This window comes from Macaca nemestrina, chromosome 12 (assembly GCF_043159975.1).
Source record: "Macaca nemestrina isolate mMacNem1 chromosome 12, mMacNem.hap1, whole genome shotgun sequence".
In the NCBI taxonomy this organism is placed as follows: domain Eukaryota; kingdom Metazoa; phylum Chordata; class Mammalia; order Primates; family Cercopithecidae; genus Macaca; species Macaca nemestrina.
Window position 1 is genome coordinate 18,810,624 of NC_092136.1, and position 101,694 is coordinate 18,912,317.

At 40.7% G+C, this 101,694-nt stretch overlaps 1 protein-coding gene, 2 long non-coding RNA genes and 1 other non-coding gene across 10 annotated transcripts; 2 read left to right on the forward strand and 2 right to left on the reverse strand.

Moving 5' to 3' along the window:
* The first annotated feature begins 260 nt into the window (after positions 1–260).
* LOC105471674 (cytoskeleton associated protein 5) lies at positions 261–100,788 on the forward strand. Of its 4 annotated transcripts, none has more exons than XM_024789686.2 (45): positions 261–342; positions 20,200–20,293; positions 22,923–23,116; positions 25,337–25,543; positions 30,838–31,009; positions 32,159–32,291; positions 32,528–32,628; positions 34,207–34,320; positions 41,331–41,435; positions 44,468–44,557; positions 44,671–44,835; positions 45,730–45,858; positions 46,888–47,070; positions 49,135–49,248; positions 49,529–49,639; positions 50,950–51,042; positions 55,417–55,602; positions 56,698–56,792; positions 59,867–59,924; positions 60,032–60,157; positions 63,268–63,407; positions 63,548–63,722; positions 64,311–64,424; positions 65,783–65,911; positions 71,531–71,725; positions 72,483–72,618; positions 74,925–75,013; positions 77,611–77,736; positions 79,255–79,404; positions 79,712–79,915; positions 80,129–80,264; positions 80,698–80,891; positions 82,116–82,288; positions 82,525–82,548; positions 83,458–83,631; positions 83,860–83,980; positions 88,144–88,323; positions 89,724–89,911; positions 90,816–90,891; positions 91,945–92,133; positions 92,224–92,361; positions 93,194–93,277; positions 93,372–93,531; positions 99,746–99,897; positions 100,066–100,788. In XM_024789686.2, the coding sequence occupies exons 2-45, from the start codon at positions 20,237–20,239 to the stop codon at positions 100,306–100,308; spliced, it is 6,123 nt and encodes a 2,040-aa protein (XP_024645454.1). In that variant the 5' UTR covers positions 261–342; positions 20,200–20,236; the 3' UTR covers positions 100,309–100,788. The 4 variants fall into 4 exon arrangements, with proteins under 4 accessions (XP_024645454.1, XP_011722624.1, XP_024645456.1 ...); XM_024789688.2 differs by lacking the exon at positions 261–342 and adding an exon at positions 370–469; XM_024789687.2 differs by lacking the exon at positions 261–342 and adding an exon at positions 13,789–14,706.
* LOC105471672 (uncharacterized) lies at positions 15,819–43,616 on the reverse strand. 4 transcript variants are annotated; one of them, XR_011610599.1, is made up of 5 exons: positions 43,493–43,614; positions 31,309–31,372; positions 18,335–18,463; positions 17,338–17,377; positions 15,819–15,955 (listed from the first exon to the last, which is right to left on the reverse strand). It is a non-coding gene; the product is annotated as an uncharacterized lncRNA (long non-coding RNA). The 4 variants fall into 4 exon arrangements; XR_011610601.1 differs by having other exon boundaries at positions 18,335–18,467; XR_011610600.1 differs by lacking the exon at positions 15,819–15,955 and adding an exon at positions 17,044–17,179.
* LOC105471673 (uncharacterized) lies at positions 53,722–90,825 on the reverse strand. The gene is made up of 3 exons (XR_981316.2): positions 90,623–90,825; positions 56,541–56,647; positions 53,722–53,843 (listed from the first exon to the last, which is right to left on the reverse strand). It is a non-coding gene; the product is annotated as an uncharacterized lncRNA (long non-coding RNA).
* Positions 80,392–80,502, forward strand: LOC112424917 (small nucleolar RNA SNORD67). The gene has a single exon (XR_003015883.1). It is a non-coding gene; the product is annotated as a small nucleolar RNA SNORD67 (small nucleolar RNA).
* Positions 100,789–101,694: the final 906 nt, after the last annotated feature.

The window sequence follows — 101,694 nt, forward strand, 5'->3', positions numbered from 1 at the left end:
GAACATCTGTAATTACATAAAGCAAACATGCTGACGGCCAGGGATGCCCAGGTCTACACACATCTTTCGCCCTTCTTTCTGGAGTCGTCAGCAGCTTGCCCCCGGCAGCGACCAGCGTCCCCACCCGTGTAGGCAGCGTCTAGTCCACAGGGAAACACGGCTGCTCGCGGCCCCTTTAAGGCTGCGGGCGGCGCGTGCCCACAGGCCTTTCAAATGGACCAATAAAAGGCCGATGGGCGGTCTGTCGAGGACCAATAAAGAACGAGGACACTGCGGGGTGTGCGGCGGCCCAAGCGGTTTCAAACGGCTTAGAGCAGGCCCCTTGGTTCTGACCCGGCTGAGGTGAGTGGTCGGTGGCCCCACCCGCGAGGCCCTCGAGTGCAGCCATCGCGCGCTCATAGGAGCCCCTGGATCCCGGGCTGCTGGGAGCCTCCAGACGCGCGCCTCCTTTGCCCCACGAACCCGGCAGGTCTGAGGCGGCGAAGCGGGGCGGAGGCCAGGGGACCTGCGGCGGGCAGGGCGGGGGGCGTGGGCGCTGGTGTGCTGCGGAGGCTGGGGGTGGGCTCCGGGTGGTCACAGCGCCGCCGCAGCGGGGCACGGGTGGTAGCGTCTGGGGGGCGCGGGCGGCGCAGGGCCGCGCCTGGCGGCAGCGGTGTACCAGGACTGGGGCGGGGGCCCCGAGAGCCGGCCCTGCTGGAGTGCCCCTCGCGTAATTGTCAAGCGAATGAATAAGTAAGCGCCTACTAGGGCTGTGGTGGTTGCGAAGGGCCTTGTAGCCTCGGAGCGTGGCAAGGACAGCGGCAGCGGGGCCTGGCCGCACACCTGTGTCCCTCCCGGCTTGCTGCGATGTGAACGATTCCGATCATCCACCACCCCGCCCTTAACGTTTGGCTTTTTCTCTCTCAAGGTGTCGAGAGCGTTCAGGTGTCCTTCCAGCCCTGGAGGTGTGGGGGAACCAATACAATAGCCAGCAATGTGGGCTGGGCCTTGCTACTTTTAGATCGGGGCTCGGTGAACTAGATTCTTACTTTTGAGCTCTCCCCCCACTTGTAATCGTGGTCATTGTTGGGCAGGATTGAAATGCATTCCGTTCTGTTTCTTGGATAGAAAATGATGAAAGGGATGTTGCCAGAGTGGCTAGTGTGTGTTAGAAAATAGATTCGTGTTGATGAATCTTAACAATGAGTTTTTCATTCAGTATCAATAGAGGTTGAAGTGGTTTTTGCAGAACTCGCCCCAAATTTATGCATGGCTCTAATTTAATTCTCATGGGACCAAGGCATCAAATCTTGGCCCAGAAATGCTGCCTTTCTTATGCATAATTATAGTAATTGAAAACTCATTTTTAGAAAGGTGAGCTCCTACTTCCTCCATTTTCATCACCCTAAGAAGTCCTCCTTTTGACCTAAAGAGCCAATAAATTAAACTAAGAATCTTTTGAAACTTTAAGAAATTGTAAAAAGACTTTTGACTTCTCTGAAGTGACTGGACAAACTGTAATGCTTTTATAAAATTTAATGATATAGATAAATGTGAAATCAATTTATTTTGCTACCATAAGTTAAATCTAGTTGGTAAACTCATGTAAAATTTTTTTAAAATAAGATTTTAGGCTGGGCGCCGTGGCTCACGCCTGTAATCCCAGCACTTTGGGAGGCTGAGGCGGGCGGATCACCAGGTCAGGAGTTCGAGACCAGTCGGGCCAACATGGTGAAACCCCGTCTCTCTCTCTCTTTCTACTAAAAATACAAAAAATGGCTGGGCGTGGTGGTGGGCACCTGTAATCTCAGCTACTTGGGAGGCTGAGGCAAGAGGATCATTTGAACCTGGGAGGCAGAGGTTGCAGTGAGCTGAGATCCAGCCATTGCGCTCCAGCCTGGGTGACAGAGCGAGACTCTGTCTCAAAAAAAAAAAAATTTAAAGGCTGTTCACTGAGGCAATGGCAAGCAAAGGTATTCCGTAACAATTAACATGCCTTTTACTTTATTCTCCATTACTTTAAAGTCTTGATCAGTTTTGAATTTTGAACAGTGGTGTGTGGTAATTCCATCGCAGTCTTCTACAACTGACAGTTCAGTTTTAACAGCAGCTTTTTTTTTTTTTTAGTGTTTTTTTGTTTGTTTTTTACTTTTACAGTTTATTGTAAAGGATGCTACAAATCATACAGATGAAGAGAGGCACAGGGCTAGTAGGTATGGGAGAAGGGTGTAGAGCTCTTATGCTCTCACATGAAGTGTGTTTGAATATACCAACTCTCCTGTAAACTTTTATCTTAATTCCATCAACCCTCACTTTTCTTTTCTTTCTTTTATTTTTTATTTTTATTTTTTTTTTGTGACAGAGTCTTGCTGTTTTGCCCAGGCTGGAGTGCAGTGGTGTGATCTCGGCTCACTGCAACCTCTGCCTCCTAGGTTCAAGCGATTCTCCCACCTCCGCCTCCCAAGTAGCTGGGACTACTTGTGTGTGCCACAATGTCCGGCTAATGTTTTGTATTTTTAATAGAAACAGGATTTCACTATGTTGGCCAGGCTGGTCTCGAACTCCTGACCTCAAGTAATCCACCCGCCTCCGCTTCCCAAAGTGCTGGGATTACAGGTGTGAGCCACCACACCTGGCTAACCCTAACTTTTCTAACTGGAGCTTCTATTAGGACTTCATCAACAGGTTTTGTTTTTACAATACCAGGTAGGGGAAGTGTTCCCCAGCCAGACATAATATCCATTCCCTTAAAACATTTATGTATAGGAGACACAGCTTCCAACTTTCATAGTTCTGTCAACACTTATATCTTTGTGTTCTCTCAATTTTTTAATTTTTTTAAAATTAAAAAAAATTTTTTTTTTGTGATCAGATCTCACTCTTTTGCCCTGGCTGGAGCACAGTGCTGCGATTATGACTCACTGCAGCCTCAACCTCCAGGGCTCAGATGATCCTCCCATCTCAGCCTTCCAGTAGCTGGGACTACAGATGTGCATCACCATGCCTGGCAAATTTTTGTAGCGATGGGGTTTTTGCCTTGTTGCCCAAGCTGGTTTCGAACTCCTAGGCTCAAGGGATTCTTTTGTCTCGGCCTCCCAAAATGCTGGGATTATAGGTGTGAACCACTACGCCTGGCCTTCTCTGAATCTAGTTGTAGCCCTCTTCGGGGCTTCACCAATGGCTCTTGGTACCACTGTGCCTGGGGCTTCCATATGAAGGAGCCCCAGGAATTTCTCTTTGCCACTCCCTGACCATTTTACCTACTTGTATACAGAAGGCTTGGGGTCCCCAGCAGGTGGTTGAGCCAAGAGACTCTTGCCCATTCGTCAGTCTTTATCTTGACTCATCTACTGCCTCCACAATTTCAGATCAGATTTCTCATTGTAATCTGCCTCCTGACTTATAATTTCTGCAAACTAGGGTAAATATAGCAAACTTGTTTGGAACCCCTTAATGTTGGGACACCAGCACGGTCTTCCTTTGGCACCCAGGCTAGTCTTGAACTCGTGGGCTCAAGTGATCATCCCGTCTTGGCCTCCCAGAGTGCTGGGATTATAGGCATGAGCCACCGCACCCTGCTACCTTATTTCTTAATAACCATTTAAAAATTTCCACCTTCCAGGATGAATCCATTTGTCCTCTGTCTCACTATTCTCTTAACTTAATAGTTTTATTAGCATCTGTAAGACCCACAAGAGGAAACTGAGACAGCACATTTGATAAGGCTTCTTGAACTGTCTTTTGATTTTGCAACAGTAAGGTTATCCACATTAAGGGGTCACCGTTAACCACAGCATTTACCATGACTGGCTAGTGGGCATATTCAGAGGGCAAATGTCCTAGTCATCATAAAGCCAGTTTCACATGGCTTGCATATGAAGCATATCCGTGGCCTTATCTGGATCTGGGGTGTTCCACTTGGCATTTATAGGTGGAATCAGACTGTCCCCTTCAGGGAGCTTGTGATACTAATGTACAAAATGAAACAATTTCTTCACATTGTACCCCCTGGTTTCTATAGTTCTTTGGTTTTCGCAGACCACCTTCTTCGTTACCAAAGGTCTTAGAAGCACTTTCTGTGGTCCCGGCATAAATTTTTCCCTTGGGGGCAGCTTTGAGGCTAGTGTGAGGCCTAAGCTCTCACACTCACTGAAGTCTGAGCTTGGTCTAGCAGGAAGGTCCAACCCACCACTCTCTTTTAATTTCATTTTAGCTCTTACAGATAACAATAACCAAGAGATTTAACATTTCACTTTCTTTCTTTTTTTTTCTTTTTTTGAGACGAAGTCTTACTCTGTCTCCAGGGCTGGAGTGCAGTGGCACGAGCTCAGCTCACTGCAACCTCTGCCTCCCAGGCTCAAGCGATTGTCCTGCCTCAGCCTCCCAAGTAGCTGGGATTACAGATGTGAGTCACTACGCCCTGCTAATTTTTTTTATTTTTAGTAGAGATGGGGTTTCACCATGTTAGCCAGATGGTCTTGATCTCCTGACATTGTGATCCACCTGCCTCGGCCTCCCAAAGTGCTGGGATTACAGGCGTGAGCCACCGTGCCCAGCCAACATTTCACTTTTTTAATATTAGTTTGCATTTCCTTGTGCATCCTGTGAACCAACTCCCAGGCAATTGGATCCATCTCTAGATTCCATGGATAATTTTTACCTTGAGTAATTGATGGCAGCACAACTTCGGCTCCTTGCCGTAGGTGACCACTTGGCCACCTAGGAATCAAAGTTCTTCATCCCTATCCTTTTATCCTTTTTCTTCCCAAACCATATGTGTCTGTGAGCCAAAGTCATTCTAGCAAATCCCAGTTCTGACACCAATTCTGAGAATATAGAATAAGAAACTTTAATAAGTTTATCTTATACTCTCACAATACAGAAAACTTCTGTGACCTCAGATGTGTGGGATTTTTTTCCCCACACACCAAGCAAGTAGTTCTTCAGCAGTAGACACCAGCTGTGTGTCCTCTAATTCAGTTCAATTCTGACTTTTTTTTTTTTTTTTTTAATTGAGACAGAGTCGCTCTGTCGCCCACGCTGGAGTGCAGTGGCGCGATCTTGGCTCACTTCAACTTCTGTCTCCCGGGTTCCAGCGATTCTCCTGCCTCAGCCTCCTGAGTAGCTGGGATTACAAGAACCCACCACCACGCCCATCTAATTTTTTGTATTTTTAGTAGAGACGGGGTTTCTCCATTTTGGCCAGGCTGGTCTTGAACTCCCGGCCTCGAGTGATCCGCCCACCTCAGCCTCCCAAAGTGTTGGGATTACAGGCATGAGCCACCGTGTCTGGCCAATTCTGACACTCTTTATCTGGAGGTAGTGTCAGATGCCACAGGTTGAGGGTTTAGTCCCACAAGACTGCCCCCCACTCAGATGCCAATCCCAAGCCCCAGGTTTTTTTTTTTTTTTTTTTTTGAGACGGAGTCTCGCTCTGTCGCCCAGGCTGGAGTGCAGTGGCCGGATCTCAGCTCACTGCAAGCTCCGCCTCCCGGGTTCACTCCATTCTCCTGCCTCAGCCTCCCGAGTAGCTGGGACTACAGGCGCCCGCCACCTCGCCCGGCTAGTTTTTTGTAGTTTTAGTAGAGACGGGGTTTCACTGTGTTCACCAGGATGGTCTCGATCTCCTGACCTCGTGATCCACCCGTCTCGGCCTCCCAAAGTGCTGGGATTACAGGCTTGAGCCACCGCGCCCGGCCGGTTTTTTTTTTTTTTTTTTACCTGTGCTTCTGTAGACTGACTATATAAATGGGCATTCCTACAATCCCCCAACCCCCGCCTTGGGTTTGATTAATTTGCTAGAGCTGTTCACAGCACTCAGGAAAACACGTTTTCCAGCCAGTTTATTATAAAGGATATTGCAAAGGATACAAAGAGCTATATAGGGTGAGGTATAGGGGAAGAGGCATGGAGCTTCCATGCCCTCTCTGGGCACACTATGCTCCAGGGACCGCAATGTTTTCAGCTCTCAGCTGCTCCAGCAGCAAAGTTTTAATTGCAATAAATTTGAGTACCTTAATATTATGAACACTGTTTAGGTTTTTGGTAAGCAATTAAAAAAAATAAACATCTTTAACAATGCCTTAGGATAAGTGTTAAAAATGTTGACAGGAATGAATATGTTAAGGTAAAGCCAGGCTCTCTTATGCTTCTTAATGGGGTCTTATTCATTCATTGAACAGATATTGAGATTGATGCTTAATGTCTGTTACACATTGTTCTAGATTCAGGGAATACACTGGTGAACCAGAAAAAGACAAAGGCCCTGACCTAAGGGAGTTTGACAGTTTTATCTCTCAAACAATTTACTGTAGCAAATTATAGTTTCTGTAATCCCTCTGGGCTCAGCTCTGGTCCTTGAATAAAATACATGCCCAAATAATTTTACTAGCAGTAGCTAACATGTATTGAATGCCTACTGGGTTCCACATTTTATTTTATTTTATTTATTTTTTGAGACAGGGTCTCGCTCTGTCACCCAGGCTGGAGTGTAGTGGTGTAATCATGGCTCACTGTAGCCTCAACCTGGGCTCAATCGATCCTCCCACCTCAGCCTCCCGAGTAGCTGGGACTACAGGCACATGCCACTACATCCAGCTAATTTTTGTATTTTTTGTAGAGACAGGGTTTTGCCATGTTACCCAGGCTGTTCTCAAACTCCTAGGCTTAAGCAATCTGCCCTCCTCACCCTCCCAAAGTGCTGGGATTACAAGCATGAGCCACCATGCCCAGCTATATTTTATCTTTTTTTATCCTCATAATGTTTTACAGATGAGGAAACTGAGTCTTTAAAAGGCTGTGCAACTTGCTCAAAATCATAGAACTAAGTGATGAAACCTGAATTTGAACCCAGGTTAGTCTATCTCTAGGGCCTTTGCTCTTAACCTATGGTTGTACTACGTGAAGTAGGGATCTGTAGGAGAATGCAAGAGCAATTTCTGGGTAGAATTCCCCCAGCCCCTTTAAAAAAGTACTTCTACCAGAGATGCAATGAAATATGAATGACCAGCATGATAGTTTTTAGAGAGAAGATGGGGCAATGCAGAATAGCATTTACCATATGGGAGATGGACAACTGTGACAGTGGTGGCAGGAGGTAGCTAAAGGGATGCATAAAAATTGAGTTCTTAATCTAATTAGGAGTGATGGATTCTTGGTAGTTAATGTTGGAGAGTTTTAAGGTTTTTAAATGATTTTCCTATTCTTGCCTCTGGAGTTTAGAATACATTACTTAGGTCATTTCTATCAGGGCAGTTACTCTACCTGCTTGATGTATGTAACTCCAACACATTATGCTTATTCTTTTCTGTCTTTGCATTCTGTTCTGGAACTTCCCACTTCACTCTACCCCTACCCCCAGCCTATATTACGGGCACTCTCAGGCCTCAACTTAAATGTCATTTCCTTAAAGAGATACTTTTCTGAGCTCTTAATTAGAGGAGCCCTCTTGGTCACTTTTACTTCACTTTTCCTTATTTACTTCATGGCATATATTGTTATGTAATTGTTTATTGTTTGTCTATATATTGTTAGATTTTCTCGTAGAAATGAAAGCACAGCATAGATTTTTTTTTTTTTCCTGCGAGGTTACCTCAGTGGCTTTAACAATGCCTGCAACAAACTAGGTGGTCAAAAATATTTGTTGAACAAAATTGGCCAAAACTGACATCATCTTCTTTGTACGACAAAGTGACCAAAACAGTATCTGACTAACCAGTTGGCTGTGTTTCTGTGTCTTTATTTTTTTATTTTTATATTCTAAAAAAAAAAAAATACTGTGGCAAGGGTGGCTCAGCTATTTTTTTTTTTTTTTTTTTTTTTTGAGATGGGGTTTCACTCTGTCTCCCAGGCTGGAGTGTGGTGGCCCCATCTCTGCTTACTGCAGCCTTCGCCTCCCAGGCTCAAGGGATCCTCTCACCTCAGCCTCTAGTGACTGGGACTACAGGCGAGTGCCATCACGCCCAGCTAATTTTTTTTTTTTTTTTTTATAGAGGCAAGGTATCACTATGTTGCCCAGGATGGTCTTGAACTCTTGGACTAAAGTGATCTGCCTGCCTCGGCCTCCCAAAGTGCTAAAGTGCTGGGATTACAGGCATGAGCCACCGTGTCCGGCCCTCAATTTTTTCTTTTTGTGGAGACACAGTCTCAGTATGTTGCCTAAGCTGGTGTTGAACTCCTGGCCTCAAACAATCCTCTCGCTCCAGCCTCCCAAAGTGCTGGGATTACTGGTGTGGGCCGCTGCACCAGGTTTGTTCCTGTGTCTTTGGGTGTAAGCAGTATCTCAACAGTCTCAATTAGTCTCAAAATTAACTTTATTTTAGACTAGTTCAGAAAGGCTTCAACTAAGAAAGCTAGAAAAATTATAGATCTGAATTTAAAAAAATTTTTTTAATCTGTTTTGAGAGGTACTAGTCAAATACATTTTAAGATGTCCTTTTACTGGAATTTGTCTGATGTTTTTCTCATTAGACTGGAGTTACGGGTTTTAGGAAGGAAGACCACAGAGTTAAAGTGCCATTTCATCACATCATATCAAGGGTACATGCTATCAACATGATTTATGACTGTTAGTATTGACCTTGACTGTTCATATTGACCTGAAATAATGTTTGTGAGGTTTCTACAGTGTGAATTTACTTTTTTTCCCTCCTTTTCTGTACTGTATTCTTTGAAGGGAAGTCACTGTTTGTAGCCCACACTTAAGGAATGGGGAGTTCCTTGATCTTAGGGTGGAGTACCTACCTAATTTATTTGAAATTCTTTTTTTTTTTTTGAGACAGAGTCTCACTCTGTCGCCCAGGCTGGAGTGCAGTGGCGTGATCTCTGCTCACTGCAAGCTCCGCCTCCCAGGTTCACGCCATTCTCCTGCCTCAGCCTCCCGAGTAACTGGGACTACAGGCGCCCGCCACCACACCTGGCTAATTTTTTTTTCATATTTTTAGTAGAGACGCGGTTTCACTGTGTTAGCCAGGATGGTCTCCATCTCCTGACCTTGTGATCCGCCGACATCGGCCTCCCAAAGTGCTGGGATTACAGGCTTGAGCCACCTCGCCCGGCCAACATGTATAACATTTAATCTTTACAACAATGATTAGTTGAGTCATGTTAGGCAAGTTACCCTCTTTGCCTCAATTGCCTTATTATTAAATAGGGATAATAATATCAACTTAAGGGTTTTAAGGATTAAATGAGTAAATACATGTGAAGTGCTTAGGGTAGTGCCTGGCACATAATATATGTTCAAGAAGTGTGTCTTAAATAGGGAGCAACGTGAAGATGGTATTGTTATGATGATTGATAAAACTGAGGATCAGCTGGTTTGTGGCACAGCAAGGTTTACAACTCAATCTGTCTACCTCCAGAGCTCAACATGACTCCAGGTTTACACTAAATTTAATCTAGAGTAGAGCTTTCTGCAGTAAGATTTCCTTCAAGCAACTGTTCTACTGCCATGGCTTTGCCAAAGTGAAAGATTCTAAAAATGAAATTACCCTCTTTAGTGGATCTTATAATAAAAAAGTAACTAGGAAAACAGTGGCAAAAATCTTGGAAAATTTCAAAATAATATTACTGAGTGATTTCTTTTCACTTTGAAAAGGGTTTACTTCGGAATTTTATTAAATATATCTTGTTTTCTCAACACATTTGAAATACACATTCTACAAAATTTTCTTTTTTTTTTTTTTTTTTTTGAGACGGAGTCTTGCTCTGTCGCCCAGGCTGGAGTGCAGTGGCCAGATCTCAGCTCACTGCAAGCTCCGCCTCCTGGGTTTACGCCATTCTCCTGCCTCAGCCTCCCGAGTAGCTGGGACTACAGGTGCCCGCCACCACGCCCAGCTAGTTTTTTGTATTTTTTAGTAGAGACGGGGTTTCACTGGGTTAGCCAGGATGGTCTCGATCTCCTGACCTTGTGATCCGCCCGTCTCGGCCTCCCAAAGTGCTGGGATTACAGGCTTGAGCCACCGCGCCCGGCCTACAAAATTTTCTTTATAAGACCAGGCGTGGTGGCTCATGCCTGTAATCCCAGCACTTTGGGAAGCTGAGGCAGGCAGTTCAGTTGAGTCCAGGAGTTCAAAACCAGCCTGGGCAAGATGGTGACACCCCATCTCTACAAAAAGTAAGAAAGTTAGCTGGGCATGATGGCACATACCTGTGGTCCCAGACATGTGAGGTGCTGAGGCAGAAGGATTGCCAGAGCCCAGGAAGTCGAGGCTGCAGTGAGCCGTGTTCGTGCTACTGCATGCTAGCCTCAGTAACAAAGCAAGACCCTGTCTCAAAAAAAAAAAGATACAATTATTGTATATTTAAGACTTCTGGCTGGGTAGTTCATGCCTGTAATATCAACTCTTTGGGAGGCTGAGGCAGGAGGATTGCTTGAGCCTGGGACTTCGAGACCAGCCTGGGCCACATAGTGAGACCCTGTCTCTACAAAAAAATTTAAAAATTAGACAGATGTGGTGGTACATGCCCCAGTAGTCCTAGCTACTCAGGAGGCTGAGGCAGGAGGCTCACTTGAGGTTGGGAGGTTGAGACTAGAGTGAGCAGTGATTGCACCACCATACTCCGCCTAGGCAATGGAGCAATACCCTGTCTCAAGAAACAAAAAGACTTCTGTGACTTGATGAAATGGTGCCATTTTAGAAATTTTACACTAGAGTACAAAGCACTATGCTCAATGCTGGGATAATGAATAAGACTGAGTTCCTTCTTTCAAAGGAGATATGCACACAAGAAAAATGTTAAGAGTGAAAGTGAAGTGTAGCCTATGGGATGAGTATAGGCAGATGATCCAGCTTCAAGGCTCTAAGTGGGAATTTTTAAGTTTTAAAGCTTTAAAAAGCATTATTTATCATCTAAGTGGGAGTTAAATAAAGAAAAAGTAAATGAAAACAATTTAATAATATAAAAAATATAAAATTATTATAAAAGATGCTGAAGCTCATTAAAAATCAGAAGGCATGGATGGGTATTAAAGTTAAAAGTAAAAGTTTTTTCAAAAAATTTCTTTGCTTAACCCTTAGACACACTCTCAGAAGTAGCCATGGTTAACAATTTTCTACAGCTCCTTCCAGAAAATGTTTATGTGCATTCAAACATGTACAATGTTGTCCTAGTTTTCTATGGCTGCTGTAACAAATGACCACAGACTTGGTGGCTTAAAACAACAGGATTTGTTCTCTCAAAGTATGGAGGCCAGAAATCCAAAATGAGTCTTATGGACCTACATCAAGGTGTCAGTCAGCGGGACCACACTCCCTCCAGAGGCCCTAGGAAAGAATCGGTTCCTTACCTCTTCCAGCTTCTGGTGGCTGCTGGCACTCCTAGGCCTGTGGCCATCTTACTTTACTCTGTTCTAATCTTTCTCTGATCCCTCTTCATATCACTTTCTCCATTGTGTCAAATCTCCTTCTGTCTTGCCCATAATGATATATGTGATTGCCTTTAGGACCTACCCAGATAATCCAGGGTAATCCCCCATCTCAAGATCCTTAATTTAATCACATCTGCAAAGACCCTTTTTCCAAATAAAGTAACATTTACAAGTTCCAGGGATTACAACTTGATCTCTTTGGGGGTCATTATTAGCTTACACAAATGCATATGTAAATGTGTATGTGAGACATATATATACACACACACACATATATACACACACACACAAAAAAGGAATTAGACTTCATATACTGTCTTGCAAATTTCTTCTTAAAACTTAATGGATTCCTTCCACATTGGCACATTTGACCCTTGAGCAATGCCAAGGTTAGGGATCCCCCTGTGCAGTGGGAACTTCACATATAACTTTAGATTCCCCCAAAACTTTACTAATAGCCTACTGTTGACCAAAAGCCTTATTGATAACATAAACAGTTGTTTAACACATATTTTGTATGTTATATGTATTACATATTGTATTCTTACAGTAAAGTAAGCTAGAGAAAAGAAGATGTTAAGAAAATCAGAAGGAAGAAAAAATATTTTTTCTCGCTTCATTGTTCAGGGTGGAGTGCTGTGGTCCTCTCTTGACTCACTCTTCCTCGGCTCAGGCAGTCCTTCCACCTTAGCCTCCCGAGTAGCTGGGACTAACAGGTGTGCACCACCATGCCCAGATAATTTTTTATTTTTATTTTTAGAGACAGGGTTTCACTTATTGCCCAGTAAATAGAAAATATATTTACTATTCATTAAATGGAAGTGGATCATCATAAAGGTCTTCATCCTTGTCATCATCCTCATGTTGAATAGGCTGAGGAAGAGGAGGGGTTGGTCCTGCTGAATTAGGGGTGACGGGCAGAAAAAAATTCACATGCAAGTCAACCTGTGTGGTTCAAATCCATGTTATTAAAGGGTCAGCTGTATTTATATAGTTACTTCTGTCTTCCATATCATCTTTTGTTTTCTTTAAATATTTGCAAAGCAATTTTTGTATAGATGAATGTCTCATTTTTTGTGTATGGTATAAAAACAATAGTGTAAAATTTACCGTCTTAACCATTTTTAAGTGTACAGTTCAATAGTGTTAAGTATATTCAGATTGTTATGAAACAGATCTCCAGAACTTTCTCATCTTGCTAATGTGAAACTCTGTATCTAAATATTTCTCCTATCCCCCTCCTGAGGCACACCCCTACCCTATCTTTGGTTACTACCATTCTACTTTCTGGTTCTATGAATTTATGAATTTGCATACCTCATAAAAGTGGGATCATACAGTATTTGGCTTTTTTTGTGACTGTTAGTAGATTTTTTTTCTCTAATTTTTAAAATGTTTAATTCACTCATAAACACAGCACAGGGTATTATCCATTTGTGTGTGCATGTACACATATACTCATTGTACTATGTTTATTGCGGTTAACTGAAGTCCTGTGTCACTAGAATGCTACCTAACAGAAAATGTTGGTCATACCTCTTGTGGTAAATATTTGTTGGGTACTTATTTTGTATCACACATTGGGAGAAAAAGATAATTAAGATACATTCCAGCCCTTGCCCTTGAGGCACTCACAATCTGATGAGAAAGGCTGATCTGCAAACCATTACTCTCAGAATAGCGTTAAGCTTGATGGGAATATAATGAAGGAAGATCTTAATTACCTCATTCAGAGGTATTCTTTACAGTTAAATGCATTTTAGAATGAGATTGTCTTGGCAGTTCAAAAATCAGACTATTTTAATCTGAATTAGTTTTTTACTTGGCAACTTTATTTATTTATCTACCCCGCCCCCACCCAAGTAAGGAAACGGTACTTGGCAACTTTAACTTAGGGTTCTCTAAAACCTTCAGAATAAGAGTAACCTGAGTCTGTTCTCTGGTGGAGCAATATTCATTACCGTTCTTTGGATTCTTAAATTTCTGCTTTACTCCTGTTGGGGATAGGAGAAATTGGGTTTCTTACAAATGGTCTTTAAGCTTACTACATTGATTCCTGTACTGATATGATGATGGCCTAAGGCTTTAAGGAGGTGTGTTGATTCATCTAAATTAGGTAGAGTAATACGGACTTAAAAAGCACATATCTTTTCTGTTGGTATGATGGGAGACACAAAATGCGGTCAAACCTTGTAAACTAGGATTCAGGACAAACTCTTCCTCCAAAAAGAAAATTAAAACTAGTTGCTAACCTTTGGAGATCTCAGAGACTAGGACTTAACTCCTTGAAATATTAATGCTGTTTCTACTACAATTTTCTTAAGAACTCCTCATATTAAATTAGGTGACTGCACCTTACAATTGTATTGGCATGCAAGATTACTTACATAGACTTGTACATTTATTTACATTGACTTTTAGGGCAATTTTTGAAAGATCATATTTTACACACGAAAAGGGGAAGGTTATTTTTCTTTTTTTTCTTTTATAGAGGTAAGGTTTCACTCGGTTGTTCAGGGTGGAGTGTTGTGGTGCAGTCTGGCTCACTGCAGCCTAGTCCTGGGCTCGGGATCCTCCCACCTCAGCCTCCGCAGTAGCTGGGACTACAGGCTTGTACCACCATGCCCAGCTAATTTTTTATTTGTAGAGAGGGGTCTCCCTTTGTTGCCCAGGCTGGTATTTTTCTATTTTACCTTCTGTTACCTTCCTGCTCATCTTGTATCATTGACCAGGATTCCTCCTCCAGTTTTGTAAAGAAGGAATTCTGTGAAAAGGTGAGGTGGAGCATTCTAGGTTCTTTTCCGGGCCTTTGAGTTGCCATTTGAAGAACTGCTCAAGTCCAAAGGAGTTTAATGAAGTAAGCAGCTTACATATAATGAGGGGCTATGTATTTACCTTGATGCTTTGGCTGTTACCTGCAGTAATTTTTTTCAGACTTGGAGGAGGGATTAGGATTGTAATAGTGGGAACTGGTCATCTCCTTTGTTTCTGGAATATTATGTGTAATACCACCAAAAAAAGAGGTCCACCGAACCGCAGTAGTCTTCCTAGTTGGTCCATCATTTGCCTCTTGCCTTGGAAAGCCTATGACCTGGAAGCAGCGCCTGAGGCCTGCAAACCTCTGGGCGAAGATACACTGCGGCCCCTTTAAGCTTTCAGTATGTGCGAAGAGAGGAACTGAGGGTGGGGCGGGCACTCTGGCAGTGGCGCTCCGGGCCCCGCCCTCGGAGGAGGCGTTTCCCAGCGGTCTGCAGCACCAATGCTGCTGCCGCCGCCGCCGCCGCCACAGCCTGCCGGGTATTCCTGCTGATCCTGCTCGGACCTTAGGTCCCCTGACCTCTCCCTGCCCGGGGAGCGTAAGTGTCAAACCACGGGCAAGGGGCAAGCATCCCGAGACCGTGCTGCAAGTCTTGGTGGACAGTACTGGGGACTTTCCTGGCCTATCAGAGGCTAAGACGGCGAAAGAGCATAAACAATGCCGGCTGCAGTGAGCTAAAGCCAGGGCATCTGCTCTACTTCTGGGTGGTGACAGCAGCCGTAGGGTGCTTGTTTGGGTATGCAGTGGGTGAGCAGTGCCCACGACCTGGCTTTGCCCCCGCCTGGTTCTTACTTGGGGTGAGGAGAGGTTTGCTTTTACCAGAGTATAACCCATTTGAGCTGAATGGGTGGAGCTGAATCTCTTGCTCTGGGCCTTGGATCCTTACCCCGGTATTTGAAGACCTTGGTAGCTTTGGGATGAGTAAGCATTAGGTTTTCATCTACCTTGGTACAGTCGAGCAGCAACTCCACGTTGTCCTAATTCACAGCAGGTTTAGCTTTCTGTCTCTCCAGAGGCCTGTATTGGTGGTATCCCATACCCCTTTTGGATATGTTGACAGTGATCATCTCTTAGGAAGAGTCCAGTTAACCTTTTTTCCTCCTGATACGAAGAGCACCGTGTGAAAGAGACAGCTCTTTACCCCTCTCTGTCTCTAAAGGAATTTGTGGGACACCGCCATCCCAAGATTAGGAAAGCAAACACACCAAAGTTTGAGATAATCTGCTAGAAAACAGTTCAGATTTCTGGCTGCCTGGTAATGCAGAATACTCCAGCAAGAGGATAACACTTGTCCTTGTTAATGGGAAATACCTGGAGACAGTGAGGTTTTTTTAATTTGAGGGAAAGTCTTGTCATTTTTGCCACCTGCTACTCAGAGATGGGATTTTGTCAGATTTTGGTTAAGTAATAAAAATCTTAAGTTTTCTATGACAGTTACATAGTTGTTATGTTTCTTTAATCCAGTTGTCCTTCCTAGACATGGTTTGAGTAGATTTCTGGGCATGTGTATGCACTGCTTTTTTTTTTTTTTAACAATTTTTTTTTTATGAGCCTATCATCACACTTAGTGGTCATTCAAATAGGTTGCTTTTTGATGCAGCAGAAGTTTTTCTCAAACTTCTGTTCACATAATTCTGTGCTTCTGCAATAGCATCTCCTTAGCCAGAAGTGAGAGTCCAGGAATGGTAATCAAATTCAGATCTCTTGTATTGTGATAGTGAAGAGCTTTTGTAGGTCAAGAGCTTGCGAATTTGCCATAAAATAGTCGTACTGCCAGTGGTTTTTTTCTAAGTAGAAGAGAAAATAATCTGTACAGTAGCTCTGTAATTACTCTTATAGATTGTCAAAATACAGGAATTTAAACTAAAAAGACACCACATTTGGGCCCATGGGTTGTAGGGAAGAGAGATAGACTGAGAAGTAGGAGACATAGGTTCTAGGCCCAGCTCTAATATTACTCATGACTTAATCTCTCTGTCCCTTACTTTTAACTGGTTGGTTAATGAGAAAATGCACAGATTTTGGGGTCTCTTTTATGATGGGATATAGTGCATATTTAATAGGAAATTTGTTATTTATTTGAACACTAAACTGAAAAATCAGACAATTTGGAATTTATTCTAAGTTCTGCCTTCATGTATAACCTTGAAAACGTTTCTTAACCTCTAGTCTACAAATAAACAATTACACCTAAACCTTTTCAGCGATAACATGGACTATATGGTATTTGAGCTCTTAGGTAGACATTTTTAGATCAGCGGTATATGATTATAATATTTCTGTAAAACATACTTATTTTAGCTGGCCTCCTTGTCTTTGCCTCTGTTTTAGACTGGGATAAAAATCTGAGAGCTCTGAATAATTGAAATTTCTGAATATGTATCTTTAGTAGGGACTAGATCAGATAAACCACAGCAAGCATTATATATAGTTCAAATTAATCTTATTAATGCTTCTCTTTGTTGGCAATTTTATTTGCTCTTTAGGCATCAAACTCTATTGTGTACCAAAAACTTGGCTTCTTATATCTGTTTATAAAATCCAGATCAGTCTGCTCATCCCTATATGATACTCTAATTTTTTGAGAAACTTCCAAATGGTTTTACACAGCAGCTAGACCATTTGGCATTCAACTTTAAAAATGCACAGATATAATAATTTTTATTGTATTTTACAGACATCCAGTATTCAGTTGGTGGGGGTGGTGGGGGAAGACTGGTCCTGAGTTTGAAAAGCACATTTTGATGAGCATGTGAACTGTTTCCAGCTTTTGACTATTACGAACAACATTGCTCTGACTGTCGCTATATAGGTTTTCTGGTGTAATTTGCATCAGCTTCTAGGCTATACACCTAGGAATAGAGTTGCTGGGTTGTAGGGCATGTGTATCTGATAATGCCATACAGTTTTCCAGACTGTTAAACTATTCTGTCTCCCATCATTGCTGTATTTGAGTTCCTGCAGATTCTCTCGACTCCTTTAAATTACGCTGCTGCTGTTTCATGGCAATCCTAGGGGTTTTGAAGAAGAGTCTTAGTGAAGTTCCACATATCCTAATAAACTTTTACAATTCCATCTTTCTCTGGGATATTTTCTTCTTTGCGATGGGAGGGAAGAAGATGTAAAGGAAGAAGCATAGACTGCATCTTAGTTTAATTTCATTACTTACCAGTTTTGTTGTTTTTGCAGGTTACTTGCTCTTTATGAATCTAGTGTAAAATGAGAATATATTTCTTTCATGTAGTTGATGTTAGTACAAAGTGAATTAGCATGTTTTAAAAGTACTTTGCACAGTGCCTGATTCGGAATAGATAATATCAGAGTATATATTCAGTAAACAAATATTTATTGAAAACATATTTTGTGTCAGGCCAGAACTAGGGATGGAGAATTAAGGAGGACCTCTTCTATGTTATTTTTAATATTGAAAAATTGGCCAGCTTGGCAACATAGTGAGACCCCATCTCTACAAAAAACTGAAAAATTAGTTGGGCATGGTGACACGCGCCTGTAGTCCTAGCTACTCGGGAGACTAAAGCGAAAGAATCACTTGAACCTGGAGGCGGAGGTTGGGAGGATCACTTGAGCCCAGGACGTTAAGGTTGCAGTGAGCTGTGATCACACCACTGCACTCTAGCCTGGGTGACAGAGTGAGACCCTGTCTCAAAAATGAAAAAGAAAAATTGGAAACAAATGTCCAATGGTAGGGATGATAATTATGGTACATTCATAAAATGAAATACTATGTAGACTTTAAACATCGTAGTCTCAAATCTGGGAAAATGTTTGTGATCATATAAGAAAAATGTTATAAGAGGATTATGCCTATCTTTTTCATATAATTTATATACTACATGTGTATTAAAAAAAACTGGAAGGAGTCAAGTGGATACATAATTTAGTGTTCATCATGGTTATTAGGTGGTGGTGAAATTGTGTTTTAATACTTATGTTTTTTCTGTAGTTACTAAATTTTCTGCAGTTAACACACATTACTTTTATAATAAGAAAAAGGTGTTGTCTAGATAGATAGCATAGGGGTGGTTGTGGTGGCTCACAATCAGTGGGATCACTTGAGCCCAAGAGTTCGAGACCAGTCTGGGCAATATAACGAGACCTTGTCTCTACAACAAATTTCAAAATTAGCTGAGCATAGTGGTGCATACCTGCAGTCCCAGCAACTCCGAGCTACTCGGGAGGCAGAGGTGTAAGGATCACTTGAGCCCAGGAGGTGGAGGTTGCAGTGAGCTAAGATCGTGTTCCCTCCACTCCAGCCTGGATGACAGAGTGAGATGCTGTCTCAAAAAAAAGAAGATAGGTAGCATAAAGTTATTAAAAGGATGTTGACTGTAAGCCTCACTAAAAAAAAAAAAATGGTTTACATAAAGAATACGTATAAAGGTTCATTCAGGGATTTAATTTTGTAGTCGTTTATGTAAACATTGACTAGTCATGTTTGCCAGAATGAAGGAGCTTGGCAGCATCAACACTTTTACATATTGATTATTTTCTTTGTTTTCTTTTATTTACTTGTTTATTTATTTTGTTGAGATGGAGTCTGTCACCTAGGCTGAAGTGCAGTGGTGCGATCTCAGCTCACTGCAAGCTCCATCTCCCAGGTTCAAGCCATTCTCCTGCCTCAGCCTCCCAAGTAGCTGGGACTACAGGCACCCACCACCACACCTGACTAATTTTTTTTTTTTTTTTTTTTTTTGAGACGGAGTCTCGCTCTGTCGCCCGGGCTGGAGTGCAGTGGCCGGATCTCAGCTCACTGCAAGCTCCGCCTCCCGGGTTTACACCATTCTCCTGCCTCAGCCTCCCGAATAGCTGGGACTACAGGCGCCCGCCACCTCGCCCGGCTAGTTTTTTGTATTTTTTTTTAGTAGAGACGGGGTTTCACCGTGTTAGCCAGGATGGTCTCGATCTCCTGACCTCGTGATCCGCCCGCCTCGGCCTCCCAGAGTGCTGGGATTACAGGCTTGAGCCACCGCGCCCGGCCAATTTTTTGTTTTTTTAGTAGAGATGGGGTTTCACTGTGTTAGCCAGGATGGTTTCGATCCTGACCTTGTGATCTGCCCGCCTTGGCCTCTCAAAGTGGTTGGGATTACAGGCGTGAGCCAGTGCACCTGGCCCCCATATTGATTATTTTCTATAAGTAATTCTAGGTGAAAGTATGACTTTTTCCAAAACTTTTTTCTTGGCCTTTTAAAAGGCCAGATAGCTCAGCAATTCAGTTTTATTCTAGCTTTGTTTTATATCTAAGAAGTTCTCATTTGTGAAAATATATAAGCATCATTTTTTAAAAAACAAATTTTTGGTTTTTTTGAGACAGGGTCTTGCTCTGTTGCCCATGCTGGAGTGTAGTGGCATGATCACAGCTCACTGCAACTTCTGTCTCTTGGGCTCAAGCAGTCCTCCCACCTCAGCTTCCTGAGTAGCTGGGACTACAGTCACACACCACTACACCTGGCTGATTTTTGTATTTTTAGCATAGACAGAATTTCATCATGTTGCCCAGACTTGAATATATTTATATTTATATTTTTTGAGTGACTTTATTTATTTTTTTTGAGATGCAGTCTCACTCTTTGCCCAGGCTAGAATGCAGTGGGATGATTTTGGCTCACTGCAACCTCTGCCTACCAGGTTCAAGTGATTCTTCTGTGTCAGCCTCCCAAGTACCTGGGACTGCAGGTGTGCACCACCACACCCAGCTAATTTTTGTATTTTCAGTAGAGATGGGGTTTCACCATGTTGACCAGACTGGTCTTGAACTCCTGACCTCAGGTGATATGCCCGCCTCGGCCTCCCAAAGTGCTGGGATTGCAGGCGTGAGCCACCACCGTGCCCTGTCTTTTGAATGACTTTTAAAAAAAAAAAGTTAATATTAATTGAATTAAGTGGGGATCTGACCAAAGAATGGGATTTTTACTCTTGTTATTGCATGAATGATATAATAATCTCAGAAAAGTTATTTTTGTCTTATGAGATTGCCTGATTGCTAAGTAGGTTTCTACCTTTATCTGACCAGGAAATACTCTTAATTCTAAGGAAAACCTGGAAGCACAATGGGAGATGACAGTGAGTGGTTGAAACTGCCAGTTGATCAGAAATGTGAACACAAGGTAAGACTCTTCTGGAATTCGATTTCAGTGTCATTGGCTTGTTTTGTCAGCAGTTATACTATCATCTTACTTAGAAGCATGTGAAAACATTGGCAGTTTCAAAAATACTGAAGCCTTGTTAGGTATGTTATTTTTTCTCATTGAAAATAGGTTTCTCTAGCTCAACTAAAAATTTTTTTGAGTCTCTGGAAAGAATTCCAAGAAAAGATACTAGTGAAGTGAAAAGTAAGTGGTATCTATAAAAAGTTAGTAACTGGCTAGTTTTTTCATCTCCTTCTATATACAGTACAATATACTTCTGATACTTAAGTAGTTACTAACATTTTATTATATAGAGACTCTTCTTTGGAGATGTGTTCTGAATTTGGCCTTAGAAATCCAACATTTTTTGGTTCTCTGATGTATATAATCTGCATTCCAGTATTTACCCTCAGAATCTACCAATCTTTATTTTCTGGTTTAAGCTAATAAGAGACAATTTATCACATCATGTCATTATTTGGTGGGCATCCTTTCAGATTATCTTATTTTTTCCCCAACTATACCTCTAGTTTCTTTTATTTTTAATCATTTTAAAAACTACAAACATCTACCATCTGGTGGATTTTAGAATTTCATTTCTTCTTGTAAATGTAGTCTACTCAAAGTCCTCAGGTTAACCACTTTATGTTCTTGACAGTTCTTTTAAAGTTTGTTTTGAATTTGAGTATTCAAGATTTATGGTTGTTGATTACTAAAAATACTGAATAAAATATACTAACTTACACAGTTGTATACATACAGTTCTACATATGTAGAGTAGAAATTTGGAGCCATGGTCCCTATATCCTCCACAGAACCATTCCTTCATCCTATATAATAAATTAGCCAAGGCTGAATACTGTATCAAAAATCAACATGTAGCTCTTCAAATAAGACCAGATTAACAGTGAGCTAGTTGGTTTTTATTCTAATTCGCATAGAAATTGTTGGTATGTAGTACATTAAATTGCAACAAAAATTTTGGGGCACATTTTGGAACTTATTTAGAATCGTAACTATTTATAATGCTTTTTTTTTTGGTAGATAATGTATTTTCTCGCTGAAAGGGGCAGACAAAATAGATAAATCTTAAAGGTTTTCCAATTTTTGAGTGATTAATATGTGCTAAGAGTTTTTCAATCTCGTGTGATTTGGTGCTTTTTTTTTCATTTTTTGAGCATTTATTATGTGTTTTTGAAACTTAAAGAATAGAGATATTAAATCTGGTTTAGGGAACACTCATTCTACTTTATAGAATGAGATGTTGCCCAATTTAAAAAAAAATCTGGTTTAAATTGATTAGTAAATGTACAACTATGATATTAATTTATGTTATGCTTCACTCTAATGTTGCAGAATAGGTAATGCCTTCTTCCTAATGAACTCTTCTTATAGTGGGTTAGGCAGCATTCCTTCCTTAGAAGGAACAGTTTTTTCTGTGAGCATAGCACCTGCCCCAAATTACATTTTCATTTAGACAAATAACATGTAAATTATTTCTGTTTTTCAATCATATGTTGATCCTTCTGTCTCTTTGATCTAATAGTGTAGAGGACAAACATCTAATTCTTCACTAATGCCTAACACAGTAAATGCAGATTTGATCATCCCACGAACTAACTTCTCATTTAACTGCCCCCAAATCATTTCATTGCTTTCCCATTGATCTTAGAATAATGAGTGGAATCTTTCCTTTGGCCTTCATAGTCCTGCATGGTCTGGCCTTTTCCAGTCCTCTCCTGCTTATTTTGTACCATGCTCCCCTTCTCTTTCTTTATAGGAGTGGGAAATACCATATTCCCTGCTGCCATAGGGCCCTGGAGTATACTGTTCCTTCTGGAATGTTCTTTCTCCCCCTTTGCCACTCTTTCCTGATTCGTTCCTATTTGTCTTTCAGGGCTCAGCTTAATTACCGTTTCTCAGGAAAATTTTTCTTAACACTGAGACAAAGCCTTTTATAGTGTATACTTTTATAGCACCAAGTTGCTTCTCCTTTGTAGTACTTAATGTTTTGTTAATTTTAAACTTATTTGTATGATAGCTTAATGTCCCCTCCTGCTGGAGTGTAAGCTCCACAAGGGCCAGAGCTGAATTGATTTTTGTTTATTAAACATCTGTTTAATAAATTAATGGAAAAAGAATACCTCAGTAAAAATGTCTGAAATCTACTGGCTGAAATTAATATACAGTGTAATATAAAGCTGCCTAATGATTATACAAAAATAGAACCAAAAAACAGCATATACTTTGGAGATGGGGGCAGTTTCATCAGGGTGATTTCTCATGTTTGAGTTGTCACATCTTTAATGCAATATTATAAAGAAGTAATAACTAATACTTAGATACAATGTGAGATTCATTTATAATGGCCTATTATGAATGGCAGAGTATCATAAACACTAAACACTTGTAAAAAGTTTATTAGCTAATCTTTTTTGAAAACTGCCAATTTCTTAAACTCTTTTTTTGTTTCCAGTCATGGGGTCCTTTGTTCACATTACCTGACATGGGGTATTCATTTTTACTCTCACACCCTCCCCCTCAAATTAACAGTAGATGATAATATCATTAAATTGTGTTTCGTTTCAAAATACTACTTTTCTTTTAGCTGTGGAAAGCAAGGTTAAGTGGGTATGAAGAGGCCCTGAAGATCTTCCAGAAAATAAAGGATGAAAAGAGCCCAGAATGGTCCAAATTTTTAGGATTGATCAAAAAATTTGTCACAGATTCCAATGCAGTGGTTCAATTGAAAGGATTAGAAGCTGCACTTGTTTATGTTGAAAATGCCCATGTAGCAGGAAAGTAAGTACTTTCTTTCCAACTTTACTGATAAAAACCCCTGTTTGGTGTTACATAAGTTATGTGTGTTTATAGATGATTGTCCTTAGTTATTAGCAGTTTTAGAATAGATGAATTTTCTTACTTTCATAGTTTCTTTTTTTTTTTTTTTTTTTTTTTTTGAGTCTCATTCTGTCGCCCAGGCTGGAGTGCGGTGGCCAGATCTCGGCTCACTGCAAGCTCCGCCTCCCGGGTTTACGCCATTCTCCTGCCTCAGCCTCCCGAGTAGCTGGGACTACAGGCGCTCGCCACCGCGCCCGGCTAGTTTTTGGTATTTTTTAGTAGAGACGGGGTTTCACCGTGTTAGCCAGGATGGTCTCGATCTCCTGACCTCGTGATCCGCCCGTCTCGGCCTCCCAAAGTGCTGGGATTACAGGCTTGAGCCACCGCGCCCGGCCTCATAGTTTCTTAATACTTGTTTTTCATTCAGTCTTTATTCCCCGAAATCTAAATGGTACATGAGATCTGTAGAGGAATAAATTAGAAATAATATTTTGAGAGTTTACTTTAAGGTTTGATGACCAAGTGGTTTTCCTTTTAAGCTTTTTGTATGGGAATTATTCTAAACTAAAAGCAAGAGTCTTTACTAACTTCAAAAATAAACTGAGAGATTGTCAGTAAAGGAATTATCAGAATTTCACTGAAGAGATTTGGGCATTATAAAAAACTAAATTTTTTACAAGGGTTCTTAGGTGATGTTAGAATCACGTCTTTCTCCCTGTGTTCATTAGGCATTTTTATTTCTTGGGGGAGGTAATGCTTACTAAACAACCTCAGTGACTCCTGGCCTGTTTAACTTGATCTGTGAATGACAGATTTCTAGTCATCCTACTATCCTATACCTCATAGACCTGATTTTCCTAACTCTGGTCTCTGGGTTATTGAAAGGAACCCTCCATACGAAAAAAAAGTTGAAACACTTAATTGCACAAGAAATATATACTTGACTTACTTCAAAGATTATACCAGTAAAGATCATTATTAATTCGACAATTTGGTTAACTGGCATCACTGGGTTTCCTTTACCATTAGTAAAACTATCACTTTTTAATTTCTCTTCTGATACCAGAAGCTATTTTTTGATAAATACTGCATATAATCTCAACCCACTCAGTTTTTCTAATTCCCAGTAGTATAGGTTTCATTTCATTTAGAAGAGATTCAAAGCAGTAAAGTTATTGTAAAGTCTTATTAAGGAGTCAAGAGTAGTCTTTTGTTATTAAAGGTACATATCCATTCCCTCTGCGAAGAAATCCTCTTTTCCTAAAAAGTGTTAAAAACGACTTAAAAATTTTTTTTGCCCAGATGCAGTGGCATGCGCCTATAGTCCTAGCTACTCAGGAGGCTGAGACAGGAAGATCGCTTGAGCCCAAGAGTTTAAGGTTACAATGAGCTATAATCCCACCACTGCACTCCAACTGGGTAACGGCACAAGACCCTCTCTCTTTTTTGTTTTTTTGTTTTTTTGGTTTTTTTGAGACAGAGTTTTGCACTTGTTGCCCAGACTGGAGTGCAATAACGCGATCTTGGCTCACCACAACCTCCACCTCCCGGGTTCAAGCGATTCTCCTGCCTCAGCCTCCTGAGTAGCTGGGATTACAGGCATGCGCCACCACACCTGGGTAATTTTGTATTTTTAGTAGAGATGAGGTTTCACCATTTTGGTCAGGCTGGTCTTGAACTCCTGACCTCAGGTGATCCGCCTGTCTCAGCCTCCCAAAGTGCTGGGATTACAGGCATGAGCCGCTACACCCGACTGAACCTGTCTCTTTAAAAAATAAATAAATAAATAAATAAATAAAAATAAAAGCAAGCATTCTGTAACCCTACTTTTGTAAAATATATTTGTATGTCCATACACACACACACTTAGAGAAAGGTCTGGAAGGAGGGATATCAAAAAGTTGAAAGAAGTTTTCTCTGGGTGGTGGGATATCAAGGGATCTTTACTTTTTTGTTTGAATGTTCTACATTTATAAACTGTTACTATGTCTGCTATGACGTGTCTTAAAATTTTGTGGTTAACATAAGTTTTTAAAATATTCTTGAACATAAATTTAAAAATTAAAGACTCATTTACTGTATTTCTAGCATTTGTAAAAGTATTTGTACACCCCCTTTCCATGACCATTTTCCAATTCTTACTACTAAAGTGGGGTCTTTGTTCTTTATAATATGTTACAGAACCACAGGAGAAGTTGTGTCAGGTGTTGTAAGTAAAGTATTCAACCAACCTAAAGCCAAAGCCAAGGAGCTGGGCATAGAGATCTGTCTTATGTACATAGAGATTGAGAAAGGAGAGGCTGTGCAAGAAGAGCTCTTGAAAGGCTTGGACAATAAGAATCCCAAGATCATAGTGGCCTGTGTAGAGACATTGAGGAAAGCCTTAAGGTAAGACTTTGTTTTAGTTCTGTTAACTAGAGCAGTAGTCCCCAACCTTTTTGGCACCAGGGACCCGTTTCATGGAAGACAGTTTTTCCACGGAAGAATTGTGTGTTGCAGATGGGGGATGGTTTTGAGATGAAACTGTTCCACCTCAAAAGGAGTGTGCACATCCCGCACATGTGCATTTCGCAGTAGGGTTTACACTCGTATGAGAACCTTAATGCTCTGCTGATCTGGCAGGAGGCAGAGCTCAGGTGGTAATGCTTACTTGGCAGCTGTTCACCTCCTGCTCTGTGCCTGGTTCCTAACAGGCCACTGTACTGCTCCACAGCCCAGGGGTTAGGGACCCCTGAACTAGAGTATCTCAATTGAGTTTGGATTCCTGGTTTAAACAGAAATGGAAACTGCAGAATTTGACTTAGCATGCCAAAACAAGCAAGAAAAGTGACCTGAGCAAGGAAAGTCATTCCCCAAGTGTGACTAATTTTAGCCTTCAAGTGTGTTTTATAGTTATTTTATCTGAATCCCTTTCTAATGAAGATGAATAGAGATTTCTGACCTGTTATCAGATTAAGAATTGGGCTTTTCAACTGGGGGCAGTGGCTCGTGCCTGTAATCCCAGCACTTTGGAAGGCCGAGTTAGGAGGATCACTTGGGGCCAAGAGCTTAAGACCAGCCTGGGCAAGATGGCGAGACCCTGCCACTATAAAAAAGAAGCTAAGGGCCGGGCACGGTGGCTCACACCTGTAATCCCAGCACTTTGGGAGGCTGAGGTGGGTGGATCACAAGGTCAGGAGATCGAGACCATCCTGGCTAACATGGTGAAATCCCGTCTCCACTAAAAATACAAAAAATTAGCTGGGTGTGGTGGTGGGCACCTATAGTCCCAGCTACTTGGGAGGCTGAGGCAGGAGAATGGCAAGAACCCGGGAGGCGGAGCTTGCAGTGAGCCGAGATTGCGCCACTGCACTCCAGCCTGGGTGACAGAACGAGACTCCGTCTCTTAAAAAAAAAAAAAGAAGCTGAGGTAGGGAGGATTCCTTCAGTCTAGAAGTTCTAGGCTGCACTGAGCTGTGATTGTGCCACTGCAATTCAGCCTGGGTGAGAGAGCAAGACCTTGTCTCTTTAAAAAATAAATATGGCCAGGCTCAGTGGCTCACTTCTATAATCCCAGCACTTTGGGAGACTGAGGCAGGCAGATCACAAGGTCGGGAGTTTGAGACCAGCCTGGCCAACATGGTGAAACCTGTCTCTACTAAAAATACAAAAAAATTAGCTGGGCATGGTGGCGCGTGCCTGTAATTCCAGCTACTCGGAAGGCTGCGGCAGGAGAATCGCTTGAACCTGGGAGACAGAGGTTGCAGTGACCCGAGATCACGCCACTGCACTACAGCCTGGGCGACAGAGCAAGACTCAAAAATATATAAATAAATACATTTTAAAAATTGGCCTTTTGGTGGAAAAGCACTGCAAAAAAAAAAGTACTGGCCTTTTGTTGGAAAACTACTCCTCAGGGTATTTAAGCAGCTCTTTTTCTCTTGTTATCTTAAGTATAGACTTTTGAAGTCTATACTTTGAGATGTTGGCTAAAGATATAGTTTATGGACTAAAGCAAAGCTTTATTTAGGTGCCTTTTTAGTAAAGTAGAAGCAAATGCTATATGCCTTTAAAGAGAAGCACAGTGAAAGCAAATAGAAAAGTAACATTTACTCTTAATGTAGTAAGTTCTTTTCAACCCTAGACTTCCTTGTTGTTTGGCCATGAAATTTTTCATGGATAGGATCTCTTTCAGGAACAAGTGGCTGTAATTTGCTGTGGAAATCTGAATTAGACAGATCACTAGTTTGTTCAGATTTGGCAGTTCTTCTAATCTGATATCCTGTCCCCAAGTACTGTCTATATGAGATATTTTAGAAAGCGGCTGTAGTGAAACCCTCACAGAATGAAGATCATCCACCTCACCTCTCGTGATTTTGTGTATGACCTACATCTTGGAGAAAAATGTTTCCTTTGGTGTTTATCTTCTGTGAAAGTATAAAAACTCTTGAATTTTGTTGAATGATCTTTGATTTATAGGTCTTTAATTTTTTTTTTGCTTTGTTCATAATGTACTTTTATAAAATTTGACTTGCTTAGATTCTAATGTGAATGAAATTTCCTTGTTTCTAGCCGATTATGGTATAGCAAGCAAATGTTTTTCTGAGTAGTAAACAGTACGCTCATTCTATTATCTTAGAAATTTAGTGACTTGTCTTAGTTATCAGAACTATGCTTATATCAATAAATCTTTTATGTCCTTAGTGATGTCTGAATTTTAAAAATATACTATAATTTTTGGTGTTTTTGTTTTGTTTTGTTTTGTGTTTTGAGACAAGGTCTCGCCCTGTCACCCAGACTGGAGTACAGTGGTGCGATCTCAGCTCACTGCACCCTCCGCCCCTGGGTTCAAGCGATTCTTGTGCCTCAAGCCTCCTGAGTAGCTGGGACTACAGGTGAGCACCACCATGCCCAGCTAATTTTTGTGTTTTTAATAGAGATGGGGTTTCACCATGTTGTTTAGGCTGGTCTGGAACTCCTGGCATCAAGTGATCCCGCCTCAGCCTCCCAAAGTGCTGGGATTACAGATGTGAGCAACCGTACCTGGCCTATAATCTTCTATGTTTAAATTATAAGTTTCTAGTCTGGAGTGCTGTGTACTCTGGTTATTTCATTTTTTAGCTAAATTGGGAAAATAAGGGTAGGATAATAACAAGTTAGGTATATCTCATGTTTTCCTCATAGATGTTGTTATATATCCCATCCCTGTGTGGTTCTTTATTTGTCCTAAAGCATTTCAGAATCTATAGTTTAACTAGGTAGCTCTCTGGGACCCTCAAGAACCCTGAGGCCAAACTGCTTGATCCTGGGTTCCAGAGCTTGCTAAAGCTTTGTTAGTGAGAGCTTCAGGTGACCAGAAACATTTGTGGTACCTAAAACAGGTTTCTAGTACCCTTTTGTGTTTTCTATAGTGATATGTTTAGTATCAAAATTAGGTTTTATTTTATTAAGGTATCTATTTTCCATGTGGACTTGCTCCATCTTTTTTTTCCTTACAGAAGTAGACGTGGATAGAGAAAAAAGAGTCAGATGAAACAGTGATAATATATAGGAAGATTTAAGAAATCTCAAATGTTAGGTTCTTCAGGCACCATGTTAAATATCACTAAAACAAAACGGTTTATTGCCACTATAATTTCTAATTTTTTCTTTAATCGGCTGAGCCAAATATAAAGGCATTTTTAAAGAAATCTTAGAGATTATGTAGGTTATTCTCATGATATTTATACTTAAACTATATTGCATAGCCAGGTATCTTATTAAAAATTATTTTTTTATTGCGCCTGTAGTCCCACCCCCTCAGGAGGCAAGAAAATTACTTGAGTCCAGGGGGTGATGCTGCAGTGAGCTATGATTGTGCCACTGTACTCCAGCCTGGGTAACAGAGTAAGAAACTATCTCAATAATAATAATAATAATAATATAATTATTAATATAATAATAATAATTATTATTATTATTATCAAGGCCAGGAGCAGTGGCTCATGCCTGTATTGTTGCAGCACTTTGGGTTGGGAGGCTGAGGCAGACAGATTGCCTGAGCCCAGGAGTTCAAGACCAGCCTGGGCAACAAGGAGAAACCCCGTCTCTGCAAAAAATACAAAAAAAAAAATTAGCTGGGCATGGTGGTGCACCTTTATAGTCTCAGCTGCTTGGGGCACTGAGTCTGGAGAACAGCTTGAGCAGGGGAGGTCGAGGCTGCAGTGAGCTGTGATCACACCACTGCATTCCAGCCTGGATGACATAGTGAGACCCTATCTCCAAAAAATTAAAAACAAAAACCAAGAAAAAAAAATCGCTGGAGTACACTAGTAGCTATTACTGAATAATTTTGTTGCATTTGCTCACATGAGATAAATTTGTGCACATTAGATAATAGAAAAATAATACATTTGGGTCCTACTACTCATACAGAATTTCAGTATTCTTTCATAAATACATCTCTTCTGCTCTAGAATTTGATACTCAGAAATGGTAATAGTGATATTAGATAGCTAAAATTGGCCAGTTGGGAACATGGAAATGTAATCTATGACAGATATGTAAGGTTAAATACACTTTTTTTCTTTTTTTGAGATGGAGCCTTGCTCTGTTGCCCAGGCTGGAGTGCAGTGGCGCGATCTCGGCACACGGCAACCTCTGCCTCCCGGTTTCAGGTGATTCTTCCACCTCTGCCTCCCAAGTAACTGGGATTACAGGTGCCCACCATCATGCCTGGCTAATTTTGTGTTTTTATAGGGACAGGGTTTCCCCATATTGGCCAGGCTGGCCTTGAACTTCTGACCCCAGGTGATCTACCTGCCTCGGCATCCCAAAATGCTGGGATTACAGGTGTGAGCCACTGCGCCCGGCGAAATATGCTTTTTGAAAGAAGTCAAAATGCAACTATTTCCCCATAAAAAACTGATGCAGTGAAAGATTTAAGATGCTGAGAGTTACAGTGTGATAGCCACAAAGTCAGGAACAAAATACTGCCAGGATTTGTGATCTATCTAGGTAAATGAATCACTTTAATTATAGGAACTATTAAAGGTTTATTAAAAGTAGATTTCATTCATCTAAATATTTATAAACTAGTTTATATTTGTAAGCTTTATATATTTGAGGTATTAGACTGGGCATGGTGGCTCACAGCTGTAATCCCAGCACTTTAGGAGGCCAAGGTGGGTGGATCACATGAGGTCAGGAGTTCGAGACCAGCCTGGCCAACATGGTGAAACCCCGTCTCTACTAAAAATACAAAAATTAGTTGGGCGTGGTGGCACACGCCTGTAATCCCAGCTACTTGGGAGACTGGAACAGGAGAATCACCTGAACTCGGGAGGCAGAGGTTGCAGTGAGCCGCAATCACGCCATACCACTCTAACCTGGGCAATGAGCAAAATGCCATCTCAAAAAAAAAAAAAAAAAGATATTATACATGTTGATCCTTTATAGGTTTTAATTATTCCTAGTCTGCTTACCTAGAACGTTTGTTTTAAAATGGTAATATTATTTTGGGCCCTATACACTAAATAACATTCTTGGAAGAACAACATCTTAGTAGGTAAGTGGTTATGAGTTCCTTTTGTTGCCTTAAAAAAACTGAACTTATATAATTCTTCTAATATATAGATATGGAACTATGTTTGAATGAAGAAAAGCTGATGCTTTACTTAATCACATTGCATGTTGACAGTGTTTCCCCAATTTTTTACTTGTAGTGAATTTGGTTCCAAAATCATCTTGCTTAAGCCAATTATCAAAGTGTTGCCAAAACTCTTTGAGTCTCGAGAGAAGGCTGTTCGAGATGAAGCCAAACTGATTGCTGTGGAGATTTACAGATGGATTCGAGATGCTCTGAGACCCCCATTACAAAATATAAATTCTGTTCAGGTGAGACAAAAAGTTTTCTGGTTGCTTTTGCGTAAGGTTAATATGAAAATATTTTCTTCCTATCATTGTTGTTGATATTCTGTCCTTTAAAATAATTATTTTTCATTCTTAATTTTGAAGTCAGCTTTTCTGAGCATAACTAACTTTCTCTGCAGTTCTGTTGGGTGGCAGAACTTACTATCTGTGTGAAGTACATTCTTTCTGGCTTTTTATTACAATTGGTTTTGGAGACTCTTCTGATGATGTAAATGTATCTGAATTAATGAACTAATGAGAGTATCTTAAAAAATGGGACTTACTGTTCTTTCTTAGTGCTTAGACATACATCTTCCTTATAGTAAATTCAAGTTGGTTTGACTTATGCTGTAAAAGAAATATAATTTAATTATATATTTTCTTCTGCTGGTGCAGTGGTTCACACTTATAATCCCAGCACTTTGGCAGGCCCAGGCAGACAGATCACTTGAGCCCAGGAGTTCGAGACCAGCCTGGGCAACATGGCAAACCCTATCTCTATAAATAATAAAATAATTAGCCAGGCATGGTGGTACAGCCTGTAGTCCTAGCTACTCGTGAAGCTTAGGTGGGAGGATCACCTGAACCTGGGGAGGTGGAGGCTGCAGTGAGCCAAAATTGTCCAGCCTGTGCAACAGAGTTGAGACCCTGTCTCAATGAATGAATGAATCTTTTCTTGTTTGCCCTGGTAGAGCCACATAAATAAGAAATTGGGGGCCAGGCACGGTGGCTCACACCTGTATTCCCAGCATTTTGGGAGGCTGTGGCAGGAGGATCACCTTAGGTCAGGAGTTCAAGACCAGCCTGGCCAACATAGTGAAACCTCATCTCTATTAAAAATACAAAAATTAGCCAGATGTGGTAGTGCACTCCTGTAATCCCAGCCACTTGAGTAATCCCAGCCACTCGAGAGGCTGAGGCACGAGAAATGCTTGAACCCAAGAGGTGGAAGTTGCAGTGAGCCAAGATCATGCCACCGCACTTCACCCTGGGTGACAAAGTAAGACTGTGTCTCCAAAAAAAAAACAAAAAGAAAGAAATGGGTCCTGATATGTCAATAAATGTAAGTATTAAGTATGTTAAACTAATGGTGGAGATGCAGATGTTGTTTAAAATATTATATGATTTTTGCAGTTGAAAGAACTAGAAGAAGAATGGGTCAAACTGCCAACAAGTGCTCCTAGACCTACTCGATTTCTTCGTTCCCAACAAGAGCTAGAAGCTAAATTGGAACAACAACAGTCTGCTGGTGGAGATGCTGAAGGAGGTAAGCCAATTTTAAACACTGGTTTCTGCAAAAATTAACCAGAACTGGCACTGCCACAAGAATCTGTGTTCATTAGGCATATTTTGTAGGATTGCCTTTAATAAAATATAAGTTGCAAGTAGCTTTAATAACTCTGGTCCCTTCTCTGTTAAAATTTCATCAGGGTTGTGAAAGGACTGATAACTGATGAGTAAAACAATTTTAACCATTTTTAAGGTTTGTTTTTCTCCTTGAAGGTGGTGATGATGGTGATGAGGTGCCACAGATAGATGCTTATGAGCTTTTAGAAGCTGTAGAAATCCTTTCCAAACTTCCCAAAGACTTTTATGACAAAATTGTAAGTAATAGTTAAACTTCTTTCATTTATTTCTTGTAAAATAATTACTTGAATAGAATTAGAACACTCTGCTGAGCCCTTGCCTGGTGCCTCCCCTTCCACACCATATCTTCCCTAGTAGAGTGAGTTAGTTGCTTCTTCCTCTTTGCTCCCACACTACTTTGTACATATATATATTATAGCACTTTTTAAAAACATGTCTTGCCATAAAACCAGAACATTCTTGACTTCCTTTTTCTCATTTTCTCTCTGATTTAACTTTAAAGATCTCCAGATTTCTCCCCTGTCTCCATTTCTACTGCCACTACTTTACTTCAAGGTTTCTTGACCTTAGCACTGCTGACATTTTTTTGTCAGCTGTCCTGTACATTGTATGGTGTTTAGCAGCATCTATGGCTTTTATCCACTAGATGTCAGTAATACCATCTGCCTAAGTCATGACAATCAAAAATGTCTTCAAACATTGCCAGATGTTCCCTAGGAGACAAAATCATCCCCAGTTGACAAACACAGTCTTATCCCAACCACCGCTGTAGTAGTGAGTTGTTGGTTATGTGATTGTTCTTCTCTGGTCTTTTTAATGTTGTCAGTGTAGAAATTCCTCTCCTGTAATTGTGCCACTATGAGATGGGTGGGCTAGAAATGCTTTCTATTAATGTTTTCTTTTTGACATCTGCTTACTAATGTTTGCCTAGAAAATGAGAATGAAACGTCTATGGCATTCTGTTTATTATATTACTTTAGTTATAACATCTTATGAAAATACTTTTTATATGTGAATAAAAATTTATATATGTAAACAATTGTTCTGATTGCCTCCAGTTTTTTATATCTGTAATATATATAATATATTTGTATATGTTTATAAAATATATATCTATAAAATATATAATAGATATATATTTATATACAATATGTAACATATATAAATATATAATATATTATAATTATATATAATATATAATATATGCTTCTGATATATCTATAAAATATATATATTTATAAAATAAATATAGAAATAAAGGATTGCATTTAATAAAATATAAGTTGCATGTTGACATTTTTTGTCAGCTGTCCCGTGCATTGTGTGATGTTTAGCAGCATTTCTGGCTTTTATCCACTAGATAAATATAAATATATATATATAAGTATATATACACTAGGCAAATATAAATATATAATAAAAATATATATTTATGAAATATTATATATATATATTTTTTTTTTGAGAAGGAGTCTCGCTGTGTCGCCCTGGCTGGAGTGCAGTGGCGCGATCTTGGCTCACTGCCAGCTCTGCCTCCCAGGTTCACGCCATTCTCCTGCCTCAGCCTCCCGAGTAGCTGGGACTACAGGCGCCTGCCACCACCCCCAGCTAATTTTTTGTATTTTTAGTAGAGACAGGGTTTCACCGTGTTAGCCAGGATGGTCTCGATCTCCTGACCTCGTGATCTGCCCACCCCGGCCTCCCAAAGTGCTGGGATTAAAATTATGTATCTTTGAATTAGCAGAATGTAAAAAATAGACTTTTATTCTACTCTCTTATTTTCTGTTACAAATGACTCATATTGTATCTTGCAGGAGGCAAAAAAATGGCAAGAGAGAAAAGAGGCCCTAGAGGCTGTAGAAGTACTAGTAAAAAACCCCAAACTGGAAGCTGGCGATTATGCAGATTTAGTAAAAGCATTAAAGAAGGTAAATATGAGGACTTTCAGTACTGGTATTGTAACAACAATCAGGCCTTTGAATTTCTTATCAGTCATCTTTTTAATTACATATACATTGCCACTTAAGGAACATTACCGATAGTATTTGAATTATAGACATACATTTTTAAAGGATTGTTTTAAATTACTGTTGTGAGTTAGTTTCATTTTTAGTCTTCGTTTTTTGTCACTTTGACTTTAGGTATGCTATTTGATAGCTTCTGTAACTCTCTAGGAAAAGAGAGTTGCTGATCTAGAACTACATATTCCAGTTTTATAATTCTACAGGATGAGCTATTTAAGTTAGCTGTATTTAATTGGACAAATATTAAACATGATAATAGCAAATGATAACACACTACATTGTATCAGTATGTAAAATAAAGAGTATAGGAATATGTGGTCAATTTTGAAACAGGCAAGTACTAAGTAAGAGATAAACATTTTTAGAAAATACTCTTTTGGTATTGCTTAGGTCCAAGCAAGTTGAATGCTGCTGGTGGACATTTTGTATGTAGTAACTTTTTATGAAACCTTTAAGTATAGATCAAACACTGGATATGATTATAGTGCTTAAGAACAAACTCTGAAAACATCTTGAATACAGCAAGAATGAAAATTTTGTTTGTTTCCTCAGTCTGAAATTACAGAGGATTATAATGGTGATGGGAGGAAGTTGGTTTTTAATTATACGCACATCTAAGTATAGTGATTCTCATTACTTGTAGTAGTTATATTCTGTAAAGCCACTGAGAACACTAAATTAGTGAATATTGAATCATTGCCTCTGAGAGAAATAAAGCGTTAGGATCCTGCAACCCTTTGGTCACAACATTTCCATCAATCAATACATAACTTTGTTTTATTCTGTTTGGAGATACCATATTTAATATATATTGTTGATTCATTAACATTGAACTCTTGGCCAACAACACTATAACTCTTGCCTGACCGAAGCTTTTCCTATCACGTGTATTTTCTCCCTAAGGTACATCACAGCCTGTTTGCACTTAGGAATACTAGACAGCATTTCAGCACTACACTTAGGGACCATTTTAAACAACAAAAGCACCAACAAAAAACACAAAAATGCAAAAATATGGCACCGAATAAACCATGAAAAAGACACTTGTTTATAGTGTAAGAACTGAAGCAAGAAGGCAGAGCTGGGAGTGTGCACAATAGACAACACAAAATGTTCACAGCTCTGAACTTGTCTGTGAATGACCAGGAAAGTACCATGAATGTTGATTCGGGGATTATAAGTAAGTTCAGCAAGTAGTTGAATTTGCAAATATGGATTCGTGAATGATGAGGATCAACTATATTCTAGTAGTTAACCTTCCTAGGCTTTCCTCCTGTGGAATTTGGAGGCAGAGATATGATTTGTGAAATCTTTGTTCAGTCATCAGTTTTCCATCTTGAAGAGCCACAGTTGTGTAAAATAAATTAAAAGAGAATTGCCCTAGGGGAAAAAGAGTTTTACCAACCTGGAACCTGAGAGAAAAGAATGGGAAGGGGAAGAGTAGAGGACACTGAGACAGGGAGAGTCATATTCCAGTGGCGTATGAAGAGAGCTACAGATTCTCTGTCAGTTCTTCCAGCATATGATTATTATTAGAAATCTTACTGCTCTGGTGCTGAATTCTCAATGTGTCAAAGAAAACCTTTTCTTTTTCCTTATCATTATGTGTTTTCTACATGCATTTTCTAAGGATATTAGCTTCTCACACACAAAGACAATTCTGCGGTTTTCACTGGCATTGTGAATGTAAATATAATCTCTTGCTGTTCTATATAAAGAAAGCATCATGGATTTTATATTTGAGTAGACAATAGATTTCTGAGAGATCCAGGGTAGCAGTAGAAATTTCTTTCCCTTTTCACATGGTGGGGCAGAGGGAATTAAAGACCACAAACAAGTAAAAAGAAAGTGAATTTTGTGGCTAAAATATTTAAAACAATGGAAAGTTAACTTCAGTTATAAAAATTAACCTGAAACAAGACATTTTCTTTTTGCATTAAGTAGTGACAGAGACTTTTTTTTTTTTTTGAAATGAAGTTTCACTATTGTTGCCCAGGCACGATATCATCTGACTGCAACCTCTGCCTCCCATGTTCAAGTGATTCTTCTGCCTCAGCCCCCCAAATAGCTGGGATTTGTAGGCACTTGCCACCACGCCCAGCTAATTTTTGTGTTTTTAGTAGAGACAGGGTTTCACCGTATTGGCCAGGCTGGTCTCGAACTCCTGACCTCAGGTGATCTACCCTCCTTGGCCTCCCAAAGTGCTGGAATTACAGGCATGAGCCACGGTGCCCAGCTGACATTTTTTTTTTTCTGTTTGATTTTAGTTATATGTACATACAAACTTTGTATTATGTTGACTTCCTAGAAACATAACAAAAGTGGGGAAATGATGAAATGGAAAAAAGAGGATGAGATTGAAGAATAGATTACAGACCAATCCTTTTTCCCTCCATAATTATCTCTTTGTATTGTATAAATCAAGTAATCCCATTAATTTCTCAGTTTTTTTCCTTTAATGAAAGTAGTAAGGCCGGGCGCGGTGGCTCAAGCCTGTAATCCCAGCACTTTGGGAGGCCGAGACGGGCGGATCACGAGGTCAGGAGATCGAGACCATCCTGGCTAACACGGTGAAACCCCGTCTCTACTAAAAAAAAATACAAAAAACTAGCCGGGCGAGGTGGCGGGCGCCTGTAGTCCCAGCTACTCGGGAGGCTGAGGCAGGAGAATGGCTCAAACCCGTGAGGCGGAGCTTGCAGTGAGCTGAGATCCGGCCACTGCACTCCAGCCTGGGAGACAGAGCGAGACTCCGTCTCAAAAAAAAAAAAAAAAAAAAAAGAAAGAAAGAAAGTAGTAAAAAGACATGCACTTTAAAATTTCTTATGGTATTCCTGAAATTATTTTTAAACTGTTTTGAGTTGTCACCTGATTTAGCATATTCTGTGGGCTTTCCTGTTCTCACAGATTATAGTTTTTGTTTTTTTCTATTATTTTTAATTAATTTATTTATTTTTGAGACAGGGTTGCGCTCTGTCACCCAGGCTGGAGTGCAGTGGCATGATCTCAGCTCACTGCATCCTCCACCTCCCGAGTTCAAGTGATTCTCCTGCTTCAGCCGCCCGAGTAGCTGGGATTACAGGAGCGTGCCACCATGCCCAGCTATTTTTTTTTTTGTATTTTTAGTAGAGACAGGGTTTCGTCATGTTGCCCAGGTTGGTCTTGAACTCCTGTCCTCAAGTGATCTGCCTGCCTCAGCCTCCCAAAGTGCTGGGATTACAGGCATGAGCCACTGCGCCCGGCCTATAGTTCTTCTATTTATAAGATGCCTCCCTCCCACCTCATCGCTTCTTTGATTTTGTCACTTGCCTATGCCTATGGGCATTTGGTTTTTTTAATATATGTATAATTTATTTATCTTTACATTAAGATTTGGATTTTCAAAGTGCTTTCTTATATAATCTTTAGACTTCTATGTGGTATTAATCTTTTTTTCACTTGTTCTTTCTACTTTCCCCTCTTAATTATTGCTTGTATTCGTCATAGTTTTCTAAACACAGTAATTCATAATAGGTTTCATTAATTTGCTTCCTTCCCTCTGTCAACAGTGTGTTTTTGTTTATTATTAACTAATGGCTTTCATTTCTAGTTAAAGATAAATACCAATTGATAATTACGTTAAAGCACTTTGTGTTTTAATACTGTAGGCCTCAATTTATGAAAAAAGTGACAGTACTTATAACTGTGTACAAAATTTCCTATTGTTTAGATTATATTGAGATTATGAGCTAAAGCTTCCATTCCCTGGTCTAGAACAGAAATTACTGAAAAGATTCTTACCTCTGAAATGGAGTCTCCCCACATATGTTACTTGTCTTAAAAATAAACACTTCTCCATCTTCCCTACTCTCATTTTCCAGTTGAGAATAATTTGTTTATGGGATAAGTGTCAATGAGTGTGACAGGCAGATATTGTATTAGGGTATCTGGTCCATTGCTCACTTATAAGTTTATTTGAGCCTTCGCAATCTTGAAATTTAACAGATTCACGGTATCTTCTTCAATACTATACATTAAGATCATGAGTATCTAGAGTTTAGCTCCCACTGGTTACTGTTCCAACAATGGATAGGGAGAGGTATTCTCCTAAAAAAGGGATAGAATGATAGTTCTTTAACTGAGCCCGTATGACAAAATCACCCTTTGAGCCATATAAAAATACTGATGTCCAAATTTCATCCTGGATTCATTGAACTAGAATTTATTGGAACGGGGTCTTACATGTTTTTGGTGTCCATTCCTAGAATATATATTTAGGTGCTAAATATAAAGTCTAGCATCTGAATCATATCTGAGAGATATTTTGGTAAGGAAAAATAATCAAAACATTTATAATTATACTATTATTATACTATAATTATACTAATCACTATTATACCAATAGTGATTTCAATACAGAATGAATGGAAAATTTTTTCTCCATAGACTTACAGTAATTAGAAATTTAACAAAATGTTTATTACGACCCTGATCCTCATCCTCTCGTAAGGAAAGTAGACTTAACACAAGTTTAGAGGAAGAACATGCTTTACTTAATAAAAGGAGCAAAAGCTTTGGAATCAGAATTGCCTGGGTTTGAATCACACAGCATTACCATTTGCTAACTACCTGACTGTAAGCACATTAATCTCTATTTAATTTTTAGAATCTGGTTTGGGTACAGTAGCTCACACCTATAATCCCAACACTTTAGGAGGCCGAGGCGGGCTGATCCCTTGAGCCCAGTAGTTTAAGACTAGCCTGGGCAACATGAAGAAACTCTGTTTCTACAAAAAATAGAAACATTAGCAGGTGTGGTAGCACTTGCCTTTAGTCCCAGCTACTCAGGAGGCTGAGATGGGAGGATCACTGGAACTTGGGAGGGGGAGGTTGCAGTGAGCTGAGATCGAGCCAGACTCTGTCTCAAAAAAAAATTTCTTTTTGAAATCTGCACATTTTTTGTTGTTTTTTGTTTTTGAGACAGTGTCTCGCTCTGTCACCCAGGCTAGAGTGCAGTGGCACGATCTTGGCTTACTGCACCCTCCGCCTCCCAGGTTCAAGCGATTCCCCTACCTCAACCTCCTGAGTACCTGGGACTACAGGCGCGTGCCACCATGCCTGGCTAATTTTTCTATTTTTGGTAGAGGCAGGGTTTCGCCATGTTGCCCAGGCTGGTCTTGAACTCCTGGACTCAAGCGATCCTCCCACGTCAGCCTCTTAAGGTCCTGAGATTATAAGCGTGAACCATCACGCCTGGCTGTGAATCTGCAAAGTTGAAATAGTAATAGTACTTACCTCATAGGGTTTGGGTGAAAATTAAATTTAAAAAGGATTATAAAGTGCCTACAAAATGTTGGTGCCTAATTTGTTTTTTTAATAAATGTTTATTCATCCTTATTCCTCAGCACTTAAGGAGTGCATATAAGTGCCAAGTAGAACTTCTTGCATGTTGCATGTTAGGAGTTGTTTAATGCAGAGAATCTAGAATAAAGCATTCTGCTTATGGAACACCAGATTGTAGGGACTAGATAAAATTCAAAGTAGTTGGGAGGCATTACTCCTACTAGGAAAAGAATGAAAAAAGAAGAGTTTGGAGGCATTTATAAATAAAGCAGCTGTGTTTGTGTGTGTGTGTGTGTGTGCATGCATGTGTGCATGCATGTGTGTATGTGTGAGAGAGAGAGAGTCTTGCTCTGGTGTCCAGGCTGGAGTGCAGTGGCGCAATCTTGGCTCACTGCAACCTCTGCCTGCCACGTTCAAGTGAGTGATCCTTTTGCCCCAGCCTCCCAAGTAGGTGGGACTACAGGAATATGCCACCGTGCCTATATTATTGTATCATAAAGCGGCCTTTTAACACCAACTGATTGGGCAGTGTACCACAGCAAAATCTTACCAGGAAGGAACCCAGTCATAATCACTGTCTTGCTAAATTGACACAAATGCAGCTACTACCCATGAGTTTAGATAAGTGCTGGGCTTTGTGGGGAGTGGCATAGGAGGGCAGTAGTATAAGCAGTGCTAGAGGAGAATCAACTGAGACTCTGAATCAAAGCTTAACCATCATTAGATGACTGAAGTGGCAGCCTCAAGGCCAGAAGCTTCCTCAGAAGAATGGTTGCAATAGCATTAACAATTTAGAGTCCCCATGGACTTCCTGAAGGTACCTGCAGCAGTTTCTACTGGTGCTTCTTGGCAATGAATGCTAGAGCTGTTGCCCAGTCGTGTCTTTCAGAGATACGTTGTCTTTTCATTTTCCTTGTCCCAAAGCAAAGTCAGCAGACCTCTAGTCTCTCTGCCATTATCAGGGTCATTTCCTGCACAGTTGAACAGTGCTGGCAGCCCAGACTGCCACTACTGGATAGTGAGAAATTTGATGTTGTGGTTTTTATCTATGTTTTATTAGTAGAACTTCAAGATAGAAGACTAAACATGATGAAGGGAAGCTCCCAAATTCAATACAATGAAAGAAGAATTTCTCCTATCTTGTAGTAAATAGAATTGGTCATATATTAGCATAAGAGCTTTCAGAGTTCTTTTTTTTTTTTTTTTTTTTTTTTTTTTCTTCGAAATGGAGTCTCGCTTTGTTGCACAGACTGGAGTGCAATGGTGCAATCTTGGCTCACTGCAACCTCTACCTCCCGCGTTCAAGTGATTCTCCTGCCTTGGGCTCCCAAGTAGCTGGGATTACAGGTGCCTGCCATCATGCCTGGCTAAATTTTGTATTTTTATTAGAGACAGGGTCTCACTATGTTGGTCAGGCTCATCTCGAACTCCTGACCTCAGGTGATCCACCCACCTCTGCCTCCCAAAGTGCTGGGATTACAGGCGTGAGCCACTGCACCTGGCCTCAGAGTTCTTTTGAGAATAAAATTTCAATACTCTTCTACATGGCTGTGACTATTTTGTTTTCCTTTCCACGCGCCTCCCCCCACTTGTAGGTTGTTGGAAAGGATACCAATGTCATGTTGGTGGCTTTGGCAGCAAAATGTCTTACTGGCCTGGCTGTTGGGCTAAGGAAGAAATTTGGACAATATGCAGGACATGTAAGTAACACTCCTTTTTAGATACAGATCAACAAAATTTATCAAAAATGGTAGTTCTAGTTTGCTGTTTGCTTTAAAACAACTCCTTGGCATAGATGTGTATATATTGTAGAAGTAAATTTCTCTCTGTTTTGTTAATATTCAGCATATCTTATAAATTTCAGTAGATGTCAGTTATAACAAAATTTATAGGCCTTGTGTAGAAAGTCAGGGACTAGGCCTAAAGTACTTAGTTGAGTTGATTTATTTACTTACTTACTAGTATCTTACTTTGTTCTTACAACATTATACACATTATAACAAGATGAAACAAAACTTGTAATGACCAGGACCAGAATGAAAATGAGAGTAGGAAAGGCAATAAAAAACTATAAATGTAAAACTGTGAGGTTAATATATAAAATATATTTTATAGTGTTTTCCTATTTTAATATATAATTTACTTATGTATTTGAGACTTTTATATAGGTTACAATGTTATATATTTTATATAGGTTATCTCCATTTTACTTATTCAAAGAAAATCTGACTGGAGACATTTGTTGCCTATACTATTTGTATAAGTTTGTTTCCAATCAAATTTGGTAATAATTTTAATTAATTAAGATGTTTTCTTTAACTGTGGCTTCTGTCCTTTGGCCTCTAAATCTGGTCTGAATTACTAAGAATGGCTCAGCATCCTAAAAATTGACCTTATTGATCTTTAGAGTTTAGCTTGCTAGCCACTTCATCATTTGATTCCCTAGATTGACTTAGGAGTTTCCTAATAGTCCCTAGTCGTGTGTCCATTTTATATTGTGAAGCTGATCCTCACATGAGCTATGGTATTTGGAGCTTGCTTACTCATAGCATTAAAAATAATCTCAGAGAACTTAACTGAAGAAAAAGAAGACACTACCAAATAAAAATAAATCATGACTGGCTTATACTAGGGAAATAAAAATAAGGGTCTATAAAACCCTTAGACATGTACATCATAAATTGAAATAAAATTAAAATCTAGTTTTGTAGCAATCAGTATTATATAATATCTATGTGTATACGCTATTTCCGTCAATTTTGTGTTACTTAGTAGGATATTTCACACTTTTGTATTGGGAATAATTTTTCAAGATAACAATTTTTTCCTAAACCACTTAAATATCAGTTCAGAGAATAATTTTAATTTTTTTTTTGTTTTTTTGAGACAGGGTGTCACTTTGTCGCCCAGGCTGGAGTACAGTGGCACCATCTCAGTTCACTGCAGCCTTAACCTCTTAGGCTCAGGTGATCTTCCCACCTCAGTCTCCCGAGTAGCTGGGACTTTAGGCACACCCCACCACGCTTGACTACTTTTTGTATTTTTGGTAAAGATGGGGTTTCGCCATCTTGCCCAGGCTGGTCTCGAAATCCTAGGCTCAAGCCATCTGCCTGCCTCAGCCTCCCAAAGTGCTGGGATTACAGACTTGAGCCACCACACCCAGCCTAAAATTCATTTTAATTTACCAAATTATCATTGGATAATTGCCTGGCTTTCCAGTTTGAGTTCTGATTCTGGCTTTGTTTAACTTTGTTGTCCTGGTTAAAGAATGTCTCCATTGCTCTAGAGTTTGGGGTCTCCCCTGCCTTAATACTGTAATATATATGGTGTTAGTATCAAGCATGTTAGTGACTTGGCTTTATTTTCTTTAAATGTTTACAAACTGTCTTTTTGGCAATATTTATAAAAGTGAACGTTAGCTTTATAGGCATTAAAATATCTTGATGTTCAAGTTTATAACTAGTATTAAAAAGTCTCATATTTTTCCATGGGAACCATAGTCCTTGAACTATACCAAGTAGTCTATAACCACTTCTGTGAAATCTTGAAAACAATTTTTTCCTTTTTTTGGATGCCATTGAGCTTTACTGTGTCCTTTGGACCTTAGAAATTTCCTTCTCCAGCCTGGGCAACATGGAGAAACCCCCATCTCGACAAAAAATAAAATAAAAAGTTATATTTACAGGGAAGTGGTCAAGAAGTTAATAATTTAAAAAAAAAAAATTATCAGATGTGGTGACATATACCTGAGACCTACCTACTCGGGAGGCTGAGATGAGAGGATTACTTGAGCCCAGCGGGCCAAGGCTGCAGTGTGCCATGTTCATCCCACTGCACTCCCACCTGGGTGACAGGGCGAGACCCTGTGGTGCAGAGGCAGCAGATAGATTGAGAAGCACTGCCATAGTGGGAGAGAATGAGAATTCTTCATTATTGCAGCATAAGATTCTATGTCCTTCAAGAAAGGAAATGACTTTTTATTCCACCTAAATGTTTGCTTTATTGGTTTGTTTTGGTGGAGACAAGGTGGTTTTTTAGAAAGTAAGTTTTATTGAGATAAAACTTACGTACCATAAAATTTACCCTCTTAAAATGATTTTAGAATATTCACAATGTTATATAACTATCAGCACTATCTAATTCCAGAACATTTTCATCACCTCAGAAAGAAACCCCTTGCCCATTAACAGTCACTCCCCGTGCTGCTCCCTGCCCTTGACCTTAGCAACCACTAATCTACTTTTTTGTCTCTGTGGTTTTAACATTTCATGTAAATGGAGTCATCATACAAAGCATGGTCTTTGCGACTGCTTTTTTTTTTTTTTTGGAAGACAGAGTTTTGCTGTGTTGCCCAGGCTACAATACAGTGGTACAGTCACAGCTCACTGCAGCTTTGACCTCCTGGGTTCAAGTGATCCTCCCACCTCAGCCTCCCAAGTAGCTGGGATCACAGGCACATACCACCACACCTGGCTAATTTTTTTGTTTGTTTTAGTAGAGACAAGATCTCACTCTGTTGCTTAGGCTGGTCTTGAACTCCTGGCCTCAAGCAACCCACCTGCCTCAGCCTCCCAAAGTGCTGGGATTACAGGCATGAGTCACTGTGCCCAGCCTATGACTGGCTTTTTTTAAACTTAGCATACTATTTTTAAGGTTCAGCCATGTTCTGGTGTACATAAATATATCATTCCTCTTTGTTGCCGAATAATGTTCTAGCCATTCACTTTTACAGGTTGTGCCAACCATCTTGGAGAAATTCAAAGAGAAGAAACCTCAAGTGGTACAAGCCTTGCAGGAGGCAATTGATGCAATCTTCCTTACTGTAAGTTGACAGCATGAGTTTGTGGTTTTATCTGAAGTAAAGTTTGTCAATATAATATTTTGATTGTTCTTTACAATTGAAAAAAGTTCATTAAGCACATTTTCTTTCTAAAGACCACACTACAGAACATCAGTGAGGATGTTTTAGCAGTAATGGATAATAAAAATCCAACCATCAAGCAGCAGACATCTCTTTTTATTGCAAGAAGTTTCCGCCACTGCACTGCTTCTACCCTGCCAAAGAGCTTGCTAAAGCCCTTTTGTGCTGCACTACTTAAGGTACAGACTCTCCTTGAAATTGGGGGAATATTGAAATTATACCTAGGCAGGATTTTTTTCCTGCTAATTATGTACAGTGACTACTTGACTTTCAGACTATAGAGTTCATAATCTTTTGAGGAGCAGACTCTTTGCAGCTTGGAAACTGAATCCAAATTCTCCTAACTGTGTTCCTCTTCTTGAAAGAAAGCACAAGTTAGTGTTATGATTCCATTAACTGTTAAATATTTTGTTTCTTACTTGGCCCATATACTGGTGTTCAGCTGGATCTGGCCAAGCATAGGCATCAAATGTGGAGTATTTGAAGATCATCTGGGAATGAGTCATTTTAGATAGAGGGTAAGAGGAAAAGGAAGCACTTAATTTTGCAAAATGGATTACCAAGGGTTTCCTTAACCCAGAAAGAATTTTTTTGTTTGTTTTTGTTTTTGTTTTTTTTGTTTGAGATGGAGTTTAGCTCTGTTGCCCAGGCTGGAGTGCAGTGACACAATCTTGGCTCACTGCAACCTCCGCCTCCCAGGCTCAAGCAATTCTCCTGCCTCAGCCTCCTGAGTAGTTGGGATTATAGGTGCATGCCACCATGCCTGGCTAGTTTTTTTGTATTTTAGTACAGATGGGGTTTCACCATGTTGGCCAGGCTGGTCTCAAACTCCTGACCTCAGATAATCCACCTGTCTTGGCCTCCCAAAGTGCTGGGATTACAGGCATGAGCCACCGTGCCTGGCCCAGAAAGAATTTTTGAAAGAGGAACTGTCAGTTGGCACAAGGAAAGCTACACTTAGCTTCAGAAAATTGTAAAAAGCAAATTCTTTATCCAGCAACCATCAGTCTGAATTAAAATGAGTAATGCCTAAAATACCTTGCATTAATATTTTGCTTACTTCTGGACTATAGCACATCAATGATTCTGCTCCTGAAGTCAGAGATGCTGCATTTGAAGCATTGGGTACTGCTTTGAAAGTGGTTGGCGAGAAAGCAGTAAACCCATTCTTAGCTGATGTGGACAAACTCAAGCTTGATAAGGTAGGTTAGTAATGGATTGGACTGAATTTGGACAACAGTCCTGTCTCTTTGCATCATGGCTTTGTCTCTTGACAATTGGAGAGTACTGGTATTCTTTTGATTGGGATTTCTTGATTTTTTTTTTTTAAATTGCCCTTTACAGTAGGAAAGAAATGCATACTTGAAACAAGTTTTGGAGGATGCTCTCTGGTACTTTTTGTCTTCAATTTTGTCTGTTGTTTTACTAAGAAAAAAAATGCTGATATCACCTCAGGAAATTTATTTCATCCTCCACTGGTAGTTCACACCTAGAGTTTGAAAACATAGCTTTTGAGAATTTAAGTTTCATTCAAGGCCATGATGGTGATAATAGTAGAAATATCTTTCAAATTGTAACCAAAAAAAGCTGAGTGACCAGTCTGTAGAGAAGATGAAAACAGTTCTGTGAAATAAATTTATTTCTAAAGTCCAGAAAGTTACCTTCCTATATGTGAATGTCTTCCATAAACAATGTGGTCATTTTAAGTTTATTACAATTCTAATTTGTAAAGAAACAAAATGTCAGATTAATATCTTACATATGCCTACCTACTGCCAGAAAAGTGTGGATAATTTATATTTGTTGAAAGGGAAATTTTTTCTCTTAATTTTTTTTTTTCTGGCAACGAGTCTCACTCTGTCGCCCAGGATGGAGTGCAAATGGCACAATCTCAGCTCACTGCAACCTCTGCCTCCTGAGTTCAAACGATTCTTGTGCCTCAGCCTCCCAAGTAGCTGGGATTATAGGCGTCTGCCACCATGCCCGGCTAATTTTTTTGTGTTTTTGGTAGAGACAGGGTTTCACCATGTTGGCCAGGCTGGTCTCGGACCTCTGACCTCAAGTGATCCACCCATCTCGGCCTCCCAAAGTGCTGGGATTATAGGCTTGAGCCACCTTGCCCAGCCATTTCTCTGAATTCTTACGTGTAGTTGTGGTTTAGAAATGTAATAACATAGTGGTTGTGTTTCAAAGTTGGGCTTAATGATGTTCATCTCATTTTCATTCTCCAGATCAAAGAATGTTCAGAAAAGGTAGAATTGATACATGGTAAGAAAGCCGGACTAGCTGCTGATAAGAAGGAATTCAAACCTCTGCCTGGAAGGACTGCTGCTTCAGGGGCTGCAGGAGATAAGGACACAAAGGACATTTCTGCACCCAAACCAGGACCTCTAAAAAAGGCACCTGCTGCTAAGGTTAATAGATTATTTGAAAATAGAATTTAGTAAGGAAGGGTGTGAGTCTCAGGTTCATGGTTGTTCCTCTAAAATTATTTTGTTTGATAAATGAATTCATTTGCCACATTAAAAATACAGCAGAAAATCTGTTAATGAAGATAGGATATTCCAGCAATAAATTCAGCTATTTGAAGCTTTAATAGAGATAAAAATAGTAACAAAGGCACAGAAGTGTGTTTTGTCAATTTAACATAAAATTTACTATCTTAACTTTTTTTTTTTTTTTTGAGATGGAATCTCGCTCTGTTGCCCAGACTGGAGTGCAGTGATGCAATCTCGGCTCACTGCAACCTCTGCCTCCCAGGTTCAAGGAATCCTCCTGCCTCAGCCTCCCAAGTAGCTGGCATTACAGGCACCTGCCACCATGCCTGGCTAATTTTTGTATTTTTAGTAGAGACAAGGTTTCACCATGTTGTCCAGCCTGGTCTCAAACTCCCGACCTCAAATTATCTGCCTGCCTCAGACTCCCAAAGTGCTGAAATTACAGGCATGAGCCACCATGCCCAGCCTCAATAAATCTGTCAATTAATAAGTAAAAGTTGATGTCTGTTAACAACAACAAAAAGAATAGTAGGAGATTTGTTATTTGAAGTATCTCTCCATATAGAGAATGCTATTACAGAGAAAAATCCAGAAGAGGTATCGTAGTTAATCAAAGAGTACAGAATTTTCTATATTTAGGGTTAGAATATAAATCCCTTTATGGGGTTATTACTATGAACCAACAAAACCATACTGTTGATATGACATGGTAAGTATTACAGGCTTCCATTTAGTTAAAAACTGGCATCCTTAGTTTTGCTAACTACAACTTAAAATATTGGAATATATTCAAGATAACATTAGTTTCAGAACAGCTCTGGATGCTGAAGACTAATTTGGTCCTCTGTTATTTTATCTTTTCTTTTTAGGTTTGCGGCATTTCATAACAAATATCCAAAATAGGTAGAAGGAACAATGTGAATGGTGATGCGTGTTGCCATAATATAGTTATCATTTGCTGTGTACATTGTGATACACTATTTTCTTGTGACTTTTTGCCCCCGTACATATTCTGCTTTTGTATCTTGGGACTTCTGAAAACTGGAGTGGAATGAATATTTTTTGTATTTTTTGTAAAGATGGGGTTTTGCCATACTGCCCAGGCTGGTCTTAAACTCCTGGGCTCAAGGGATCCTTAGCCTCCCAGAGTGCTGGGATTACAGGTGTGAACTACTGCGCTCAGCTACTTGGGAAGCTGAGATGGGAGGCTCACTTAAGCCCAGGAGGTCAAGGCTACAGTGAGCCGTGATCAGGCCACTGCACTCCAGCCTGCATGACAGAGCAAGACCCTGTCTCAGAAAACAAACAAACCCCAAATAAATGTAAAAAAAAAAAAAAAAGGTATAGGGATGTCATTCTCAAATTAATTTGTAAATGTAGTACAATTTCAGGCCATCTCTTTTGTTTCATTTATCTCATTAATTCTAAATTCAAGTTTTCAATATGGGGTCTACAGATTACCCCATGGGTGGTCTTCAGGGGTTCTGTCTGACCTTGAAACTGTGCTAAATTTTGTAGGTACAAAAAATGTTTATTTTAGGGTAATCCCTCATTTTAATCAAATTTTTGAGGGAGTATGTGACTCAATAAAAGTTTTAAAACCACTGTTTTAGGCCGGGTACAGTGATTCATGCTTGTAATCCCAGCACTTTGGGAGGCCAAGACAGGAGGATCACTTGAGGCCAGGAATTCGGGACCAGCCTGGGCAACATGGCAAAACCATGTTTTCTGTCTCTACAAAAAAATTTTTTTTAATTAGCCAGGCATGGTAGCACACGCCTGTGGTCCCAGCTACACAGTAGGCTGAGGTGGGAAGGAAGATCCCTTGAGCCCAGGAGGTTGAGCCTGTAGTGAGCCGAGCTTGTGCAACTGTGTTCCAAGCTCGACAACAAAATGAGACACTGTCTCAAAAAAATAAAAAATAACTCCACCATTTTAAATCCTTAAGTGGTTTAATTTTTATTTTTTAAATTGTTTTAGGCTGGTGGGCCACCGAAGAAGGGGAAACCAGCTGCACCGGGAGGCACAGGGAATACTGGAACCAAGAACAAGAAAGGACTGGAGACTAAAGAAATAGTGGAGCCTGAGCTCTCGGTCAGTATTACACACTGAGCCTGAAACTCATGAACCCTGCAAAGTGAGACCTATGAGAAGACTGGAGTTGTTGGTGGGTTCTACAACATACAGTTAACTCATATCTTTTAGCTTATTGAAACTGCCTTGGACAGTCTCCTTTATCAAAGTATAATAGAAGCCTCAGAAACTATAGCATACCATGGGAATATTCTTTTAGTTTTGACTGGAATATGTTTACATTTTTGTCATCTGTTCCCTTAAGCAATTCCTAATTCTAATATGTTTTTGTATCTTACAGATAGAAGTATGTGAAGAAAAAGCTTCAGCTGTTCTTCCCCCTACCTGTATACAGCTTCTTGACAGCAGTAACTGGAAAGAAAGGCTGGCTTGTATGGAAGAGTTCCAGAAGGTAGTGCATAGGGATGAATTGAGTATGAAAGAAAATCAGATTATATGGAAGCAGTGAAATTGATAATAAAGAATTTGTCCTAATTGCTGTGTTTTATAACCAGCGAACACATTTCATGGCATTAAAGATGAGGTGGGACTTTTTATTTCTTGTAGCTGTGTAGTGTTTGCTATCTTTAAACATCAGTATTCTATGGCCTCTATAAGCTCATGACTTAATACTTAAGAAAATTATATTCTTATTCTGAATTATAAGGCTTAGATTAAGTTTTTCTTTTTTTTTTTTTTTTTTTTTTTTTTTTTAGACAGAGTCTCGCTCTGTTGCCCAGGCTGGAGTACAGTGGCGTGATCTCAGCTCACTGCAAGCTCTACCTCCTGGGTTCACGCCATTCTCCTGCCTCAGCCTCCTGAGTAGCTGGGACTACAGGCGCCCGCCACCACGCCCAGCTAATTTTTTGTATTTTCAGTAGAGACGGGGTTTCACTGTGTTAGCCAGGATGGTCTCAATCTCCTGACCTCATGATCCATCCACCTCGGCCTCCCAAAGTGCTGGGATTACAGGCATGAGCCACCGCACCCGGCCCAGTCTTGCTTAGATTAATTTTTTAACTATGGTACTCGCTCATAAACTTCCTAGGCAAATAGGTCTCTCTACTTAAACCATCCCTTATCCAGTACTTTTTTCCGGCTTTATCATCATGATTCCTTGGTAGAATTGGACAAAACCTCTCAAAAACGTGTGTTGTAAAGGAACATGGCAGTTCATTTTGGCATATACCAGGTGATTCTAATGAGGAAGGGTAAGGAGCAACTGCAAGAGCACTGTCACTTAAGGCAGAGAAGCCTTCCAGTCCTGCTTCTGCTGCCCATTTGGTTTAGATCTGAGTTTGTACATCTTTAATATTCAGTACTTTAGAACTTCAAATCTATTCTGCTTTGCTGTTTTTAGGAAAATCAAGGAAGAGAAAATATGTATAAGCAGTTTCTGCCACACACTAGGCAAATGAAAACTATTATTTTGCATGGAGCAAACTTTTTGTGAATTCCTGAAATGTGAGATAAATGTTCAGTGATACTAATTTAACAGCCATATACCAACCATCTAGCTTAAGAAATAAAGCATTATAGACATAAAAACACAAAGAAATAAAGCATAACAGCAGAAGCTATATAAGCTCCCTCAATAACCCTTCTCAGTTCTATTCCACTCCTTCCTTCAGAGGTAACCACTTACTTGACTTTGGTATTTACTCTTCCTTTGGAACTAATCTTTAACCCTTTAACTCTTTTATTCTCTTATTTTACTTCAAGGCTGTTGAGCTAATGGACCGAACTGAAATGCCATGCCAGGCATTAGTGAGGATGCTAGCCAAGAAACCTGGATGGAAAGAAACTAATTTTCAGGTATTTAAAATGTGAGATTTGATATATTTTATTGAAGTAATTTACATTACATCATCCTATGGAGTAATAGAATAGTTTTGGTAATGAATTTTTTTTTTTTTTTAATTTTTTTTTTTGAGATGGAGTTTCACTCTTGTTGCCCCGGCTGGAGTGCAATGGCATGATCTTGGCTCACTGCAACCTCTGCCTCCTGGGTTCCAGTGATTCTCCTGCCTCAGCCTCCCGAGTAGCTGGGATTACAGGCACCCGTCACCACGCCCGGCTAGTTTTGTATTTTTAGTAGAGATGGGTTTCTCTATGTTGGTCAGGCTGGTCTCGAACTCCTGACCTCAGATGATCTGCCCGTCTTGGCCTCCCAAAGTACTGGGATTACAGGTGTGAGCCACCGTGCCCAGCTTGGTAATGATTTTTAATGAACAATGGGGTGTGTGCATTTTGATTCAACACATAACTACAGTTGACTCTTGAACAATGTGGCAATTAGGGGCACTACCCCTTGTGTAGTTGAAACTTCACATATAACTCTGGACTCCCCAAGAACTTTACTAATAGCCTACTGTTGCCAGAAGCCCTACTGATAACATAGTCAGTTAACATATTTTGTATGTTACATGTATTGTATATTGTATTTTTACATTTAAAGTAAGCTAGAGAAAAAATGTGATTAAGAAAATCCTAAAGAATAGAAAACATATTTACTATTTATTAAATGGCAATGGATCATCATAAAGGTCTTCAGTTCCCTCATCTTCATGTTGAATAGGCTGAGGAGGAGAAAGTAAGAAAAGGGGTTTGCTAATTCAGGAGTGGCAGAGGCAGAAGAAAATTCATGCATAAGTGGATCTTTGCAGTACAAACCCGTGTTGTACAAGGGTCAGCTGTATAACTTTATATAACTAGAGATTTATATATGTATAAATATGTAAATATATACATCCATATATAATTTGTATAATTTAGATATATGCATTTTTTTCTTCTCACTTTTAGGCCTAGAAGGCTTCTTATCTAATTTTTACATATTCAAGGGAGAAATAAACAGTGAGATAGCTTTTTTATTTGATGGGATAAAAAATAAGTGCAGTCCTTAAATTGCCAATGAAAATTTACCATATAATCAATTGTATAGCCCCATTAACTGATAATAGAGCTGAAATTTAGCAGTACCAAGTTATTAGTCTAAGGGGCGGGTATAGAGGGAAGTATAGGAAAGTGGTGCAGGAAGGAAAATGAGAAAAAGTTTCCTTCTCTTTTTCTAGATGTACATAAAATAGACCTCATGCTAAACAAACTTGAAATGTATCAGGTTTATTTTTGGCATCCTGCTAGTCTCTTTTTGGTTTCTCTTCTGCTGCCACCTCTTGTTTTCCCTCTAGGATGTTTAGCTCTCTCATACACTGTGTTTCCCTTAGATTGTGTTACATAGGTTACATAGCACCTTATTCGTATAGGCCAGCTCCACAAAGGCTAAATATTCTAAAAGATTCTTGAGTTGTGAGTTGTCCTCTTGCTCTCACAGCACTTTTTTTTTTTTTTTTTTTTTTTTTTTTTTTTTTTGAGAAAGGCCTTCACTCAGTTGTCCAGGCTGGAGTGTGGTGGTGCAAACGTGGCTCACTGCAGCGTTGACATCTTAGGCTCAAGAGATCTTCCCATTTTAGCCTCCAGAGTAGTTGGGACCACAGGCGTGCATTACTACACCTTGCTAATTTTTTTCTCAAATTCTTAGAGAGTATGAAGTGTAATCTCATTGTGATTTTGATTTTCAGCCACCAAAGACTCTCTCCTCGGTTAACTTAATGACGAGCTAATGACTGGACAGATTTTCTTTTTTTTTTTTTTTTTTTTTTTTTGAGACGGAGTCTCGCTGTGTCGCCCAGGCTGGAGTGCAGTGGCCGGATCTCAGCTCACTGCAAGCTCCGCCTCCCGGGTTCACGCCATTCTCCGGCCTCAGCCTCCCAAGTAGCTGGGACTATAGGCGCCCGCCACCTCGCCCGGCTAGTTTTTTGTATTTCTTAATAGAGACGGGGTTTCACCATGTTAGCCAGGATGGTTTCGATCTCCTGACCTCGTGATCCGCCCGTCTCGGCCTCCCAAAGTGCTGGGATTACAGGCTTGAGCCACCGCGCCCGGCCGACAGATTTTCTTAAATGCCTTGAACCAATATGATCTGTCTCCCACCCTCTGCCAAGGGCGCGTGTGTGTGTGTGTGTGTGTGTGTGTGTGTGTGTGTGTGTGTGTGTGTGTGTGTGTGTGTGCGCGCGCGTTGGTTCATGCCAGAGATACTCAGGCACTTTACAGCTTTACCCTGGAATTCACTTTTAAAGCAAGGTCTTGAAGGTCAGTCAGAGATCCGAGATTAGGGCCCTTTTCAGTCTTTCCTGGGCATACACACAACCTTGAATATTCGCACGACCTTCTAGATTCTCAGAGTCCTCTGTGGATATCTCATTCCCTAGATCCTTTTATGTTTTTGACCAAGCTGGTTTCCCCCAACTGGTATTGTGGACTTACACAGCTCTGATGTGAGATGTTAAGCAGTTGCCGCTCATTGTTTTTGTTGTTTTCAACAAAATCCCTGGGGATAGGGCTCTTACCACTGAGCTAGCTAGAGTCCAGTCAAATAACAGGCCCTTCAAATGGAGCTTTTCTAGGAAGCAGCCAGAAAAGACAGTACTTTGGGTCAAAACTTTCTGAGGAAGTCCAAACCTGAGCTGTCCCCCCACCTGCCAGTGGCTGCACAGCTCTTGGTTTTCATAGTTGCTATGGTTACAAGACTTCAGGTTTTGAAGGCTACTGTGGAGCTGGAAGAAAAGGGGAACAAGGCAAGTTAAATCACCAGAAACCTCACTGTCCTTACTGAAATTTCAGCATCCTGTCTTTAAATGGTTCTTGTATTGTTACAAGCCTTTTTTAATTGTCAAAGTTGTGAGGTAAGTTGATTTGTATAGTTTTTGCCACTGTTCTATGTTGCTTTAAGGAAGATCAGTTTTTCAGAGGTATTGACTCTACAATTGCAGAAGTCCCACTCAAGATAATTACATTTCTTTGTTTTGTTTTTTGGTTTGGGATTATTTTAAAAATTTTTTACATTTTTATTTTTTTCACACGCCTGCTATGTCAAATTTTGGGGGTTTGAGACAAAGTCTCACTCTGTTGCCCAGGCTAGAGTGCAGTAGTGTGAACATGTCTCTCTGCAGCCTCAGCCTCCCAAGTAGCTAGGACTACAGGCGAAGGCCACACCCAACTAATTTTTGTACTTGTTGTAGAACTGGGGTCCCTCCATATTGACCAGGCTGGTCTTAAACTCCCGGGCTCAAGCATTCCTCTTGCCTCAACCTACCAAAGTGCTGGGATTACAGGCATGAGCCAGGCGATAATTGCATTTTAAAAGAGGGTGTTTGTGTGGCTGGGCACAGTGGCTCACGCCTGTAATCTCAGCACTTGGGGAGGCTGAGGTGATATCCACTTGACATCTACTTGAGGTCAGGAGATCGAGACCAGCCCGGCCAACATGGTGAAACCTCATCTCTACTAAAAATACAAAAATTAGCCAGGCGTGGTGGCAGGTGCCTATAAGTAATCCCAGCTACTTGGGCGGCTGAGGCATGAGAATCACTTGAACCCGGGAGGCAGAGGTTGCAGTAAGCTGATATCACACCACTGCACTCCAGCCCGGGCGACAGAACAAGAATCTGTCAAATAATACGTACATACATAAATAAATAAGTGGGGGTATTTGTCACCTGAATGAATCTGTATAATAGAATTTCTAGTGGCTTAACAAAGTTAAAATATTCACACAATACAAAGAAAAATATTTATGAGCAAAGGGGTCCTTAATCCCATAGATCTGCCATCACAATAATATCTTTAAATTATTTTCCACAGATGTTTTTATTCTTTTACTTAAAAGCCAACAAGTTCTCTAAAATCTCTCAAGTTCTGCGTTATGTGTGTGTATAAGAGGGTTATAGTGTTTTTGTAGGCAGCCCTAGTAGTAATTCTCAGTTATACAGTCAGTAGTAATTTGTTGTGTATTTTAGGATGTGTATTCAGTACTAAATGCAAATAATCATAAGAGGAGGAAAATTAAAAAATCAGATTTTTCAATTCATAAACTTTCTGTGCAATATTATTTGTTAATATTTTGGAACACTGAGTAGCTTTTTTTCCCCTCTCTTCACTGTCAGTTAAGTAATTGGTAACAATTAAAGGATACAAATTATTTTGCATATTTGTTTAAAATCCTCGTTTTACTTTAGTTGTGTTCTCAGCTGTCCCTAACCATGTCATATCTGTTACATGCTGTTAATACAAGTAAATAAATAAATGTCCTTGGCTTGCTCCTAACTTTATGAACTTATCCTTGTTCAGGTGATGCAAATGAAACTTCACATAGTTGCTTTGATTGCCCAGAAGGGAAATTTTTCCAAAACGTCAGCTCAGATTGTATTAGATGGCCTTGTGGACAAGATTGGAGATGTGAAATGTGGGAACAATGCAAAAGAAGCTATGACAGCAATAGCTGAAGCCTGTATGTTACCGTGGACTGCTGAACAGGTAACACAGAACTCTTATTCCTCCAGTTTTCCTAATTTTTTTACCCAAACTTTAAGCTTACTAATTAAACATTAGTTTTTATCTTCTCAAGTAAAATCTTTTTTGATACTGCATTTTGTTTTGAGATGGAATTTCACTCTGTCGCCCAGGCTGGAGTGCAGTGGTGCAATCTCGGCTCACTGCAACCCTCCTGGGTTCAAGTGATTCTCCTGCTTCAGCCTCCTGCATAGCTGGGATTACAGGCACCTGCCACCACACCTGCCTAATTTTTGAATTTTAACAGAGACAGGATTTCATCATGTTGGCCAGGCTGATCTCAAACTCCTGATCTCAGGTAATCCGCCTGCCTCGGCCTCCCAAAGTGCTGGGATTACAGGCATGAGCCACCACACCCGGCCCTTTGATACTGCATTTCCATTTTTACCTTTAAAAATACTCTATTGCCTAGTGATGAAAATTTATGTTAGTCAAAAATATTCGGTCAGACACAGGGTCTCACACCTGTAATCCCAGCACTTTGGGAGGCCGAGGCGGGAGGACAACGTAAGGCCAGGAGTTTGAGACCAGCCTGGCCAACGTGGTGAAACCCCGTCTCTACTGAAAATATAAAAATTAACCTGTAATGCCTGCTACTAGGGAGGCTGAGGCGGGAGAATCACTTGAACCCGGGAGACAGACATTGCAGTGAGCCAAGATCATGCCACTGTACTCCGGCCTGGGCAACAGAGTGAGACTGTCTCAAAACAAACAAACAAAACATTCTATAGACAGTGAAAGCCCACGAGCTCTCGAGGCTGCAATGATTGATGATTGTGCCACTGTACTCCTGGGTGACAGAGCAAGACCTTGTCTGTAAAAATAAAAGATATTGTAATGCAGAGTAATTGCTGAAAAGCTATAAACAGTCCAGAATGCCTTTTAGTCCCACTGTCACTCACCTCATTTTCTTGTGTAGGTTAACTCTTGTTCCTAAGGCATTCTTGCAGTTGTTTTAGCATCAGAAAACTCTGTTTAATGCACATCTGCCTTAATGTCATGTGTATTTCTATAAGAAATACGAGATAAAACACAGATCTGTTGGTTTTCCCGTTTCAGGTTGTGTCAATGGCTTTCTCACAAAAGAATCCCAAAAATCAGTCAGAAACTCTGAATTGGCTATCAAATGCCATAAAAGAATTTGGTTTTTCTGGGTAAGTCGGAACGAAATCAAGTGGAAAATAGTTAAATGTTCTGTCAGTTTCTAAGTCGTGATTCGTCGTAGCTATTGCTGCTTATTTCTGAAGCGTGAGAGCTGGATTGTCTCATTTATATAAAATAAAATTACCTTTGTTCTCAAAGGTCTATATTGGCTTGTGTTCCTGCATTTTAATATTCACTGAAAGAGTTCTCTAAGTTATTTTTCCTTAAGCATTAATAGCTGTCCCACAGAAAATCCAGTTCCAAGAATTTCTAGTCAAATACATTAGGAAATTTCTGTATAAAATTACATTTGTTTAAAGACCTATAGTATGCCTTGATGAATGAAATGCTCTCAGAAATCTTCAATAGAAGAGCTTGTTTAACTTTAACCCACTGTTCTCAAACTTATTTGCATATAGAGCACAGTTGTTTATTTAAAACAAAACTTTATACAGTTTACTTTATTCCAGGTACTTTTAAAAAGCACTTTCTAAATCATAATTCATTTGATTTAATCGTCATAAAAACTATGTGAGGCATTATGTTATCTCTATCTTGTAGATGAGGACTAAGGCACAGAAAGTTTAAGTAATTTGGGCCCATCATAGTTAGGAAAGTGGCAAAACCAAGATTTTAATCCAGGCATTCTGGTTTGGAGAAAGAATGATGTAACTGCTATACTATGTTGCCTTTGTCTGTGCCATGCTACATTTTTCAACATGCTTGTTAATATCTCGTGAAAGGATATTTTGAGTTCTACTGATTGAAAAAACACTATTCTAGAACTTACTCAAATAGCAAAGAACTGTTGTTGTTGTTGTTGTTTTTTTTTTTTTTTGAGACGGAGTCTCGCTCTGTCGCCCAGGCTGGAGTGCAGTGGCCGGATCTCAGCTCACTGCAAGCTCCGCCTCCCGGGTTCACGCCATTCTCCTGCCTCAGCCTCCCGAGTAGCTGGGACTACAGGCGCCCGCCACCTCGCCCGGCTAGCTTTTTGTATTTTTTTAGTAGAGACGGGGTTTCACCGTGTTAGCCAGGATGGTCTCGATCTCCTGACCTCGTGATCCGCCCATCTCGGCCTCCCAAAGTGCTGGGATTACAGGCTTGATGTTTGTTATGTTATTATCTGTGGTGTTCTCCCATAGTTGAGGGTATTGTTATAATTCCTCTTAATTGTACAGTCTTTGATATAACACAAATCTCTTGGCATGTCACTTATAAAAGCCACATATTTTCCTCTTTTTTGTTACGATCTTTCATTTATTCATGTATTAAACAATTACATATTGGCTATTACAGTGTTCCAATTGTTTGTTCCAGTCCTTCAGAATACATCGTGAGCGAAATTAAATTTCTGTTTCATGGGAGTTACGTTTGAATAAAGAAAGATAAGTAATAAACAGTACATATGTATATATAAAAAGAGAGACAGAGAGGCAGGCAGGCCGAGTGCGGTGGCTCATGCTTGTAATCCCAGAACTTATGGGAGGCTGAGGCAGGCAGATCACCTGAAGTCAGGAGTTCGAGACCAACCTGACCAACATGGAGAAACCCCACTTCTCCTAAAAATACAAAATTAGCTGGGTGTGGTGGCACATGCCTGTAATCCCAGCTACTCAGGAGGCTGAGGCAGGAGAATCACTTGAACCCAGGAGGCGGAGGTTGCAGTGAGCCAAGATCATGCCATTGCTCTCCAGCCTGGGCAACAAGAACAAAACTCCATCTCAAAAAATAGAGATATATATATTTTTACATATATATGTTTATGTAAAGCAGGATGAGGGGTTAAATGGAATAATGTGGTATAGTTTAGATGGTGTTGTTTTCTATATAGTAGTTGAAGAGTTCTTCCTGAAAAAAAGACATTTGAGCAGAGACCAGGATATGAGAGAGCAAGCTGTGATAATCAGAGAGGAGCATTCTAGACCAAGGGAAGAGCAAATGCCAAAAGCTCTGTGGTAGAAGCACATGTGATATATTTAAAATAGCAACGAGTGTATTTCCTTCAGAATGTAGCTATAGGACAATGAGTGAGTGGGTAGGAAGTGGTAGGAGATAAAGCTGGAGAAAGAATAGGGGGCCAGGTCATATGGGGCCTCAACATTTTGAGTTAAGTTGGGAAGACATTAGGGGATTTTTGAGCAGAAGAGTAACGGGTTCATATTCTGACTATTGTCAGAGAAAACAGGAGATCAAAGACAGGAAGACGAATTAGTAGGCTATTGGAATAATTCTGTCGAGAAATTCTGGTGGCTTGGACATAGACTGTAGAAGTGGAAGGGTTTTAACTGATAAAGATGTTTAAAAAGCAGAACAGAACAGGATATAAGAGAGAGACAAGTCAGAGATAACTTCAAAAAGTCAAGGATAGCCTGAGCAACTGGAAGAAAAATGTGGCTCTTCACTGAGGTGGAGAAGACTGGGAGGAACAGATTTTGGGATTGGAGTGAGGACAATCAGGAGTTTGGTTTCAACATATTAGATGTAGGGTGTCTTCCAGGTATACAAATGGAAATATCACAAAGGCAGCTGGATGATGTGAATCTGGAGTTCAGGAGAGAGTTCAAGATTGGATTTAAGAGTTGTATTTAAGCATGAAAGGATTGTCAGCATATAGATAGTATTCAAAGCTCACTTTAGTGTAGGAGGCTGAGTGCGGTAGCTCAAGCCTGTAATCCCAGCACTTTGGGAGGCTGAGGCAGGCAGATCACTTGAGGTAAGGAGTGTGAGACCAGCCTGGCCAACACGGTGAAACCCCGTCTCTACTAAAAACAAACAAACAAAAAATTAGCTGGGTGTGGTGTTGCACACCTGTAATCTCAGCTCCTCGGGAGGCTGAAGCATGAGAATTGCTTGAACCAGAGAGGCAGAGGTTGCAGTGAGCTATCATGTACTGTACTCCAGCCTAGGTTACAGAACAAGACTGTGTCTCGAATAAATAAAACAAAATAAAATAAAGTTAGTGTAGGAAGAGAAAAAGTGAGAACTTTGCCAAAGGAAGCCAGTCCTAGAGTCTGGCTTTATAAAACTCTATTGAGTATTTTGAAGGTTTCATTTGTTTGCTTTTAATTCTAAGTGTTTCTTCTAGGTTGAATGTCAAAGCTTTCATTAGCAATGTGAAGACAGCTCTTGCTGCAACAAACCCAGTGAGTACATAACAACATATATAGGGCAGTATTGCCATCTTTGTGATTTAAAAAGTTATTATTGCCATCTTTGTGATTTAAAAAGTTCTTTTTCTTCTGTCTGGCAGGCTGTGAGGACTGCTGCCATAACCCTGCTTGGCGTGATGTATCTGTATGTTGGTCCCTCTTTGCGAATGTTCTTTGAGGATGAGAAACCTGCCCTCCTATCCCAGATAGATGCAGAATTTGAGAAGGTAAAATTTCCACAAATGATGCAATCTGTTAGCGGACTTGAGAATCTCATTAATTAAGACTAAACTGTTGGGTGTGGTGGTGCATACCTGTAGTCCCAGCTACTCAGGAGACTGAGGAAGGAGGATTGCTTAAGCGCAGATGTTTTGGGGGCTGTAGTGTGCTGTGCCAGTTGGGTGTCCACAGTAAGTTCAGCATTAGTATTGTGACCTCCCAGGAGCTGAGGCCACCAGGTTGCCCAAGGAGAGGTGAACTGGCCCAGATCAGAAACAGAACAGGTCAGCCAGGTGCAGTGGTTCATGCCTATAATCCCAGCACTTTGGGAGGCCAAGGCAGGAGGATCCCCTGAGCCCAGGAGTTTAAGACCAGCCTGGGCAACAAAATGAGACCTTGTCTCTACAAAAAAAAAAAAAAAAAATCAAAAAATTAGCCAGGCATAGTGGCACATGCCTGTGGTCCCAGCTACACAGGAGGCCAAAGTGGGAGGATCACCTGAGCCCAGGAGGTTGAGGCTCCAGTGAACCATGTTTGTACCACTGTACTCGAGCCTAGGCCACAGAGACAGACCTTTTCTCAAAAGAAAAAGAAAGAAAGAAACAGCACGTCAAAACTCCCATGCAGATCAGATCAGTAGTGGGATCACAATTAGAATAGTCACTGCATGCCAGCCTGGGCAACATACTGAGACTCCGTCTTTCTGGAATGAAGAATATGTATTTGCTTTTATGCACAATAAAGTATCCCTGGAAGAGTTCATAAGAAATTGATGATTTTGGCTGGGCTTGGTGGCTCATGCCTATAATCCCATCACTTTGGGAGGCTGAGGCAGGCAGATCACTTGAGGTCAGGAGTTTGAGACCAGCCTGGCCAATATGGCGAAACTCCATCTCTACTAAAAATACAAAAATCAGCCGAGTGGCTGGGCGCCGTGGCTCACACCTGTAATCCCAGCACTTTGGGAGGCCGAGGTGGGTGGATCATGAGTTCAGGAGATCAAGACCATCCTGGCTAACATGGTGAAACACCATCTCTACTAAAAATACAAAAAATTAGCCAGGCGTGGTGGCAGGCGCATGCCTGTAGTCCCAGCTACTCGGGAGGAGAATGGCGTGAACCCGGGAGACGGAGCTTGAAGTGAGCTGAGATTGCCCCACTGCACTCCAGCCTGGGCAAGAGAACGAGACTCTGTCTCAAAAAGAAAAAAAATTCAGCCGAGTGTGGTGGTATGCCCTGGAATCCAGCTACTTAGGAGGCTGAGGCATAAGAATCACTTGAACCCGGGAGACATAGGTTGCAATGAGCCAAGATCATGCGACTGCACTCCAGTCTGGGTGACAGAGCAGGACTCTGTCTCAAAAAGAAGAAGAAAAAAAATTTTTTTTTTTGTTTGTTTGTCTGTTTTGTTTTTGGGTTGTTTTGTTTGGTTGTTTGAGATGGAATTTCGCTCTTGTTGCCCAGGCTTGAGTACAGTGGCGCTTCCTGGGCTTATTCCAACCTCTACCTTCCGGGTTCAAGCAATTCTTCTGCCTCAGCCTCCTCAGCTGGGAAGCTGGGATTACAGGCATGCGCCACTATGCCAGGCTAATTGTTGTATTTTTAGTAGATATGAGGTTCTACCATGTTGGCTAGGCTGGTCTCAAACTCCTGACCTCTGGTGACCTGCCCGTCTTGGCCTCCCAAAATGCTGTGATCACAGGTGTTAGCCACCACAACCAACCGATGTTTTTATCTATGAGGAAGATAACTAGGTAGCTATGGTATAGAATGGGAGATTTTTCTCTTTACGTTCTTTGATACAATGTCAAATGTTGTAAATGTATTACCTGGTCAAAAAGTACATTAAATATAAGTTTATTTAATTTTGTTTAGAGACAGGGTCTTACTCTGTCACCCAGGCTGGAGTGCATTGGCACAATCATGTCCCACTGCAGCCTCAACCTCCCAGGCTCAAGTGGTCCTCCTGCCTTAGCTCCCAAGTTGCTGGAACCACATGCATTATGCTCAGCAAATTTTTAAAATTTTTTGTAGAGACAAGGTCTCCCTTTGTTGCCCAGGATGGTCTTGAGCTCCTGGACTCAAGCACTCCTCCCACCTCAGCCTCCCAAAGTGTTGGGATTACAGGCGTGAATCACTGCTCCTGGCCAAATATAACATTTTTTAAAAATTTAAAATAAAAACATAAATTTAAAAACTTGACCCTCCTCGGCCAGGTGCGGTGTCTCATGCCTGTAATTGCAGCACTTTGGGAGGCCAAGGTGGGCGGATCATGAGGTCAGGAGATGGAGACCATCCTGGCTAACACAGTGAAACCCCGTCTCTACTAAAAATACAAAAAATTAGCCAGGCATGGTGGCAGGCACTTGTAGTCCCAGCTACTGGGGAGGCTGAGGCAGGAGAACGGCGTGAACCTGGGAGGCGAAGCTTGCAGTAAGCCGAGATCACGCCACTGCACTCCAGCCTGGGCGACAGAGCAAGATTCCGTCTTAAAAAAAAAAAGACCCCCTCAAATAATATTTCTAACTGAAATTGCTGAGTGTTGGTACACTTGCTCTGTATTGTCTTGAGTATATAAGTCAAAAGACAGCTTCATAATTCTAACGAGTTTTGGGGGAATGTTTTGTTTTGTTTTGTTTTTGAGATAGAATCTGGCTCTGTCACCCAGGCTGGAGTGCAGTGGGCAATCTCAGCTCACTGCAACCTATTCCTCCTGGGTTCAAGTGATTATCCTGCATCAGCCTCTCTAGTAACTAGGACCACAGGTGTGCACCACCACACCCTGCTAATTTTTGTATTTTTAGTATAGTTGAGGTTTCACTATGTCAGCCAGGCTGGTCTCGAACTCCTGACCTCAGATGATCCACCCGCCTTGGCCTCCCAAAGTACTGGGATTATAAGTGTGAGCCACCACACCTCGCCTTCTAGTAGGTTTTGTATAAAAATACCTTTTGACATGTAGTCTCAAAATTGTAATCTAGGTAGCAGTCAAATTACCTACTGTGTAAATAGATATTATAAAGGAATGAGAGTTTGACACGGGCACCCTCTCTAATTTGTTTGTTCCCATATCCTATTATATAAATTTCATTACCCTTACTCATTCATTTGTGTATAGATGCAGGGACAAAGCCCACCTGCTCCAACCAGGGGAATTTCCAAGCATAGCACAAGTGGTACAGATGAAGGAGAAGATGGAGATGAACCAGATGATGGGAGCAATGATGTCGTTGATCTTTTGCCGAGGACGGAGATCAGGTAGGTTCCAGTCTGTGAAATGGTTTATTTCATTCATTGTATTGAATTCTGAATGTTCTTTTTGAATTCAGTGAGGGGAACTTATGTGATATCATCATTTTTTTGGAGTGTGGAATTAAAGGTTATTTTCTGTTTTTCAGTGATAAAATCACTTCAGAGTTGGTATCTAAGATTGGTGATAAGAATTGGAAGATTAGGAAAGAAGGCCTAGATGAAGTGGCAGGTATTATCAATGAAGCAAAATTTATCCAACCGAATATAGGTGAACTTCCAACTGCCTTGAAGGGTCGACTCAATGATTCAAATAAAATCTTGGTATGTAGAGCATACGACTCTTCTTTTTATCTTCCCTCCCCACTGCTGCAGGAGTTACGTTTTCAGTGTAGCCTTCACTAGCAAAAACTAAGTGATTACTTTCTTTGCTTTGAACTAGAAATAGCTGCCTTTAATTTATTAAGTGTATCTCAAGATATGATGGTAGTTGGCAGATTTATTCATCAAATTTTTATGAGTCAGAATTTGCTTTTTGCAGAAATCCAGTATTGAATATATTTGTATAAAACTGCTTGTAATATACATAAACATAATAATTTCTTATTTTTAAATGTGGATTTTTATATCAGGATTTCCATAAACTAGGTTTTACCTTAAAGTTGTAAAGTACCATAATCTCTGGTCTAAAATTCTGATAATCTAGTTTTACGAACTGATGATAAAGAGAGAGGCCACTGCCTACAAAATAATTGGAATAATCTAAGTAGAATAGCATGACAAGCCAATGTCTCTGTCTCTTGAGCAGGCCAGAAATATCCTGCTGTATTGACAGTATAGCAGCAAATTTACGGAAGTTTGCACGCAACTTGCTTATGGTTTCAACATAAAGTATTGGCTCTTTCCACTTAGGTACAGCAAACATTGAATATCCTGCAACAACTGGCAGTAGCCATGGGCCCAAATATTAAGCAACATGTAAAAAATTTAGGCATCCCTATCATCACAGTCCTTGGAGACAGCAAGGTAAACCTAACTCTTTTCACCACGGCTCCATTCTGGAATAGGCCAGCCATATTCTTGGGTTAAAGATAATTCTCTTTTTAGAGTAATGTAAAGACCTTATAAACTTTATAAAGATGGAAATATTAGAAGAAAAACAGTAAACATTTTTATCTTCCAGGCAGGATTAAGGTGACCAGATATCACTTACTAGTTTTGTGACTTTTAGATAAGATATCTTCATTGAGGGTCAGTTTCTTTATCTGTGATATTTCTTTCTTACAGAATTAAATGAGTCTGTATGTAAGGTACATTTTATTGTGCCTGTTTCATATAGTATGCACATGACAAATGGTTGCTATTATGATTATAACATAATTGTGTAACATTTTGCTGTAGTGAATAAAGACGTGAATTTGGAGTTCATTAAGTTATTTTCTACTTTTATTTTTCTGAACTATTAGAGTGGGATCTTCTAGTAGCTCAGCAAGATAATTGTAGTTTCATAGTCCTAGAAGTCACTGAAATATCATTGAAGGTTACAATGTTTAGCCCTAGACTAAATATTTGAATATAATGTATAATTTATTTAACTTGAGGAACTTTAATATAATTTGTGCTATTTTAATATTAATGTAAATTAATATAAAAACATAACTAATTTTCAATCCGTTTATTAGCAATTTCAGTCTTAACCATTATGTTGTCTTTAACATTTAGAATTTCATTCTTTAGCAGACAGACATAGACGTAAATGCCCGCAGCTTTTCAGGAAGCAAAATATAGGAGTTTATTCTTTTTTTTTTTTTTTTTTTTTTTTGAGACAGAGTCTCGCTCTGTCGCCCAGGCTGGAGTGCAGTGGCCGGATCTCAGCTCACTGCAAGCTCTGCCTCCCGGGTTCACGCCATTCTCCTGCCTCAGCCTTCCATGTAGCTGGGACTACAGGCGCCCGCCACCTCGCCCGGCTAATTTTTTGTATTTTTAGTAGAGACGGGGTTTCACCGTGTGAGCCAGGATGGTCTCGATCTCCTGACCTCGTGATCCGCCCATCTCCGCCTCCCAAAGTGCTGGGATTACAGGCTTGAGCCACCGTGCCCGGCCTAGGAGTTTATTCTTACATGATATTTTATGCCCAGATCACTCACTGTTTTGCCTGATTAACTGAGTACACAAGTTTTACAATTTGGAGTTTTATATTTCTACTTTACTTTGGAGTTTTAGTACAATCATAGAACTAGTTTCTGTTTTAGAGGATGGCTTCATGTATGTTCATGTGGGCCTTAGAGAACCCTCCATTGTTCATGTTCATAAAGCAACAGTGATTACCCCCTACCTCCAAACTGTGGTAGATATTATTTTTGCTGATTATCTTCTCCATTTAGAACAATGTTCGAGCTGCTGCCCTAGCGACTGTAAATGCTTGGGCAGAACAGACTGGCATGAAGGAATGGCTGGAAGGAGAAGATCTTTCTGAAGAGCTCAAAAAGGAAAATCCTTTCTTGAGGCAAGAGGTTAGTATCATAAATTAATCAATCGTGTGCATTACTCATGTCATTTACTTCCATAGGGGCTTGGGCCTGTCTGATAAATACGCATTTATGGTTAGAATGAGTTTCATTATAAAACAATTAATAAAATGAAACCACATTCCTGGGGCCTTTGTATTCATGTGCTTCCATTTTCTTCCTTTCACATGCTTCTTTATCAATAACACTTTCTAGAGGACTAGGCTTTTTGTGGAATTTTTCCCTTTTCTTAAACATTTAAATGATAAAATCAGAGGTTTTGTGTTTTTTGTTTTTTTAATTATACTTTAAGTTCTGGGATACATGTGCAGAACATGCAGGTTTGTTACATAGGTATACATGTGCCATGGTGGTTTGCTGCATCCATCAATCCGTCATCTTCATTAGGTATTTCTCCTAATGCTGTCCCTCCCCTTGCCCCCCCAACCCCTGACAGGCCCCAGTGTGTGATGTTCCCCTCCCTGTGCCCATATGTTCTCATTGTTCAACTCCCACTTACGAGTGAGAAATTGCAGTGTTTGGTTTTCTGTTCCTATGTTAGTTTGCTGAGAATGATGGTTTCCAGCTTCATCCATGTCCCTGCAAAGGACATGAACTCAATCTTTTTTTATGGTTGCATAGTATTCCATGGTGTATATGTGCCATATTTTCTTTATCCAGTCTAACATGATGGGCATTTGGGTTGGTTCCGAGTCTTTGCTATTGTGAATAGTGCTGCAGTAAACATACATATGCATGTGTCTTTATAGTAGAATGATTTATAATCCTTTGGGTATTACCCAGTAATGGGATTACTGGGTCAGATGGTATTTCTAGTTCTGGATCCTTGAGGAATTGCCACAATGGTCTTCCACAATGGTTGAACTAATTTACACTCCAACCAACAGTGTAAAAGTGGTTCCTATTTCTCCACATCCTCTCCAGCATCTGTTGTTTCCTGACTTTTTAATGATCGCCATTCTAACTGGCATGAGATGGTATCTCATTGTGTTTTGATTTGCATTTCTCTAATGACCAGTGATGATCTTTTTTTCATATGTTTGTTGGCCACATAAATGTCTTCTTTTGAAAATTTCTGTTCATATCCTTCGCCCACTTTTTGATGGGGTTGTTTGTTTTTTTCTTGTAAATTTGTTTAAGTTCCTTGTAGATTCTGGATATTAGCCCTTTGTCAGATGGATAGATTGCAAAAATTTTCTCTCATTCTGTAGGTTGCCTGTTCACTCTGATGATAGTTTCTTTTGCTGTGCAGGAACTGTTTAGTTTAATTAGATTCCATTTGTCAATTTTGGCTTTTGTTGCCATTGCTTTTGGTGTTTTAGTCATGAAGTCTTTGCCCATGCCTATGTCCTGAATGGTATTCTAGGTTTTCTTCTAGGGTTTTTATGATTTGAAGTCTTAGGTTTAAATCTTTAATCCATCTTGAGTTAATTTTTGTATAAGGTGTAAGGAAGGGGTCCAGTTTCAGTTTTCTGCATATGGCTAGCCAGTTTTCCCAATACCATTTTTTAAATAGTGAATCCTTTCCCCATTGCTTGTTTTTGTTAGGTTTGTCGGAGATCAGATGGTTGTAGATGTGTGCTGTTACTTCTGAGGCCTCTGTTGTGTTCCATTGGTCTATATATCTGTTTTGGTACCAGTATCATGCTGTTTTTGTTACTGTAGCCTTGTAGTATAGTTTGAAGTCAGGTAGCATGATGCCTCCAGCGTTGTTCTTTTTACTTAGGATTGTTTTGGCTATACAGGCTCTTTTTTGGTTCCTTATGAAATTTAAAGTAGTTTTTTTCTAATTCTGTGAAGAGAGTCAATGGTAGCTTGATGGGAATAGCGTTGAATCTATAAATTACTTTGGACAATATGGCCATTTTCATGAGACTGATTATTCCTCCATGAGCATGGAATGTTCTTCAATTTGTGTCCTCTCTTATTTTGTTGATTAGTGGTTTGTAGTTCTCCTTGAAGAGGTATTCCTAGGTATTTTATTCTCTTTGTAGCAGTTGTGAATGGGAATTTGCTCATGATTTGGCTTTCTGTCCATTATTGGTGTATAGGAATGCTTGTGATTTTTGCACATTGATTTTGTATCCTGAGAAGTTGCTTATCGGCTTAAGGAGTTCTTGGGCTGAGAGGATGGGGTTTTGCAAATATACAATCATGTTCATCTGCAAACAGAGATAATTTGACTTCCTCTCTTCCTATTTGAATACCCTTATTTCTTTCTCTTGCCTGATTGCCCTGGCTAGGACTTCCAATACTATGTTGAATAGGAGTGGTGAGAGAGGGCATCCTTGTCTTATGCTGGTTTTCAAAGGAAATCCATGCAGCTTTTGCCCATTCAGTGTAATATTGGCTGTGGGTTTGTCATAAATAGCTCTTATGAAAATCAGAGGTTTTAATCAAACATAAAATAGAGGCTGGGTGCAATGACTCATGCCTGTAATCCCAGCACTTTGGGAGGCTGAGGCGAGCAGATCACTTGAGGTCAGGAGTTGGAGACCAGCCTGCCCAACATGGTGAAACCCCATCTCTACTAAAAATATAAAAAATTAGCTGGGTGTGGTGGTGCGGGCCTATAATCCCAGCTACTTGGGAGGCTGAGGCAGGAGAATCGCTTGAATCCAGGAGGCAGAGGTTGCGGTGAGCTGAGATCACGCCACTGCACTCCAGCCTGGGTAATAGAGCAAGATTTCATCTCAAAAAAAAAATAATAATAATAATAATAAGCCAGTTGCAGTGGCTCACGCCTGTAATCCCAGCACTCTGGGAGGCCAAGGTGGGTAGATCACCTGAGGTCAGGAGTTCGAGACCAGTCTGGCAACATGATGAAACCCCGTCTCTACCAAAAATAGAAAAATTAGCCAGGCGTGGTGGCGGGCGCCTCTAATCCCAGCTACTCCGGGGGCTGAGACAGGAGAATCACTTGAACCCGGGAGGCAGAGGTTGCAGTGAGCCGAGATCACGTCATTGCACTCCAGCCTGGACAACAAAAGCAAAACTCTGTCTCAAAAAAAAAAAATCATTCAGAAATCCATCAGAGTAATCATAACAGAATAACAAAATTCGTGATTATATCAATTGATGGAAAAAAGGCATTTGATATATCCAACATGCGTTCATGATTAAAAACTCTCAGCAAGTTAGTAATGAAAGAGAATTACCTCAACTTGATATAAGCATCTGCATAACAACCTCTACAGAGAACATGAAACTTAATGGTGAGGGCCAGGCACGGTGGCTCACGCCTGTAATCCCATCACTTTGGAAGGCCAAGGCAGGCAGATCATGAGGTCAAGAGATCGAGACCATCCTGGCAAACATGGTGAAACCCCGTCTCTACCAAAACTACAAAAATTAGCTGGGCGTGGTGGCATGAGCCTGTAGTCCCAGCTACTTGAGAGGCTGAGGCAGGAGAATCACTTGAACCCGGGAGGCAGAGGTTGCAGTGAGCCAAGATCGCGCCACTGCACTCCAGCCTGAGTGACAGAGCAAGACTCCGTCTCAAAAACAAACAAACAAAAAAAGGAGGAATCACTTTACAATTAGCTTACTATGTTGCTAATGTAATCAAGACACTGTGATAGTGGTAGTAGGAGAATGGGGTGGAGATAGACACATAAATCATTGGAACAACAGAAAGAACCCAGAAATAGACCCACACTAATATGATCAACTAATTTTTTACAAAGCTACAAACTGATTCCATGGAGGAAGTATAGTCTTTTCAACAAATGATTCTGGAGCAATTGAACATCCATAAACAAAAAAATGAACCTCACCCTAAACCTCACTGTCTCAAAACAGATTATGGACTTAAATGTAAAACATAAAACTATTGAACTTTTAAGGGCAAACTAGAAAATCTCCAGGATGTAAGGCTGGCAAAGAATTCTTAGACTTAAAACCAAAACCATAATCCATAAAAGTCAAGTTGACAAATTGGACTACGTGAAAATTAAAAACTTTTACTCTGCAAAAAAACCACATGAAAATAACAAAACGAGCTACAGAACAACAGAAAAGATTTGTAAGCCAGTATCCAATAACGGACTGGTATCTAGAATATACAAAGAACTCAGAAAACTCAATAGTAACAACAACAGAAAAATCAGAAAATGGGTATCCATGGCCAAGCCTGTTTTAGGGGAAAATTTTTTTAAAAATAGAAAATGGGACAAAAGACACGAACAAATGTTTCACTGGAGAGGATACACAGATGGCAAATAAGCCAATGAAAGATGCTCAGTGTTGGCCTTGTGCGGTGGCTCACGCCTGTAATCCCAACACTTTAGGAGGCCAAGGCAGACGGATCACCAGGTCAGGAGTTTGAGACCAGCCTGGCCAGCATGGAGAAATCCCGTCTCTACTAAAAATACAAAAATTAGCCAGGTGTGGTGGCGGGCGCCTGTAATCCCAGCTACTTGGGAGGCTGAAGCAGGAGAATTGCTTGCATGTGGGAGGTGGAAGTTGCAGTGAGCTGAGATTGTGCCATTGCACTCCAGCCTGGGTGACAAGAGCAAGACTCCATCTCAGAAAAAAACAAAACAAAAAAATGCTCAGTGTTATTAGCAACCAGGGAAATGCAAATTAAAACTATGATGAAATATCACTATACAATCATCAGAATTGCTAAAATTAAAAATAATTGTAACGTGAAATGCTGGAGAAACCTAAATAGTCATGCATTGCTGCTGGGAATGTAAAATGGTATAGCCACTTCAGGAAACAGTTTGGCATTTTCTTATAAAACTAAACATGCAGTTACTATATGAGCCAGCAATTGCACTCTTGGACATGTATTTCAGAAAAATGAAAATTATGTCCATACAAAAATATGTACAAATATTCATAGCAACTTCAATCATAGTAGCCAAAAACTGGGATTATAGCTCAAGGGTAGAGCATTTTACTGCATAATAGCCAAAAACTAGAAACAGTTCAGATACCTTTCAATAGGTGAATGGTTAAACAAATCTCTTGTATATCCATACATGGAATACTATTTAGCAATTAAGAACAAATTGCTGGTAAATGCAACAATTCAGATAAATCTCCAAGGAATTATGCTGCATGACTAAAGCCAATCCCACTGGCCTGCGAGCCAAGATTATGCCATTGCCCTCCAGCCTGGGTGATGGGAGTGAAACCCTGTCTCAAAAATGAAAAATACAAATATGAACTATTTTAGGGATATATAGAAAAAAATGTCAACATAAGGCAAAAAATAGAAGTCTTGGTAAAATTTGTAACCTTCTGATCACAATAAGTGCTTTGGGTCTTCTAGCTAAATATTTTTCAGAACTAAAGGGAGATAAGTCAAACTTTTTCATCTTTAAGATGTATTAAGAACTATTAAAGCTTTATAATTTAATACCCAAATATAGTCCAAAGAAATGTGTCCTTATGTTAAAGATGATTGTCATCATTGAATATATTATTTAAATATAGCACAGTTCTTGAATTATGAAAAGTACTGATTTCATATTGGAAAGTTATAGTGTGAAAGCTAATTCAGTGCTTGAGACTAATGAAATCAGTAAGCCTGAGATCATACATGATAACAGTCTTCATTTGAAGTGTGTAACTAGTCTTTATTTCTTTTGGCAGCTTCTGGGCTGGCTGGCTGAGAAACTACCTACTCTTCGTTCCACCCCTACAGACCTTATCCTTTGTGTTCCTCATCTCTACTCCTGCCTAGAAGATCGAAATGGAGATGTGCGAAAGAAGGCCCAAGATGCTTTGCCATTCTTCATGATGCATTTAGGATATGAAAAAATGGCCAAGGCTACTGGGAAACTAAAGGTACTACTTCTTGTTGCTGCTACTGCTGTTAAAAGCTATTAAAAAAAGCGAGACTCCGTCTCAAAAAATAAAAAATTTAAAAAAAAAAAAAAATATATATATATATATATATATATTTAACATGGGCCAGGCACGGTGGCTCACGCCTGTAATCCCAACACTTTGGGAGGCTGAGGCAGGTGGATCACCTGAGGTCAGGAGTTCAAGGCCAGCCTGGCCAACATGGTGAAACCCCATCTCTACAAAAAATACAAAAAAATTAGCCGGGTTTGGTGGCACATGCCTGTAATCCCAGCTACTTGGGAGGCTGAGGCAGGAGAATTGCATGAACCCAGGAGGCAGAGGTTGCATTGAGCTGAGATCATGCCACTGCACTCCAGCCTGGGCAGCGAGCGAAACTCCGTCTCAAAAATATACATATATATTAAACATGAATTTATAAGAGCAAAAAACCATATTACCTCCTGTGAGTCTCAATTTGAAATCATAACAAGCAAAAATAAAATATTAAGCAGTGTAGAAGTAAAAATCTGCTGACTTCACAGGGGTGAAAACTGTGACCTTCTAGAATGATACCTACCTTAGTGTGACTTCATAATGTGTGTGACTTCTGACACCATGTGCTGCCTCCCTTACTTCAGTGGTATTTCAAAACTAGGAGCTCAGTCATTTGTTCGACAGAGGATTTGTTCATAAGCTTCGTATGACTTTATCATTTATGTGACCTCTCACTTTTTATGTTATTTTGTCTCTCTAGCCAACTTCTAAAGATCAGGTATTGGCCATGCTAGAGAAAGCCAAAGCTAACATGCCAGCCAAGCCTGCTCCACCTGCTAAAGCAACTTCTAAACCAATGGGAGGGTCTGCTCCAGCCAAATTCCAGCCTGCATCAGGTAACTCTATCTTAAGAGGGTTAAAGGGGAAGGAAATAGCCCTGAGGAACTCTAAAAAGACATTCAGCCTTGTCTCTTTTAAATCACATTTCCTTACAGCGTAGATCCAAGCTCTCCTTCCTTCTCTCCTTACTTTCCTTTCACAAACACTTGTCAAGTAGTCAAGTACCTATTTTATGCCAGAAACTGTACTAAGAGTACAAAGGTGACTAATTTGGTTTCTAATTCTAAAATGTTTTTTTTGTTTTTGTTTTGTTTTGTTTTTAGAGTTGGGGTCTTGCTCTGTCACCCAGGAGGGAGTGTAGTGGCATGATCATAGCTCACTGCAACCTTGAACTCCTGGGCTCAAGTGTTCCTTGTGTCTCATCCTCCCAAGTTGCTGGGACTACAGGCATGCACCATCACACCTGGCTAAATTTTTTTACTTTTTATAGAGATGAGGTTTTGTTGTGATGCACAGGCTGGTCTCAAACTCCTGGCCTCAGGCGATCCTCCTGTCTCAGTCTCCTAAAGTGCTGGACTTACAGGCTTGAACCACCACACCTGACCCCAAAAGGAGTTTTGGAATAGCACATCAAAATAGTCCTTTATGAAGTGTTGCATCCTACATTTAAGGTTTCCACAACTGTTTTCTGCTCCTGGATACTATAATTAGAAGAGGAATTGGGAGAATCTAGCTTAATCTACTTTATTAACCTTCTTTAAGGGAAAATTCTTGATTTCTTTATCCTGATACTAAAATTCCATAATAAGCTGGGTGGCTTATGCTTGTAATCCCAGCAGTTTGGGAGGCCGAGGCCAGTGGATCACTTGAGGTCAGGAGTTTGAGATCAACCTGGCCAACATGGAGAAACCCCACCTCTACTAAAAATGCAAAAATTAGCTGGATGTGGTGGTGCACACCTGTAATCCCAGCTACTCAGGAGGCTGAGGCAGGAGAATTACTTGAATCCAGGAGGCAGAGGTTACAGTAAGCCAAAACCACGCCACAGCACTCCAGGCTGAGGGACAGAGCAAGACTCTGTCTCAAACTAAATAAATAAAAATAAATAAAATTCAATAATATATAACCTGTGGCCAATTCATTTTTAGACTTACTGCTTAACAATATTCTTGAATTTAGTGGAATAGAAATTGTTGATGCTATAAAGTTAGAAATTTTACAGCCTGATCAACATGGCAAAACCACATCTCTACAAAAATTACAAAAATTAGCTAGGCTTGGTGGCGCACACCTGTGGTCCCAGCTACCCAGGAGGCTGAGGTGGGAGGATCACTTCAGCCCAGGAGGTTGAGGCTTCAATGAGCCACGATCGCACCACTGCACTCCAGCCTGGGTGACAAAGCCAGAACCAGTCTCCCAAAAAAAAAAAAAAAATTTACATGTGTAAAACTCTTTATTAAAGTGCATATTCAGTTTTAACTTTTATTGGGATCTTGCTATGTAGCAGATACTGAATATCAAAGATGTCCTTACCCTTAAGAAAGTATCAGTCTGGGCTGGGCATGGTGGCTCACACCTGTTATTCCACCACTTTGAGAGAACAAGGAGGTCAAGACCAGCTTGGGCAACATAGTGCGACCCTGTCTCTAAAAAAAAAAAAAATTGTTTTAATTAGCTGGGCTTGGTGGTACACACCTGTAGTCCCAGCTCTTCAGGAAGCTGAGGTGGGAGGACTGTTTTAGCCAGGGAGGTCAAGGCTGCAGTGAGCCCTGATCATGCTATTGCACTCTAGCCTGTGTGACAGAAACCCTGTCTCTAAACAAACAAATGAAACTACAGTTTAAATGTTGGTAAATGAGATATAGATTTTCTGAATTAATTTCCCTCTTATGCTTAAAGAGAGATTTTGGGAGAAAAATTATTAGGAAAAAAAAATCTGAGCCAGGCACAGTGGCTCACGGCTGTAATCCCAGCACTTTGGGAAGCCAAGGTGGGTGGATTGCTTGAGCCCAGGAGTTTGAACATGGTGAAACCCTGTCTCCACAAAAACTGCAAAGAAAATTAGCTCAGTGTGGTGGCACAGTCCTGTAGTCCCAGCTACTAGGGAGGCTGAGGTGGGAGAATTCACTGAGCCCAGGAGGTCAAGGCTGCAGTGAGCACCATGAAGGTACCACTATACTCCAGCCTGGGAGATATAGCAAAATCCTGTCTCATTAAAAAAAAAAAGAAAAACTAACTGAAAACATCTTACAAACTGATACATTTAAGACTGCAGGCTTCCTTGTCATCATCATATATTTAACCTGTCCAAAATAAAATATTAGTTAAAGTTTATAGTATATATATATTTTTTTTCTCAAAGCACCTGCTGAAGATTCTATTTCCAGCAGTGCAGAACCCAAACCTGATCCAAAAAAGGCCAAAGCTCCAGGATTATCCTCTAAAGCAAAGGTATGTTAACTCTGTATACTTCGATGCAGACTTGCTTTTAAATATATTTTATATACTGAGTCATTCTATTAGGAAGGATCACATTATATATAAAAGAACATCACTGTTATTGATATTATCAAATTATTTATACAAATTTCTGTGGCTCATTTTTAATAAGGTCCTAAAACGGAGACGTCCTGCTCTCAAGAGGTGCTGTAATCTTCCTTTCATGTAGATTTTTGGGGAAAGATATACTTTATTGAAAGAAGAAAGGGCCGGGCACAGTGGCTCACACCTGTAATCCCAACACTTTGGGAGGCCGAGGCAGGCAGATCACTTGAGGTCAGGAGTTCAAGACCAGCCTGGCCAACATAGCGAAACCCTGTCTCTACTAAAAATATAAAAATTAGCCGGGCATGGTGGCAAATACCTGTAATCCCAGCTACTCGGGAAGTTGAAGCAGGAGAATCGCTTGAACCCAGGAGGTAGAGGTTGCAGTGAGCCAAGATCTCACCATTGCACTCCAGCCTGGGTGACAGAGCAAGACTCAGGGGGAAAAAAAAAGGAGAAAGCAAGCATTTGTAGCTCTGGCATAATAAACACTTTAGGCTGATTTGGATTTAAGAAAAGGAGTTAAATCAACTTCCTTCAAATATGGCACTGTTGTCATCATACTAGAAGATGTTTCAGTTAGTCTACAGGGAAACACCATTTGTCCCAATGGGATTTATTTTGATGCATCACCAATTCTTTCAGTATTCATGGAGAGTTAGACAATTTAAAGCAGTGTGTTCAAATGTTCAACTTTATCCCCTGGGTGATTTTTTTCATTTAATTAAGTTTATAAATCACAGAAAATTGTCATTATCTCTATCAAGATTCAGATTAATAAACATTCAGAGTGTTAATTATTTAATACTTACAAAAGGAAAATTGCAAAACTGCAATGGGTAGTAAATCTAATAGTAAATCTAAATAGAGAATTATTTAATTTACTTCCTGTAATTGATGAAAAAGTATAGAGTGAGAATGTTTTTTAGCCAGTACATGTATTATTACACCCCCATTTTGGAGTACACATTCTAGGGCCATTCTTCTAAATATTATAGTTAACCATTTTTCTTTCCTATGCTCAGGCCCTTTAACTCCTCAGTGAATTAATTTAAACTATCCAATGATGTTGTTCTTTTCCTGTCTGCCTGTCCTCATCCCAAATTTAACAAGTGCTTATTTTAGTTTTGATCACGAGTGTTTTGCAGTATTTTTGACTCCGTTCTTAATGCCATAATTTTTTTTCCAATCTTTTTACGCTTACGAAGCAGTTTCATATAAATGATCTCATATTTGTTTGGTCTGAATGACTTTAGTGTTTATACTAGAAAGAAATTCTGGCCAACTAGAAATAGTGGCCATGCTACATTTATAATAATAATGATTCCAGTAATGAAATTTGAATTTTATCTTAAATATGTGTACTATTGTTTACTATTTTCTATCTGATATGAAGATTTTAAATCTTGGATTTTTTTTTTTTTTTTGAGACGGATTCTCGCTCTGTCGCCCAGGCTGGAGTGCAGTGGCCGGATCTCAGCTCACTGCAAGCTCCGCCTCCCGGGTTCACGCCATTCTCCTGCCTCAGCCTCCGGAGTAGCTGGCACTACAGGCGCCCACCACCTCGCTCGGCTAGTTTTTTTTTCGTATTTTTTAGTAGAGATGGGGTTTCACCGTGTTAGCCAGGATGGTCTTGATCTCCTGACCTCGTGATCCGCCCGTCTCGGCCTCCCAAAGTGCTGGGATTACAGGCTTGAGCCACCGCGCCCAGCCGGATTATTTTTTAAAACCACTTTAGTGACTTAAGTATTTAAAGCATTTCTTGTAACCTTCTCTAGAAGCAAGTTCAAAAGGTCTTCAGTTTATACTATTATGATAGAGATAGATTTAAATATCAACGGAAAGAAACAGAAAAGCTTTCAAACTAAGTGTTTTGAAATGTGTAAATGCCATTCAAGATGTCATTCATGGCCAAGGTGGGTGGATCACTTGAGGTCAGGAGCTCGAGACCAGCCGGACAACGTGGTGAAACCCCATCTCTACTAAAAATACAAAAATTAGCCAGGGGTGGTGGTGGGCGCCTATGGTCCCACCTACTGAGGAGGCTGAGTCAGAAGAATCACTTGAACCCAGGAGGTGGAGATTGCAGTAAGCTGAGATCATGCCACTGCACTGCAGCCTGGGTGACAGAATGAGACTCCATCTCAAAAAAAAAAAGAATGTCATTAATAGGGAAAGCCATAGTGTTGAAGATTTCAAGAAAAAAAAAAATTATCCAGTAAACAAAAAGTTTGTGACCTAGACTAATGATCAGTAATAGCAGCTTTTCCAACTACATAACATGCTAGTCCAAGAACTAACCGACTTAAGAATATTCTCAGAAAAATTTCTAAAGAACCTGTTCAAAAACATATACAAGATTCTATGATGCATGTTTTTTTCATGTGAAATATCATGTAGAAAGATTTCTCTGTTTTCTATGGTGCCCTTTTACTGGGCAGCAGCATCATATTCTTAAGGAGAGGTGGCCAAGCTAATCAGTATTCCCTGAACCTTGGTTGTAGAGTGCACAAGGGAAGAAGGTGCCAAGCAAAACCAGCTTAAAGGAGGATGAAGACAAATCTGGGCCTATTTTTATTGTTGTTCCGAATGGAAAAGAGCAAAGGATGAAAGATGAAAAAGGATTGAAGGTAAGGAAGGATTAAGAATCGTCAGGAGATTTTTGCTTGTATTGTTATTCAGGAATAGTTTTGCTGTCTGAAATCCATGTTATTGTGAAATATCTAGGAATTAAGTGTTTCTTTTGCTTATAAATTATATTATTCTTTAGTTTATGGGAGCATTAATTCCTACAAATAAACTATAGAATAGAGTTATTGCCTATTTTTCCCTGTAAATAGAAATAAATGATTTCTTAGCTTTTTTGGTATCTTCATTTTTAAAATCAAAGAATGGAATGTATTTTTTTTTTTAATTAACTAGATAATATAAGCTTCTTCATTAATCTTTCTTTTCAAGACCTTACAAGGCAGATTTTGTGACTGTATAAATGGCTAGTTCAGTCATTTATCTTATGTTGCTTTGATTTCATTAGGTACTTAAATTTGTTTTCAAAATGCATAATCTTTTTAAAAAATTATTTGCAGTACAGAAAGTGCAAAGTATGGTATGAAAAGCATGTCTCTGTTCCAGTATCCCTCCACAGGGAGGATATTAGTACTCATTTTTTCAATGTATTACTCCAGAAATATTTTGTACCTCTACTATCATATGTATATTTTTATATAGCCCTCCTTTTATACAGATGGAGACATGCCATATTTGTTCTGTATCTCACTGTTTTCTTTTAATGATGTTTGAAATATCTGAAAGATCATTCGTATCTGTGTATATATGTGTGTATCACTGTATTGGCGCGTTATATGTATATACCTTTCTTTATCCTTATGCCAATATGTTGGACATTTAGGTTGTTTCTTGTCTTTCACTATTACAAACAGTGCTGCTGTGAATATCTTTGAATGTAGGTCTTTGTTACACATATGTGAGTGTATCTATATTAAACTCCTAGAATGACGATATGCATAATTTTGATAGATATTTCAAATTTTCTATCAAAGATGTGGCAGCAGTGTCCACCATGTTATATAGTTATATGTAGGATTGATTTTTTTTTTCTTTAGTAAGAATTGCAAGGCCAGGCACAGTGACTCATGCCGGTCGTCCCAACAATTTGGGAGGCTAAGGCAAGCAGATTGCCTGAGCCCAGGAATTCAGAACCAGCCTGGACAACATAGTGAGACTTTGTCTCTACAAAAAAATTTTTTTAATTAGCTGGGCATAGTGGTGCATGCCTGTAGTCCCAGCTACCTGGGGGGCTGAGGCAGAAGAATCACTTGAGCCTGGGAGGTTAATGCTACAGTGATCTATGATCGTGCCACTGTACTCTGCCATGCCCAGGCAACAGGTGAGACTCTGTCTCAAAAACAAAGAATTCCAAAAATGTGTATTCCTATAAGATTTTCAGAGCTGTTAAGCTTCAAGAAGTATGACACCTTGACATCTGCATTCATATTTAATTACAAATGAATATTGTTGAATTTTGAAATAATTGTATTAAATTGTTCCTGCAGCTGCATTATATAAGGCTCTCTACCTCATTTCAGTTGAACACCCTGTAGCCACTTTTCACTGTTTGTTTTTTCCAGGTGCTAAAGTGGAATTTTACTACCCCACGGGATGAATACATTGAGCAACTGAAGACTCAAATGTCTAGCTGTGTGGCTAAATGGTTACAAGATGAGATGTTTCACTCAGACTTTCAGCATCATAACAAAGCCCTGGCTGTTATGGTTGATGTAAGTCTGCAATAGATAAATATACATGTATCTCAGACATGTAAAAATACTGAGCCCTATGAAATAATCTGAAGTTTGCATGACTTGAAAAGGAAGTAGAATATACTATGTTCTCTATTTTTTAGAGCTGTTTTATTATTTGGTAGAATAAATGAATGCGTGTGTATATTTTTTAGGTCTTAATTGAAGGCTTAAAAATCTGTCATTTTATTTTTGGGCTCCAATAAAATTTAAGAGACACTTGCCTAGTAGAATTGAGATTTTGTATATTCTTATTTGTGGGAGTTTTGTTTTCTTTTATTTTAAGCACTTGGAGAGTGAAAAAGAAGGTGTTATTGGTTGCCTGGATCTTATCTTAAAGTGGCTTACCCTGAGGTTTTTTGACACCAATACAAGTGTCCTGATGAAAGCACTAGAATATTTAAAATTGCTCTTCACCTTGCTAAGTGAGGAAGAATATCATCTTACTGAGAGTGAAGCATCTTCCTTCATCCCCTATCTTGTTGTCAAGGTAATGTGGTGTTCTCTCTCTGGGAGACTGCTTGAGTTCCCAGCTGACCTCAGTTTCTATACTTTTATTTCCTCTCCCTTTTTTACTGATTATATCATGGTACCTTCCCTACTCATCCCTATTTCCCTATTCTTTCAAAACATAGTAATGCATGGGAGAATCATTACTACTTAGGAAATGCCTCACTTAATCATTATTTTCCTTGTTGACTAGGTTGGAGAACCAAAGGATGTCATTCGTAAAGATGTTCGTGCCATCCTGAACCGGATGTGCCTTGTCTACCCAGCTAGCAAGATGTTTCCCTTTATCATGGAAGGAACCAAATCCAAAAACTCTAAGCAGAGAGCAGGTGAAGCAAATAGTTTAAACTGAGATGTGAATCTCTGCGGCAGTAGCCTATAGAAGAAATAGTTTATAGATGAACAAATAAATTTCTCCAATGCCTATGTAGTTGATTCCAACCTCCTGATTTAGACTGTGAGAGTGATGAGTTGCACACTGGTGGAGCCATGGTATCAGGTGATACAGGCACCACTCAGTATCACCCTGGTGACAAAATCAAGTGCACAGGGGCCATCTGATTCACAGGCATCTCTTCCTTTCAGGAGCACTTGCTGAAATACCATTTTTTAACTGATAAAAGGCAGTAAACAAAAAATCCTAGGCAGAGCCAGAGTCAGATTTAAGTCCTTCATATATGCCAAGGGAAATTTCTCTAGTAAGGATAAGTCTCTATCCCAAATATGTGTTGTTTCATTAATCTAGCCTTTCTCCCCCATCAGAGTGCCTGGAAGAGCTGGGATGTCTGGTTGAGTCCTATGGCATGAATGTTTGCCAGCCAACCCCAGGAAAAGCCTTAAAGGAAATAGCTGTTCACATAGGAGACCGTGACAATGCTGTACGCAATGCTGCACTCAACACCATTGTAACGGTGTACAATGTACATGGGGATCAGGTGTTCAAACTGATTGGAAATGTGAGTGACTTCTCTGAACACTGTCAGCATGTTGTGAAAAGAATTACAAGATCTCCTAGGTGCTAGGTTTCCTGTCCTCTCAACTGTAGCTAAGTTTTTACTACTTTTTAGTCAACTCAACCTATCAATGTGTCCTAGAATCTGAATAGACCCTTGAGGTGTCTCTGATTAGGCTGTTTTAATAGAAATCAAGTTTTCTTTTCTGAGCATTCTATTCATAGTAAATTTGCTTTAGAAATGAGTGCTATTTTTGAATCAAGAAATCTGAGCTAGTCCCGGGTTTAAATTCATCCTGGCAGTCTGCTCTGTAATTTTTACTGCATCGAGTTTTTGGTTAAAAAGTGCTTACTTGTGTATAGTGTGGATACTAGTATCTGTCAGATCACGTCTTGAGCTACAGCCATGAGCCAGTTTTCCACTCACATTAGGTTCTGCCTCTGACCTCTTATTTCGTTTGAGCGAGTCTGGACCTCTGTCTTCAGTTACCTCATAGTGTCACCATATATTTACACTGGGCTTAAATATGTTTATTTATATTTTCTGATTTAATTCTCACTACTACTCAGTGAAGAATATAAAGCAGTTGGGAATTTTATAGATGACCAAAAATGAAGTTTCTTGCCCATAGTCACACAGCTAGATAGTGGTGACAAAACAAAAAATGGGGAAGCTTCATTTAATTTTTGACCTTTTTATTTGTAGTTACTAATTGGCTTTCTTTTTTATCCTTTCCTTTCCTTTTTTTTTTTTTTTTTTTTTTTTTTGAGACAGGGTCTTGCTTTGTCACCTAGGCTGGAGTGCAGTGGTGTGTTCACTGCAGCCTCGACCTCCCAGGCTCAAGTGATCTTCTGACTTCAACCTCCTGAGTAGCTAGGACTATAGGCGTGTGCCACCATGCCCACCTAATTTTTATACTTTTTATAGAGATGGGGTTTCACCATGTTGCCCAAGCTGGTGTCAAACTCCTGGGCTCAAGTGATCCTCCTGCTTTGGCCTCCCAAAGTGCTGGGATTACAGGCATGAGCCACTGCGCCCAGCCCCTCTCCTTCTTTCATATCTCCTCTTCCTGTTAGCAGCTAGGCAGGTATTAACAGTAGTTCATTTTGAAGTGTGGTGCTTTGAAAGTAAACATGTCCTAACATAGAAGGTTCTATTTGTTTTGATATGAAAATAGATATTATTGAGTTATTCAGTTAAGTTTCTAAATTTGGCCTCTGTTTACAGCTTTCTGAAAAGGATATGAGCATGCTCGAGGAGAGGATTAAGCGGTCAGCAAAGAGACCCTCTGCTGCACCAATAAAACAAGTGGAAGAGAAACCTCAGCGTGCACAGAACATAAGCTCCAATGCCAACATGTTACGCAAGGGACCAGCTGAGGACATGTCTTCCAAACTCAAGTATGTAGATAGAGATACTTGTTTAAGAGCATCTCTATGGCCTTTGCCTTGTGTGCTCACAGCCTGTCCTGTAACATAATCTTGAGTTCTTGTAGCCATTATCATGCATGACAGAGTGTCTGGGTAAATGTATTGTAACCAAATGTCTGATCCTTCAGTCTTCATTGTCTTTGTCTTTGTCTCAAAACCACTTCTAAATGGTCTTGTGCCTTCTTTCACTGCTTTTCCGTGGACAGAATTATGTATCGCACTTATAGGATGTAAGTACTGCCTGCTAATTTCTCATTAGCAGGGCTCTTATATCTTTCTAACTTCTGACTTGGATTCATCCCCTCTGGAGGGTGACTAGCTTAGAGTTTATAATCAGGGTAGAGGGTGTCCATAAGTACCCCATGAATCAAGTCTTCCACAAAAGTTCAATGTCATGTGGCTAAAATATTGATTCACTTTCTTCTTTGTGTTATACTTGGTTGTGCTTAATTTCCTATTCTTGAGATAAGGCTAAATAAAATACATGCAACCCAAAATTGGCTTAGGGACTCAAAATACTGCCTCCTAAGCAAGACAGCTCTATTTTGGGTTGTGTCATGAGTATAATTTTAACCAACTTGAATTTGGAAACTTTGAATCCCTATTTCTTGGATGTAAAGCTGGCCCTGACCTGTCAAGAGTGAATATTCTAAAAAGGGGTGACTAGTGGTCTCACAAAGTATAAAATGTGCTGAACACTGCATGGAATGGTACTTATGATTAGCAAAATTAAAGCACTGGTTAATTTGGTGGAAAAGAACCAGCCAGTCTAGATTTTTCTTATATATTTGCCCATAAGTAGTGAACTTTGAGTCAATATAAATATCTTTGATTGTTTTCTGCCCCATCAGGAATAGAAGTACAAGGTTTATGGGCTTTAGTGAACTAGAACAAATACTTATAACTTGGCAGGTAATGTAAGTACAAGTTAAAGTTATCTGCCCTCTTAGGATATTCATGAACCAATGTTGTTGCCTATTAAAGGCACTTGCTTAGACTCAGGGACTTAAATCATTCAGGGGGGCTGAAACCAGAAGTTGAACATCTGTCCTGAAGCTTTGGGGCAACTGACAGTGCTACTCTTGCCCTTTGGTTAAGAAGTCTCTCTTAGTTCAGGAGCCTCCTTTTGCTTCCCTTAGCCAAGCCCGAAGCATGAGTGGGCATCCTGAGGCAGCCCAGATGGTCCGCCGAGAATTCCAGCTGGATCTAGATGAGATTGAGAATGACAATGGTACAGTCCGATGTGAAATGCCAGAACTTGTTCAGCACAAACTGGATGACATTTTTGAGCCAGTCCTTATTCCTGAACCCAAGTGAGTTAAACTCTTTCATTTAAATATGAGCAGTTCATGATGATCAGACGGCATACGTGAAATGTGCCCTTTGTGGTAATGTGCAGTTAAAACTTTTTAGAACTGATTTCTTTCTGAATGATAGCAGTTGTTAACTAAGACCTGGACCTAGTGGAGAATTGTATAACTCCAGCTGACTGGGATGTCTTGTAATAGAGATTGAAGTTTTCTCTTTGCTCTGCTATCTAGGATCCGGGCTGTTTCTCCACACTTCGATGATATGCATAGTAATACAGCATCCACAATCAATTTCATTATCTCCCAAGTAGCCAGTGGTGACATCAACACAAGTATCCAAGCTCTGACACAGGTAATGGGTGTGCTTCCATGACAGGGATTCCATTGGTGGACATAGAGGCTATAAATGTGATGAATTGCACATTCGCAGAGTCATAGCATTAGGGGATTCAGGCAGTGTTTCTTTCCCGAGGAGAGAAATGCACAGGTGCCACTCAGTCATCATGTACCTCAGAGGATGTGGCTCTAATAGAGCCTTACTCTTTTTTTTTCTTTTGGTCTCACTATGTTGTCTGGGCTGGAGTGCAGTGGCTATTCACAGGCACTGTCATAGCACACTGCAGCTCCAAACTCCTGGGCTCAAGTAATCCTCCTGTCTCAGCTTCCTGAGTAGCTGGGACAACAGGCTTGCATCACTGCACCTGGCTAAGCCTTGCATTTTTTTATAATTGCATTGATTCACCAGAGGCTAGAGATAAAACAGCAGCTAACAAGTAAGGACCAACTCTCATGGAACTTATTTAGATTTTAGTGGACAGAGACAAGTAAACAAGAAAATATCACACAGTTGTAACAACTGTGTAAATATAACTTACATGGAGTAATGACAGAGAGGAACTGAGTAGATACTTAGACTGGGTGATCAGGAAAACTCTGATATCCTTGTGGCTAAGAGTATTCCAAGGAGAGGAAAGAGCTCGTATTCAGAGGTCTTAGGGGAGAAATGAGCTTGAAGTTCAAGGAAATAAGGTTCGTGTGCCTGGAGCATAGTGTTAAAGGGGGAGAATGATACAGAATGAGATTTGAGAGGCAGACAGTGATCATATCATGTAGGGCTTTAAAAGCACCAGGGTGAGTTGTTTGGATTTTATTTCAATTATGATGGGAAACTATTAGAAATTTTTTAAAACAGAAGTCACGGGTGGGTATGGTGGCTCCTGCCTGGAGTCCCAGCTGCTCAGGTGGCTGAGGTGGGAAAATTGCTTGAGCCTGGGAGGTTGAGGCTGCAGTGAGCTGTGATTGCACCACTGTACTCCAGCCTGGGTGACAGAGTGAGACCATGTCTCAAAAAAAAAAAAAAAAAGGCCAGGTGCAGTGGCTCACACCTATAATCCCAGTGCTTTGGGAGGCCAAGGTGGGTGGATCATGAGGTCAGGAGTTCGAGACCAGCCTGGCCAGTATGGTGAAATCTCGTCGCTACCGAAAATACAAAAATTAGCTGGGCGTGGTAGCACACGCCTGTAGTCCCAGCTGCTTGGGAGGCTGAGGCAGGAGAATCACTTTAACCCGGGAGGCGGAGGTTGCAGTGAGCCGAAATCGTGCCACTATACCCCAGCCTGGGTGACAGAGCGAGACTCCATCCCCAAAAAATAAATTAATAAAATTTTAAAAATAAAACAACCCAAAGTGAATCAACAACAATGTGACAAAATGAGATTTTTTTTGTAATTTTTTTTTTTCTTTTTTTTGAGATGGAGTCTCGCCTTGTTGCCCAGTCTGGAGTGTGGTGGGGCAATTTTAGCTCACTGAAGCCTCTGCCTCCTGGGTTCAAGCAATTCTCCTGCCTCAGCTTCCCTAGCAGCTGGGATTACAGGCACCCACCACCACGCCCAGCTAATTTTTGTATTTTTAGTAAAGACAGGGTTTCATCATGTTGACCAGACTGGTCTTAAACTCCTCACCTCAGGTGATCCACCTGCCTTGGCCTCCCAAAGTGCTGAGATTATAGGTGTGAGCCACTGCGTCAGGGTGATAAAAGAAAATTATGTGCTACATTGATGGGATCCAGTGAGAGTTCCACATCACTTTGCTGATATTTCTGATGTTGCATAACCTGAATCATGGGAAACATGTACAAATTAAGGACATTTTATAAAGATTCAAGGTCAAAGCTGGGTGCAGTGACTCACGCCTGTAATCCCAGCACTTTGGGAGGCCAAGGTGGGCAGATCACCTGAGGTCGGGGGTTCGAGACCAGCCTGATCAACATGGAGAAACCCTGTCTCTACTAAAAATACAAAAAACAATAGCCGGGCATGGTGGTGCACGCCTGTAATCTCAGCTACTCGGGAGGCTGAGGCAGGAGGATATCTTGAAACCCGGGAGGTGGAGATTGCTGTGAGCCAAGATTGCGCCATTGCACTCCAGCCTGGGCAACAAGAACAAAACTTCATCTCCAAAAAAGAGAAAAAAAGAAAAAGATTCAAGGTCCAGAAAGTCAAGGAAACACTGAAGAACTGTCCTACACTATAAAGAGACTGGGAGACATGACAGTCTCTCAGGTAAATGCAGTGCGTGATTCTAGACTGGTCTTTTGCTTTAAAGGACATAATTGAGGTTATTGGAGAAAATGGAATGGGGTCTGAGGATTAGATTGTAGTGACATCAATGTTAATTTCTTGATGTTGATGGTTTTATTGTACTTTTGAAAGAGAATGTCTCTGTTGTTAATAAGTATACCCTAAAGTATCAGGGTCATGGAACATCAGATTGACAACTTTTAAATGATTCAGGATAAAAGAGTTCCTTTACTACCCTTTCAACGTTTCTGTAATGTACTTTTTTTCCACCTTTGCAGATTTTTTGTTTGTATTAATTGTGGAAGAAATTACTGTGGCCACTCTAGAGATAAAATTATATGCAAGGCAAGAGTGAATTCCAGCAATTCTTTTAGGAAGTTGTGGCCAATTTTTTTTTTTTTTTTTTTTTTTTTTTTTTTTTTTTTTTTTTTGAGACAGAGTCTCGCTCTGCCGCCCAGGCTGGAGTGCAGTGGCCGGATCTCAGCTCACTGCAAGCTCCGCCTCCCGGGTTCATGCCATTCTCCTGCCTCAGCCTCCCAAGTAGCTGGGACTACAGGCGCCCGCCACCTCGCCCGGCTAGTTTTTTGTATTTTTTAGTAGAGACGGGGTTTCACCGTGTCAGCCAGGATGGTCTCGATCTCCTGACCTCGTGATCCGCCCGTCTCGGCCTCCCAAAGTGCTGGGATTACAGGCTTGAGCCACCGCGCCCGGCCGTTGTGGCCAAAATTTATATGAAAGGTACTATGTGCCACTAGGATGATAATGGTGAAGAGGAAGGAAGTCATGGTTTCAGGGTTTCTTTTGGAAGTAGAATCCACAGAACTTGCTAATAGATTGGATATAAACAATGCCTTATTACCATTAGTGACAGCCAGTGCACTGAAACAGAACACTGGACCAATATGTGAGAAAGCTGAGTTTTTGAGTTTGGACCAGTAGTCTGATCTTTCTGAGCCTCACTTTTCATCTGGTAAATGGAGGTCGTAATATCAGCCCTGTCTAAAGAGTCTAAAAAGCACTCTTTTTAATAAATTGAACATTTAAACATAAGGATTTTTGTTTTGTTTTGTTTTTGAGATGGAGTCTCGCTCTGTCACCCAGGCTGGAGTTCAGTGTCGTGATCTTGGTTCACTGCAACCTCCACCTCCTGGGCTCAAGCAGTTCTCCTGCCTCAGCCTCCCGAGTAGCTGGGATTACAGGTGCCTGCCACCACGCCAGGCTAATATTTCTATTTTTGGTAGAGATGGGGTTTCACCACGTTGGCCAGGCTGGTCTCCAACTCCTGACCTCAAGTGACTCGCTCACCTTGGCCTCCCAAAGTGCCAGGATTACAGACGTGAGCCACTGCGCCCAGCCAAACATAAGGATTATTATTCCCTGAATTAGACAATGAGCCTCTTAGAATCGAACCTGTGACTAATTTATCTAATATCTTGCTCAGTAAATATTTGTTGAATGACTGAATCCCTAAGGACTAGTTATTTATATATAAATGGGGCCAGGCACGGTGGCTCACACCTGTAATCCCAGCACTTTGGGAAGCCGAGGTGAGTGGATCACAAGGTCAGGAGTTTGAGACCAGCCTGGCCAACATGGTGAAACCCTGTCTCTACTTAAAATACAAAAATTAGATGGGCATGGTGGCAGGCGCCTGTAATCCTAGCTACTTAAGAGGCTGAGGCAGGAGAATCACTTGAAACTGGAAGGTGAAGGTTGCAGTAAGCCAAGATTGTGCCACTGCACTCCAACCTGGGCGAAAGAGCAAAATAATAAATGAATAAAATAAGTAAATAAAGTAAATGGGCTTTTTTTTTTAAGGTAAGACTCTGGAAGTACTTTGCTATTAAATATTCTTACAGAGAAGTTTCATATAGTGTCTTCCTGCTACTTTAGAATATAAAGCTTGAAAAATATATCTTGAAATTTTTGTTATCAGATTGATGAAGTCCTGAGACAGGAAGACAAAGCTGAAGCCATGTCCGGCCATATTGATCAGTTTCTGATAGCCACGTTTATGCAGCTAAGACTCATCTACAACACACACATGGCAGATGAGAAATTGGAGAAGGATGAGATCATCAAGTTGTATAGCTGTATCATTGGCAACATGATTTCGGTAAGGGCACCTCTGCAGGATTTCAGCTTCCCATCAATCTCTCAGCCTACATAGGTTGAAAAGCCAGAGTCCATGCAGATGTTGCAGTGAGTCCTGTGTCACTTGGTAGAATTTTACATGCGTTGTATAGCAAGTTACTGATGGCCTCCATTGAATGTTTGGCTACACTCCATCCCACCTTACTGTTAGGATATAAAGTAAAATGCTTACAGACTACCTAGCTTCTTCCTGTCAGTTTCTTCATCAGGCATGGTAGGCCATAGCTGCCTTTCCACAGATAAGTATGGTTACATTAAAAATGCTAATTAGCCTGGTTTGATCAGTAGACATTGTATACATGTATTGAAATATCACTCTGTATTCCATAAATTTGTACAGTTATTACATGTTAGCTAAAAATAAAAGGGAAAAAAATTTGTCAATGTTTTACCTTTAGAGCAGATTATAAGGATAATAAAGACATTCTCACTCGGATTTCAATATGCTTTCTTAAATTGGGGCTAAAAGGGTGGACTTAATGATGCTAACTAGCCAGAAATTACAAATTTGGCATAACAATAAATAATTTCACATGTAAAACCAAATACTTTGGCTGGGAGCAGTGGCTCACGCCTGTAATCTCAGCACGTTGGGAGGCTGAGGCAGGTGGATCACGAGGTCAGGAGTTCAGGACCAGCTGGCCAAGATAGTGAAACCCCATCTCTACTAAAAATACAAAAAATTAGCCAGGCCTGGTGGCGGGCGCCTGTAGTCCCAGCTACTCGGGAGGTTGAGGCAGAGAATTGCTTGAACCCAGGAGGCAGAGCTTGCAGTGAGCCGAGATCATGCCACTGCACTCCAGTCTGGGTGACAGAGCGAGACTCCATCTCAGAAAAAAAAACAAAAACAAACTTTTACAATTAGAAAGAAGCACACTGATTAATTTTGCCTATTACTAGAGGCTTGGGGGAGTGTGGTGATTTTGTTTTTTCGTTAATATTCTAAATTTTAAAAACCACAACATAGCCGGGCGCAGTGGCTCGCGCCTGTAATCCCAGCACTTTGGGAGGCTGAGGCAGGTGGATCACGAGGTCAGGAGATCAAGACCATCCTGGCTAACACGGTGAAACCCCGTCTCTACTAAAAAAAAAAATACAAAAAATTAGCTGGGCATGGTGGCGGGCGCCTGTAGTCCCAGCTACTCGGGAGGCTGAGGCAGGAGAATGGCATGAACCAGGGAGGCGGAGCTTCCAGTGAGCCAAAATCACGCCACTGCACTCCAGCCTGGGCAACAGAGGAGACTCCGTCTCAAAAAAAACACAACATAATTGAATGTTTACCATAATATGCCACCCACATTTCTATTCTTCACTCTCTATATTAGAGTTTTACACCTCCCTGACACAAGTATGTCTGGATAGCTGTTTCAGATAGAGAGCCTTGCCCGGGAGGCGTCCACTGGAGTACTAAAAGACCTAATGCATGGCCTTATCACCTTAATGCTGGATTCTCGGATTGAAGATCTTGAGGAAGGACAACAGGTCATCCGCTCTGTGAACCTCTTGGTGGTGAAGGTTCTGGAGAAGTCGGACCAGACCAACATCCTGAGGTATATCTGTACTCTCAGTCAATAGAGCCTGGGGCATCCTCTCTTTTGTCTACGCTTAGAAACCATCATAGTCAACTTCCTAGGCAAGCTAACAATCATAAATCAACTTCCTAGCCACACTTAAAGTTATAACTGATATAACTACATCAGTAGTTATAACTGATATAACTACATCAGTAGTTATAACTGATATAACTACATCAGTAGTTATAACTGATATAACTACATCAGTAGTTATAACTGATATAACTACATCAGTAGTTATAACTGATATAACTACATCAGTAGTTATAACTGATATAACTACATCAGTAGTTATAACTGATATAACTACATCAGTAGTTATAACTGATATAACTACATCAGTAGTTATAACTGATATAACTACATCAGTAGTTATAACTGATATAACTACATCAGTAGTTATAACTGATATAACTACATCAGTAGTTATAACTGATATAACTACATCAGTTATAACTTTAAACGTGCCTAGGAAGTTGATTTATTACTCTTCATCGTGGACCAAAGGTATTTTAGCCTGAGACCATAGCTAAAACTAGTAAATACTTAGCCAGCCAATATCATGCATTTTCTAGAATAGGACTGTAAAGTTTGTCGGTTACATTTTTCTTGTACATTTCAGGTACCTTTTATTCTTTCTCAACTACCAATGACAATGAAAAATAGAGTCACAAACCTTACACTTACCAAGTGGTGACTTAAAAGGCTTAAACGATGTTTATTTTCTTAACTGAACGTCAGGTAGTCCAAGACAATTCCTGATCCATGACCTCTCAATTTATTAGATGAATAGAGTGATCTCACTTGACCTTTCAACTACTGATTTTAATTGGAATGCAGGTTTGAAACTTAATGCTGTTGTGTTGGATTTTTCTTCCAGTGCCCTACTTGTTTTGCTCCAAGACAGCCTGCTAGCAACAGCCAGTTCTCCCAAATTCTCAGAGCTTGTTATGAAGGTGAAGTTGAAATGATTTGATCTCTTTTCTTTCAAAGATGCAATCACTTTGTTAAAAGTATGGGGAAAGAGGAATTGGAGCTAAGAAAGCCATAGGCTCATATCAACCAAGTCATACCTGAAAATATATTTTTCATAATAAAAATATTAATAAAATAATTTTTTAAAAATTTAGCCAGGTGCAGTGGCATGCACCTATAGTAACAGCTACTCAGGAGGCTGAGGTGAGGAGATTACTTGAACCCAGGAGCGAGCTTGATCATACCACTACACTCCAGCCTTGGCAACAGTGAGACCTAATCTCTAAAATATATATATGTTTATGGTTTTTATATATATGTGTGTATTTTATATATATGTATATGTATTATATATGTATAAATTATGCATACACATACATACACACACACACATATATATATGAATTGGTCTTCAGTTTTTCCCTTCCTACAATTTATATTCTAAGTTCAGGCCTAAACAGTTCGTGGCCTCAAACAGTGAAAGGGAGGAGGTATTTTGTAAATATTTTACTAATTCTCTGAGGATCAAAAGGAAAGAAGTTTGAAACAGATTTCATTTATTTTGGGGAAAAAGATATGTATAGCCCTATGATATTTGGCCTCTTTTGTGAAAGAGACCAAATGAACATATTTATAACATTGTAATACTGTTATTACACTGAATTAGTATCAGATATTTTGTCCCCTTGCATTAGATTTGGTTAAGCAACATGAACTACTTTACTCTCAAGAACCAAGGAAACCCAAGAGAGAATTTCCACCAGGTTAAATGATGGCCCCTAGCTCTGGGGAGTGGGAAGGAGTGGAGATGGGTGATTAGATATGAATGACTGGACACACTTCAGCTGGTGTCATGATAGAAGTGATTTAAAATTTTCATGTTTTAGCAGCTGAATTTGAAAGATATGATGTGCCACATTTATAGCCCTGGCCATCTTTTAGAAGTGAGCCCAGAGCTTAGGGAATATGAATGGTGACAAATTATCCTCATTCTTCAGTCACTCCTTCTAACTCTTTCATTCTTTTTTCAATAGTGTCTCTGGAGAATGGTTCGACTATTGCCTGATACCATCAATAGCATTAACCTAGACAGAATTCTTCTAGATATCCACATTTTCATGAAGGTCTTCCCCAAAGAGAAACTGAAGCAATGCAAAAGTGAATTTCCCATAAGGACCCTAAAGACCCTGCTACACACCTTATGCAAATTAAAAGGGCCCAAGGTGAGTAAGAATCGCAACTGGTCTCTGAGGGAGCTTGAGAGAAAATCATAGAAATGGCAGTGCTATCAGTTGTGCATGTGTCTCCCTCAGATCCTGGACCACCTAACGATGATCGACAACAAAAACGAGTCTGAGCTGGAGGCCCATCTCTGCCGGATGATGAAGCACAGTATGGACCAGACTGGGAGCAAGTCTGATAAGGAAACAGAAAAGGGAGCATCTCGAATAGTGAGTGGCCTGACTTGAAAGATTGAGGGAAATGAGGCTATACCGGAAGTGACCTTATCTAAGGTGTAGGTCACCAGGATACCTTTTCCGAAGGTCCAAGGTGAAGGCTCACAGACTGGTCCAGTCAGCAGTCAGTCTCCTGCTGTGGTGCAGTAACCATTTCCACCTTGAAATTTTAAAATCTAAACTAAATATAACCATGTGTTTTTTGGTCCCCAAGAAAGATGCCTAAGGCATTGGTCACCAGATAAATAGCTAGCTCTACTCGGCCGGGCGCGGTGGCTCAAGCCTGTAATCCCAGCACTTTGGGAGGCCGAGACGGGCGGATCACGAGGTCAGGAGATCGAGACCATCCTGGCTAACACGGTGAGACCCTGTCTCTACTAAAAAATACAAAAAAACTAGCCGGGTGAGGTGGCGGGCGCCTGTAGTCCCAGCTACTCAGGAGGCTGAGGCAGGAGAATGGCGTGAACCCGGGAGGCGGAGCTTGCAGTGAGCTGAGATCCGGCCACAGCACTCCAGCCTGGGTGACAGAGCCAGACTCGGTCTCAAAAAAAAAAAAAAAAAAAATAGCTAGCTCTACTCAACCTGGAAAGAATGTGTCAGTTCCTTCTCCATCAAGTTGAGGTGGAAATCTGAGACTGGAGGCACTCAGTAACCCAGAATGTTACTGCTTCTGCTGTAAGACCTGCATCATTGGTGCATCTGTTATCTGTAGGAACATACCAATAAGGCCCAGATTTTGAGATATTTTCTGTTCATATCCAACCATCAGTTCCTAATTAATAACTCAAGTCTAACCAATTCTTCCTTATGTCTTTCAACTTTTCAGGATGAAAAATCATCAAAGGCCAAAGTGAATGATTTCTTAGCTGAGATTTTTAAGAAGATTGGCTCTAAAGAAAACACTAAAGAGGTGAGAGTGAAAGGGTTAATCTGAATAGGGGTCTGCTTTATGGTAAAGGGACACTGACACTCATCTCCCCCTCTTCCCTCTTCCTGTTCACCAGGGGCTAGCAGAGTTATATGAATATAAGAAGAAATACTCAGATGCTGACATTGAACCATTTCTGAAAAATTCCTCACAGTTCTTCCAGAGCTATGTCGAAAGAGGCCTTCGGGTGATTGAGATGGAGAGGGAGGGCAAAGGTCGCATTTCCACTTCAACAGGTATGATTTCCTTTTATAGCTCCAGGAATAAGCTCAAAATAGCTCCTGGCTCAGGCACCTGAAGTTTTGGTTGGTTTAAATTCATATCCATGAACCTCAATACTTAATGGTCACCAAATGATCTTCCCATTGCTATATCCAGTAGTCAATTCTTAAGCCACCTGAATTGACCCATCATCAGTATTTCACAATGGTAAATTGTTCCCTGCCCTTGAGACAGCTTCTTCACTTCACTTCCAGTTCTCCATGCTGTCTTGTTTTCCTCCAGTCTCACTGGCTATTCCTTCTTGGCCTTTGACTGATTCTTGCTCACTCGCTCACCTCTTTTTTTTTTTTTTTTTTTTTTTTTGAGACGGAGTTTCGCTCTTGTTGCCCGGGCTGGAGTGCAATGGCGCAATCTCGGGTTCAAGCGATTATCCTGCCTCAGCCTCCCGAGTAGCTGAGATTACAGGCATGCGCCACCATGCCCGGCTAATTTTTTGTATTTTTAGTAAAGACAGGGTTTCTCCATCCTGGCTAACACGGTGAAACCCCGTCTCTACTAAAAATACAAAAATTAGCCGGGCGTGGTGGCGGGCGCCTATAATCCCAACTACTCAGGAGGCTGAGGCAGGAGAATGGTGTGAACCCAGGAGGCAGAAGTTGCAGTGAACCGAGATCACACCGCTGCACTCCAGCCTGGGGGACAGAGCGAGACAACATCTCAAAAAAAAAAAAAAGACAGGGTTTCTCCATGTTAGTCAGGCTGGTCTGGAACTCCCGACCTCAGGTAATCTGCCTGCCTTGGCCTCCCAGAGTGCTGAGATTATAGGCATGAGCCACCACGCCCGGCCTCACTCTGACCTTTTAATGTGGACATCCCCCAGGGTTCAGTCTATGGTTGTCTTCTCTCTTTCTTATTTCCTTAATGAATTCATCTACTTCACTACTTTAAATAACATTTAAATCTCCAGCTTAGACCTCCTTCCTCATTTCCAAACTGCTATATCCTACATGATATCTCCACCTGGGTTTCAAATAGACATTGTTTCTTTTTTTTTTTTTTTTGAGACAGAGTCTTACTCTGTCGCCCAGCAGGCTGGGGTGCAGTGGTGTAATCTTGGCTCACTGCAACCTCTGCCTCCCAGGTTCAAGTGATTCTCCTGCCTCAGTCTATTGAGTAGCTGGGACCACAGGCAGCTGCCACCACACCCAGCTAATGTGTGTATTTTTGATGGAGATGGGGTTTCGCCATGTTGGCCAGTCTCAAAAGCAAACAACAAAAAAAACTAAAGTCCTGATCATCCTGTAAGCCTGATCCATTTACTTTTGTTTTGTTTTGTTGTTTTTGTTTTGTTTTGTTGTTTTTGTTTTGTTTTGTTTTTGTTTTGTTTTGAGACACTCTCGTTCTGTTGCCTGGGCTGGAGTGCAGTGGTGCGATCTAGGCTCACTACAACCTCCGCCTCCCGGGTTTAAGCAATTCTCCTGCCTTAGCCTCCCAAGTAGCTGGGACTACAGGCGCCTGCCACCACACCCAGCTAATTTTTTGTGTTTTTAGTAGAGACAGGGTTTCACCATGTTGGCCAGGCTGGTCTCGATCTCCTGACCTCGTGATCCGCCCACCTTGGCCTCCCAAAGTGCTGGGATTACAGGCGTGAACCATCGCACCCAGCCGATCCATTTACATTCTTCTCCATCTTGGTTGACATCAACTTTATCCTTCGAGTTTGTTCAGATCCAAAGCTTTTGAGTCTTCTCTTCTGTCAGGAAATTATTTTGACTCTACCTGCAAACCACATGCAGAATTCATCCACACTTCTCCTCACCTTCACTGCTACCACCTTGGCGTGGTGTGTTCTCTCTCATCTGTGTTATTGTCCTATCTTCCTACTTGATCTCCCTGCTTCCACCCTGCCTCCCTCTATTCTTTCCTACACATAGCATCAAAATGACTCTAATGAAACATTTTCCAGAGGCTCTCCCTTTCACTCAGCAAAAGCAAAAGGTCCTTTAAAGGTCTCTGAGGTCCTGTATAGGACCTGCCAGTGCCTCTAGTACCTCATCCCCTAGTCCTCTTCCTGTTGTTTCACTCCAGCCCCACCAGCCCCCTTATTTCTTTTTGAGTCAGGGTCTCGCTCTCTCACTCAGGCTGGAGTGCAGTGGCGTGATCATGGCTCACTGGGTTCAAGCAGTCCTCCCACCTCAGCCTCCCGAGTAGCTGGAGCTACAGGTGCATGCCACCATGCCTGGCTAATTTTTGTATTTTTTGTAGAGACGGGATTTCTCCTTGTTGCCCAGGCTGCTCTCTAACTCCTGGGCTCAAGTGATCCACCCACCTTGGCCTCCCAAAGTTCTGGGATTTCAGGTGTGAGCCACCATGCCTGGCCTCCCCCAGTTGTTTCTGGAACACACCAGTCATGTGTCTTCTTAGGGCCTTTGCACTGGCTATTTCTTACATATAAATGCTCCTCCTAAGATGGCTTTGTTGCCTAGCTCCCTTTCCTTTTTCACATCTTTGTTCAAATACCATCTTAGTAAAACCTTTTTTTTTTTTTTTTTTTTTGAGATGGAGTCTTGCCCTCTCGCCCAGGCTGGAATGCTGTGGCACGATCTTGGCTCACTGCAGCCTCCGCCTCCCAGGTTTAAGAGATTCTCTTGCCTCAGCCTCCCAAGTAGCTGGGATTATAGACATGCACCTCCATGCCCAGCTAAGTTTTGTAGTTTTAGTAGAGGCAGGGTTTCACCATATTGGCCAGACTGGTCTCCAACTCCTGACCTCAGTTGATCTGCCCGCCTTGGCCTCCCAAAGTACTGGGATTACAGGCATGAGCCACCGTGCCTGGCCAGTAAAACCTTATTGTTTAAAACTTGCAACCTATCCCTCACCCCACCATAGCACTTACACCTCTAACATACTACATAATGTAGTATTTATTAGGTTAATTGTTCAGCATCTGTGTCTAGTCATGCATATCAATATTTTGGCCAATGACGGACTGCATATATGATGGTGGTCCCATAAGATTATTTGAGACAGGGTCTCACTCTGTCATGCAGGCTGGAATGCAGTGACGATCTCGGCTCACTGCAACCTCCATCTCCTAGGTTCAAACGATTCTTTTACCTTGGCCTCCCGAGTAGCTGGACAGTTGCATGCCACCACACCCAGCTAATTTTTTGGTTTTTTTTTGAGACAGAGTCTTGCTCTGTCACCCAGGCTGGAGTGCAGTGGTGCGATCTCGGCTCACTGCAAGCTCCGCCTTCCGGGTTCACGCCATTCTCCTGCCTCAGCCTCCCAAGTAGCTGGGACTACAGGCACCCGCCAACATGCCCAGCTAATTTTTTTGTATTTTTAGTAGAGACGGGGTTTCACCGTGGTCTCGATCTCCTCACCTCGTGATCCACTCGCCTCGGCCTCCCAAAGTGCTAGGATTACAGGCGTGAGCCATCGTGCCCGGCCTTTTGTGTGTATTTTTAGTGGAGACAGGGTTTCACCATGTTGACCCAGCTGGTCTTGAATTCCAGGTCTTCCTGGTCTCAAGTGATCCCCCCGCCTCAGCCTCCCAAAGTCCTAGGATTACAAGTGTGAGCCACCATGCCCAGCCAGTTCCATAAGATTATAATGGAGCTGAAAAATTCCTATCACCTGATGATACCATAGCTGTCATAATGTCGTAGCACAATTATTTTTGTATAAGTCTAGTGTAGCCTAAGTGTACAGTGTTTATAAAGTTGACAGTAGTGTCCCAGGGTTTCACCTTCACACACCACTCACTCACCCAGAGCAACTTCCAGTCCTGCAAGCTCTATTCCTGGTAAATGCCCTATACGGGTGTACCATTTATCTTTTATACGGCATTCTTATTGTACCCTCTCTCTGTTTAGATACATAACATTGTGTTAAAATTACCTACACTATTCAGTATGGTAACAAGCTATACAGGCTTGTAGCCTAGATGTGTGGCAGGTTATACCAACTAGGTGTTCGCATAACTATGAAATTACCTAACAAATGCATTTCTCAGAACGTGTCCTTGCCCTTAAGCCACATGATGTTATTCGTTAAATGATATGAATGAATGCAGTAACTAAGTTTAAGCTGAAATGTTACTGCTCCCACAGTGAGAAAGTCCCTGTTTGAGAATTACTGCTCACAGGATCTAGAGACAAACTGAAGACTTAGGTTTCAGTTATAGAAAATAACTATCATGAGCCTTAAACCAAGACAAGAAAGACCCAACTGCAAAAGTGCCCTCTCATCAGTGCTGTGCTTAGTTCCTTCCGAGTTTAGTGACATTCACCTGCTCTTACATTTGAGAATGTGTTTGCCTGTCAAAGCATGTCATGTCTCTTTGTGGTTTTCAGACCCTGATCATATCTACTCTCAGCCTGTATCTTGCTGGGCTGAAGCTTCAGTTAATTTTGTTCTCTTAAACAGGAGTTCTTGTTTTTGACACCTTAAATTATGCCTTTCCAAGACTTTACAAGTCTTTTTATTTTTTGAGATGGGGTCTCTTTGTTTTTGTGGGTTTTGAGACAGGGTCTCTCTCTGTCACCCAGGCTGGAGTGCAGTGGTGCGATCTAGGCTCACTGCAGCTTCTGCCTCCTGGGTTCAAGTGATTCTCTTGCCTTGGCCTCCCCAGTAGCTAGGATTACAGGTGTGAGCCACCATCCCCAGCTAATTTTTGAATTTTTTTTAGAGACAGGGTTTCACCATGTTGGCCAGGCTGGTCTTGAACCCCTGACCTCTAAGTGATCCACCTGCCTCGGTCTCCCAAAGTGCTGGGATTACAGGCGTGAGCCACTGCGCCTGGCCGGGGTCTTGTTTTGTTGCCCAGGCTGGTCTTTAATGAAAAAGACCTCTAAGGAGTTAAAGTATGGTGCGCAAAATGTCAAACAGTATGCCACATGTAAACATACCATGGTTTGATCAGGGCAGGCATTCTATCCTCATTTCCAAAGCCCTTTTTGGGGATGTTCGACGTGTGATAATTTTCACCTAAACAGCACATTTGCAACCCAAGCATGTATTCCCACTGATTCTTTTTTTTTTTTTTTTTTTTTTTTGAGACGGAGTCTCGCTCTGTCACCCAGGCTGGAGTACAGTGGCCGGATCTCAGCTCACTGCAAGCTCCGCCTCCCGGGTTTACGGCATTCTCCTGCCTCTGGGACTACAGGCGCCCGCCACCACGCCCGGCTAATTTTTTGTATTTTTAGTAGAGACGGGGTTTCACCGTGTTAGGCCGGATGGTCTTGATCTCCTGACCTCGTGATCCGCCCGTCTCGGCCTCCCAAAGTGCTGGGATTACAGGCTTGAGCCACCGCGCCCGGCATATTCCCACTGATTATTAAATTGATTTTGTGCCTTAGAGTATTCAGACATCTCTTATTGTTGCCTTTTACATAGTTCTTCATTCATTTTTCACCCCCTCAGAGGATTGTCCTCATCTTTACATTAAAGGAGTCCTTTTTCCCTGGAGTAACCTGTTCTACCTTTCTGTTTACCATAAGGCAGTGTTTCCTCCCAGTACCTTACCTTTGGGGCCTGTGGAATGCATTTGCATTGATACCAAGTGAAATATTTTAAAGGCCTGCGTTGTATCGTTGTTCATTCAGAAATTTAGGAAGTGTGATGGATTTTTTCTTGTTTTGGTTTTCCTCTCTCCTGCCAGATATTGATCTTAGTGGTAGGTTACAGACACTCCAGTTCTACGCCCTCTTTAGATAATTGTTGGACACCTCCTTCTCTTCCCCATGAATACCCCATAGCCTTGGACACCTTGCTTCCTTCACAGGTTCAAATGAGTGTCTCCTATGTGACATTGGTCCAAACTTAATCTAATTCTTCCTAACATTTAAGGTCCTCTGGTTTTTCAGTTGGGCAATTACAGTATCCTCAGGAGTAGCTTCAGCTTTTTGGATTGCCCAAGTCACCTCTGGGATTATTGGAGTATAATCCCCTGCATAACCCAGGACGCAGATGGATGACCCAATTTACATTCTGCGTTTCTGTATCAATTTTTTGTGTTCTCAAGAAGCTTATATTGTATAGTTCAGAGCATCCTTATCACCAACTCCAGGTAGATTCTTGTGGAATTTTTAGTTTTCAAGTATAGTAACAATATTCAAGCCCCAGGAAATTCTTAATTGTTCTTTTTGGTGGGAGATTAACCAAGGCACTTTAGAAGGGGGATATGTGGATATCTGAATATTCTTTCTCCCTTTTCCTCTCTAGGCATCTCCCCTCAGATGGAGGTCACATGTGTGCCCACACCCACAAGCACAGTGTCCTCCATAGGTAACACAAATGGGGAAGAAGTGGGGCCATCTGTCTACCTGGAAAGGCTAAAGATCCTCCGACAGCGATGTGGTCTGGACAACACAAAGGTACTATTCCTTTTCTTCTGTGCAGCTCAGGGAGGGTAGTCACAAGCAGGTCCGAGGCAGGCTGGCCCACAGAGAAGTGTAAAGCTTAGACTTGCTGTATGTGGTTCTGGAGCTGCATCTTGACCTGCTTGACCTGACCTTAGACAATCTCTCTCCTTCTCTCAATAGCAAGATGACCGACCTCCTTTGACCTCTTTGCTCTCCAAACCAGCAGTTCCTACCGTTGCCTCTTCCACAGACATGCTCCACAGCAAACTCTCTCAACTCCGGGAGTCTCGGGAGCAGCACCAGCATTCAGACCTGGATTCTAACCAGACTCACTCTTCAGGAACTGTGACCTCCTCCTCCTCCACAGCTAACATAGACGACTTGAAAAAAAGACTGGAGAGAATAAAGAGCAGTCGCAAATGAAGCTGCCCCATTCCCCTGGCACCCTGCAGCTTTAGTTTACTAAACTAGAAGTCCTCATAGTTTAAAGTGGCCTCAGCAGGCCTAGTGTATACAGACTGGTTGTACGTATCATGCCGTGGAGCTGGGGGAGGAGTCGTTGTGGCACAAGTACTTGTACATACTCTGCTTCTCTTCGTCAGCGTCCCGCTGCTCTAGAAGACTGTCCGTGGATGAGTTTAGTGTACAGACTTGTAAACAGCTGCCCCCTTTGCTCAGTCTAGTTCCCAGATCCTTTTCTTTTTAATTGCTCATTTGTAAAATTGTCCTAATCTTTCCTAGCTTTCTAATAGTTAATATTAGAAACTCTTTAATAGTTTTCCTTTCAGTTTGTGAGCTCTTCTCTGTCGCCCTGAAGGGTCACTGTATTCTGTATGAATGCATGGCATGATACAACTAATTTAAGAGTCTTTTATAAATAAAGTTTGCATTAACTATACCTGACTCCCAAGATGCTCCATATCATGGAGTGTTGGGCAGCAATTTTTTAACTTCTTTTGGTACCAGCTGGGTATTCAGCCAGTTAGGGAAAGGTTCATTACTGCTTACAGAGCTTCCCTTTTTCTTGGCTCACAGACTTGAAGCTGTCTTTTATTCCTTTGGAATGGAAGGAACTCTCCTTTCCTGCTCTCCACATGCAGCTCCTAGGGAGCAGAAAAATCTCATCCTTCCTTGTTTTGAGATTTTGGTCATGATTTCCCTCTGCTCATCACCAGTCGTTTGAAGGAGCTCTTGGGCATCCTACCACTTTGCTGACCAAAAGCACACAAGATTGCGCCGAGATTGGCTGGGCTTCAGTGGTTCTCACACTACAACTAGATTTGTGTTCATTTGACTCATGGAGTTTGGGACAGCTTAGTGGTTTTCTGCTTGGTTATATGAGTCTCTTTTGGTCCAGGCTAATAGTTGCTTCACGTTCAGTCAGAGTAAGGATGAGAAAGTGAGCTGAGTATTCACCTCTGGAATAAATTCCACAAGACCTCCCTCCACAGTCAGAAAAACTCTTCAGGATGAAAAGGTTCTGGATTGAGGAGGAGATTTTGGGCAGTTGTAAAGGTCAAAGGAACTTGTCTTTTGTAGCCCACCTTCAACTCAATTGATGTCTAAGAAATGAAAGACTGATGGAAGATTAATCCTGTAAAGGTTCCAGTCATCGTTTTCAGGTGACCCTGGAGCCTCCCGAAATTAAACTTATCTCTCCTTTATAGTGGGAACATGGGAGTGGGTATTTGGAGGCATTTGCTTCTATAGTAGAAAGACATATTTAGAAAGAATGACTACAAAGGCTGGGCCTGGTGGCTCACTCATATAACCTTAGCATTTTGGGAGGCTGAGGTGGGTGGATCACTT

Excerpts from the sequence above, each read along its gene's own strand:
- LOC105471674 (XM_024789686.2), top strand. The coding sequence starts at position 20,237 with ATGGGAGATGACAGTGAGTGGTTGAAACTGCCAGTTGATCAGAAATGT. Across the intron at positions 34,321-41,330 it reads TAGTAAAAGCATTAAAGAAG|GTTGTTGGAAAGGATACCAA; the intron begins GTAAATATGAGG and ends CCCCACTTGTAG. Across the intron at positions 77,737-79,254 it reads AAGATGAAAAAGGATTGAAG|GTGCTAAAGTGGAATTTTAC; the intron begins GTAAGGAAGGAT and ends TGTTTTTTCCAG.